At 48.4% G+C, this 144,179-nt stretch overlaps 1 protein-coding gene across 1 annotated transcript; it reads right to left on the bottom strand.

The window, feature by feature from the left end:
- Positions 1-34,688: 34,688 nt before the first annotated feature.
- Positions 34,689-121,233, bottom strand: MMP14 (matrix metallopeptidase 14). The gene is made up of 10 exons (XM_086923654.1): positions 120,770-121,233; positions 72,190-72,338; positions 59,052-59,174; positions 58,376-58,683; positions 57,565-57,732; positions 53,807-53,961; positions 53,163-53,301; positions 39,860-40,010; positions 35,842-35,957; positions 34,689-35,449 (listed from the first exon to the last, which is right to left on the bottom strand). Exons 1-10 carry the CDS (start codon positions 120,854-120,856, stop codon positions 35,133-35,135), a joined length of 1,713 nt encoding a protein of 570 aa, XP_086779780.1. The 5' UTR covers positions 120,857-121,233; the 3' UTR covers positions 34,689-35,132.
- Between the last annotated feature and the right edge of the window lie 22,946 nt (positions 121,234-144,179).

Raw genomic sequence — 144,179 nt, 5'->3', positions numbered from 1 at the left:
GCGAACAGTAAAAGGAGTATTATGAAATAATACTGTAAAAGCATTGATATGGTTTCTGAGCCATATGATACTTAAAAGGTATAAAATATATACAGTTACATACAATGATAAAAGTTTGACTAAACGTACTCAACTGGTGCTTCTAAATACGCCTACCCCGATGTACCTAACCTAAGCCTAGTACGTGGGAAGGAGTAAGTGAGCTGCAGTTTAAGTTAAGTTAGTTTTTGCCAAGACTCTGACCAAAGAATTCTCTAAGGATCTAATCAGCTCCGTACCTTGGTTTTAGAATGAAGGAGGTCTTGTATCTCGCTCTCAGGACTCGATCTCCCAGTAAGCCGCAAGGGTGACTGGAAACACTAGAGCTGGATTTTCTCGGCAGGAGAAAAAGACAGCGTCTTTCTCAGTGCGTCAAAATGGGGGGGACGGCTTCCTTCGGCACTCGCATCAGCTGGGCTTCGGATAAGTAGATAGCCGCTCTGCTCCACACCACAGCGTGTTGCTTAAGGCAAACGCTGGTATATTTATACCTGGAATGTGCCGTGTTTGACGTAATGTAAATGTAAATGTAAATGTGGCGTATTTGTATAGCGCGAACAGTGACCCGGAGGCATCCCGGCGCTTGTACTCCTACCACAAGGGAACCCCTCCTGGCTTTTCCTTGTGGGGTGTTCACTCCTGGGCATCCCATGGTGAAACCAGGCATCCCTTGTGTATCAGGGGGCCTTTGTGGAGACTAAGCAAGCTATTGCCCAGAGTTGCAGCGTGGGACCCATGCTTAGAATCGGCACTGAGGCGAGAATATCCGGTCAGAGGAATTAAGCCTGAAACCCAACAAGGCGGGAATCGAACCCTGGTCCCTGGCCAGCGTTCTGCATCAAGGTCTGCCGCTCTAAGCATTGAGCCACACTTCTCCACACGTAAGGTTGAAGATGTCAATAAAAGATGTCACTAAGAATTGGCCGTTCTTTCAGTGCTCTCAGCAGTTCTAGGACAAATCAAAACAAAGGCATGGGGAATTCCCAGGTTGCTGGAGGTTTGGTTTGTTGAAAGAACTCGTTGTACTTGCTAGGAGTCTAAGGAAGTAGCCTTGCCGTATTTGGTTTGCATTGGCTATTACTAAATATGAATTTGATTCTTATGCCTTATAAGGGTATGATTTGTTATAACCACATAAGGGCATCAATCTGGATTATTTAATTAGGGTTCTAGATATGATCACAACACTATTAGAAACTCTTCAAATAATCAATTACAGGGCCTTTACCTGGATAAAAACTCTGAAGCAGGCAAATCAGGGACCCTATTAGCAAACATTTTAAGAGAAGATCCACTGGCTATCGTCATCCGTCAAATTAACATACCTGGTGGTAACGCGCTATGTACGCAACACGGTATTAATGAGGCCTTTAGTATATATTTTGATTTATGAAACACTGTATAGTAAGCCACTTACGTTGGACACTGCCCTAATAGACACATTCCTAGCAAACTTACCTTACCCACAGGCCCCAGCGGACATGGAGGATGCTTTGTCAGGCCCCATCACCAGGGCGGAAATAAAGGCAGCTATTAACAGGCTCCCACGTAATAAAGCGCCTGGCTTGGATGGCTTACCGGTGGAATTCTTTGGTACCTTTTCGGAGATATTACTTCCTCAATTGGAGGAACTGTACAACAAGTCGCTTGAATTAGGCCACCTCCCCTGCACTACTACGCAAGCGTCAGTGGTATCGCTGGCAAAACCAGGGAGCGATGTGACTGATATGCTGGGTTACTGCCCATTATCGGTATTGCCAACCAAGTACAAAATATTGAGTAAAAATTTAGCAAACAGACTACAGCCCTACTTAAATAGGTTAATACACAATGACCAATGTGGATTTATACCGGCACGCATCACCTCATTAAATATAAGGAGGCTGGCTTAGCGGGCCAAGATGGTGGACATACCTTGAGTGTGCTTCCGGACCACTCCGCCATCTGTCTGCAATCCGCCTGTCCTGATGGCCATCCGACGCTGAAATAATCGCTGCTCCGGTAATGCAACTTTGACTGAGTACGTGGGTGTGAAGAACCCCGTGCAACATCGCAACAACGCGACCGGGCTGGCTGCCGGGAGTTGCACTCAAGATGGCGGCCTTCCCTCTCTGAGCTGCGGCGTCCACTGCCTCTGGACTGTCCCGTCTCATCTTCTGTCCAGGTGTCTGTGAATACGGCGGATCCCCCCCTGGGACTGAGGTATTTTGTTGTGTTCTGCCTCTCCTGAGTACCGCCTGTGTCGTCCTCCCTCCCTCGCCCAGCAGTGATCTGTGGGCGGCGGCAGTAGCTGGTGCATGAAATGGAGCATCTGGTGCTTGGCTGCTCTTTTGCCTGCACTTGTGGGGGACCCCTGCGGCCACATCCGGCTCCCCGGTGGCGCTCCTGCAATTTTAGCCACCATCTCGGGCAGCGGGGGTCGGAGAGGGCCGGTTGCCAGATCCTTGCTGATGTGGTGTGGGCTGTAGACCCAGAGCCTCAGCGACTGGAAGACCTGCGAACTGGTGAGTATTTGCGGCGGGAGGGTCCCCTGTCTGCTGAGGGGGCCCCCCCTGCCCGTGCCGGCACCCAGCTGGAGAGTGGGACCGGGCCCTGCTGTACCCCCTTGTCTCCTGTGTCCCGTAACCTTTGGAATGGCCTTGTGGGCCCTAGTGGTGTCCCACAGTAGCATACTGGGAATGTCTCCGGCTTCCTGGCTCGGGCGGCCTGGAGGGGTGTTACCGGCAGCGTTCACTAAGCAGCCAGGGGCTCCTGGTAAGGTCTCTCTGCTGCCACCCGCCCCCGGCCTGCCCCGGAGCGGTCTCCGGGCCCCCTGGTGGGGTGACCTGCATAACCGACTGCTTCACTTCCTGAGGTGTCGGTTCTGGGGAAGGGTATTTGCCCGGCGTGAGGAACTGAGTGATACCACCCCGCCATCATCCTCCCGGCCTGTGTGCGGAGCCTGTTAGGGACTGCGGGCCCTTTCCTGCGGAGGCGTGAAGCCTAGAGGGGCGCTTCCTCCGCCGGGCCCTGACTTCCACCGAGCACAGGCGACACCGGGTGTGATTTGCGGGCCCTGAGCCTGGGGGCTTTGCTGCTGCCTTGAGACTGGACATTTGTGCTCTTGCCAGCAGAGTACGGTCCTGCTTGGGGGGTAGAAACAGCTGCGGATATTGAGCGGCAGAGGGCCTCGAGAGAGCCTCCTCCCTCCACCCCATTGCTTCATCAATCTGGTGTCTTCCAGGGTCGTACGCTGTCCCCTTGCTACAAAACATTCTGTGAATACCCTCGGGGCCCGTTCCCTGTCGGACGGCATCATGGGCTGGGACAGGCCTGCCAAGACCCCGGCCACCCAAACTATAATGGACAACTTCACCACCACAGACACTGGGGTGACCAGTGGAGCCGCGGACAGGGGGGCCCCACCGGCCGTGGACCTGTCCACCATCCATGGACCTGTCCACCATCCACCAGGTGATCCATGCTCACAATCCTCTGTGGAGGGCAATATAGCAGATGTTCGGGTGGACATGACCCTCATCCGACAGGACCTCCGTAAAACCACGGCCTGGATCAAAGAGACAGAATCCTGAATTTCTACTGTGGAATACGACGTCCAACAACTAAAGGGGCAGGTCGCTCGTCTCCAAACCCACACCCAGGAATTGCACCTGAGGGCCGAAGAAGCAGAAAACAGGTCCTGCCACAGCAACCTTCTCTTGGTGGCTTTCTGGAGGGAGTAGAACAAGGCTGTACTGCGGACTTCATGGAGAAGTGGCTGCGGTCATAGATCCCTGAGGGCTCCCTCACTCCGCGGTTTGCGATCGAACAGGCTAACCGATCCCTTACTCCTAAGCCACCAACGGGTGCGGCCCCCAGACCAATCATAATGCGATTCTCAACTTTAAGGACTGCAACTCTATCCTGACTGAAGCCCACAAAGAGCAGCGTCTCCAATATGAATTACACAATCATGATCTTCCCGGACTATACTTGTGAGGTTCAGGGTCAGCGCCGCTCTTTCAACGAAGTCAAGCAAAATCTCTGTGCCCTTAATATACAATATAGGCTCCTCTTCCCAGCGCGCCTGCAAGTGGTGTTCTCCCAAAAGACCCTATTCTTTGACACTCCTGAAGAGGCCTGGACTTGGGCTACGGAGGAGCGTCCCATGCGAACCAGTGACCGGAATTCATTGCCTAGTGGTGCGGAAGGTGGGTCCGCCTGCCTGGAGAACCCTGCCCCGGCCATCAGCGCAACCGCTCTCATAGGCGCCGTGGCCAGAGGTGAGCCCGCTCAGACTGCCCGTTGGGATCCTCTCGGCATCCGGCATGGTACGATCTGGTTCCTCCGGCCACATAGACCCCGGGGGTGCCTTGCCTCAGCCCCCACTGCCGGACCTCCCTGACATGGATCTTTCATGTAGCCCAATGCTTCTCAGGGACCCTGCTTGAACTTGTCTTTGCCTGCCGGGCCTGGCTCCTCAGGCGGTGGCGTCACATTGACGCATCACTGTTTCTATTCCTGACAAACTTGATCATGTACATCCTGTCAGTAGGAGGGGTCCTCCACGCTTCCCCATTCCAGAGCGTTTAGTTTGGTCCTTTGTTAGTTTTCCACTGTTAGGGCGACAGATGCTTCCATTCCTGAAGTATGGGGTGGGGTTTGGGTTAGGGTGGGAGGACCGTTGTCCCGAGTTTTATTATTTGTGTTTTGTTGTTCCTTTGGTTTGTTGCACCAGCACTCACATGATGCCCTACTCCACTCCCTGTGGGACACAACGACTCCTCTCTGGGTACCAGACCAAGCCTCCTGGTGACCCAGCTCATGGCCGAGCTCCCCTGTGGATCCTCCCCTGCCACTGAAACCGTCTGCCACTATGCATGATGTGCCTTAGGTAAGGGCTTCTCTGCGTGTAATGTCCTGGAATGTAAACTGCCTGCTAGACCGCCTTAAGTGCATGGCTGTCTTCACATACGTGCAGCGCCTGGGGGTTGAGGTCATATTGCTATAAAAGTCGCATCTGATGGGTAATCAATACCCCCTCTAAGTGCGATACGGGTACAACAGGGTTTGGCTCTCAGGCTTCACCCAAGTTTCCCGTGGGGTGGCGAACCTGATTAAATATTCCCTTCCTTTTTTTTTTTTTGAAAACCTTTATTTGACATTTTCAACCAGATACAAACACGGGCCTACAACCCCCAGGGCTGGCCGCTAAGCAATTGCAACACAATACTACGATCAAAACTTCAGACCCAGCCTCCCGGGGAGCATAGTCGCTACATCCACAATGCGTACTGGTTGGAAGACATATCGAATTGGAAACAGGATAGAAAAGGTTTCATTTTATAATATAAGATAGAAGGATCAGGTGCCATACAATATCTCAAGCTATGAAGTGGGGGCGAGCGAAATAGCAGTGTGTCCACATTTAATTCGTTTTCATGTAGGTCAGTGGCGTTTAAGCAGACGACACCCGGATAAACAAGCATACTATTACGGTTCGCGCCAACATTTACGCCCGCCCCGTGGCCCCGAAACATCGTGAGAGTTGAGGCACAGATGTCAAAGCAGAGATGGACCAAACAATGAACCCACTACACTGACCCGGAAAAAGAGAAAAGAAGAGGCCAAAAAAAGATAAGAAGAGAAAAAGGCCATAGAAACAAAGAAAAAACAAGACTCCCATCCCCAGCCCCCACCCTGCACCCCTGCAGATGGCTACGGCCTACCCCCCTAGCAGCGTGCCTGTCGCCCAAGAACCGAAACCCGAAAAATAGAAGAAACAGGGAAAAAAGGGAAAGAAATTAAACCCCACCCGAAGAGGGGAAATGGAGGAGGGCTTCATTCAACGCACTCCCGGTCTCTCGCCCCCGTCCTAACCAACCCCGCCCCGGACTCCGTCAATTCAATAAAACAATCCCGTTAACCATAATACCACAATGAACAACCCAGACAACAATCTCAGCCTTGGCCCCGTCGATGAAATTAGCTGAGTCCGTAAGTGGAAGAAAGCCCTGTCCTCAAAATGTCGAATGGTACACAGAAGTAGGCAGAACAGGGGTCCACAGATAAAAAAGAACGGCAGGTCCCAATTTAGTCGGCTGGTACCAAAGATGCCCCTCCCCATCTCCGAAGCCAGGCTTTATCCCATCCGCCATCTTGATAGACCGACTGGGGAGGGGGGTCGACATAGTCCAAAACAGTTCACAGTACCAATTAAAAGGAACCAAAGTGGCGACAGCATGTAAATGTTCCGACAGTTGCAAAACCGGGGATTCCAACGGATTAATTGAGTCACCAAACACAGTACTTTTGGGTAGCTCCACTGCGATAGGGGCAAATACAGCTTCCAGCGCCGGGTCTAAGTACGCCACCGGGGCATCAATCAAAAGGAGAGCTGGCCGCCGGGTCTCGGGCGTCAAGTCAGGATCCGGTCTCAATCCTTTGATTCCATCCACCGCCAACAACAGGCTGCAGGTCTGAGCTTTAAAAGTCTCCTGAAGTGCCACAAGGGCCTCCAGCACCGTCCGCAATGACGGGCCACTTTGAGCCTGCTCCGTCAGCCTCCATTTTTCTTCAGGCATGGTGGTCCCCACGGAGAGGCACCTTCTCCGGGGGAAGATTAGGCGGAGCAGCAATGAGCCATGAGGGACAGACTGTTAGCGTGCAGTAGCGCGTAGTGAGATTCCAACCCAAGGGGCACCGGCGATATGGATGCCGGACCCCCGGTCCGGGACCCCTGCAACACAGCACCGTGCGTCACTCGTCACCTCACCTCCTATAGAGCACCAGGCAGCAGATGGTAGCAGAGCAATCCCAAAATTCCGAATGTTCCAGAGACCAGACCCAACCGCATTCAACAGTCCGTTGTTGTTCAACTCGGACCCGGCTAGGCCAGCACTCGAGACCCCGGCTTCTCGGCTGGGTTAGGCCTCAAATCGGTCCTCGACGTTACTCCGCTCCACGATGTCAGAGAAACTCCGGGATCACATCATCGGAGTGCAAATCGGGTCACACACAAGGATCCGGGGCAGGAAACCAGGATAGGTGGCAGGATAGTAGAGCGTAGGACGGAGGTCAGCGGAGCCGGGAGACTATGCGGCCATCTTGGTTGGTGTCGTAGCTCCTCTCCTTCCCTTCCTTGATCACACAAGTAATCCATGATGCACAAGTGGCACATCGAGTGGTGACCCCTTTAACCTTGTATCATTCTACTCTCCTCCATCGATGTTAACAAAGACCCTATCAAACTCTGCAGACCTCCTGACTTCATTGCCCTTGGACTCCACCTTCCTCAGGGCGACTTTAATGCCGTTTCTTTCCCTGACTTGGACACGACAGGCCCCCCCTACCCAGAGTAGACTCGCGCAAGCGAGACAGTTGACAAACTGGTCTGAATCATTGGATCTCTGTGCCGCGAGGCGCATCTGGCATCCACACTCCAAACAATTCACACATACCTCAGCAGTTCACCACACACAGGCACGTATGGATGCAATTTTTGTCCCCTCGATTGTATCAGGATCCAAGACGTTTCCATCCTTCCCGTGGTATCTCTGATTATTCCCCTGAGATACTTAATGCGGGCTCCCCTCCCGCTACACTGCGTCAGATATGGAGATTAAACGCTTGGTTCCTTCAGGTCAAGGACCACCGGAAGGTAGTGGGACAGGAACTCAAGCACTACTTTCAGACTAATGAGGAATTGGTATCTTCACTGGGCACCCTTTGGGAGGCCAGCAAGGCCACAATTAGAGGGGTCTCCAAAGGCCAGCTCAAGGGCCAGCGGCAGGCGCAACTAGAGCAGGTTACCTCGCGAGAGGCACAGGTGTTACGCCATGAACGATCCTCCGCTCAGACCTCGGACGCCTTCGAGGTGAGGCTTCTTGCCCATATTCGTATGGCACTACAGCAGCTTTCTCTAGATGCGGCTAAGCTCCACTGGCGCTCATCTGTTGCCAGGGTGTACGGTTGGGGCGACATAAACGACTCAATTCTCCACAGGCTATCCACCTACCCCAGGCCGAATCGCATAATCCCCAAAATCATAGCTCGGGATGGTTCGGTGTGCCGCTCCCCAACGGAGATGACCCGTGCCTTTTCCTCCTACTATCACCAACTCTATGCAGCTAAAACTCCAACTCTCTCCCTCTCGTGCTTATTGGGGATTGGGAACGACTGCCTTTCTCGCCTGACCTCCATTGTTCAGGACGATCTAGACCGCCCTATCATCCAAGAAAAAATTGGGAAGGCGATCACCTTTACCTCCTCTGGCAAGACGCCGGGTTACGATGGCCTCCTTCAAGAATTTTATGCTCTATATCGCAACATTCTTCTTCCTCACCTGGCACATTTGTTCCGGGAGGCGGCTGAAAGGGGTCCCTTCCCTCCCGAGACGGATTTGGCCACCATGGTGGTTCTCCCACAGTCTCAGCCACCCTCCCCACAGTGTACAGATTACCGTTGCATCTCCCTTATCAACTCAGAACTATAATTCTTTGCCACGGTTCTCGCCCAGCGGACCAAGCCCCACTTGTCTACTTTGGTTCACCCCGACCAATGTGGGTTCATGCCCTCACGTGGTACCCAGCACTGTCTCCAGAGGCTACAACTAGCCCTGGCTCACCGTCACTTGCTTACCCCTACCTAGAGATCCTCCTCGTAGACTTTGAGAAAGCTTTCACCTTGGTGGACTGGGTGTTCCTAGAGGTGGTTCTTGATGCGATGGGCTTCGGTCCCTGCTTTCGGTGTCGATCTACACCGCCCTATCACCCAAGAAAAAATTTGGAAGGCGATCACCTTTACCTCCTCTGGCAAGACGCCGGGCCACAATGGCCTCCTTCAAGAATATTATGCTCTATATCGCGACATTCTTGTTCCTCACCTGGCACATTTGTACCGGGTGGCGGCTGAAAAGGGTCCCTTCCCTCCCGAGATGGATTTGGCCACCATAGTGGTTCTCCCAAAGTCTCAGCCACCCTCGCCACAGTATACAGATTACAGTTGCATCTCCCTTATCAACTCGGAACTATAATTGTTTGCCACAGTTCTCGCCCAGAGGACCAAACCCCACTTGTCTGCTTTGGGTCACCCCGACCAATATGGGTTCATGCCCTCGTGTGGTACTCGGCACTGTCTCCAGAGAATACAACTATCCCTGGCTCACCGTCACTTGCTTACCCTCTACCTAGCGATCCTCCTCGTAGACTTTGATAAAGCTTTCACCTTGGTGGACTGGGTGTTCCTAGAGGGGGTTCTAGACGCGATGGGCTTTGGACCACGCTATCGGGGTCTGGTCCGTGTTCTGTACGCCCGTCCTATGCACGTGTCCTGGTGAATGGGGCCTGTCAGAGCCCTTCTCGGTCTGTAGGGGAACAAGGCAAGGATGTCCTCTTTAGCCCCTGCTCTTTGCTTTGGTGATTAGCCTTTGGCGGCCCAGTATGATCGAACGTGCATGTGCAGGGTTGGGACTGGCCAAACTCTGAGACTGACAAGATCTACCTTTATGCAGACGATGTGCTCATTTACTTAGCGGATCCCACCCGATCAGGCCCACATTGTCTCCGTATCGTACATTCCTTTGAACAGGCCTCCGACTGAACCCCAACAAGTCGGTCCTGGTCCTTCTCCACTTGTCTAGAGAATGATTTGATTGGCAGTCCAATATACCGCTCCGTCGCCAATCGTTCAAATACCTGGGGTTATGGGTGACTCTACTCCCCGAGCTCAGCTGGTTCCTCAATGTTACTCCTCTAGTGAAGAAGGCCAAGGCAGACCTCCAGAGGTGGCAAACACTGCCCCTGAACCCCATGGGGAGAGTGGCCCTCTTTAAAATGATGATTCTCCTCAGGTTCCTTTACGTTCTTCAGAACACTCATCTCTACTTCCCGAGGGCCTGGTTTCAGGGGTTGGATAGCATGGCCTCTAAGTTCCTCTGGGGGAAAGGGAGGGTCCGCCTGGCTCTGAACATATCTAGGATTCCTTCCTTCGATGGGGGCCTGGAGATGACCCACTTATGCTTGTACTATCTAGCCACATGCTACTATTTATACACGACTGGTTCAATGGGGGCTGGTTCGATTCGGCATACAGGCTGGAGTTAGGCGAGCTGGGTCTGGTCAGGGTCCAGTCTATGCTGTATGGGGACCCTATTCTGTCCCGACTCCCAGAAGTGATGCGTTCTGCGCTGCTGGCATGGCGGGTCACGATATGACACACTAAGTGAACACATAAACTGACTCAGTGCACGCCCCTGTGGCATGTTAATTGTCTCAGGGAAGTAAATGGGCTGCAGGGTTTCCGATCTTGGGACCTTATAGGTATTTCGCAATTGGGAGACGTGTGGGTGGGCAATCACATGCGTTCCTTCGGGAATCTTCGAACCAGACACTCCCTGCACTAGTTACAGTTTTATAAATACCTGCAATTGTGACACTCTCTTCATACACACCTCACAACCGGCACACGGCTTCCTGACCATAGCCTGATGGAGGCCCAGATTATGCTTGGGGACCTGGGGAAAGGTGGTATCTCCTGCATCTACCGTACAGTGATCAATAACACCCCGACATCCCTAGACCGGCTGCGTAAGCAGTGGGAGGAATGGGTGGGCACTCTGGAGGAGGAGGACTGGCGTGATGCCCTTATGGTCCCCAGGACGGTCACTGCTTCTGCCAAGCTGCTTATGGTACAGCTTTACTATTTACACACAGCCTACCTGACCCCTGTGCGCCTTCACCGAGCAGGATTTAGCCCGACCCTCACATGCACTAGGTGCGGCCATGAGCCAGCCGACTTCCTCCATATGGTATGGGCCTCTCCAAGCTTGATTCAGTTCCTGGGCGACATTGAAGAGGAACTTACCAAAATACTGGGGTGGGAAGTCCAGTATGATCCAAAACACACGATTCTGGGTATCACTGATGGGCTAGATGGGTCCAGGAATGAAATTGTTTTTTTTTTTACTTCAGCAATGGTGGTGGCTAAAAGAGACATAGTGGCTTCCTGTAAGTGCCCTGACCCCCCCAAGCGTTGGACGCTGGCGGACTGGGGTCAACTTGTGTACTACTCATGAAAAAACTATGTATGAGGCACGCGGTTGTCCTAAGAAATATCGGAGGGTCTTTGGGAAGTGGTTGGGGGGAATGGCTTAGTTTCACAAGGAAAGTTCAAAGGTATATTGCCTAGTGTCCATCTGTCTCTGTAAAATGGGTCAGTCAGAACGCTGATTATACTCCTGTGATTTCATGGTGTTGTGATGAATTGCTGGTGTCTTTTGTCAAATCAATAAAAATGTGTTTATCAAAATATAAGGAGACTACATCATATAATGGCAACTAATCTAGAACAACACCAACATGCTGGTTTTATTGCACTGGAATTAATGCAGGCGTTTGACACGCTATCTTGGTTATATGTTTAAGGCTATTACACAATTTTGGTTGCTCCCGACTATCTTCGATGGATACGCTTGCTGTACGAGGTCCCAACGGCTAGGGTTAGGTCTGGCAAACACATTTCACGGGAATACGGAGTACACAGGGGTTGCCCCCTCTCCCCACTATTGTTCGTATTGGCACTAGAGTCGGCGCTTCGACTGAGATAGGAAGCTGTTCAGTATAGAATACCAATATGCACATCCATGCATTTGATATCCGCGTATGTGGATGACACAATTATTTACGCGACTGATCTTCTGTGAGGGCTAGACGCGATACTGGGAATTTTCGCATGTTTCGAACAGATATCCGGCTTAGCCATAAATGAATCAAAATCGAACATCTTCTTCTTCCAAGACCAACCACACCCTGACAGAATCAATCTTGGGCTGCTTTCCTTACCTGTAGCACCACACACGTTTAAATATTTGGGCATCAATATATATCGATCCCACACAAACATGTTGAAGGGTAACCTCAGTAAGGCTATTAGGGAAATACGCTTACAAGTAACTTTTTGGACCATGTTGCATCTTTCAGCAATGGGCTGAGTGACAGTGTCTAAGATGGTGGTACTCCCTCGGCTCCTTTATTATTTTACTAATTTACCGATTATAGTACCTCCAATTATTTTTAATACACTTGACACAATACTATCGAATCTCATTTGGGAAGTGGGCCGACATAAGGTAAGTCTGAAGAAATTACAGATAGACACAAAAGGGGGAGGCCTAGGTGCACCGGATTTCCGAGCCAACTATTATGCGAGCCAATTACAGTGGCTGTCCTACTGAACGGCAGATCGCAACCTACAAGAGATTGGATTCACTGTACGAAATATTGAACAGGGACCTCTGCACATACTATTATTACTACAGTGTAAAATCCCCTCGACAATACCACCTTTACTACAAACTGCACTGACATGCTGGAGGAAAGCACTGAAATACACATCTAGCTGCACCCCTATGTAGGTAATATCCCTTAATTGGGGATCGCACTATTGAGCGGTAGACTACCGAAACTCAGAACATGGCTTGATGCAGGGTTGGGGACGGTAGGGAAACTCTTCAATGGGGAGGTTCTAATGGATCACAACAATTTTGTAAGCGAAACTGGGCACCAAGCACTCTATATGTGATACTACAATATGTTAAGATACATTGGTCCCCTCACCGGGAAGAACCCAAGACTTAGTTAAATCACTATACTATATGGGGCAGGGAAGTTACCTTATCAAATGGCTATACTTGAGCATCCGGACTCACGTTAAGCCGCCCCATGACGCCCTTCGGGCTCAATGGGTGGCAGATGTGGGGCGGGACCTCTCGGACAGGGTGAAGGCAGATATTTTGGAACATCCAAAGAAGGTGTCCCGTAATGCCAAGATTAGGTTCATACAATACATGGTCCTACACAGAGCCTATCTTACAACACAGATTACAGCAGATGTACCAAAACACGACACATCAATGTCCTAGATGCAAATGGCAGAGGCGGAGTTAATACATATGCTGTGGGTATGCCCGTGCCTTGGAGAGTTCCGGGGAGGGGTCATACGAATACTAGAGGAGACTACGCATCTTTCAATAGGTGGCTCGGTACTGGAGTGCTTGTTGGGCCTCTGTGAGCGTAGGGCACCGCAGAAGGTTCAGCTTCGCTTCCTGGATCTGGTGCTTATAGTGGCCAAGAGATCTATCACCATGCGCTGGAAATCAGCTAAACCCCCTGCAATAAAACACATGGCACAGTGAACTAACAAGATGGGGTGGAGCCGAAAGCGCTGCTCTGCACTGAGAGGAAGCCTGTGGGCTAAGGAAAAACCTGTTATCAATGGAATGGGACAGAATGCTGGAAGCCCTTAAAAGCGCTAACCCTGACAACACTTCTGATACTCTGAACACACAGTAGGTACTGGTGCAGAGGAGATATATATGGTTCTCATATAGCGGACAGGGAGAGGCATGACGCATAAATATGCGCAAAGGAATGAGAACACAATGCTGGGACGCAATGGGAATTTATGCTGTGAAAGAGATTGCCACAGCTTGAGGGTGGGTCAGATGGGTGGTACAAGTTAAAAGTTTGCGATTATTGTTAAATACCTACTGGTGTCACAGCACTCTGTTATATTGGAGATGGCTCCCTGTGGTATTGCTACATAATAGAACATGTAAGAGATTATGAATATGTTACTGGCAATGCTAACTTGAATAATGTAAATGTACAAAGGCGTAATCATGTTGGAATATAGCAGAAATATGTGGAAAATCAATAAAGTATGTTTAAAAAAAGATATTGGTCTCCACCTAGCCATAGTGCCTCTGTTGTAAAATAATGACAGGCGGCACTGCAACGTCGAGTTAATTGGGGTCTTTATTTAAGTCAGGATGTAAGAAAACCCAACCACCAGGATCGGGACCAAACGGGCAACTGACAGCCGTTGGACCGAACACTGGAGATGTCACAGAGTCAGGCAGCGCGAGCTCAGCGCGCGACCTGTGCAGCAACACAAAGCACAGAGAGAATATAACACTTCTCCTTTCCTTAAACAGATAATGAAAAGGATGCAACAGAACAAATTGGACAAAAGCTAGTAGCAACCTTTTGCAATGAAGCCGGAGAAACACAAAGTAAAACAATGCAGTAAAACAATGCAGCAATGAATACACTTCTTTCCCTTGAGAATGCAGGATCATGTAAAACAGGCCATTCAACCCCACATCCTCCCTTAAACAGACAAGATTACACATAATCTTTTAAATACGCAGGAGCAACCCTGCGGCGAAGAGGTCTGCAAGGCCCATCAGCAACAACATTCTTAGAGATTTGCACAGAGGGAACCGGCTTTACCTTTTTCTGATAAAGTGCCACCCGGCGGAGGTTCCACGTTTGGCCATTCTGCAACTTAATATAGTTGCCAACTACCGACTTTACTTGGTAGGGCCCCCTAAATTTGTTGAACATCTTCTGGTTACCGCCAGGTTTCACTTTTACTAGGTCCCCTTCGGTTATTTTAGTAGAGACACATCTTCCCGGGACGCTACATCCCACCTTGTTTATTTTCTCATGCAGCCAGGTAGGAATTAGTTTCGTACCCGCTGCCCTCCCCCTCATGAGCTCAAAGGGTGTTACTGACATGTTGCTATGAACTGTTGTACGGTATGCCCACAGCATTTCCTTAATTTCCTTCTGTACTGAGCGGCCAGATGCTAAAGCAAGCTGCATGGTGCCCTTAACAAGTCTATTTATCCTCTCGCAAAGTCCATTTCCTTGTGGGTTGTAGAGCGAGGTACGTAAATGCTTCAAACCCAGGAATACAAAATAATCCTCCATAATGGCTGAGGTAAGCTGTGTGCCATTATCCGTTAAAACCACGGAGGGAATCCCTTCACGTCTAAATATCTCATCAAGTACCTTGACAGTGGACTCAGCAGTGATACTTTTCATGAAGGCAACCTCCACCCACCTAGAAGTTGCGTCCACCAAAACCAAGGCGAATTTCTCAGAATCTAACAGGTCATGGAAAGGACCTATAAAGTCAATACAGACCTTCTGCCACACACCATCGTCAGAGACAATTTTCCCCATGGCATCCTTACCCGCACCAACCTGTAACCTCTTTTCAGACTCCTTGCACGGCTGGCATTGCTCAACCCAACTCTTCACCTGCGCATCTACTCCCGGCCACCAGAAGTCAGCTTTGACACGTTTACCAGTAAGGGTTTGGCCAAGGTGGCCTTCATGCGCCAAGGCAATGATGCGGGATCTAAGGGATACCGGAGGTATATATTTTTCACCCCGCACAAGGATATACTCACCCTGTAAGGAAATCTCATCCTGTAATTGAACATAAGGCCTAAGAGCAGGTGAGACTGTACTCTGCCTAGACACCCCTTCCTTGCACATCTTGATTAGACCCTCCATGACGGGATCCTTCCCCATTTCCTCAATCCATTCTCCCCTAGATATGGAACTGGGTAAATCACTTTCTAAGTCATCTAAGAACGCGACCACATTCTCAGTCACCAGTTCTTTAGGCAGCTCTTTGGTGTCGGGTAATCTGGATAAGCAGTCCGCAACACTGTTGCACCAACCAGGTAAGTATTCCACATTACACGTGAACTCTTGGACACTAACAGCAAGTCTCGCTAACCTCCCTGAGCAATTTCTGATTCCCCCGGGGGCTAAAACCTTTAATAGAGGCTTGTGGTCTGTCCTGAGTGTGAACGTAATACCCCATAAATACACTCTGAAATACCGGGTTGCCCATGCAGCCGCCAATGCTTCACGCTCTATGACCGAGTAATTCCTCTCGGTCTCAGTCAAAGAGCGCGAAGCAAACGCAATAGTGTTTTGTTTACCATCCCCTTTTTGTGTTAGGACCGCACCAATCCCAACAGAGCTGGCGTCAACAGTGAGGATGGTGTGATATGACTGCACAAAACTTGAGAGAATGTTGGCATCCAATATGTTTTGTTTGATTAACAAAAAAGCCTTTTTCTGATCGGCACCCCAAGTGAAACCTTTCCCCTTTCGCATGATGATTCGTAACGGTTCTACCTTTTCTGCAAAGTTCTTCACGAACTTTGCATAGTACTCAACCATGCCCATAAAAGACCTAAGTTTGTCTTTGTCATCAGGTTCAGACACATTACATATTGCACTTACAAGGTCTTTTTTGGGTTGGATGCCACGACCAGACACGTGGTACCCCAGGTAATCCACTTCCTCAACTGCAAATACACATTTTCCCTTTCGTAAAGTTAACCCCGCCCCTGAAAGAGCAGCGAAAACTTTATCCAGAATGACATTATGATCATCAACGTTCAAACCATAAATTAATATATCGTCCTGGAAAAATACTACCCTTTCAATGTCTTTGAGAACATCTGTGATGATTCTTTGGAATGCACTTGCTGCCGAGCAGAGGCCAAAGGGAAGTCTTTTGAATTGATATGTGCCTTCCGGAGTGATGAATGATGTAAATTGCTTCGAGTCCGGGTGAAGCTTTATCTGGTGGTATGCGCTGCGGAGATCCAACTTTGAAAAAACTTTCCCTCCACCCAAGCTCAGGACAATTTCATTTATATTTGGAAGTGGAAAGCTATCCATAACCACGGCTTTATTGAGACTTCGCATGTCCACACAGAAGCGCAATGATTTGTCCGGTTTCTGTGTGATCACTACTGGACTCAACCACTGTGTGGCCTCCACAGGTTCAATTATGTCATCCTCCAACAACTGTTTGATGATCTTTCTGACCTCATCCCTTGCAGATAGGGGTATCTTCCTTGCAGTGTGTTTCACAGGTGCTACGCTCTTTCTGGTTTTAATAACATGTTGGTACCCAATGGCTTCCCCCAATTTCTCATTAAAGACATTTTCATGTTTTTTGAGAATGGTTTCTAAATTCTCATGAACTATATTGCACACATTTTCACTCTCTACACACATTACAGGTGGATCGGCTCTTGGGTTCACCCTTATATTAAGCTCATATTGGTGTAACCATCCCAAAATTGCAGGACCATGTGGGGATACATAAACCTTTCCCTGAGTGGCTCTCCCCATGAACTTAATATTGGCCTCAAAGAATCCAAGGACACCAATGCTCACTCCTTGATAACCTCTTAGAGTGACATCAGATTTCACTAGAATCGATCCGGTGCAAGATAAATTATATAATTTCTTTGGGATGATCGTGTAAAGTGACCCTGTATCCACCATTAAATTGACAACAATCCCATTTAACTCAAAATCTGCTTTAGGCCGAGACATAACAATACCCTCGGTTAATTCCAGGCTGCCAGCAGACGTAATCATCATTACCTCTGCTTCATCATCAGAGGCCTCGCTTTCAATCACAGCAACCTTTTTTGAGCTAACTGTTCTACACATCCGTGCATAATGCCCTTTTTTCCCACATTTTAAACACTCCCTAGCCAAAGCCGTACAATTCTTTGAATCGGCTAAGTGAAATGGGCTTCCACATCTATTACAAGACCGTGTGGTCTGTTTAAACTTGCTAGTTGTTCCACTTTTATAAAAAGAGGTTGTGGGTTTCCCCCCTTTACTCGTTTGTCTTCCTTGTATTAAGCCTATGTTTTCTGCATCAGCTTGCAAACTTGCAACTTCTTGACTACTTGTGTGTCCCAGTTGTATTCTTTTGAGTTCCCTCATGCACCTATCGCTTTCTTCAGCAACTTTAGCAATAGTAATTGCTTCAGTGAGGGTGGGGTTTTTAGCTGCCCACAACTTTTCTTGCGTTTTCTTACTAAAACATTGCACAATTAATTGATCCCGAATCATTTCATCCTGTATGTTCCCAAACTGACATTTCACAGAAAGTTCCCTTAGCCTAGAAACAAATTCATCTATTGACTCATTTTCCCTTTGTGGGGCAGTGTAAAATTTGTGCCTGCGCATTACTACATTCTCCTGCTTAGCAAACCTAGTATATAGTCTAAAAAGAGCATCTTTGTAGACATCATCAATGTCAAGAGGTGGATTCGGTAAGTATTTAAACACCCTTTGTCCCTCCTTCCCTAACGCACCCAGTAATAAGGCCTTCTTCCTGATAGCAGAAAACTTAGTACCGTCCAAGGCTATGATGTAGTTCTCAAATGCCTCACACCAATCGTCCCATTCCATGGACGGTTCACCTGGGGCACTTAGAAAAGGGACAGGGGCTTGAATGGCATTGCTCACATTCATATTGAACGCTAAGGAGTAGTACTTGTAAGTACACCTAACACAAATTAGCAAGGTAATTTACACAGCACTTAACACAAATTAGCAAGGCAATTTACACAGCGAGGTTTGTATTTCCTTCCCACTTTATAGTGTGTGTATCACTGTTGTTTGCGCTGTAGGTGCGTGACACACTATGACGTTAAAGTGAGTGTATCACTGTGAATTATGCTCTTCTTCAATTTGAATAGTCTTTGATGATGAATATGTCTAGTTCCTTCGTGGATGCTTGACTCACGATTACAAACTTGTTTAAGAGTGTGTGTGTCACTGAAGGATACTGCCGGTATCTGACTCTGTTTGCCGGTATTTGTTTAAAAGTGCACTGCCTCTACTGCCGGTATTTGTTTACAATACACTGTCTCTATTTGCCGTTTTTTTTTTAATAAAATGCACTGCCTCTGTATGTGCGTTTCCCTTTTAAATTTATTTCCTGGATGGTGGGGCTCACTGGTATTGCCTTCCTGTCTATAAGGGTGATTTCCCCTTTAAAATTGTGGCACCATGGGGGCGCTGTCGCCTGCGTTGACGGGCTGAATGCAGACAGTTAACGCTCCGTCACGCTTCAAGGAAGACAGCCACAGTTTTGGTTCCCCTCACGGTGAGTAAATGTTCACATACCTTTTCCAGAGGCTTACGTGTTCGTTTTAAATTTGATCCAGTCCCTCTGGTCTGTGAATGTTTCTTCTGGCTGGGTTTTCTTTTTTCCTCGTCCTCTTTCCCACTGGACTTCGACTTTCCTTCCTCGCGTTGCTCTCCGCCTTCAGCTGTCGCCAAAATGTTGTAAAATAATGACAGGCGGCACTGCAACGTCGAGTTAATTGGGGTCTTTATTTAAGTCAGGATGTAAGAAAACCCAACCACCAGGATCGGGACCAAACGGGCAACTGACAGCCGTTGGACCGAACACTGGAGATGTCACAGAGTCAGGCAGCGCGAGCTCAGCGCGCGACCTGTGCAGCAACACAAAGCACAGAGAGAATATAACAGCCTCGCTTTAAGAGATCCAGGATTGGCGGCCGCTCTTTCAGAGTTCTTGCCGCCAAGCTATGGAATTCCCTTCCTGCCCACATACGTGCTATCGATGGGCTCCTCGCTTTCAGGAAGGCTGTCAAAACCTTTCTTTTCCCCCTAGCTCCTTAGTTCTGTTGTGTTGTGTTTTTTCTCACTCCTGTCCGGCTCTCTGTTCTGTTCCAGCGCCAGGACGCCCCTTTGCTGGGGCATCTGTGCGCTCAATAAATCCGGATACCATAACATAACATATTGTCCATTTGAATGTGTATTGTGGTGTTCCATAATTGTTTCTGAAAGGCTTTCAAGGCTAGGAACATTGTCTTAAACTCCAGTAGATTTGTGTGTTGCATTGATTCTTGTGGTTTTCATTCTGCTCGGCTCTTGAGTTTCTACATATGAGCTCCCCATACCATATGTGAGGCGCCCATTGTGATAATCACTGTTGGAGCCGACATCATGAGGGTCTTCCTGCTGTTACATTCACTTTGTTCCACCATCTCATTTCCTCTTTTACTCTCTGCGTGACAACCACTAGATCTTCCCTGCTCCCCTCCCCGTCGCCTGTGTCTATTGGTTTTTGACCCCTCCTGAATCGGTCTCATGTGGAGCCTCGCTTGTGCTATTAGTTGTATGCAAGAAGTCATCATTCCTAGTAATAGTTCCACAGTCCTACCTGTCATAAATTTACCCTTCTAGTAACGGAAAGTTTCTTGTGTTTTCTCACATGCAAATGCCCTCACTCTCCCAGGAAAAGTTTCTCCTGTTCCGGAGTAGCTGAAGACTTTTCAATGTTTATTGTGAATCCCAATCTGTGCAGTGTTGTCTGCACTGTTTTTACATTGTCTCTGCATTTGTGTGTTGTAGGAAAGTAGGATCTGCTCCTTATGGTTATCCCTACTTTTTGCTTCATGTTACACTGTTTTCGACTAGTCTGACTGGGATTCTGCTAATCAGGACCCCAGTCTATCTGCTTTCTCCCTGAAATGTTATGCCATGTACTTATGTACACTCCAGATTGGATTCTGGGGTACCCTTGTCCGTCCCTAGTATATGGCACACATGTACTCAGAGCATAGGTACCCCAGGGGCCTTCCATGGGCTGAAGTTTGTATTATACCACACATACGGGTCAGGCAAAATGGAACTACAGGCTTGCCATTGCAGCCTGTGTACGATGGTGCATGCACCTCTTACTTTAGATATAGGTTTACTATATCTAAGGGTCACTGCATTTAAAACCTATAAGTCACTCCTATAGCAGGCCTTACCAATCCTGAAGGCAGGTTGCTTGGTTCTAAGTGAGAGGGTGCCACTGCTTGAGAAGAACACCCCTGCAACCTATTGAGTCCATTCTCCCGGGTTTTCAGTGTATCAGCCATTAACGACATATAGAGTGGCATTACGGGACTGCGTGATGACCAACTCTAAAACTGCTGAAAGTAACCCTATTGTGTTTGGTATCAAACATTGTGGAATCATTCCACCCCCTCAGAAACGAGTTTTGTGAGGTACCTAGTGTTCCCTGCACCAGTCGTCTAGTCCTGGGCAGCCCAAAATGGTTGCTGCCGACCAGAGACTCATTTCTGCCCTCCTTCTGCTGAGCCAAGCTTGAGCAGGGGAAGGCACAACAATAGGCATCCTGTCACAGGGAGGTGTCACTACCTCCCAGACAGGATTTTGTGTATTAGGCCTGGAGGGTGCGTTTGCCAGTGACCAAAAGTCTACATGAAGGGCACATTTGATGTCCCTGTGCATAGTCCAGTTCAAACCAGTCCTGGGAGCCATTGGTTCCTGCTCTGGTACGAAACTAAACAAGGGACATGGGAGTAACCCCCCCCCCCCCCCCCCCCCCCACTGTCCAGGACCTCTCCTGGGAGGGTCCCTTGGATCTGCCCAACCCTCTCCCGTTGGTACAAAAGGGCTTACCAGGTTGTAGGACCCTGGATTCGACGTGGACAAGATTCTGAACCAGAAACCACTGGACTTCGATCGTCACTTTGGACTTCGTTTGGGCCGACATCGTCCCCCAATCCATCCAAAGCATTGTCTGTGCCTGTGCACCACACATGCTCTGTGCAGGACCTGTGGAGCATCAAGGACAACTGAAGACATCTCCCTTAGAGTGAAGGAGTCACTCCCCTGCAACAACAGGCACCACGTCACAATGTACTGGTATGCTGCTTCTGAGCTCCTACGGACTCCGAAGGCTCCAGCAACACGGGAGGTGGATTTCCAAGTCCCTCGAGGTCCGAGCTGCCCATAGAAGAGCCTGGCCTTACAAAAAGAAGCATTTCCTTACACTACCGCTTATGAGGCATTGGATATATGCATTCAACAAGGTTGAGCCGGCTGGGAAATGCAGTGTGCCATCTAGGAGAAACTGAATGGAAGGATTCCCTCTTTGCACCTGTATGTAATTCATTGTTGTCATATTGTCTGTATGAATTAACAATACTTTGTTCTTTAATTCTATGTCAGGACCGGAGGCTTCAGATTATGCTTTTCTTCCTTCGCTCTTTATTCTATACATTTTTCACAGCAGCTCAGAAAAGCAAGAAAAAATGCTCAAGTCCCAGAAACACAGGGAGACAGACGCATTTTAAAGAAAAATTATGAGCATCCATGTTAAACAACTACATCTCTCATGAGTCCATGTAGGCAAAGCACAACACAAGTCCTTCAACAATGTCCATGAATGCAGAGGAAAGGGTGTCCATCTTAGGTCCTCCTCCTCTTTCTTCGCTGCTTTGCAGCCAGTTAAGTAGTTTTTCCCATACTTGTGCTGTTTTTTGCCTCTATGTTTACCGCTTATTATTAATGTTGTAAGGTTTGGGGGCTGGAGGACAATAAGTATTGTAGGTTCTTGCACGGTTTTCCTGTGTTTTTCCTTCCTTAGAACCCCTACTGCTGCGGGAACGTTCCTCCGTTCCGTCGCAGCCGCCCACGATCAGCTGCGGTGCGGAGAGCGACCACCAGGGGGTGCTGTAACCTTTCTATGCCCCTCGGTGCGGTTCCCTCATAGAGAGGAGCCGCGCTGAGGAGATCGACCTGCGTCAGAGCCTTTCCCCTACCGCTTCACCCATACGCTCCCTCTGGGTCAGTAATTAGCCTTCTTTGAACGCCCCACTGGGGTCAGAATTGCAGTAGTAACCATTTCAATCGCCTGAGGGCAGGAGAAGCATTTCCCTTGATTGTGTGGTGGCACGCTGGGTAGCGGTTAAGATCCGGTCATTGTGAGGATCAGCGCGCCAAGAGGTTTGTGCTGCCTCTATTGCTGGCTTTGTTCCAGCCCAAAAAGTCATAGCAGTCTTTGGATCTGCCAAAATATGGTTCTGGGTCCCCAGCCTCCAAAAAACGTCACGTTTTACCTGTGTGCCCCTGTTAACTTGATTCACCAAACCTATACAAAGGGGTTGTAGCAGTCCACCATTATGGAACAGAATAGCTATTATGCGGAGGAAGAAACTCCGTACATACCTTACGATGATGAGTTCTTCAATGCGGTGGACTACTCAATCTACCGGTGCCACCGAGGTAGTGGGTCCCATGGAAGAACGCCTACCCAACCGGATTGTGGTAGAGTGTGCGAAGTTGGCTTTGAGTGACTGCGTAGCGCTTTCTTGGCGAAAACGTCTGTCCACACTCTGGCGCCGCCACCAGCCCCAGAGCCTTCAGTGTCATTGAGATCTCCCCTCTCAACATCTGACGGGGGATCTCCGGCAGACACGGACGACGACGACGACGATGGGTCGACGCGTTCTCGGGCGCCCATCCGGTTCCGCCGCAGAGTTACCGCAAGACAGCACAGGCATATTAGACCCAGACGAAATTGTCCATCGGCAGTCTGCAGCCTGAACACCTGTGGACAAAGTGGCGAAGTTTGTGGCGGGACGCCTCCATAAACCCTTAGAGAAAGAAGCAAGAGTGTGTCTGCGAGGGAATATCAGAGGGCCACATTAGAAGGGAAGGTGGCGTTAACTCCCGAGTTAGAGTCCAAGATGGCCACTTTCCTGGCAAAATATATGAAAGACCCTCGTAAGGGCATAGACAGATCTTGGTGCTCATGCCAAGATAAGCTGCTTGACGCAATAGGGCCTATCACAAAGATCCTGGATATGGCGGAGGAGGCGAAGGTGACAGGATCCACCTTCTCACCCGACGTCCTGTCGAACTGGGTGTAAAGGGCGATCACCAATTGCGCCCTATCAACTGAACGACAGCGATCTTCCCTGATCAAACTAGACCCAAATTTGGGAGATTTAGCCTCCACAGAAGCAGGTCCTGTGGCACAAGGGGGGGTCTCTTCGTAGACCCTTTTGTCAAAGAAATTTGTTGCCACATTTACCTCACTGGACAAGGCCCAGCCAGCATTAAAAGGGTCTTCCAGAACCGTTTGCGGTCGCGGCAGAGGCCGCCGGTAGGTGTCAAGGCTCTGGGCGGGGTCAGTACAATACTACCGCCAATTATACGAACTTCTACCCCACCAGAGGGCAGCGCTTCAGAGGCCGCCGCGGCTTCAAGAATAATGCCGGCAACAATAACGCCACTGGTAAGTGTTGTCCTAGCGGAAAACATTCAGATTGGTAGCCAGCTAGTGGCCTTCAGAGGGACCTGGACAGAAATCACTGCAGATGCATGGGTTTTACAGACCATCAGCGGGTTCCATATAGAATTTTACGACTACCCCTATCAACTAGGGCCCACTCGATCTATAATTTTTTCAATACCAGACGGTCAGTTGATTGACGAAGAGGTCGTGGAGCTGCTCCGAAAAGGGGCCATTTGTCGTTCAACTTGGCACCCGGCGGGTTTTCTCAGAAACATTTTCCTAGTGGAAAAAAACGATGGTGTCAGGCGTCCAGTGATCACTCTAAAGGAATTCAACAGCTAGTTGATTTACCGTCATTTCAAGATGGAGGGAATACATCTTCTCCGAGATGTTCTCCTGCCGAACGACTGGATGGTCCGGTTGGACCTCAAGGATGCGTATCTTGTAGTGCCCATTCACCGCCCGCATCGGCAGTTCCTACAATTCATCTGGAGAGACCAGGTATTCGAATTTACCGTCCTTCCGTTCGGACTTTCATCGGCTCCCTGGTGTTTCACAAAGGTGCTGCACCCAGTGGTGGAGTTCCTGCAGAGCCAGGGTATTCGGATGATCGTTTATCTGGATGACATTTTGCTCATGGCTCAATGCCCAGAGAAATGGCTTATTCAGCTCCAGTAAACGATTTCCATCTTGCATGGGTTGGGTTTTAACAAGGGCAAGTCAGTACTCACTCTGTCCCAGAGTGTGGTGTTTCTTGGATTTGTGGTGAACTCCCTCAGCTACTCTCTAAGTCTCCCAGCTTGCAAGATGGCCAAGATTCGGCATGTGTTGAGACGGACAATAAACAAATCTCATACTTCCCTCCGCCAAATTGCCAGGGTGGTGGGGCTTCTCTCCTCTTCCATCCAGGCAATTTTCCTGGGGCCCCTTCACTATCGAGCCCTTCAACGTCTCAAGGCACACCATCTGCGGAGAGGCCTCTAATACGACCAGATGGTGGTCTTTTTGACGGATGTGAAAGAAGAGATGTTCTGGTCTCTCACTCATATGGAGGCCTGAAATGTTCGAGCAATCTTCAGGTCTGTTCTGTTCCAGACCTCGTGATAGAGTCCGATGCCAGCAAATCAGGGTAGGGTGCCCGTTGCGGGGAATTCTCCACCGGCGGTGCTTGGTCGTCAGAAGAACAGGAACTGCACATCAATTGCCTGGAGCTTCTGGCGGGCTCCTTCGCAGTGCGCTGTTGGGCCAGAGACAGAGTGAGATCATGTGTGTTATTGAAAATGGACAATGTCTCGGCGGTCAGATACCTCAACCGTTTAGGAGGTCCACGTTCCCATGCATTAGCAGACATGGCGAAGGAGATTTAGGACTATTGTCTGACCCACCATGTCTCCGTGACAGCGGAGTATTTACCGGGACAGGCCAATCTGGTGACAGATTGGCACTCCAGGCACCTCAGGGACTCCAGCCAGTGGAAGATGGACGTTCAGGTTTTCCAATGGCTGAACGACATTTGGGGTCCTTTCTCAGTGGGCCTGTTTGCTTCCCGGCTGGACTACCAACTTCCTGGTTCTTCAGTTGGAGACCGGACCCCCTTGCAGAAGCCACGGATGTGTTTCTCCAAGATTGGAGCCAGGAAAACGACTATGCGTTTCCCCCCTTCTCGATGGTGGTGCGAATGGCGGCCCAACTGAGTCGTCAGAAAGCAGCGTTGGTGGCGGTGACACCATCCTGGGGGTCTCAAGTTTGGTTTCCGGTTCTTCTGGAACTTTTTGGGGATTCTCCAATCCTACTTCCTCATCTCCTTCTCAATCCGGAAGGGGAGCAACATCACCACATCATACAGGACTCTCTCTGCTTCATGGCATGGCGGCTTTCCGGTGACGCTGGTCGCTCCCAGGCCTTTCGAGGCCAGCTGAGGACCGCCTATCCAAAGCCTGTGCCGACAGCACCCCAAAACATTATCGGTCTGCGTGGACTAGATGGATGCGCTGGTGTCTTCGACAGGACTTGGATCCCTTGGTCGTAGGCGTCATTCCCGTGCTGATTTTTTTAGCAGAACTGGCAGGAGAAGGAGCTCCAGTGGGAGAGCATCCTTTCGTTGGTCGTCTTTTAAGGGGTATCCGCCTTTCGTTACCCCCTGAACCATGTTGTTCTGTCTTATGGGACGTCCATATGGTTTTGAATCTTTTCCTGTCGTGGCAACCTAATGAATATCTTTCTGTGAAAGAACTGTCAGCCAAGTTAGCTATGCTTCTGCTTGGTGTCTTGCCATAGAGTCTTCAATGTCTGAGCTTTGGATATCTCGGTGAGAGTTTTTTCCCCAGAAGGGGTTACCTTTACTGTGGGTCGACGTACAAAGTCTTTGTCTAGAACAATTTCGCACCCAGCCTTTTCAGACGTCCCCAAGCTATGTGTTGTCCAGTGCCTTAAAGCATATGAAGAGATGACAAAGGAATTTCGTCCTCTGGGCCAAAGACAGTTATTCATTGCCTTATGAAAACCACACAAATCAGACTCCTCTCCCACCATAGCCAGGTGGGTATGTTGGGTCATGCAAGAGGCAGGTATTGATACTAAACTGTTTGGAGCTCACGCTACCAGAGGGGCTATGGCTTCTAAAGCGTTTTCTCTCAGAGCTCGCTTGGAGGACTTAATGCGCACCGCGGATTAGTCTTCGGACTCGACTTTTATAAGGTTTTACTTTAAGCCAGTAGTGGATATTGCCCATTTGATGGTAAGTAAGCTTTAAACTAGCATAAACTGAAGCCTCTGGTCCTGACATAGAATCGAAATTTGCCTAGCTTAGTAACGGTAAGTTTTCAATTCTATTAGGACACAGAGGCGAGGATTATCCCTCCCGGTACGCCGTTAGGTGCGAACCCGCCCGTATTGATGCAAGTAATCAATTTTCAATCTACTATATAACAGTTGTGCACGGTTAGAAATAATGTGCTGTTTTTAAATAAAGTGCTGTTTTTATCAAACATTGTTATTACAGCGTTGTTCCCTAAGAAACGTTGACACTGTGGTTTGTTTCTTAGGGAACGATGGGTCGAAACAGGATCAGTAATAAGGTGGCGTGGCTTGCGCGAAGAAAAGAGGAGGACCTAAGATGGACACCCTTTCTAGCATTCATGGACATTGTTGAAGGACTGGTGTTGTGCTTTGCCTACATGGACTTATGGGAGTTGTAGTTGTTTAACCTGGATGTTCATAATTTTTTTTATTTAAAATGCGTGTTTCCCTGTGTTTCTGGGACTTGAGCATTTTTTCTTGCTTTTCTGAACTGCTATGAAATTTGTATAGAATAAAGAGCGAAGGAAGAAAAGCATAATCTTCACCTCCGTGTCCTTAATCAAATTGAAACTTACCGTTTCTAAGCTAGGCAAATTTCGATTCTTTCAGGTTGGTTTTGAAAAGCTGTCATAATTTGCCATAAATCATTTCCGACAATAGAGTTCCCCATCCAGTGAATGAGGTGTCCAATGTCACCGTCAGTTGTGGATGTGGATCTGCAAACAGTCTGCTTAGCAACAAAGTTCCTTTGTCCACCATATCAGCCTGTGCCTTACTCTAGGCAACCCACCAAGGCTCCAGTTGCCTTAAATTATTGTTCTGTTACCTATTCTAGCAACATGCTCATTTATAACTACGCACTGGAAATGAAGGCAATGAAGGAAGTCACCATCCCTAATAATTTTGTTACTTTCCTAATTGTCAGACTGTGACATCTGGTAATGAAGAGCTGCTCCCATAAATGCCAATACACTTTGCACTATGAAATAAGCCTTTGCCAGGATCAAGTTAAGGGTTGAATCCATGATGGGTAAAGTGTAGTGGTTGCAGCTAGGACGATTGGACATTGATAGCTAATCCTAGTTTGTATAGCAATGTCCCTTTGTGTTGGCTTAGTGATTGGGATTTCCAGTGTGTGTAAGGATGCACATGAAAGGTTTGATGACATAAAAGTACAGCAATCACCATTTGAATTTATTTGAACACCCTTGGAACTGATACTTTAAATTGGTTTTGCTTTCCACTTAACACATGTTGGAGGTACGGACTGTCAATGAAATCATGCATCTTTCATATTTAGAGTCTTCATGAAGTTGCCCTTCTATGAACAATACGTTAAGGGTAGCTGTCCAAGTATATTGTCTTGACATATTGATTTAAATGTTTCAAGTTCAGAATTGATCTTCCGGATTTCAATTTTAACAATTTATAAAGTGCATGGCTGCCCAATCTGAGCTTCTCAGGGCTACCGGACAAGATGCTACTACAGCGAGAGGCCAGCATGGCAGTAAGAATAACCAGGTCTTGGGTTGTTTGAGAAAGATCTCTTCTGAAGGGCTGAGGTGTAGGTGGAGGGGAAGAACATTCCAGAGATTAGGAACCAGAGAGCTAAAGGAGCACAGCCCCCATGATTGGCGAGCTTCAATCAAAGTAGCCAAACTAATATCGGACAAAAAAAATGCAGGGCTTACGGAGGGCAATAAGGGTGAACAAGGACCCTAAGGTAGTAGGGTCCTGCCTGGGCTAAAACTCTAAAGATGAAACAAATGGCTTTAAATGTGACAAGTTTCTTATTGGTAGCCAGTGGAGGTCCCGCAGCTGAGAAGAAACACGGGAATGCTTCGGGTTATGACCCGATAGATGAGTGGTAGAGGTTCTAAATGGTTTGGAGCCTTTTCAGGGATGCCTGGTTTTAGGGCTCTACGACTGTATCCTTTTGCACAGTTCAGAACCTTACACAATTCAACTGTTTCCGATGATAGTGCATTAAACACCAAGAGGTTAATCTAGTATTCCAACTCCAGTCCTGGAATAATATGAGAAAGTAATAAATTCCCCAAGTAGTTTTAGGAATGTTTGAAAAGTACGAATTTTGAATGGCAGAAATTGCTGCAGTGAGGGCGCAGCTCACGGCAAAAAACTATGAATGCTGCATTATTCCCTCAGTTTTGTCATGGTCTTCAGAACGAATTGAACTCAAGATTGAAACTTGACTAGTGGTCCAGCAGAAGCCAGGGGCCTCATTTATGAGGCCTTGCATCACTTTTACGCCGCAGGTGCGTCACTTTTTGTGACGCACCAGTGGCGTAAAAAATGCGTCTTGTTGCGCCATATTTACAAAGTGATGCATCTAGGTAGATGCGTCACTTTGTAAACCCCTGCGCCACATTATACCTGCGCCAGGTATAATGTATGCAAGGGGGGTGTATTGACGCAAGAAAGGTCGTAGAAGTGACGCCGTGAAATCTATGAGATTTCACTGCGTCACTTCTAGGACGCCATTGCGTCAAAATCTTGCGCCGGTCACACAGCAGGCGTAAGACTGACGCAGGCCCTTTCACATGGGGCTTGCCCCATGTGAAAGGACGCATTGCTGAAGTTGCGTCACTTTTGTGACACACTCCAGCAATGCGTCACTTTTGCTCTTACAGATAAGTCAGAAATACGGACGTATCTGTAAGTCCTTGCGCAATGATGCGTCATATTGTAAATATGAAGCATCATTGGGGGCGCAAGGAGGGCCAATGAAAAGTGACGCATCGATGTTTTCTCGCAGCGATGCGTCACTTTTCATAAATGAGGCCTCGGATATTGCACAGTTTCGCTTTGTTTGATCATGCTTACAGATGGACACCTCAGGCGAAACTTACAAAGACCTATACTGCAGAGTATCAAAATCCATACTAATAACAGGTGAACATGTCCCAGATGAGCCATGTTTTCGCTACTGTTGTGCTGGAGCATTCGTGCTTCCTGATCAGGTAGCAGAAAAAACAAGTTGAAGATTGACTCTACAATGCTGGGCATTGAGTTTCATGTCAACATCATCATACCTAATCACCATGGCCGCACCCTAGGTCAATGTCAGGAATTTCATATCAGTAAGCAAGAGGCTTCCCTGCTCCTACCACAAAAATACACAGCATGTGGAATGTACAGGTTTTATGCTGCAGAACATGCCACACAAGCAACACATAGTTGCCGTATAATGAAAGGAGGCGGAATAAGCAAGGAACCTCACTAACATGGGACTGGAGGGATTTTTAAGGGTGAGCAGGTTAGCCCATGCATGGATTTTGACACAAATGGTCTATGCTGCCATCAACATTCCACTCTTCCAGACATTCCACATATGTGATGAAAATACCCACTTTTGACCAGCGGTGGTGATAGAATTGATGTGCGCCCTCTACCCAGCAGGGCATGGTGCTGCCAAACGTCAGTAAACTGAGGAGATCCTCCAATGGGGTGAGATTGTGGAATTCAATGGAGAAACAATACAGGGCAGGTTAGGAGAAGCGCAAGATAAGGGTGTCACACAGCTTTACCAACCAGGCACATGTATATCCTTCCATGCACCGGCTTGGGGTCCTGCCTTTTCCTGAAAACACATTCTTCAATATGTCTGACTTAGTGAACTCTTCATTCTGGCATTTGTTTTCATCTGTTTTCATTGCTCTGTTGTATTTTTTTTTCAGCAGGTTCACGAAATATTTTTTGCCAAGTGCACATTGTACCTTTTGCTTCATTTGATAACATGCCCTCCCTCTTCAGAAGCAGGGTACACAGATGGGCAACTGTGAAATGTAAAGAAACATTAAAGAACACCTGGAACTCTGGCAGGCATTGATGGATAGCAAGCAGACTGAGCCACCACCTTGGAGAGGATGGATAGTGCAAAACTCAGGGTGATACTGGGAGTAATAAGGAAAGATAATAGACAACCATGGGCGTAACTATATGCCACTCTCCTTAGCCCAGCTCTGTGCATGTGCACAGCTATATATTCACAGTGACAGTGTATGAGCAGCCTGCCACATATGCATGACTCCAAAACTCTTCCCACATAGGCCACACTGTATTCATGCAGTTTCTCCATCAAAACAACCATATTTTCAAGCCTAATATTGCTATTCCGCACTCCTTTGATTTACTATCCTCAAAGGCACAGCGACAGAACACAACAGAACTCGGTCCCCAAGATATAAAAACACGACTGACATACCCACTGAAGCACTTTCACACAGTGGCATGCTATCCATCCACAAATGCCCTTTGGCACCTCCTCAGCGGTAGAAAGCACTATAAAATTCAACCGCTATACAATATTTATTTAGAAATGCAAAAAGTGTATGTGTCCATTACCTCTCTGCGTTTATTTATGTTTCAGCAAACGGCATTTAACTATAGTTTTCTGGAATGAATTTCTGGTATTGTTATTTAACATTTATATAGCACCCAGTTGGTCTTTAGTGCCGTCGTTACTACGTCTTCGGAGTGGTCAACAAGCAGACTCCTTTCCCCAGCTCGCAAAAATAACTGGAAACTAATGAAAATACCAGCCATGATATACAAGTTTTCTGACTTTTTATTCAGTTCTCCAAAAAGATACAAAACATTTTCTTTAGAAGCTGCATATTTTGTTTCATTTCAAATCATTTACTCTTTAAAAAAAATTACGAGAACTAACAGCTCCGAATTAACACTTCCCTCCCACCTCTCCACTGGCATCAGCACCCCTCCCGCCCCAAAAACCCTGTACAATGTATATATTTTCCCTTTTTATTTTAGTCAAATAATTTTTTTAAAACACGTGCCAGGAGAGGTTTTTTTTTTTTTAACCCGGAACCCTGACCTGCAAGACCGGGGGATGTGCATGGAAGCTGTCTCTTGTAATAGAGAGAGCCTCGCTGATTCCTCCTTATCTATTAATATTTTTTACAACATAATTATAGTATTAAAAATATGGATAAAATAAAAAATAACAAAAAAGGCACTAAACCCGGAGGCGGCGTGCAAAAATGCTGGGCCACGTTTGGCACCTGTCTACCCCACCGATGCCTGGTACCTTTTGTAGGGCCGTGGGGAGTTTTGGAGTCCCCTCAACTACAATAGATTTTTTTTTTTAACCGATGGAAAACTGGACCAGATAGGCAGTTTTTCTGCAAAGGAAGTGTGAAGCATTGAACTTGAATATCAAAACACAAACAGCTAACTATTCTACTGTCATGGTGAGGAGAGGGGAACCTGTAAATGATCATTACATTCATTAATGTCCCCCTTCTTGTATCACACATCCAGATAAGGCACAGTGCTGCGGAGTCTCACGAGAAAACAGGTCTGAATCCAGTAAGACCATGAGCAATCAGTGTCGACAAAGTGTCAAAAGTAGATGCTAGGGAAGAGAACAAGAGAAGATTTTTAGAGGAGATGTGATGACAGGTTCAGGCATGGCCCCGGTGGGATATAAAAGCAGCGGAGGGCGGCTGGTTGTGCCTCTAACGTAATAGGTACCTGTGTCGGAGAGAGTTACTGCTGGCGTTCTTCGGAGACAGGTGCCTTTCTAGGACCTCTTGCTAGCACTGCAGCCAGCAAAGGACAACCATGCCAATGTGTTGGGTCACAACTGAGAAAAGTATTGAACAGCGCCTAGTATAAACCTTTGTTCCCATTAAAAGCTCTTCGAGTTCCCATTGTTGGCGAGCCCCTTCGCTATTTTGGACTTCTTGCAATTTTATTATTGTTAAGTCCCTTTTAGCTGCGGCTTCCAGTGCCTACATTTAATACATCCATATTGGTTAAGGCTACTAGCACCTCAATTATTTCTAGCATCCCACTGGCTGAGGCTCATAATGCAATGTTACTATTTATTCCGTATTAGTGGAGGCTTGTAGCAACTAAACAAAAGCTGCTTTGCCCTTGGCAAGCAACAACAAAAACCTAAAATAAAACTAAACCCTAAATCGCCTGCAGGCACCTAGACCGAGGTTGCATGCCTATCGGCTTACAATTATGGTGACAGAAAGAAAGCTCAGAGGACTGCATTCCCATTTGGATTTCCAGAAATTGAAAAATTGGGTTGGCCAGGTATGCAAAAAGAACTGGGAAAATCCATAAACAAACGTTATTGGTTGGGAAGCCTGACACCAATAGAAAACCAAAAGTCAATGTTCCTTTTTTTTAACAATCCCTTTTGCAGTTTATGTTTAGGGATCCATTTTGGTGGATGTTTTTCTCTGTCCAGCCCTTTAGCCTTTTTCTGTGTCTGTCAGGAGAGAACTCGTGACATAGATTGGGAGACTCAATCGAACAGCCAGGTCTTAAGTGCTCTCTATTGGAATTCCGGAGAGCACTTAAGACCTGGCTGTTCGATTGAGTCACCTGATCCATCATGACCCTCAAGCGCCTGGATACCCTCTGGGGGGATTAGTCGTGCTATATAAATCCACTGACTGATTGATCTCAAGACATCACCCTGCTGCCTTTTCTATTTTAGGACATTGATTCCCCTCTCACCCTTTACTCCGAGGAACAGCTTAAGGGGAAGTGACTTTAAGAAACATATGGTCATACAGATAACAAAATGGAAAAAAAATGAAGACTTTCATTTCGCACCTTTTGTCTGCAGGCCCAATAAATGGAGGACTGTAGAAAACATTCAGAGGAATGGTTATGTTGTGTTCACCCAATAATATGCATTAATGTCAATAAAGTGGCTATCTGTATATAATATAAAGTTAAAACATTCTTTGGACCCTTCGAAGGTTATAGCCTAGAGTACTGGAAAAAATCCCCATGAAGGAAGCAGGGATTTTAAGTGATAGAAGCAGTTGCTCTGGTCTTTGCCAACCATATGCGCCCTGATGTTTTCTGGTGTTCTAAACCAGGCAGTGAATGCAGTGACCCATCACAAGTGTCCGGCACCACAAAACATAGATGAGCAGGTGAGGAAAAGTATACATTCAGAGGACGGGGGGGGGGCTTCTTTTAGAGGGGCCAATATTATTTAAAATTAAAAGATTATCTAACACCTTAGGTAGCTTTTATTGAGGTGAGGATCAAGGTGTTGAAGAAACATTAATGACCTCTTTCAGTCTGTGTATAGAATATGAAAAAACGTGTACAGCAGTGTTCCTGCCTTCCCTTCTGGGAGTAACTCTAGGGCTGCTTGAATCTTAACGCAAATAAAAAAGTTACAAAATTAAAATTGCTAAAAATGCAACAAACCCTACTGCTGACCTTCAGAAGATCAAAATGTATGCTGAACGGCATAAAACCAGAAGACGTCAGAATTTTATAGAAACTTACAAAATAAAATAAAAGTATGCCTCAAATAAAGATAATCCAAGCCTATAAACTTTGACCTTTGCCAGCTAGGTCAAAGGCTGCAGCCTCCCGGTTGCCTTCCATGGGAAGGCAGTCTCTTATGGCCACTGCTGAAGCTGGCAATTTGTACTATATTTCTCTTAAAGGCTGAGCAACGTGAGAGAGGTATAGCTGCCTCCTGCAGAATCAGGTGAAGGGAGAGACCCAATAAAACAGAGCATAAAACCAAACACATCCACTACTCCCCTTCGCTTTGCTTTAACATTTCGCCTCTATTCCAACGGTGGTCGGATCTGTTGGTAGAGCAGTTTGCCTGTCGCCAGGCAAGAGCACTCCTTCCCCGCTCATATTTGGCATGCTCTGGGCCTATAGTCTATGGTGAGAGGTGTTTACAATGTAATGGCATTCATAAAAAGGCAAAGAAACCCAGCCCTACAATATGGAGGGGGAAGGGGTTAGGGAACGAAATGGCCCAAATCACAGTCAGGAAAGTTCTATATTAACACAAAAGGAAGGCAGGCAGTAGCACCAATGCTTCAACTACTAACCACATTCGGGTATCCAACTGTTCTCCATAGCCCCATCACATGAACACAGACAAAGAACCTCCTAAAAGACATGCCAGCACCCTCCGAACTCCTGCAATACATCACCCACTCTCTCCCAGGTGCGCTTGGGTAGACAGAACAAAGCTTTACCTCCTGACTGCCCCCTTAAACTTCTTCGAGGTTATCTTCTTTACAGCTATCAGCAGAAATGAGAGAAGGTAGGGTCTTTTGAGGGCAAAAAAATAATTTTATAGTCTTATTATTTTATTTAAATGTCTCCAGCTCCCACAAGGAGTTCAAATAGTTTCTGAAGTGTGGAAAGCGCGCAGCACCCCACTGATGCACTATATGAAGTGACGTTAAAATAGGCTGCTGGAGGGGAACGTGGGTGGGGTTGTAGAGAACGTGGAAGCAAAAAGGGCGAGCCATTGTATGCAAGCAAACAATCTGATACAGGGAGAAGAGAGAGAAGGGCGTACGGTTTGTCACTTGTATAAGAGTAAACACAATGGAAAGGAATGATGGGTACCCCGTGCAACTCATCCCCACCCCAATACCCCCCTAAAAATAAGTAAACACCCCACATTGTTCATTAAGCAGAGAGGGGGGGAATCCATCTCCTCGTTTTGTCGATGCGCAGCACAGATGCCGGCATGTGCGCAGTGTCCGACCTGCCAGGGTAGAGTCTCAGACCTTGTCCAGCAGGGAGCGCTTGCAGTAGATGAGCTTCTTGGGGGTACCATGCCGCCGGAAGAGGAAGACTGTGATACCAAGGGCGCAGACGCAGATTAGAAGGAGCACTGGAACAACAATGGCGGCTGCGCTGATGGAGCCTCCTTCCTCGTCTACCTCCACGATGACCACCTCCGTCTCGTCTTCATCCTTACGAGGTGTGTGGCAACCCATCCAGTCACGAAGCACGGACTTGGGGTAGCCGGGTTCAGATTTCAGCTGCTGGTTGTTGAACTTCCAGTACTTGCTGCCTTTGTAGAAGTAGGTGAAGGCTGTGGAAGAAGAGATTGAAGAGGAAATCATTTGAAACAGAGAATAAATAATAAGCCCAAATAAAGTTACAGTACACACAAGTAGTACAATCTTGCAAGAGTAGAAGTTCCCAAGAGTAAAGGTTTCAAAGGGAGTTGGAGCCACTGGAGATCGACAATAGGAGAAAAAAGCGGGTGTTCCAAACATGCAATGTGCTGAAGCAGATACTGTTAATAGGGTACCACTGAAGGAGAGAACTAACAGTTGGCTCCGCAGCAGAGACCGAAATGCAATACAAAGGAGAAAATGCTGCAGTAGAATCAGAGTTCATATGAAGAGAAACAAGGGCCCTACAATTTATTGCACACATTGCTCAAACTCTCCACACGCATCTACCTTGCATTCTCCTTACCTCCATCTGGACCCATAAAGGCTGCTTTGGGAGAATCTGGAACTCCGTCCCACACACTGATGGGTTTTGGGTAATCGGGGTCCACTGCCCTCATCTCCTCATTAAATCGGTAATACCTGAAAGCATCAAAAACACAGTTACCGAGAGCTTCTTGCAATGTGACCAAGGACTCAGCTCCTTCCATGAATACATTCAGAGAGAAGAGGTGGGCTGTCCAAGGCTTCATTCATTCAACCAATCTGCTATTGGGAGCCCAAACACTGGACGGCTGGATGATGGATAGCTGGGCAACATTTATTAGCCTCAAGCTGTAAAATTGTTGCTACAGGTAAGTAAGTCTTTCCTTTCCCCACTGGGCTATATCTCTATTCTGTGGAAACAAAAACCGAATACTTGCTTCTAATAAAGCTTGAAAATTTTCTAGGACAGCGGCTGAGAAGCTGAGGAAGGCAAAACTATCCTACTGAAATAATGGGATTAACAGACCCTGTTCGCATAGGCTCCAGTCTGCCATGCAGACAAGTGCTAATCATGTGCTCTGCTCCCCAGAGAACAAGCAGGAATGGGGCTGGGAAAACAAATATGTGTCATAAATTGAATGGTTTGATTGCCTATACAGGAGGAGCTGGGGATGATCATCTGTAAGGCAATATACTGAATACAACCGGGGTTGAAAAACAAAAAGTCCTTTGTATTATTAGAGTTCACTTTCCCCTGGACCCCATCTTAATTGGCTCTGCCCTGCCTGAAAAGGGTTAATACTCATGAAATGTTCTTTGTACGCTATGCACGGGCTATTTTTGCCGGTGCTCGAACAGTTACAGTCAATAGCAGCAGGAAAGCCCATTTTGCTTTCAAGGCCTTCTCCCACTTCAAAGGGTAATAAGGTATCACTTATCCTTCAGCTTACAAACCATCTGGAGCTGGTTGACTGTGCCCGGGTAGCTTGTCTTTCAATCAAATCCTTCCCAGCTGTCCCCAAAACTCACAGGTCAAAATACACATCACCAACTTGAAAGGGTTGGGCGGGTGCCTTTTTAAGTCTCACTATGCAGGAGGCAGGGGAAGGCATAGTTATTGGTTAATGAACGCTCCTGCACTTAAGAATAAAAGCATGCGAGCTTAAGGCGAAGATGACAGATGCCCCCTGCTTGAAGCTGTAGGATGGCAGAAAGAAAAGAGTGAGGCTTGCTTCCGCCTCACCCTGTCAATGACGTTGAAGGTTACCAGGGAGCGATGCACCTTCATCAAAAAGGTATTCAATGTGTGCAATCATCTGACATTTATTGGGATCTTTCAATGCCAAACAAACTTTTGAGGTGGTCAACTGGAAACTTTTGAGGTGGTCAACTGGAAACTACAGCCCTCATCGTCCCACAATCAGCATTCTCACAGTCAATTCATAGATGGACGATTCTCACCATATTATTCAGAGATGAATACTTTGAAGGGCACCAGGTTGTGACTGGTTGATGTAAAACATTTCCCTGAGGGACACCCACAAAAATCACTGTGCTAATTTCCATGTGAGCTGCTGCCAACCAGGTCGATGGCATTTTAGGATTGTCAGTTAGACGGGTACCATTGCTAAATAGCCAACTAATTTGATGCCTACTAAGACAGCCAGTAGCTAAAAGTCATTCAAAGCCCTGTCAGGTTACTGTTCCAAGGTTCACACCTGTATGGCTGCTATTCCAAGGCAGTTACCTGGAAGGCTAGGATTCCCAACCAGTCACCTGACAGGCTGCCATTCAAGAAGGGCAAACAGGAAAATGCAGTCCAATAATAGTCAGCAAAATGGATGCCAACACACGTGTTCATCTACCATGTTCAGCTAAAAGGATGACACAATGAGATTGTCACATATGTTGCCTTCCATAACTGACCTGCTAAAATGGCACCCTGCGATGGCAACCTGTTGGGAAATAGTCATTGCAAGGACTGAGGAATACAATTTCAAAACTGTAATCCAAACAGACGCCATGGTCATAATGGATTGTGTAAGGAGGCCAATTGGGTATTGTCACTGCTCTCGAGTACAGCTGACACACCGTGATTGAAGGTCTCCTGCCACCTCGGCGCCATGGCTATCCCAGCCAGGAAGGAGGAGGTGGATGACACAGGAGGTATCCTATAATTAGCGCAGCCCAGGCATGCCACTCAGACACTCTTCGCAAACGACGAGGCGCCCCTGCCAGAGCAGACATGCCCGCTTCCTGGGACTGGAGGCATTCATTACAGGCCGGTCTTCAGTGCCATGACATCACGGGCCTAGAGTGTAGGCACTAAACATGAGGAACGCTCATGTCCAGTGGCCATCAAGTGGGAGAGGCACCGGACGTGATAAACTCGTGGGTGCCTGCTGACAGACCTCTCATTAGAGGGAAAAGCTTGATGAGAACAAGTCCAATTTGTGCTCCATTTTAACCATAAAATTCCTGGATTACCGACAATAGGGTTGTGGCACTTTACTTTAGCTATACAAGGAAAAATAAACTACCAAACCTTCTGTTAACCACTTTCCGAAATTACTGAATTCTAGATCCACTCTGCTTGTCAACATTCTCAAAGCGCTTTGCAGGAATGAGGTAAAGAAATGCACTTAAATTGTACATAAGGCAGCTCTCTCTAGGATAGGGAGCAAGAACTGAAGAAGCGGTTGTGGACAGGGTGAGGGTAGTAGTGACAGCAGAGGTGCTATCACCAAATCAGTAAGGTACACATTCATGCCTTAGAGAGGATAGATACTAGTGGGGAGGAGCATTCTCCCTAGACGGGCATCAATAGTAGAAGATGCCCTCAGAAGGCAGTGTGCTCATCAGGGCAGGAGTCATTCAAAGTGCAAAGGAGGAAAGTGGAGCAGTAACAGATATCTGCCCTGGCCCCAATAGCTAGGTTTGCTCTCTCTGTGGCTGGGAGTGGAATGGCAGCAGGGGCACGCATTCCAGTATTAGCGGGAGAGAGCTAGCGCACACTGGAAGGGATCCAACAGCAAGTGGTGCTCTAACTGGTGTGGGGTGACTAAGAGAAGGGGGAATTCACAGCACTGGGCAGGCACTGGCATCAGAGGATGTTCTAACCAGACTGGAGAGTAATGCGATATAGATTCCCGACCCACACTCAATTTTTTTAAATTCACTTAGCTTGACCGCGTTATTGTCCATTTTCAGCTTCAAACAAGCTGCCTGCATACATCATGACACACAGGCACATTCAGTTTGAATATCAGCAGAATAGGAGATGCGAGTCTGACCAAGATGTCCTGAATATCTACATTTCCGGGTCGCCTGGTAGACACATTAAGATGGAGAGAATGCATGTGAGCAAGAGGTGACTCATATTAGGAACCCTGGTCTGGCAGCATTTTCCCACCAAGATTCTGCCTTGCTTTTCGCTCATAATCGTCCAGATTAAGCAGTAGTCAGTTTGTTGTATAAACACTGATATTTGACCATTCAGGTTAGAGAGACTTTTGCACTCGAGCTGTCCAGAAAGAAGTCCGAGTCCAGACACGTTGCTGGTGTCTCTTTTTTAGACTGAGATTGGACACCCACACAACAGCTAAGTTCAACTGAGCTCAGCTGATGGAGTGCATGTTTTCAGTGGGAAAAGAAAGGCGCTCCCTTACATTGTGCATATACAACTGAAGTCTGATAACACACAGGGACTCTACTCTGTGCTCAGGTATGCAGTGAGACAAATGCAACATTATCCCCGAAGTACTGTTAAAAATAGGGTGTGTGAGATAGGAACCATATTTTTGGAAAATATGGTAGAAATGTTTGTCCTTTTCACATTTATAGTAGCTCATAATGGCATTCTGGTCTACATGTCTTGTGGTCACAATGCATGTACTAAGTAGCAGCTGGTGGCAATAAAAGTTTTTCAACATGCATTGTGCCAGCACGGATGCTGGAGTGTTTCATTCTAAGCATGAAAGGTGGGCTTCCCAATCACCACTGCGTCCCTTGAACAAAAGGAGGTGGAAGAACAGTCTTGCAACAGCAAAACGACTCACTTGTTGCCTCGGAAGAAGTACGTCTTGCCGTTGGGGATCCAGTAGAGGGCAGCATCAATCCGGTCACTGGGCAGACCCCTCCCAAGCTCCTTCAGGGACTTCGGGTATCCAGGCTCAAGGGCGTTTTCGTCAAACACCCAGTGCTTGTCCCCTGTAGGGGTGGAAAGAGGACAATGATAAATCCAGATGCTAGTGTCTGTGCTTCCTGGTAAAGCATCTTTGCTGAAATAATATTCAACATGTTTCTATAAATTGCTCTGTTTTGACAGTCGACTCGTTTTCAGAGCCCTGAAATGCATGCAGCCCCTCTTATTATGCAACCATCGGTGGAAATCAAGTACTCCCAACCTTGGAGTTTACATTCTCAACTAATACAAGAATCAATCATTCCACTTAACAAACATAAAACAATTAGTGGCACTGGTTTCTCAGCAGGCTGTCAAATTTGGAGGTCCCTCCCAGCCAAAACAATATCCATAGCCAACCATCTGGAAATTAGGAAAATGGTTATGAGTTAAACCTGGTCATCATGGATACCCGGACATGTCGTCGTCTACAAAAAGGGACACACAACAAGGAGGAAAATTTGACTTGCGTATTAAGCACCTGTTTGTAGCATGTAGTGCTGTAGAATAACATGTTTAGCATAATCCCACCATATAGTGTGCAAGTTCTTCCACAAAGAAAGTCTTTTGAGTCACGAGGTAGAATGGCGACTCAACTGGCTGGTAATGCCCATGGGTATCAACTCCATTTTTGGATTGTTTTCCCCAAGGCAGGTGACGATGGAATGTGAAGCATAGTGTAATATATTGAGATGTCCAATTAAATGTGTAATAACTTATAAACGTAACTGCAATGCACATAGGTGACCGGGGAGGAGGGTGGGCACATGTGACTCTACAGCACTACATGCCATGAAAAGAGGTTTACTGGGTAAGTAACATTTTCAGTTGGATGTATGTGTGGCTGTTGATACGTATGCTTAGCATAGACTGAAAAGCAGTCCTCCTCAATAAGCGGCTGCTAACCTGTGGGGTTACAGTTGTTTGAAAGTGTCTACGTAGAACTGCTTGGCCAACATTGACTTGTTGCTGGGCTGGAACATCCACACAGTAATGTAAATGCATGTGGTGCAGAACATGTAGCGGCCTTACATATTTCAGCTATAGGAATATTTCCTAGAAAGGCCATTGAAGCACCGTTTTTTTAGTTAAGTGAGCTCTAGGAGGGATAAGTTAAGTTCTTTTGGCTTTAGCACAGCATGTTATAATAATTTAACAATCCAACGTGCAATGCTTGATTTAGAAATGGCCTTTCCTTGGTGTGGTTTTGAAAAAGCAACAAAGAGTTGAGTTTCCTAAATGACTTGGTTCTGTCAATATAATACAGAAGGGCTTGTTTTACATCTACGGTCTGTAGCATCCATGCTGCAACTGATTCAGGTTGGGGGGAAAGTATTGGCAATTCAATAGACTGATTAAGGTGGAATTGAGACACCACCCTTGGAAGAAATTTGGGGTTGGTATGCAATACTACCCAATCTTTACCTATTTGGAAGAAGAGTTCTTCTAAAAGTTATTACCTGAAGCTCACTAACACATCTCAGTAAAGTGTTAGCTACCAGAAATGATATTGTCCAGGATAAAACCTGGAGGGGGCAGGAGTGGAGGGGCTCAAATGGAGAGCCAATTAATCTTGTTAGCACTATACTGAGATTCCAAGTAGGGGCAGGTGGCACCCTAGGAGGAATAACTCTTAAGACCTTCTAAGAAGGTTTTAATTACAGGAATCCTGAATTTAGATGCGCATTATCTGTTTTGCAGATATTCGGCCACTGCAGCTAGGTGTAATCTTATACATGAAAAAGCTAGCTCAGTAGTATGTAAATAGAGCAGATAACAAAATGTCCTGTACATTTGGTTTTAAAGGATCAATGTGTTTGGAATGATAGTTGGAAGTAGAGGGAGAGGTGGAAAAGCGTAAGCAAATATCATTGACAAACCCATTCATGGTGCGTTGCCCTTGGACTGTGGGCGTGGGAATCTCGGGCGAAGTTTAGGCATTTCACGTTTTCAGCGGTAGCGAAAAGGTCTATTTCTGGGTGTCCCAAACTCTGAATGTATGGGAGGAGGACTTGTTAGGAGCTCCCATTTCTGGACTTGACACCTCCTGCTGAGGATATCTGCAAAGTTGTTGTCCGCTCCTGGGAGGTACTCCTCTAACAGATGAATTTACAAATGGTCTGGGCTAGGTGAGAGACCCGAGGCTGCCTGGTGCCTCGTTGCTTTTGGAGATAGTATATGGCAGTCATGTTGTCTGTTTTGATCTGGACTACCTAGCCAGTGAAGTGGGGAAGGAAGGCTTTTAGTGATAGATGAACAGCTAGCGACTCCAGGTGATGGAAATGGAGATGTTTCTGGCTGAGTGTCAAGCGTCCCTGGACAGTGAGATGTTGTGAATGCGCTCCGCAGCATCTGTTATGGTTCTCTGCTGGACTGGGTCTAGGAAAGGCCTTTTTTAGGAGATTGTTGGGTGTTCCGACATTGTAGAGAGTTGCAAGCTTGATGGCTGCCCAACACTAGATTTTTCAATTGGCCTTCCGCTTGAGACCATTGGCGCGCTAAGCACTCCTACAATGTACGCATGTTGAGTCCGGCATGAGTTACTATGCCTATGCACTAAGCCATCATACTGGAGAGGCGCATGACTGTCCTCACTGTTATTTGCTGATGAGGCTGTAACAGATGAATAAGCATTTGATACAAGTGAATCCAGGCAGCAGTGGGATAGGCTATCCCTCTCTGAAAATCGAAGATTGCTCCTAAACAGGGTAGTAATTGGGATTCAACTGCATTGATGGTAAATCCTAGTTGAGGAAGTGTGTTTATAGTGCCCCGAGTGTGTAGGAAGATTAGCCAAATGTCTAAATATGGGAAAACATGTATATTTTGTCTGCACAGTTGAGCTGCTACTACTAATAGACATTTACTGAAAACCCTGGTGGCAGTTTTGACCCCAAATGGAAGTACCTTGAATTGGAAATGGTTATTTATGACAAACTAGAGGTATTGGCGATGCGCCATCTGAATAGGAATATGGAAATAGGCGTCTGAGTTTTAGCGCTGCCATGAAGTTGCCCTGTTGTAGTAATGAGAGGACATCTTGAAGAGTGACTATATGAAAAGTGCTGAGAGGGTACATCCATTTAAGGGTCTGAGGTCTAAGATTGGTGTTTAGGACCCGTCCTTTCTGGGAATAAGAATAAGAATAAGTAGAGTGAATAGACTCCAGTACCTTGCTGGTTCTATAGCCCCTTTTTTGAGAAGTGCCGGAACTTCCTCCTTGAACAACCGTTGATGTTGTGAGAAAGAGTTTGTGTTTGTGAGGTGGAATGTTTGGAGGTGTAGAAGTGAGCTCCAGACAACCATGCTGGATAATGTCCAACATCCACTCGTTGGAAGTAATGCTCTGCTAGGAAGGAAAGAACCATTGTAGTCAGTTTGCAACTGTTGTTATGTGGTTGGGGTGTATGGTTGGCAAGTCAGGTTTTGGTGGAGGGGGAGTCATGCTGCTGTGTTGGCTGCATCATGGGTGCAGCGAATGGAGGGGTTTTCAATTAATTTACCCTCCGAGGTGATCTCATATTCCCTTTTTTAAGTTCCTCATGGAGAAGTTGGATGAGCTCCTTCATCTCGTTCCAATGAGTTCTGGAATAGTGGGAGAGGAGGGCCAAGGAAATTCTCCATTGGTTGGCAGCCTGAGCAGCCACCCTTTTCCTGCCGCATCAATCTTTTTACTTTCTTTGTCTGGTGTGGGCCTCTCACCAGATGTTTGAGAGTTTGCCCGTTTTCTTGCTGCAGCAGCCACCAGAGGGTCAGACGGGAGTTGGCCTCTAATGTATTTAGGGTCAGTTGAGGAAGGTGTGTACTTTTTAATTGACCGTTGGAGTAATGACAAGTGCCTTAACTGGGTCTTTAAAGATGCCAGGTGTGTGTCTAAGCATATCCTTAAGCATCCGCAGATACTGTGCCATGCATTGGCTAGATGAGAGGGTCTCACAGATGAGAGGGTCTCAAACAAAAAAAATCTTCATCTAGTATTTCTGTGTGGAGCTGAACCATATGACATGCATCCGCCCTATCTATGATGTCATGGTAGGTAGTGGTGTCGTCTAGGGGAGACAGCTTTGCTTGGTAAACATTGGGTCTGTGTCTGTAGGTGGGTCCATGTCATAAGTGTCCCACAGCTCATCTTGAGGTGGAAAGGAGTATTGATATTCGTCATCTCCATCCCCATTCCCCTGGAAAGAATGAATAGAACCCTCTGGGGAATAAGATGCTGATGTAGATGAAGGTGGCACAGTAGGTGGTGGGATGGTATGCACAGTGCTAGTTGCCTTGTCAGTCTATTTTCTGTGCTCTGGTAGCATTTGTATGTCCAAAGAATCCTAAAAAATAAGTAGTCTCTTTGCTGGTTGTGCACCAGAATGAGGAGGTCTAGCCAGAATATGGCCAGTGTCCAGTTGAATGACGAGATGTTTGTAGCACAAGTCTGTTTCCTCCTGCATGTGTTCAAGTTCAGATTCCACTGTTTTGGATTAGAAAGTGCAAAGGAGTATGATTTTGGCTCGGATGCAACCTTTGCTGCCGAGACTTTAGATGCTGAGCTTTTCGATGCCGAGCCTTTCGACTTCGAAGATTGCATTAGCAAAGGCCTACCGGGGCCATGGTCAATTAGAGTTACCCCGACAAAGTTGATGGAGAGATGAGTGATTCAGAAAAAAATTGTGTTCTAAAACAATACCGATGGTAAGATATGAAACTGACAAATGACAACGGTGTCAAACCATAGCAGAGGAGCACACGTCCAAACCCGGCTGCGGAAGAAAACAATCCAACAACGGAGTCGATGCCCATGTGCATTGCCAGCAAGACTAGGAGTCACTCTACTTCGTGACTCAAAAGACTTTCTTTGAAGAAAAATAAAACGTGCACACTTCTGAGCCCAACATTAGATTGCGATAATATACTAACTAAGCATGTGCATCTACAGCCACACATGCCACGAACAGACTGTTCTGTCTGTTAACAGAAGTTCAAGCCAACTTGTAAAGATCTTATGGGCGAACTATCAATCCTACCTGCCAACAGATCTTCATCTCACTGGGTTCCTGTAGGCTGGTACAATTAAATGTAAAATAAAAGTACTATCAAACACCCAAATGCTCGTCTTTTTTCTATCATCTGCTCAAGGTTGCATGATACTCAAGACGCTTCCGACCATTACATGGTATAATAACTGCACAAAAAAGGTTAATGTTCAAGGCATATGAGCTGCAGATTACACACTGTTGCATAGATCGCCATCTAGTGTTGGGCCCGGATGTTTGCACTTGTTTTGTCCTGAAAAGTTCTATGGAAGTCACAAGATAGGTGACTCCTCCTTTGGATCACATTGCGCATGGGCATCGGCTCCATCCTCAGATTGTTTTTTCCGCCATCAGGCTCGGATGTGTTTCCTGCGCTCCGGTTTGGAACCAAGTTTAGTTTGGCGCGCAATACCTCACCCGTTTCCGATGGTATTGTCTCGAACGCGCTTCCCATCTCGATGAGACTCTCGACAATTTTGAAGTGTTCGATTCCGGTCGTCGACGAAGGCCTTCGGGACTACCTAGGCCTCATCTTCTAGCTCATGGAAAGGACGCCATTTAAGAAGTGTCCTCAATGTGGGTCGAAGTTTCCCCACACCGATCTCCATGAGGTGTGCAACCTTTGCCTCTCACCAGGGCACGAGGTCAGGGACTGTTCAGCTTGTGCCACTTTCCGCTCCAAGAAGACAATTCGGGACCGACGAGCTCAAAGGACCATGGCTCGCTCGTCAGCTTCGATCCCTGACGACATCTTTGAAGAGGGCGTTGACGTACCAAAACGGCAGCGGGCCGAAGAAAACGCCAGCTACTCCGATGCCAACGATTCAGACGTCAAGGACATCACTCTAGCTCAGCGGGTCATAAGTACAGAGAACGGCCCAACCCTTCCTCAACACCCTTCAAAAAGGCTTCGGTCACACCCTCGCCTTCGGGCCCGGGTGCACACCGAGAGAATGCTTCCCATGCGCCACCTTCGGGCACGGCAAAGAAGCCTAGCACGCCTTCAGGCGACTATGGCTCGAGTCAGCCTACGCCTGGTGCCAACACAACCGGCACTGAAAAAGAAGCCATCTTCTTCCTCATCCATGCTGACCGCTGCTTCGACATCCAAGCACTCGGCGCCGAAGACGGGCACCGGCTCATCGACGCAGAAACCGCACTCAGAGCCGAGCAAAAAACTGCCACCTAAAGGACCGACTCCCATGCTTCGGAGCCAAAAAAGGCCTCGGAACTGAAAAACACCACGTTCCGCCTGCCAAGGACACTGCAAAAGGTAACGGTTCTAATCCAAAAGACCCTAGAATAGCTACTGAGTCGGTGCCAAAAAAGCCTCCGGAACCGAGAACTTCGACACCGGAGGATCTGCCTTCTACAGAAGAGGTTTTTACACCTGATCCTACTCAAAAGACTCTTGTAAAGGATCCTAAGACTGGACAGTTGGCTCTTAGTTCCAAAAAGAGACCACTGGATGCCCCTGCACGGCTCCTCCTCCTAAAAAGAGAGACATTGCAACCTCTCCATTAAGGATCCCTTCACCACCTCCTCCCCCACCACATCACTCTCCCACACCATCCCCTAGGGGGGCGGTGCGGATGAGCCATCAGGGACACTAACCTAACTCATGGGATGATTATAACACCCCTGACGCCCCCTATGTTCCTCAGGATGATGTATATCCCTCCAGGCCTCCCCCCCCAGAGGACAATATAGGTTTTAACCTACTTGTCCATAGGACTGCCCAATACCATGGAGTTGACCTACACACAGACACTGTGGAGGAAGATTTCTTAATGGACACTTTCAACACCACACAAAGGTCCACTTCAATTCTGCCAATGCTTAAAGGGGTCATTAAGCATGCACCAGAGGTATTTAAAGACCCAATCAGGGCTAGAGTCCTCAACCCCCGAATTGAGAAAAAATACAAAGCTGCCCCTACAAATACAGACTATATTAGAGGCCCTGCACCGCTAGACTCCCTTGTAGCCTCCAATGCATGGAAAAGGGCCAATTCCCAAACCCAAGGTGAGGCCCCCCCCTCCACCAGATAAGGAGTCTAAACACCTTGACGCCTCTGGTAAACAAACAGTGTCACAGCCAGAAAACATATGGCGCATCGCCAATACTCAAGCGCTGTTAGCAAGGTATGACAGGGCACATTATGAGGAGTTGGAATCCATAATGCAGCATCTCCCAGACAGATATAAAAATAGGGCCAATGAACTCATACAAGAAGGTAAAACTATCACCAATACCTCCATCCGTTGTGTCCTAGATGCCGCAGATACTACCTCAAGGGCAATTAACACCAGCGTCTTTTTGCGTAGACATGCCTGGCTACGTATTTCAGGTTTCAAACCTGAGGTCCCGAGTGCCATCCTCAATCAACTATTTGATGAACAACACCTATTTGGCCCTAATGTTGATGTATCCCCTTGAAAAGATGAAAAAGGATATAGACACAGCTAATCTATGGGAGCCTTGCAGTCGCAAGCTCCCAGATGCTCCTTTCGTCGCTCATCCTACAGAGGCAACACACGAGGCTACTCTTCCTATAGCCCCTCTACTTCTTATAAGACCCCGAGCCAATCCACCTTCACTAGGGGCTACCAAAGAGGGGGTTACAGGGGTAACAATAACAAAGGCAGAGGCAAAACTAACAACTCCCGCTCTGCCTCCACCCCTACCCAATGACTTTCCTCCACTTCCCCCTCACCATTCCACTCCAGTGGGGGGAAGAATACAACAATTTCTTCTTGTCTGGACCAACATCACATCAGACAGGTGGGTGCCACAAATTATTCAATCAGGTTACTGTCTCGAACTAACATCTACCCCCCAAACATAACACACAGACAGCGTCCAATGTCACAAGAGCATCTATTACTGCTAAAGCAAGAGGTAATATCCCTACTAGAAAAAAGTGCAATATAACTAGTTTCTCTGTACCAACAAAACAAGGGAATGTAATCCCTTTACTTTCTTATCCAAAAGAAGGACTGATCTCTAAGGCCTATTCTAGACCTCAGACCCTTAAACATACATATACAGTCAGACCATTTTCACATGGTCACACTCCAACAGGTCCTTCCTCTTCTTTCACAAAACAATTTCCTTGCACTTCTAGATCTCAAGGACGCCTACTTCCACATTCCCATTCACAAAGCTCCCAGGAAGTATCTCAGATTTGTAATAAGACTGTCAGCACTATCAATTCAAAGTACTCCCATTCCAGGTACCGACAGCACCAAGAGTATTCACCAAGTGCCCAGCAGAAATGGCAGCACACTTAAGAAGACGGCACATTTACGTCTTCCCATATCTAGACGACTGGCTCATAAAAGCCAGCTCCTACAACCAGTGTGTACAACATACTCATGCCACTATCCAACTGCTTCACGACTTGGGGTTCACAATAAACCACACCAAGTCCCATTTGCAACTGTCCCACATACAACAATACCTCGGTGCCACAATAAACACCTCAAGAGCACTAGCTTATCCCTCTCCTATCAGAATAGAAAACATGCAAACTCTTCTCACAAAATTTCAATCACAACACTCCCTTCCAGCTCGAGTGTTCATGCAGCTCATAGGGATGATGGCCTCTTGCATTTTTATAGTGCCCCATGCAAGACTACAAATGGGTCCTCTCCAAGAGTGCTTAGCACGCCAATGGAACCAGGCGCAAAGTCAATTAACAGATTTAGTGTTGGTGGACAGTCGTACTCATCGCTCTCTGCAGTGGTGGAACACCCAAAAAAATTCCAAAGGGCGACCGTTCCTCGAGCCAGTTCCTCAGATAGTCTTGACAGCGGATGCATCGCTCTCCGGCTGGGAAGCCCATCTACTGCAACACAGCATGAAAGGCAAGTGGACACCACAACAAAAGTTACTCCATATCAACCACCTGGAGTTACTAGCCATAATCCTAGCCTTGAAAGCATTTCAAAAGCAAATATCAAACAAGACCATATTAGTCCGCAGAGACAACATGACAGCCATGTATTACATACAGAAACAGGGCGGAACACACTCCCTGCAACTCTCTCAGCTAGCACAGAACATATGGCGATGGGCAACACATCAAAACATATTTCTCCTAGCCCAACATGTTTCAGGGGTACAAAACACCGTGGCCGATCTGTTAAGCTTGAAATGCAGAAGGTACAAAGTTCCCCGAGAACATAAAAGAGGGAGTGTGTGGATTAGTATGTTGGGAGAGTTGTTAAGCTGTCAAAACACAACAGATTCATGAGTAGGAACTTCATCCACAAGTTCTTCCACCATTCTTTCAGATGCGGGGACAACCTCAGATAGACCTCTTTGCCACCCACGAAAACGCCAAATGCCCAAGCTTCGTCGCCAGATATCCACACCCACTATCCAAAGGCAATGCGATATGGATGAACTGGTCAGGCAGATTTGCATATGCTTTTCCGCCTCTCCCACTCATGCCACTTTTAGTGCGCAAACTACAGCATCATTCTCTAACCCTCATTCTAGTTGCTCCAACGTAAGCCAGACAATCATGGTACACCACGCTGCTAGAACTTTCTGTAGTACCGCTCCAAAAAGTGTACCTATCTCCACGCCTCTTAACCCAGAACCATGGAGAGATCAGACACCCGGACCAAGCTCAGCTGAACCTTGCGATCTAGCCCCTGAGGTCCTAGAATTTGGTTACCTTAACCTTCCTCCTGACTGCATGAACGTCATTAAAGAAGCTAGATGCCCAACCACTAGAGCATGCTATGCAGCTAAGTGGAAACGTTTTGTAACATATTGTCACAACAATATAAATCCTCTAAATGTGTTTATTCAACACATCATAGGCTACTTACTACACCTTCAAATATGTACATTAGCCTACAAGTCTATTAGACTGCATCTTGCTGCCATAGCAGCATATCTACAAAATAGACATCTATCACTTTTCAGAGTACCTGCTATAAAAGCCTTTATGGAAGGACTTAAAAGAATAATTCCTCCCAGAGCACCACCTTCACCTGTGTGGAATTTAAACATTGTTCTCACACGTCTAATGGGACCTTTCTACGAACCTTTACATAAATATGAATTTACAATTCCTAACAAGGAAGGTTGCGTTCCTAGTAGCAATTACTTCTTTACGGAGAGTTAGTGAACTACAAGCACTAACCATTCAAGAACCTTTCCTGCAAACGCATCATAATAAGGTCGTTCTCCGTACTAATCCTAAATTCCTTCCTAAAGTCATTTCTCCCTTCCACCTCAATCAATCTGTGGAACTGCCCGTTTTTTTCTCGCAGCCACAAACAGTCGCAGAAAGAGCTCTTCATACCTTAGATGTCAAAAGAGCATTGCTATACAAGATTGAAATAACACAACCCTTTCGTAAGACCAAACAACTTTTCGTGTCTCTCACCACCACATAAAGGCAATCCTATATCAAAATCTGGGTTAGCTAGATGGATTGTCAAATGTATACAAATGTGCTACCAGAAAGCTAAACGTACCTTATCTGTTCCTCCTACCCCACTCTACAAGAAACATAGGGGCTTCAATGGCATTTTTAGGGAACATTCCATTAGATGACATCTGCAAAGCAGATGTATGGTCTACACCGCACACATTCACAAAACACTATTGTGTAGATGTGCAAACTAAACAAGCTACTGAGGGCCAGGCTGTACTCAAAACACTATTTCAAACTACTGCAGCAGATACTGGTGGTCGCCGCTAAGAGGGGGTACTCCTGTATACTCTATGCAACAGGGTGTAATTTGCAGCTCATATGCCTCAAACAGAAAATGCTACTTACCAGTATGCATCTCTTCTTGGCATGTAGAGCTTCAGAGTTACACATGCCCACCCACCTCCCCTGCTACCTTTATCTGTTCCAGTATTATCTTAATTAGATACAGCTTACATGGACATCCTTCCTTTTCTTGCAAAGCTCCATCATTTCCCTAATGACGAAAAACAATCTGAGGATGGAGCCGATGCCCATGAGCAATGTGATCAAAAGGAGGAGTCACCTATCTCGTGACTTCCAAAGAAAGACAAAGACAAAGACAAAAACAAGTGCAAACATCCGGGCCCAACACTAGATGGCGATCTCAGCAACAGTGTGTAACTCTGCAGCTCTACATGCCAATAACAGATGCATACTGGTAAGTAGCATTTTCCTTATGATCATCAACTACATATCTTCGTCTGCATGCTATGCCCTCCTTATTCAACTTTGTTCAAAACCTCGATTCCTTATTTAGCTTCTACACACAACTTTATACACTTCTATATATACACCTATCTGAATTGCCCATGTCTGAACCCATTGTCCATAACTCCTTCATTCTCACAAACGGGTAGTCACTTGCTTATAGTCTCTTCATATTCAACATTTCCCCTGGCCTATCTTTTCTCCTCACCAGTCATTCTCACAAACTAATATACCTTCCACCCCTGATAGCGTTGACATCCAACTCCCTCCGATTTTATCACAAACTCTGGAAAAGCATGTTATCTTTTCTATTGAGAACAAAAGACTAAACTCACTAACAAAAAGCCACTAAATTAACCAATAATCTTGGGATCCAGAATAGCGTGAAAATATCCTAAAATGTTTCTTCAGGGTTAAGCGCTACATAAATTCACTTGGAATACTATATACATACTGTTGCTGGCCCCATTAGGTGTCGCTTTCAGACGCAGCCTAGAAGGGACCATCCTCTAAACTAGAGGATGGCCTGTTAGGCTTCCTGTGTAGGGCTTCTGCTAAGATGGCATGATATGAGCGTGTGATTGGCCAGGTGTATTTGACCAAGAGCTTATAGCCATCCTGTTGGAAGAATATTCATGAAACAGTACATCAGTGAGCTGTACCGGCTTTTTTGAACAGGGTATTGGAACACCTCTAGGAAGGCTGCATTTAGTCCCCCGGGCCGTATTATCGTTTATCGGATTGATTCAGCCTTTTGGAAATTGTCTATGTGGGCCTACTCCTCCTGAAAGAGACCCCCCCATCCACCCTCTTATTCAAACTCTCAGTAGGACTGCTTAGTTGTATCATATGGGTATGTCTATTGGACTATGTAAACATCAGGTAGATATGACAATTCTTAAACCTATGTTCCTTCCTTCTGGGAAGTGGTCTGCATGTCGGGTTCATCATTGCGGAGGCAGGATAGAAGTTCAAGTGAGCACCTCTTTGCACAGCCTGGTAAGAGCACGCATACTTACTGCTGGTTGTGTTCCCCATTAAATAGCATCTAAAACATCAAAGACCCACTTTTAAAAAGTCCAGCGTGTACATGAAGGAAGTCAAATAAGGAGGTGTCATAACATCTTCCCCTGAAGTGTCAATCCCTTGATTTCATCTTGAGCCCTACCAAGCTCCATGAGATGCATCCTAACCTCTTCATTGCCAGTGACTGAGGGTTGTCACAAGTCAAGGACCAAACAGCCTCAGCTGTGAAAAAATAAAAAAATACTGAGTAGATGCCACTTGTATGTAACCAACAGGCAAGTATTTTCACTGAGAATCACAGATGATGGCAATGGAGACTGCCAGTAGGTTTGTTGGCATAGATGCAGCCTCCCCTCTTCTCTGCTTGGACATCACTCATTGTACTGTGAAGCTCGGGAAGGCAAAGAGAGCCAGCATGAAAAGGGGGCTGTCCTCCAATTCAGAGACATGTTCCTCGTCACTTCCTCTGGTTGCTGTAGTGCTTTGCAAAATACAAATCTATTGTGTCTCTCCTAATGAACCCAACACGAGTCACATGGTGCATCCTTCAGTAAGGATAAGGAGTAATTCTTTTTCTCACCCCTTTTCTAGACATTGTGATATAATTGCTTGTGATCGTTAATGGTTTTACCTAGGTGTATTAGTCGATGTTAATAAACTTGTAAAAAACTTTTTATCAGATTGTCCTATTCTGTTTTATGTTGCATAGAAAACAACTCCAAAAACCCTACTGCTGTAGACTTTTGTAGAGGGCCCGTGGGTTCATTAATGCTAATAATCTACATTACACTTCAGAGCTACTTCACTAGCACCCTGAAAATTGTGTGAGAACTCAAGGTCAACGCTTAAGGGGTGTAGGTGGAGAGAGATGGGACCTGTGACAGGAAGGAATAGTTGATCAAGCATGCACCAGCTGTTACCTTTGAAGAAAACAAATTTGCCATCCTTCCGTTCGTAGGCAGCATTGATGGTACTAGGAAGTCCTTGCCAGAACTGCCCAATGGGGAGAGGGTAGCCATCCAACACTCGGTTATCACGCACCCTCCAAAACCAGCGTTCCTGAAGGGAAGGAATGAGCACAACATTTATAATTCAGTCAATAGATAGCCGTGCATTTCCGCAGCTTCGTAGTGGCAGCATCAAGGGCACAGTTGCAGAAGGTGCTGAATGTGCAGTCACTGCACCCTGTGGCATGGGCTCTGGGTGCAGTTACTGCCAGAGAAAAACCTGAGCCAGAACTCTAGCCGGTGTGAGAGGCATACACACTCTTTCCTCTTTAAAAAATAGGAAAACCCTCTGGGACAGAACCTAATCTGGGTTCTGTGTCCACTATTGCGAACTCTGAGATAACCTCCAAAATCCACAGAATCTGGGCTGAAATTCTCAGTCTCCTGCTGTACTCCTAGTGCAACTTCTGGAGGAAGCAGGTTTGTGTTTCTCTGAAATAGTCTGGAAGCAACCCCTTGAGAGCACAAAGATCCTAAAATAGACTCTAGTGCCTCATACTCTGTATATGCAGGCTCCATTCACACTGGGAAATCATTTGTTTTTATTCTGCCCTTACCTTGAACACAAACATCTCCCCCCTCAGGATGGCAATGGTGTCAAAATTTCCTTCACATATGTCGGGCCCGAATGTAGGAACATGTGGATTGCGTGTTCTTGGCTTGGTTGTGGTTGTGGTCTTGGGGGATATGGTTGGGACGTTCCCTCCATGACCTATGGAGAAAAAAACATTAAAAGGGAGGTTTAATGCACTGGTGAATATCCTAAATGCTGGCTGACAGAGAGCTAGGGTGCACACACATTCCTTTAACAAACCATTAGGATGTACCGTAAATTGAGCTAACTAAACACCATACTGCCATTCTTTCAACAAAGCAATAGGACAGACCTTATTTTTAATTCCATGGGGCCGTGCTACATTAATTTAACATAGCAGTTGGGTATAGCCATAAAAGCAAATAGATCTGATTTTGTTGCTATTCTTGTGTTTGGTAATAGGTAGGTGATTTAACTGCCAAAGAAATGAGGAGTCTGATAAACTGCTATTCTTTTACTATATGAAAATGTATATTTTTAACTAAATTGTTTGTATATGAATGTATGTACTTTTATGATATGTCAATATCGAATAAAGTATTACTACTACTACTGCTATTCCACTCACAAAAAGTGGTTGCAAATTGAGCACCAACATTTGGCGAACAGAATAGTATTTTGCGAACCAGCCTATGTTAGTATAGGTCAGTTCATAAAATACCGATTCAAGGGGGGTCAAAAAACAACCTGGCTAATTAGCATTCATTATGCTGGTTACAATTTGCGACTCCCTATGACAGGCAGCAATCACAAGGATGGAGGCATGCAATGGACAGCAGACCACCACCTCAGCGATTGCATTTAAAAATTAAACGATTTTTATTCCTGAAAGTAGTCTGTGTTCCTCAAAGAAACCAGTGCTACTGCTGAAAAAAAAATCATTCTATTGTGGAAAACTGAAGCGGAAGAAGGAAGTGGTCTACAGACCGCTGCCTTGTCCCAGAGTCTGGCAACACAATTCCAGATTGGGAAGAGGGTAGTATGAGACCCCTTCCCTTTTGCAAATCAGGTACCACCCCAACTTGGGAGTTGATAACTCATCAGTGGTTTGTAATTGCATTTGCAGTCGTAAACCATTTATACATGCTTCCCTGAATCAGAAATCGGAAGGAAGAGTCCCTTTCACAACCCCTCCTATTTGAAATTCTAAAAGATCACAAAGGTTTTTTCCACAATGTGTAACAGGGTGTTTGTACGTAAAGAAAGGCCTTTTGCAGCTGCAAATCTGTGATTTCACGAATTACATGCTTTGCGATTGTAAAGGACTTTGAACAGGAGGCCCAAGATTCCACAATGAAGCAAAGATGTGGACTGCAATAATATTTACGTAGGGAGTAGGGCCCCTTTGCCTAAAATTTGCGTAAGCAAATTTAAGATTTATCCTCAGAGAAGAGTGTTACCAGAAGGCATCTGAAGAAGTTAGTGTTTAAAGAGGAAATCTTAAAAGCCATACACAGCAAAATATTGTCTAATATAACCTTTTGAAAGAGCCATTATTTTTGTTGCATTTTTAAGAAAAACTCTACAGAAGTACATCTTTACTTTACGAACAAAAACAGCTATAAAATAACAACACGCAATCATGGACAGCAAAGTAGAACAAATACACTTAAAAGGGCAATTAGTGAATAAGTGCGTCTTTTATAGCAGACTAAGTCATTCGAGCTGAAAGCACTTTCTAAGCAAAGAAGCCATAAATCAGCAATTATAATCTTGGGCCTCTAAACAAACTATATCAAAGAACACATTATGGTTTGTAGTTACGAGCTACATGTACAATATGTAATACCTGAAGTTTCACAAAATGGGAATATATATGGGACCATGTATACATAAACAAAATGCCACGGATTTGAAGGACTGCCCACTCATATTGGCATATCATTAAAAACACAAATCATCGTTGCAGAGTGTTGCAGGTGCGTTTATAGGGCTGGTTTAAGAAAACAACATGTAATTATCAACATTAGATTAGCCTTCTCCATAGATTTGGTGGCAGTCCTAATAAGACAGTCATGTTTTAACAACAAATTCAAGATGTACCAAAGATATCATCCCCATTAGAAATATCAGACAGCGACTACGCACACCCCTCTTCCCTTTCTTGTTGGATGAACTCTTGTTGATCTCTCTGGCAATCAGTAAAGACCAGAACAACTACATTATTTTGTAACTAGACTGCTAATTTTGACTTACAAATCTAAATACTCCAATTTACATGAAAAATGTGCTTTTTGCTATTACGTTTCCCAGAAATTATTTTCAGTTATAACTAAATGTATTTCAAAAATCCTTTTGGAGATAATTTTGTGGAACTGCAGAAGTTCCTTTTTGTTGTGTCATTTCCGGTGTTCAAAACTTGGAATAGCAAATTAAATTATTCTAATCACAGAACAAATAAAATGATGAAAATGGGAAACTATATTATATGATTTGAATACTAGGACAAGCGTGAGGTATAATGGTTAGAAAGAGAAGCAGGTAGAACCGTTGGCTTGCACATTTCATTGCTTTTGAGTCTTGGAGTATCACACTAGGAAGTCTGTGTTCTCTGAGATTTGTCTTAATCAGAGAGCTGTCTAGGTTTCTTTTCTACGTTAGGGCCTGTCTACACCTTCTACATAACCCACCCCAAATCTAGCACAATCACTCACTAAACCATCCAATTATGCAACCACTCAACTACACATTATCTACAACACAACTACATCGAGATGCGAAAAGATACCCAACCACATTTAGAAAGCAGATCTCAAATTACCCTTCCCGTTCAACCACCCAAAAACCATCAACCCGCTCAGCCATCAACCAAAAACAAAGCATCCATATACGCACCCATCGATCCAAACCTACACATACATCCACCCGACAATCAATTCCAACACTCATAACACCCCATCTAGCTATATGCCACTTACCAACAGTCACTGCTTTCCCATCCTGCAATCCACAATAGAATCTCACCAGTCTCTTCACCTCATATACAAGGAATCCAATCAACAGTTTACACACGGATTCATAAAGGTAGCAATCCCTCTATCAATGACCATAACAAGCAAGAGCTCGAAGAATCCAGACTGGGTACGAGATATAAATGAGTGGGCAACAGCAGAGTTGGTCTGGATGCGCTCTGTCAGGAACGATGAAAAAGCAGAGGAAGACAGAATAGCCTGGGCATCCATGATTACCGAGTTACAGGGAGGTCAGAGTTCTCCCACACAATGCCCTCAAGACAGGGAGGCGGCTCAGGGGGGGAAAATCCGGGGGGGAACTCGGACAGGCACACCCCGACACCTGAATAACGGATACCTTAAATTGGACTAATGGTAGACGCAAACATGACTGACATAATATGGATCAGAAGGAAGGTGGGGGGAGGTTATTGGGTATTGTTTCGTTTCTGTTAAAGTTATTTTGGCCGTTATGTAATGTTTTAGACACTACTGCTGGAAATGCACACCGTACGAGGGATATCAGTGAGACCACACTTATGGTCCGACATGCGCTTTTGTATAAATACGAATTCCAAATGTGTCTTACACCACCAAATGTACGTATTGTGCAGACTGTATTATGTTTACGGTAGAAAATGCTAATAAAACATATTTAAAAACAAGCAAGAGCTCGAAGGTTTAGGGTTTCATGCAAGTCTTTTGACACTTCCAGTTTCTCTCCAAGTTTAGCTCCACCCTCTTCCACTACCCTACTTATTACACTCACCACTTCCGTACAACTGCTGGATGCCACGGCGGTCATCATCTGGCAGCTCAAAGTTTTGAGTGTCCATCCACTGATAGAAGGGTGCCATGATGGCAGATGGATCATTCGAGTGTTCAAGACCCAGGGCATGGCCCAGCTCGTGCACAGCCACCAAAAATATGTCATTACCTAGGGGAATCAAGAGAAACAAGAGACTCTACTTACACTACAGTACAAAGAATAGTAAGAACTCCAACTAAGACCAGAAAGCTATTCGAAAGTAAGTCTCCTCATCCAGAGATGAGCACCTGCAGCTGCGGAACTGCCGTGTACCAGAGCACCTGGAAGAAGTTACATAGACAAAGAAATTCAGAACAAAGAGAGAGGTCAAAAGTAGTTGTTGGTGGTAAACACATTGGCCATACACTTGATGTACAACATTGATGTCTTTTCTTTGAACAATAAAAAAATTAAATTGGAGTTGGTGGGCATATTTTTTTCTCTGACCTATCAAAAGCAGAGAGTAAAGACATGGGAGAAGCTCCCTTGTCTTTTCTGTGGCCTCACTTTACTACTTAACGTTGGATATTTTCACATTGGCTAACTCCCCTTGTTGCTCCACCCATGGACAAAGAACTACATCCTACAGAAACACAACAGGCATGGGTGCAGCAGTGATAGCCAGTGGACAGATTCAAAGTGGCAACGACAGGATTTCTAAACTGGCACGCCAGTAGCCAGAATGTCATCAACTGGAAGAAAGAGGAAGGTGGTGATGTGCTGAACACCAGGAAATAAAAGGAGTTTTCTAGTCTACTGCCACTCAACCTACCAGAGAGGTCATCATTCCTTGCTGTCCAAGGTTCAGCAGCATCAAAATGTGTGTCTCCTCCTATGTTGGGGCCAGGGAAGTAGGCATGGGCCAGGAAGCCACCCTCGCCATCAAAAGGGGTGCTGTCACCATGGAACCCTTCAGCGAAGAAGAGCATGATGTCGGCATGTTTCTCATGTCCGTCTCGGATGAGGTGGTATTCAATCTCCCGGAATCGAAGAGGTGTGACCCCCTGCCACACTCGAAAAGCTCGACGAATCGCCTCATAGGTTTCATATTCTCCAATCTTAGGACTGTAGTTCTGGATGCTGTAAAGGTGGAGAAAAAAAAGGTCAAAGCAAGAACTTAAACACCATCAGTACAAGATTTCCTCACACACAATACACGTATAGCATAACCAACTGCAGTTTGAGGTTCCCTAAAAATAAAAAATAAACAACTGCAAGTGCTGGACAGTCACCAGCAATGTTAGACACATACACAGGGTACAGGCGTAGCCCCAACATCAAGAGCCTCTCGGGGAAGCAAAACAGATTCAAAATGGCAGCAGCAGTACAAGCTTTCTACAAAAGTAAAACATCAGTAGCAGAAATGCAAACTTCACCCAGATGACAATGCACCCGCCTATACTCTGCCACAGTACAATAATAATTTTCCAACTAATGGTGCCACTCACCAGAATGTGAGATCCGTCTGAGGCCACTTCAGCCCCTGAATGGCATAGCGTTTCCTCCGGACATTGGCTTTGATCTCTGAACCAAACTTATCGGGGACGCCACAACGAGGTTTCTTCATTGCCCTGCAGGGGGTTAGATATCAATACATAGTCAATGAGTGACAATGAAAGACAGAGACCGAGCATAAGGACAATGCGGACTACAAAGACATGGGAGGGTGTAGTGTGGTGTCCAACGTACTTTAAAGAGGGTGCTATAAAATGGAAAGCTGTAATAAGTAGGGGGGTGGATGAACGAAAGCTGTAGCTGGAATAAGAGAGAAGCACTGCTAAGATGGCATAAAAGGTGGGCTGCAGAATGGGATATAGCGGGGTGAGAAGGGCAGCGATGGAACGAGGTGGAATTACTGCCAAGGTAACTTAAGAGCCATGTAGTGGAGTGAGAGGAGTGTGGCAAGATGAGAGCATCTGAGAGGAATAAGCTGACGGGACCGCTAAGATACCAAGTGATGGTGGAAACAAAGGGAAGGAATAAGCGAAGGCAGGGATTAAATCCAGAAGAGTTGATCAAGCATAACAGCGGATGTGTGAGAAGGAGGTGCCTGGACGATAAGGTAGAAATCAAATAATAAGACCCCGCTGGGTTTACATAATAAAGGTGGTGGGAATCGGGAGAATTGATCAGTTACAGTTAGGTAAATATTGAATGTCATAGAGGGAATACTGAGTTAACAAGATCGTAAGATGTGTATAAGGAAGAGGTTGATTGAAGAGGCATAGAGCTAAAGGAAAAGTAAACCACTACCAAGAGAACACAAAAAGAGCATTGTAGCATAAACAGCAGGTCAAACCTCAGCCCAGGCAGGGATGCACAGAGTGTCTTCCAATGCACCTTTGGTCACATCTCACCTTATTTCCCCCTGTGGTCCTAACCTCTCATGCTAATATTAAGGCAAAGGAAAGAACAAGTTGGCTCCAGCAGGACTGGAGGATGTGGGTGGACACTGGCCTCATAGGAGAGTTTAAAGTGACAGCATGTAATTACTAAAGGGGAATAGCATGTCCGAGGCATATGAGCTGCAGATTGCACACTGTGCATAGATCGCCACCTAGTGTTGGGCCCGGATGTTTGCAGTTTGTTTTTGTCCTGAAAAGTTCTTAGGAAGTCACGAGATTGGTGACTCCTCCTCTGGACCATACTGTGCATGGACATCGGCTCCATCCTCAAATTGTTTTTTTCCGCCATAGGGCTCGGATGTGTCTCCAGCGCTCCAGTTTGGAATCGATTTTCCTTTGGCACGCAATCCTCACCCAGTTCGACAGTATTGTTCCGATCACGTTTCCCACTGACGCGACTCTTCATAACTTCGAAGCCTTCGATTCCGGTCGTCTACGAGGTCCTTCAGGCCTACCTAGGCCTTACTTTCTGGCTCATGGAAAGGACGCCATTCAAGAGGTGTCCTCGATGTAGATCGAAGTTTCCCCACACCGATCTACATGAGGTTTGCAACCTCTGCCTCTCACCGGAGCACGAGGCCAAAGACTGTTCCGCTTGTGCCTCCCTCCGCTCCAAGAAGACAATCCGGGACAGACGAGCTCGAGAACAATGGCTCACTCGTCAGCATCAATCCCGGGCAACATCTTTCAAGAGGGCGTCAACGTGCCAGAACAGGAGCGCGCCAAAATCAACGACAGCTCCTCCGAAGCCGAAGACTCAGACGTCGAGGACATCACTCCAGCTCAACGGGTCGTAAGTAAGAACGTCGACCCCGACCCTTCCTCAACACCCTCCAAAAAGGCTTTGGTCACACTCTCACCTTCGGGCCCGGGTGCGCACCGAGAGACTGCTTCTCACGTCCCGCCCTCGGGCTCGGCAAAGAAGACTATTAAGCCTTCAGGCGGCTTGGGTTTGAGTCAGCCTCTTACCGGTGTCAATCCTACAACGACACAGAAAAGTAGCCATCTTCCTTATCCACGCCGATCGCTGCTTCAACAGACAAGCACTCGGTGCCGAAGACTGCCACCGGCTCATCAACGTCAAAACTGACCTCGGAGCCGAGTAAAAAATCTACCTAAAGGTCACGACTCCCACGCTTCGGAATCGAAAAAACCCACTGAACCGAAAAATCACGTTCCTGTTAAAGACATGGGTCACAGTTCTAACCCAAAAGACTCTAGACCAGCTACCGAATCGGTGCCTAAAAAACCTCCGGTACCAAGACCTTCCACACCAAAGGACCTACCTTCCACAGAAGAGCCTTCCCTACTAGATCCTACTCAAAAGACTCTCGTAAAGGATCCCAAGACTGGACAACTGTGTCTAAGCTCTAAGAAAAGACCATTAGAGGCGCCTGCACCTCTTCCTCCTCCTCCAAAGAAGAGAGGCATTGCAACCTCTCCATTAAGGGTCCCTTCTCCAATTCCCCACACTCTTCCACCTCCTCCACCACATCATTCTCCTACACCATCCCCTCATCCAGATGATGATGTAGACACAGACTCGGATAACACAGGTGGGGGTGCTTATGAGCCTGTAGAAAACAATAGCCCCCCTCAGTCACCTAATCCATGGGATGATTATAACACCCCTGATGTGCCTTACGTCCCTCAAGACCATTTATATCCCTTAAGGCCTTCCCCCCCAGAGGACACTATAGGTTTTAACCTACTAGTCCAGAGGGCTGCCCAGTATCATGGGGTAGATTTACACACTGACACTGTGGAGATTTCGTATTGGACACATTTGATAATACACAAAGGTCCACTGCCATTCTGCCAATGCTTAAGGGTGTCATTAAGCATGCGACAGAGGTCTTTAAAGATCCCGTCAGAGCGCGAGTACTCAACCCAAGCATTTAGAAAAAGTACAAAGCCGCCCCTACTGAGCAGCTTACATTAGAGGCCCAGCACCTTTAGATTCCTAGGTAATTTCTAACGCACGTAAACGTGCCAATTCACAAACATCAGGAGAGGCTTCACCACCAGACAAGGAATCTAAGCTCCTTGACGCCTCCGGTAAATGAAAAGCGTCACAGGCAGCTAACATCTGGCGCATTGCCAATACCCAATCGTTGTTGGCAAGATATGACAGGGCACATTATGATGAACTGGAGTCCATAATGCAGCAACCACCAGACAAATATAAAAATAGGGCCAATTAACTCATACAAGAAGGTAAAAATATTACTAATACTTCTATTCGTTGTGCCATTGATGCTGCAGATACTGCCTCAAGGGCAATCAATACCAGCACACTTTTGCGTAGACATGCCTAGCTACGTATTTCAGATTTTAAACCTGAGGTACAAAATTCCATCCCATTTGATGAGTCACATTTATTTGGCCCTAATGTCGATGTGTCTTTAGAGAAGATGAAAAAAGACATCGACACAGTAAAATCTATGGGAGCCTTGCAGCTGCAAGCTCCCAGAAGTTCTTTTTGTCGCTCATCATACAGAAGCAACACAAGAGGCTAGTCTTTCGAAAGCCCCTCCACTTCCTACAAGACCCCTAGTCAATCCACATTCACTAAGGGCTACCAGAGAGGGGGTTACAGGGGTAACAACAACAAAGGCAGAGTAAAAACCGACAACTCCCGCTCTGCCTCCTCCCTTACCCAATGACTTGCCACCCCTTCCCCATCCCCAACATTCCACTCCTGTGGGGAGGGAGGCGGGGGGGATACTGCAATAATTCCTTCCTGCCTGGATCAACATCACATCAGACAGGTGGGTGCGACAAATTATTCAGTCAGGTTACTGTCTAGAACTAACATCTACCGCCCGAACATACCACCCAAACAGCGTCCAATGTCACAAGAACATCTATCACTGTTAAAGTAAGAAGTAATATCTTGGCTAGAAAAAAGTGCAATAGAACCAGTTCCTCTGCACCAACAAAACAAGGGGATTTACTCCCTATACTTTCTTATCCCAAAGAAGGACGGCTCTCTAAGGCCTATTCTGGACCTCAGGCAGACTATCATTTCAAAGTACTCCCATTCGGAGTCACTACAGCACCAAGAGTATTCACCAAGTGCCTAGCAGTAGTGGCAGCACATTTACTTAGACAGCACATCCAAGTCTTCCTGTACCTCGACGACTGGCTCATAAAAGCCAGCTCATACAACCAGTGTGTACAACACACTCATGCTACAATAAAACTGCTCCACAACTGGGGGTTCACAATAAACCACACCAAGTCTCATCTACAACCATCCAAAGTACAACAGTACCTCGGTGCCACAATAAACACCTCAACAGCGCTAGCTTATCCCACTCCAGTAAGGATAGCCAGCATGCAAACTCTTCTCACAAAGTTTCAACCACAACACTAACTTCCAGCATGAGTGTTTATGCAGCTTATAGGGATGATGGCCTCTTGCATTTTCAAGTTTCAAGATGCCCCATGCAAGACTTCAAATGCGTCCTCTCCAAGACTGCTTATCATGTCAATGGAACCAGGCTCATGGTCAATTAACAGACCTAGTGTTGGTAGACTGTCTGACTCATCGCTCTCTGCAGTGGTGGAACACCAAAAACTTTTCCAAGGGACGACCGTTCCTAGAGCCAGTTCCTCAAATAATCTTGACAGCGGACGCATCGCTCTCCGGCTGGGGGGCCCACCTACTGCAATACACCACTCAAGGCAGGTGGACTCCGCAACAAAAGTTACTCCACATCAATCATCTGGAGACACTAGCTATATTCCTAGCACTAAAATCTTTCCAACAGCAAGTATCAAACAAAGCTGTGTTAGTCAGCACGGACAACATGACAGCTATGTATTACATACAGAAACAGGGCGGAACACACTCCCTGCAACTCTCTCATCTAGCACAGAACATTTGGCGGTGGGCTATACCTCAAAACATATTGCTCTTACCCCAGCATGTCCCAGGAATTCAAAATACCATAACAGACCTGTTAAGTCATCAGACACAACAGATCCACGAGTGAGAACTTCATGCGAAAGTTCTTCAACCATTCTTTAAGATGTGGGGACAACCTCAGGTAGACCTCTTTGCCACCCACGAAAACGCCAAATGCCCAAGCTTCGCCGCCAGATACCCGCACCCACTGTCCAAAGGCAATGCGATATGGATCAACTGGTCAAACAAAATTGCGTACGCTTGTCCACCTCTATCACTCATGCCACTAGTAGTACGCAAACTACAGCAGCATTCTCTGACCCTCATCCTAGTTGCTCCAACGTGGGCCAGACAGCCGTGGTACACCACACTGCTACAACTGTCTGTAGTGCTTCACCAAAAACTATACCTGTCTTCACGCCTTTTAACACAGAACTGTGGAGAGATCAGGCACCCGGACCCAGCTCAATCTTGCGATCTGGCTCCTGAAATCCTAGAATTTGGATATCTTAACCTTCCTCCAGACTGCATGAATGTCATAAAAGAAGCTAGACGTCCAACCACTAGAGCATGCTATGCAGCTAAGTGGAAATGTTTTGTAATATATTCTCACAACAACAATATTAATCCTTTAGACATGTCTATTCAACACATCATAGGATACTTACTGCACCTCCAAAGATGTAACTTAGCCTACACGTCTATTAGACTACAACTTGCAGCCATAGCAGCATATCTTCAAAACAGACAGCATCTATCTCTCTTCAGAGTGCCTGCTATTAAAGCCTTTATGGAAGGCCTTAAGAGAATAATTCCACCCAGAGTACCACCTTCTCCAGTGTGGAATTTGAACATTGTTCTCAATGTGAACTACAATTTGTACCATAGAAGGTTGCGTTCCTAGTAGCTATTACTTCTCTAGGGAGAGTTAGTGAACTAGAAGCACTAACCATTCAAGAACCTTTCTTGCAAATGCATCAGAACAAGGTTGATCTCCGGACTAATCCAAAATTCCTACCCAAGGTCATTTCTCCCTTCCACCTCAATCAATCTGTGGAACTGCCAGTTTTCTTCTCACAGCCACAAACAGTAGCAGAAAGAGCTCTTCATACCCTAGATGTCAAAAGAGCATTGCTATACTACATTGAGAGAACACAACCTTTTCGTAAGACCAAACAACTTTTTGTGTCTTTCTCACCACCACACAAGGGTAATCCCATATCAAAATCTGAGATATCTAGATGGATTGTCAAATTCATACAAATTTGCTACCACAAAGCTAAACAAACGTTATCCGTTCCTACCAAAGCCCATTCTACAAGAAAAATAGGGGCTTCAATGGCATTTTTAGGTAACATTTCCCTAGATGACATCTGCAGAGCAGCTACATGGTCTATACCGCACACATTCACAAAACCCTTTTGTGTAGATGTGCAAACCAAGCAACAAGTTAATGTGGGCCAGGCTGTTCTCAAAACTTTATTTCAAACTACTGCAACAGATAGGGGTGGTCGCCGGTAACGGTGGGTACTGCTATACAATCTATGAACAGTGTGCAGTATTATCTAAATTAGATACAGTTTACATGAACATCCTTCCTTTTCTTGCAAAGCTCCATAATTTCCCTAATGGCGAAAAACAATCTGAGGATGGAGCCGATGTCCATGCGCAGTATGGTCCAGGAGAGGAGTCACCCATCTTGTGACTTCCAAAGAACTTGTCAGGACAAAAACAAACTGCAAACATCCGGGCCCAACACTAGGTGGCGATCTATGCACAGTGGGCAACTCTGCAGCTCTGTATGCCAAGAACAGATGCATACTGGTAAGTCGTATTTTCCTTCCCTACTTTTAGGTTTGACATTGTTTCCAATGCCAAGATCAATTGGCAGAATATATTAGGAGCAGGAGGAGGGCATAGGACAGTCCAAACAGCAGAAGAACAGATCATGAAGGATTGCAAGACCGAATTGAACATCAGTTTCTTAAACCAAAAGCCCGACCCTCTTCAACGTCTACATGGCCCCCTTCACAGCCATCGTCCGACAACACGGCCTCAACATCGTATCCTACACTGAGGGCACCCAGCTCATCCTCTCCCTCACTAAAGACCCCACCATCGCAAAACTAAACTTCCCAAAAAGGAATGCAAGATGTCACAGTCTGGATGACCATCAGCTGCTTAAAACTCAATGCCGAGAAGGCATAAGTCCTCGTCCTCGGAACCACCCCCTCAGCATGGGATGACACCTAGTGGCCTGCCGCCCTCTGGAGCCCATCTACCCCTCAGACCACGCCAAAAACCTCGGCATCATACTCGGCTCATCGCTCACCATGAACAGACAAGTCAACACCGTTACCTTCAGCTGCTTCAACACCCTCCGCATCCTCCGAAAGACGTTCCAAATGGATCCCACCGGAGTCTAGGAAGATAGTCACCCACTCGCTCATCACCAGCAGACTGGACTATGGAAACGCACTCTACGCCGGCATCAACAAGTCCCTTCTCCGCAAACTCCAGACCATACAGTACACCACAGCCAGACTCGTCCTTCACATCGCCCGTTGTGAACACAACAGCCAACATATATGGAGACTCCACTGGCTCCCCGTGGAGAAAAAAATGATCTTCAAGATCCTCACCTACGCCTACACAACAACGGACCAAAATACCTCAACTACAGAATAAACTTCCACGTACCCAAAAGAAACCTCCAGCCTCCTAACCTCCCACTGGCTGAAACACCTTGTATCCACAGAGCCAAAGCAGGCGGAAGATCGCTCTCCCACATTGCGAGCTACCAGCAAATATCCGACTCGCCTCCGACCTGAACACCTTCAGGAAGACTGTCAAGACCTGCTCTTCGGCTGAAAGGATCTGCACGCCCCCTCCCCCGCAGCACCTTGAGACCCGCACAGGTGAGTAGCGTGCTTACAATTCCCTGATTGATTGATTTATTGATTGACTGAACTTAGGCTGGTTGGCTTCAGCCTTAATATCGACAGATGCTTTCTTCGAGGGTCGGGTCCCAAGTCGTGTTCCATTGGAGTGGCCATTTCCATTTCTCCTGTGCAAATTGTGAGAGCTGAAACGACTTTGCTCCTCCTGGTTTGTTGAGATTGAACATACCTTACGGCTAGAATGGTTGACCTCGAAGCTGGGAACTGGCTTCGAGTGTCAGCAACGACGCTCAACATCCTGTGATTCTGGGCAAATCACTTAATCTCCAAGTGCATACCAAAATGAATGTGTCCTTGTATAACCAAACTGGTACTCATGTAAAGCGCTCCGATACCCGATATCTTCGGGTCTAGTTCGCGCTACATGAAACTCTAGGAAAACACCCCCCAAAAAAACATTATTGTCCTGTTGTCCATCTGAATCTGCACGGTCTGTCCCCTTACGTCTGCCTAAAGGCTAGGTAGACTGTCTTGGGTTCCAGCAAGTTTGTGTGTTTCGCTATGTCCGCAGGACTTAAAAAAACCCTGACCTTTAGGCTGTCCATGTGCACCCCCCCACCTTATGTGATGCATCTGTTGTTAAGGTCACTGTGGGGACTGGTAGCTTGAAGGGTTTTCCTATTAGTATATTCCTTGTGTTCCACCATTGTACTGCTTTCTGAACTTTTGCAGTGACAACCACAAGATCCTCCCAGCACTCCGTGGTGTGTGACCATTTCTTAAAGAGTCATTGCTGTATGGGTTTCATGTGTAGTCTTGCATGTGGAATGGGTGAGATGCCGTATGCTATCATACCCATTAGTTGCACAACTGTCCTCACTGTAGAGGTGAGCTTGCTCTGTTATTGCCTTCGCCCTCTTGGGCACCGGGTAGGCATGTGTTGTCTGAGTTCAGTGTCGCTCCCTGGAGGTTCTTCTCCTGCTCTGGGTGTGGAGATTATTTCTCATGGTTTATGGTTACTCCCAGCAGTTGTAGCATGGAGATGACTGTTTGTATGTCCTTCACTTGCCTTCACTAGCCAGTCATCCATGTACGAGTAGACGTGTCTGCTTGGTCTCGTCCTGTGTGCGGCTACTGCCGACAGGCATTTTTGTGAACACCCTCGGTGTAGATTTTATGCTGAAAGGTAGCATTCTGGCTCATTTTCTGATGAGCTCTTTGACGTTCTGTTGCAGTTGTATGAGTTCTTGCTCCCATTATGGTCTTCTCCTTCGGGGTCGGGATGCCGTAGGGGGCTGATTCTTGATGAGTTCTATGCAGTACCCATGCTTTACTAAGTTTAGTATCCAATTGTCTGAGGTGCTTGGGCTCCAGTCCTGCAAGAAACCCCCTATTAGCCCCCCTGACCCCATGTCTATCTCGGCTTTTCCCAAATAGGCTAACTTTCCAGATGTTACTACTGCTGGTGGGTGTCTGGTGCGCAGCCTGAAATCTTGCTGTTGGGAGGCTGGTTGGAATCTTCCCCGGCCTGCTGGACTCCTGGTGGGCATGCCTGCTTCTCTTGAAGGACCTGCAATACACTCATGGCCTTTGTGGTTTTACTGCCTTTCTTAATTATTTGTTGTGCCTCATCCACAGCCGATACAAAGAGTGCTCCTTTTGTGATGTGCATATTGATGCCTGATGCCACCACCTTGAACCCAGAAACCCTTAGATAGTGGTGCATGCCTCCTGAGGGGTGCCTGTGCATATCTGCTTACTTGCCATGTCAGCCATGTCCAAGGCTGACTTGACTTAAGGCAGGAATTTCTGATATTTCTGTCTTCTTGGAGGACTGCCTTGCTTCGCTTTGTTCCACTGCTGGGGGCTGTAGCGGTTGGGAAGGGAGTTGTAGTTGCCAATATCAATTGCATAGCCGTGTCTCTTCATCTTCTTGCCCACCTGGTCGCTTTCTCTGGTGGTAGCCCAGTTGATGTCGGTGCATTGTTCTTTTCCTGGCTGTTGCCATAATTATGGAATTTGTGGGCACACTTTCCTGTGTGTATAGGAGGTTCTTGAGTGGAGTGTTTATATTTCTTCTCCACTCGGGGGTTACAGTCCTTGCTGTGGCTTCCTCCCGAAAGGCCTCAGTACCCTGGGCCAGGCTCCTGGGAAGCACAGGCAGGTATAGGTTTGCCCTCTGAGATGGCAAAAGTGTTTCGTGAAGGAAGTACACATACTCCTTCTGCAATTGGACCCTATATGTGTCCGCCACCCACTTGAGTCCATTATACAACAGTGGTGAGGGCTCGAGGGGTAGTTGTCGACGACCTAATCAGGGATTCAGCGTCACAAATCCGATTCTGTCACATGTCGAACTGGCCCTAACCCTCGGGTGCAGTATGTTAGTCTTTGTCACCATTGACCTCCTGGTGCTACTCTTCATGTGGCTCAGGCATCGAGGGTGCCTTACTGTTTGGTTGAATACCTCCATTTGTTTCTGCACTGTGGGTTTGGTAGGGAGTCAAACATTTTCTTCCTTTGTAGGTGTCCCACTATTTTGGCTATAAGACTGTATTTTTTCTGTTCAACCTTGAGAGCGCGTTGCCTGGTGGGACCATCGTGGACACCTTCTTTTTTGAGACAGACAATTCTTTGGACTTCAGCTTCTTGTTCTATAACCCTTCATGTGCCTGCTGGCTTCAAAGGTTGGTTAGGTGGCTTGCCCCCATCAGTGTCCTTTGGTTGCGACCCATGTGGCTTTTTTGTTAATGGCAATCTTTGGCCGTCAAGTATTTCTAGGTTGAGGCAACCTTTGAGGATTTAAGAGTCCACGCCTTTCGGCATCTTCGTTACTGTGTGCTGCTGCTTCTTTTCAGCGTCTCTCTACCCTTTTCACAGCCTCCAGCTTTTTGACATCGTTGAGGCTTTCCTCAGTGTCAGACTCTGCTCCCTCTGCCTGTTTGGCTTCCTCGATTTTCTCCTCAGCTTCCTCCCTAGGGAGGTGCAATATCCTTCAGAGACTCCGGTCTCATCGGAGTGTCGCCCATGGTGTGGTGTTTCCTACGCTGTTTGAGTCTCGCTTTCAACATCTGCTGAATTAATTCTGCGCTGGCCTCGCAGTCTTCAGTGCTATGGTCTTTAAGGAGGCACTAGTTGCAAACCTTGTTGGGATCTCTCCAAGTGACCTTGTGGTGGCAGTAGGGGTACAATTTAAAAGGGGTGTTCTCCATGTACCCTCGCTGCCTCCCTCCTCTCCATTCTCTGAACAGGTGGTGTTCACTGGCTGGATCTACCAGCTGGGTCCCCCATCAGAGTGAAGAAGGCTCCCCTCATCTGCTGTTCGGCCTTTCATATACCCTCTATGAACTCAGCTGTTTCCGTTGGGAAAAAAACTCAGAATTTTCAGTCACTTTGTTGAATTCTGCAGAGCTCTTCCAGAGAGCTTCTATACCCAAGGGCGGAAAAAAGAATCTGAAGATAGCACATGAATGTCCAGGGCAGACGTCATACGTCACACAGGGAATAGGCTTACTACCAAATAGTGGTTCACGATGCCCAGAAGGAAAAATAAATAAATAGGACAGCAGAAACACGAGTCTGGACCCGACCACTGGACAGCAGAATAGATGCACAGCATATAAACCCTGTAAAAGATTCATGTTGCAAAACTCAAGTAACAGATTTGCAGGTTCCACTGCAGTCAAATATCATGTGAACGTTCTTGTATTTCAGTACTCGAGTTTATAAGAAGACACATATCATGGCAGACAATTTCCAGTCTATCACAGGGTGCACAAAGAGCACTAAAGTGACTATTGTTTCTAGATATTGAAGATGCGTCTTTGGCTGCATTCATAAATGGTAACTAATATGAAGGAGACACTGGTCTTTGCACTCTAGCTCTTCAGAAGCTTCTATTTAAGTCTTGGTCACTTTGTGTGGAATGAGGGTCACAAGAAAGGGTGTAGTTCTCTGCCCCTTGGATAAACAGAGAATGGCACAACCTAAGGTGAACTGGGATGATCAGGCCTAATCAACATACTTAGGGCCAGACTAAATGCATCACTCTACTTTTCTAGGGAGTAACACTCATGTGGATGTCGACAGTGTGATTGCATGTAGAAAATAAACGAGTTTCTTTTAAGGGGGTAGAGATGGCCCATACAACTTCTCAATCTTGTCAACATTTGCAAGTTTTAGCTCTCAGGAACCGAAACCAGGCAGATCTCTTAATAAAGTGATTCACTATGCAATGGAGTATACATTTCTTGGCACATATTTTTTAAATGCTCGCATGCCTGATGGAATTGCACTACCCTGCACAGCATTTAACCTGCATTAAGCAAAAGGTATTAAAACAACACCAGGGTGCAATGGGTTAACTTTGTGCAGTATGGTATAAATCACACCGAAGACACCTTGTGCCTTTTAAGAGAGGTGTTTCCCTGTGTAAAGTAAAAGTAACATGCACTCTGAGGCATTAAATCATAATTTTTACGTCGATTTTGTTTTACTCTAGTAATAATCTCCAATTTGATATTTGCGTCTAGTAATAAACCTGCAAATGAGCGTTCACATGCATAGTTGCTCTAAATTACCTATTATATGGCTACATTTATTTTCAATGGGATTGTGTATATATAGAGAAAACAAAAATCAGGGCGATAGTAGTGGATCTTGACGACACCTGAATTCCCTAAATTCTTAATGTCATGCCAGCACTTATCGACCAGATCCAATCACGATTTCCCTTGATAGAACGAGACGGAGGTCCAGGACCCACCCATAACATGTGTAAAGGATTCACCCCTAGGATTAGTGATCCTGTGTGTTAACCCAGTATGCATGCCTGCTCACGGATCTCCTACAGTCCGAGGCGTCCAGTCACCATCAGACGAAGGGCCACTCGGTCCACGAAGTGGAGGGGGCACCAGCAGAGCATCTCGGGAACACCATGAAGCAGCACAGGGGAGGGTTCTTGAATCATGTGATGTCCTACTCTCAGGCTACTCTAGTGTCCAGTACCAGTCCATGGGGAACCTGGGAGCCAGGTGATTCCCCTAGCATATAGCTGTGGGATGTTCGGCACCAGCCTCCAAAAGGTAGTTTTCACCTCCAAGCTTCCCACGTGATCTTTCAATAGGAGACTAATTGTTCCTGCACATTCAAAATGCCGGGCACCCATTTGACACCTAATAAGTTGGGGAGATAAGTGGTTTTTCGGTAATCAATCTTATGTGGGAGGAGGGCACAGGTTTTGTACAGCCGACGTGAGTGTGGACAGATGAGGGTATATGAAAGGAAGAAAAAAGGATAGAGGAGTTGGGCAGAGAACAGAGGTGGCAGATGACAAACGATGCAACTGGAGAATGCACTATGCACTCACATGGTTGTTTGAAGGTCCACAGTTCCTGTAACCTTCAAGCCGTAGAATCGCTGCATGGACGCAATGGCCGCCGTCACCGACTTTGGCGAACGCTGTGCATGGGTACGCAGGTCTCCAGGAGGAAGGTATCCATACTGCTGCAGCCAGGCCTGGTGGGAGAGACAATTTAAGACATTATGAAGAGCGGGCTAGCGTGAGCACTGCACGTGTGAAGGGCTGGGCATTACAAGACAGAAATCACAATAACTCAGGTCTACATGTGTTCCATCTCCCAAGATACTGCCAAGGAAGATGCGCCAACTATGCATGGAGGTGCGATTTAACATTATTTACAATAAACCATGCTACTCCTGGATCATGGTTCTCCTGTGCCGTAAGTTTAGAAGTAAGTGAATTTTTCAGTACAAATGTGAATCTTTCTTTATAGGGGTGTTGTGTGTGAGAGCTTAAGTCAGGATTCCGGGAAAAGCTGCAGTAAAATTCACCATTTTACACATTTTTCCTGGGGGAATAGTCCCGGAATACCACCCTGCCACTCCAGACAAAAAAACAAAGCCAGGCTTCCATCTAACTTCCTACCGGAAAGCACTCCACCACTTAGTCCACCATTCACCACTGCTTGCATGCTGGTCTGCTGCGTACAAAGAAAATCAAAGACAATGGGAATACCCACAATGGCAGCAGTGATGATGGGCAGCTCCCTCCTAGGAAAAATGCTGGGCCCTGGCACTTTTTTGTTGTTGTTGTTTTTCTTGTTGTATTAATGATGCACTGGCCTTGCCTTTTTCTCGTTTAAGGGGCATCTGGCAGAAGAGGGCAGGTGAGCTACATTTGGGAGTGGTCTCTTCCTTTACTCTCATATGGGAAGAATCAGGATGGATTATGCCAAGTAAGCAGTGCTTGCTAGTGTTTCACCTCCACCTTACCCCAGATCCCTAGACCCAGAGCAGAAATGGAAGATCCCCTTACCCCAGATCCCTTGACCCAGAGCAGAAATGGAAGATCACTTTACTCCATATCCCTTGATCCAGAGCAGAAATGGAAGATCGCCTTACCCCAGATGCCTTGACCCAGAGCAGAAATGGCAGACCACAGGGCCATTTGAAAGAATATAATTATCCTGTCATCTTTCTCATGCCAAGAATGAGCTGTACTGTCCGATCTAAGAAGGCGAGCTGACTACGTTGACCAGGACGGCCAGAATGCCAGACTGAGTGAAGAAACCTGGAGGTTGCCTCAAGAAGTCGAGCCACCCAAAAGCCACGAGGACCTTGCAGCCCAACTGTCCAAAATGTATCTAACAAAGCAATGAGTCGCCAGAGCTCAAGCACCTGCAGAGATGGATGCTGGGAGTGCAAATGTAGCGCCATCAACGGTCCTGTGGTAAGCATATCTCCCTGTCCTCCTCTGATGGGACACAAAGGTGAATGCTCTTCTTCCCAGGACTTGAGAAACTGTTTGTCCCTGGGTCGTCGGTTTCCTCGATTCTGGAACCATTTGAATGTTCCTTTTAGCCCTTACTGTGGCCTGGAACTGTGGGTTCCAGATTTACTCCTTGACCCTAAATTCCAAATGCTCTAGTCTTTGCGCTGTATCGGTGTCCACACCAACCATGAGCAGGGCTAGTTCTGGGACCCTGTTATGAGGCTCAGTTCACTTCCCAGACACAACTCCCTCAGCACTGACTGATACCAATAGGACTCCCTGTTTGGAACCCAAGCACCGGCCTAATCCACACTCCTAGATCGTTAACATCTTTAAAGAGACAACGACAGCACTTGGGAGAGGCCCAAAATTTCAGTTTGGATGGTTGGTTCTAGGCTATCCTGATTTTTGAACTCTCATTGCGGGAAACTAAGTCACCCCAGCTCAAATCCTGTAGACACGGCCCATGAGAATAGGGCAGAAGGCAAACATAGCATAGAAAATGTGATACATTGTTGTAGTCTGTCTGACATCAATCCCCATTATAGGTTATGATGAAGAATGAAAACAAAGGTTTTCAAGGACACCTGGTCTGAAGTACAGGAGCCTTAATGACTTCATTACCCTGCAGAGTCGAGTGCCCAAAAACAATAAGTTTCCTCGATTCTGGAACCATTTGAATGTTCCTTTTAGCCCTTACTGTGGCCTGGAACTGTGGGTTCCAGATTTACTCCTTGACCCTAAATTCCAAATGCTCTAGTCTTTGCGCTTTATCTAGTTGAGGTCCCGAGACACCAGTGGTGAACGACAGTACCCACTGCTAATAATGCCTAGTATGACTGACTTTTCCAGGGCCCTAAAAAAGGGGCTTTATTGGAACATCACTAATTATCTCACTTTCTTTTTTTATTCTATAGCAGGATCTCCAAACTTTTCTGTAATGTGAGCCACAATGAAAATCATTGAGTTACAAATATAAATAAATAATAATATATACCATCAATGGTGACACATTAGACAAGATTAAAATAGTGAACACCCCTCCAACATTACTGTAATGATCACCGGAGGGCATCAGAAAGGTTATAAATGGTTGCAACTTTAAAAATGTATCAAAATGAAATATTCCTACATAATTAAATAAAAGTAGTAGCAGCAAGTGACCTCTGTCCCCAAAAAACACAACAGCAGCAGTAATTGAACAAGGCACATAATTCTATCAAATTATTGCTACATCACGTCAGCAATCACGTCATCTGACAGGGGTCTACCCTGCACCTTGCATTCAAAATGGATCCCCCTTATATTTATTTTTTCGCAGTTTTATATAGCGTAAACTGGGCCATAGGGCTGAAAATTAATTATTTAAGATGATTACATGGCCCTTGCACAGACTACACATGACTTGTTGGTAGTGCCCCCTCTCTTGGACAAATGCACAGCTCTATTAACATACCAAGCAGATTTGGGCTTGGTTTCGGTTTATTCTCACTGGGGGAATCTCAGCTTGGGAAAATACTTAATATCGCTACTATCCAGTGCCGGAAATGTAATGTGCCAAAGGAAACCATTTCCCGTGTATTGTGCTGATGTCCAGCCCAGATTAGAGAAGTTTGATGAGGAGCGGTTCATCAGGATGGGGTCAGCTTTGAGGCAGTGTTACTATGCTATCTGTGCCTCAATGGGGGGAGAGGGGGGGGGGTGGGTAGGGAGGGGGGGGGGGTTCCCAGCTATTCGGTAGATTCATCAGATAGATGTAAACAGGTTTTAGCGATATGGGTTTTGAATTTAGGGACTTTTTATTATTTGGTCCAGGACCAGCGTTTACCCTTTTTATTGTTCCTGCAACTAAAAAAGGGTCCGGCACTCCTACTGAAATTATAGTTTATTTTTACTGTAAAGGTTTTAATTAACTGAGCAATTACGATTGCTGGAATAAAATTAAAAAACTCATCAGTAAGTCTCCCCAAGTTACAATGAATTCTCAATTAAATATCAGCTTTAAATATATTTGGAATATAATCACTGAGTCGATGCTCATGGACTTATGGGTTTCAGAAAATGCAAACATTTTGCTGTCAAATACAAGCTTATTTTCTTTGAAGGTAAACAAACCCCAAACGGGTCATTTTGTAATATCGGAAAAGAAAAGAAAAATCTCAATTTTTGCACCAAAATATGTACTTTGTCTTTTTAGTAAATAAACGTTAGCTGCCCAAACATAAATGCTTAATTCTCATCAATCATGCACAACCACCTCACACGGACGTTTGCCTATGTGCAAATGCCACGAATGGCACCATAACACCAAGAATGCACCCAACATGTCAGGAAAAGCCCCATTATTGCCCTTGGTGACCATTGGAGTTGGCAGTCCAGTATAGCCACCTTTACATCAAGAGTCAACCCTGCTATGCCTGAGGTGTCCATTATTAGGCCAAATATGCCTTCGATATACAATGAATTATGCCAGCCTGGTCACCATTAAGCTAAAGATCCCATCATTATGCAAGGGTGACCACAATAAGGGCAAGTTCGTGATCTCTTACAATTCACATTATCACTCCTTATCCTTGGCCTGAAGAAATATGATCACATTATCCCCTCATCCAGATGCAACTCCAGTGGCTCCATTTGCAAGCCCATACCATCTCCGCAACCAGCTGCATCATTTGCAAAAACGTCTCGACCAGCAACCATGCCGGTCTTGCAGACAAGTGCACTACCTGTGGTAGTTCTCGGCACACCGGCAGACTAAGAAGTGTAAACAAGAAAAAAACCAAGGACTAGGCCTGTTCCCAACAATGCGCAGAGGATCTGGAATACCATCCCTATATCCATCAGGACCATCCCAAAGCTGCTCCAAAACAGGAAAGAGTTCGAAAATGCACCTCTTTAAAGAACAATACATCACAATGCATTCACCATCCACAACCCAGCCACCTCTCCGATCACTCGCTACTTCATGCTCGTCTTTGACCCTGTACAGTTCTCCGCTGGGCTAAATTCACGCTAGAGAAATATTATATACGTCCAAGCAATGGGGAGTGCGAGTGTGTGCACATTTAATGCCAATATTACAACAGACTGCAACAAGGACAGGCTGGAGACGAGTTGCAATGACTTCAGCAATGTGCAGAAGACACTGTTCAGCTGCAGACCCTCTGAATGACATGCTGGGCTCCATATCTGCAAACTACGTACCGGTGCCGCTCTCGCTACCTTATGGAGACCCCAGTGCTACACAGTACATGTCTAAGGGACACACGGCTGTTCGAATTATTCTGCTTGGATATTTATTATTTTATTTTACTAGATTTCAGCTGCAACAATTCCAGATGATGCGTCCGGATTTTCCTCATAATTGCTTTAAAAGTCCAACTTAATAATACAACTTCCATAATTGTGCCCAACCTTCCATCAGCGCTTTGCCCCCGCTTGATGCCATACAGAACAAGGGCACCTCTTTGAAGCCATTGGGGTGCTGTGCTGGACTGAGCCGGGTTTGTCTTAGGGTTTCCGCGCTTAGATTGACCCTCCCACTTACGGAGGGGCGAACAAGGGCCTTAGTGTTATTCACAGGACACAGACTGGGGTTGTCGGACTCATTAGCTCAACAGTATGCAGCCTTGGGAGTGGGGCTACCGGCCAGGCGACGTGGTGTGCAACCTGGGCAGAGGGGTGAGACAGAGGCTCTTTCCATGGCACTCCGCGTACTCCCGCTTTATGGAGGAGTACACAGCTTGGGCTGCATGCCAGAATGGCAGCTTGTCAGAGCAATTTTGAGACAGAAGTCATAACATAGTTTGGAAAATCTGTGGCCGTTTAATTTGCCTGGCTAATGTACGCACGTTTCTCATCACATTAATGAATCATAATAAAGAATTTCATATAACATGCAAACAGGTGATCGAGTACGTACTTGCATACCAGGAAACTTTTTTTTAACCCTCCTATTCAGTCTGGGTCACAAACTCCGGTCGCCTAAACCAAAATATTCTGTAAAAAGCAGATTACAGCAAGAGTAATAGGATTAGATGTTTCGGTTTTTAGGATCCTGTAAAAAACAATAATGCCGGCCAGATTCAGGCATTTTGGTCGAATCCACTTCCTTCGGAAGAGATGGTATTCAGTACAGAAGAACAGAATATGTTTCTCTGTCTCCAGGGCTCAGCCACATGAAGCTTGATCGTTGGCCCATCCTGGGAGGCAGCCCAACCGAAATCTCATACAAAAAAAGTTGCTAGTGGTGGCGAGATCAGATCTAGAACGGGCTCTAACTTTGGGCATGGCTTAAAGCTTAAGAACTGGGTAGTTAGACGCCTAGTAGTCGTGCTGATGCTCGGGAGTCTTCTAAACTGAGTGCCCTCCTGAAGTAACTTCTGCTTTGAAAACAGCGTCTAACATAAGGGAAATATGAAGACAAGGGACTCATTCTTTCTATCTTGTTTGAATTACATGTATGTATTAAAGTTTTTTTGCTGCTTCCTGTTGCAGCCTTCCCCCACCCAATTCGAGCCAATTCATGCCTTTTTAATGCCTGAAAATAACAATCAACGATTGATACATAATTAGACTTACACAGAGCGACGGAGGCGGTGCTTGTACTTTTGGTACAATCTGCAAATGATGCGCCATATTGTGAATAATCTTGGAAGTTTTACAAATCCATACATCTGTGGAAAACGAGCAGAGTCGAGCAAATCTAGTACCAGTAGTTATGATGCCTGTTGTTTATGATGTTTGTGGGAACAGGGGATGATGTGTGAGGGTAACTGCAGTCCACAGACTAGAACCTCTGCGTGTGCAGATCATGGGGTTTTTCCCTCAGCCAGGGGTTTGTATACTCCACAAACATGTGAAACTGCCTGCCATTGGTTCTTGGGATTCTGCCCTTAAGCTATAACTGTCTTGTGGGCTGTGGGGGAAAAAGCATCCTTCCCCCCACGTGATCACATTAATGTAGAGTACTCAAACTCGCCATTTCCAATTCCTTATCCTTTACCTGGTGGAGTCTATGTTCGCCCAATGCAAGAAACACATTGATCAGTTTGATCGTTCTGTCTTCTACCTCCAGCCTTTCTGGAACTCATAGAAAAGAAGATGATGTTCGTTCGGCAGGAAGTCGTTACCAACCAAAGAAGGGTAGGTAGTGGCCTTCTTGGGTGTGAGCGAGGGTTTGTGTGGAATTTGTGAACTAGCTAAGATACAGTGTCTGTCAAGGATAGGCACTAGCTGATGACTGAACTGGGTCGAGATGCTGAAGGCGGCCAACGTCAAGCCTTGCTTTTAACTGGGAAGATAGAAACAGAACCCTAAACAAGAGGGAGACACCCAGTAGATCCCATGGACTTACAGTTTGCCCCAAATCTCTTGGGTGACCCTTGCAAACCAAAAATCTTGACTGTGACCAGACCGTTTAAACATAACAATGCTTGATATTTGTTACCAGTGGGTCCTCGTTATCGAAGTCATTCATTTGGCTCTAAATCCCACTAAAATCTTATTTTGGGCAAGTTTTAACACAGATGACTTTGCTTCTATAAACCAACTTTAGAGCTTGGGTCGGACCAGGTTCTATTTCAGAATGTTTTTGCTACGTTGGTACTGCTTTGTGGAAACCCAAACACAGAATCATGCCCATCCTGTTACCGGAACAAGTAAGAAACTAGAGCAGAGACCCTACCTAAACGTAATACTTAGTACTTTTCGACCTGGAACCTCTTCTCCTTGGACATTCCTGAACAGCAGTCAACCAGAAAATTCCCCGAAGACTACAGAATGCGCATGAACTTTTCTCATATTGAATAGGATTGGTTGTATGCCCTCATCTCCAAGTACTGCAGTCCAACTCTAGGCCCCACACTTGGTGACAAAGTGCTGGGCTTTACTCTCCACTAAGGGCTCATAGGCCCTACGAAGACCCTCAAAAGCACTCTTCATTTTAAACCTTCCTAGGTTTACTCTGACAATTACTGAGAACTCTCATCGGCACTACAGCCAGGGAAGTCCTCACTCAGAAAAACTGAGATCTCCGTGTAATACAGCACTGACTACCAGTGGGGAGCCCTGTAACTCGCCAGAGGTCCACAAGCCTCACAATGTCTGACACCAATCCAGTGGGACTGGGGTGCTGGCCATCGACTAATGCCTTTGTACTTTCCATGCTCCTGATCAATATTTTGAGATGTTTTTACTTTACTTTGGAAATGAAGCGCCTTTTTATACGAGTCAGAAAACGTGGGGGGACTGACGTTCTCCTTTCCCTGTCTTGGCAAGTGTGTCAGCTGTAAGAATTACAAAATGAAATTGCAGTCAGACAAAAGAACAATAAACAGCTCTCCATGTTAAAAGAGTTAGTTGCACTTTGTAAAACTAGGTTTCATGTCCTCTGACAGTTTGTTCTTCAATGTAGAGTAAATGCTCCAAGATTAACAAAAAATGGCTTCTACATTGTTGATTCTCCATCAAAACTTTATCAAAGATTTCTGGGGTAGTGCAATTCCCCTGCACCGATAATTCCTGCACCACTGAGCCAATCCAAGCTTCCCCAGTTCTACGGTCATATGGGTGTCACTCACAGTAGGAAACTTAACTCTACTCAACACTACCCGCTGCCAATCCGTGACGGCGATCTTTCCTGCACCAGGTCCAAACACCAAGAGGCATGTGGCTTCACCAACACGCATCCTAGCTCTCCCTAGAAACCTCTGATACCAAAACTGACAGACATCCTAGCTCTCCCATAGAAAGCATATAGTCCCAGAAGCTCTACGCATCCTAGCTCTGCCGTTGGAAACATCTGGAACCAGAAACCAACACCCAGTCTATCTCTCCTGTGGCAAACATCTGGTACCCTACACTGGCACCCATCCTAGTTCTCCCGGTAGAAATATCTGGTATCAGAAGCCGACACCCATTCTAGCTCTCCTGTTAAAAACATCTGGTATCAGAAGCGGACACCCATCCTAGCTCTCCCGTGAGAAACATCTGGTCTCCTGCACGGATACCTATTCGGGCTCTCATGTGACAAACATCTGGTACCCTGCACGGACACACATTCCAGCTCTCTTGTGAGAAACATCTGCACTGAATCATTCCATCTCTCCTGTAAGAACTATCCGGTACCCTGCAATGAGACCCATCCTAGTTCTCCTGTGACACACATCTGGTACTCGACATGGACACCTATCTTAGATCTCCCGGATAAACATCTAGAACCCTTCACTGATACACAATCTAACTCTCCCTCTAGAAACATCTGGTGTCCTGCAATGACATAATCTAGCTTTCTGGTGGGAAACATCTGGTACCCTGCACGGACACCTATTCTAGCTCTGAGAAATATCTGGTACCCTGAACTCACAACCATTCCAGCTCTACTGAAAGAAACATCTGGTGTCCCTCAATGACACCCATTCTAGCTCCTCTGTGAGAAACATCTGATACCCTGCACTGACACGTTGTTTTTAGAGAACAGGGGTCCTAAGGATTCACAATATCACAAGCAGATAATAATATAGACTACAATCAGTACTATATTTTTGGAAAACGTCCAGCCGGACGTACGTTTATTCATTGGATACCATAGAGTTGTGTTGGCCCATGGAGAGGCCAAAGATAGTGGCAAGATAGGGTACAGTCCTGTACCTATCCCGAAAAGTTTAGAAAAGATAAACCAGGAAGAGGAAAATAGATCAAGGAAAAAGTTTTTCAGGCAAGAAAGAAGTTTTTGAGCCAGAAGGTGACTTGTAGTTACAGTAAATACAGTTACAACAAATTCACCCTGCAGTGTCAACAATTTCAAATAAACATATCAAGTAATATGCTACACTGCATTTTGCGTCGACGTTTCGATCCCTAAGGGCTCATAATACAATGGGATCATCATCAGGACAATTTTTACAGTTAGTGCCTGCAGTAAATATAGCCTGGCGCTACTGCTAGTTGCCTATATTTGGAGTAGCTCTTCTTACCGGTGGAAGGAATTTCACCCGGTTTTCAACAATTGCTGGCCACATGTAGTATGGGCCGTGTAGGGGTGGGGAGAATTATTTGTTTTTTTCCGTATTCATCGAGGTTCCCTTCTGGTGGGTCCTCGTGGTTGCTGGGAATTACCTAGCTACACGCGCTGCAGCCGGGAGCGTGGAAAGGGGTAAGCGGTCTTCTTGTGGAGGCTGACCGGCCAGTTGCTTGCTTCTGGGTCGAAGCAGCGGCGGGTTGGAGGCTTGGAGTTAATCCGGCCAGATGCTTGCTTCTAGGTGGAAGCAGCGGCGGGTTGGGCGAAGCTCGATCAGCTTCTACCCTTTCACAGTGGCAGCGCTGGTCCGCTGTATCTATATGCCTATACAGCGGATCGAAACGTCGACGCAAAATGCAGTGTAGCATATTACTTGATATGTTTATTTGAAATTGTTGACACTGCAGGGTGAATTTGTTGTAACTGTATTTACTGTAACTACAAGTCACCTTCAGGCTCAAAAACTTCTTTCTTGCCTGAAAAACTTTTTCCTTGATCTATTTTCCTCTTCCTGGTTTATCTTTTCTAAACTTTTCGGGATAGGTACAGGCCACTATCTTTGGCCTCTCCATGGGCCAACACAACTCTATGGTATCCAATGAATAAACGTACGTCCGGCTGGACGTTTTCCAAAAATATAGTACTGATTGTAGTCTATATTATTATCTGCTTGTGATATTGTGAATCCTTAGGACCCCTGTTCTCTAAAAACAAGTTAAGTAACCCACGGTCCGAAGGTCCCCTACTGGGTTCCCTTGTGTCCAAAATCGACACCCTGCACTGACACATCATAGCTCTACTGTTCGAAACATCTGGTACCCTGCTCTCGCACCCAACCCAGCTCTCCTGTAAGAGATATTTGGCACCAGAAACTGACACCCATCCTAGCTCTCCCATTAAAGGCATCTGTTACCCATCCAAGCTCTACCGTAAGAGGCATCTGGCACCCTGCACCATATCCACACTATTGCTCCTATAAGTAACATCTGGTACCCTGCACAGGCACTCATCTTACCTCTCCCTAACAAACATCTGGTAGCCGGCACTGACATTCATTCCAGTTCTCCCGTAAGAAACTTCTGGTGCCCTGCACCGACACCTATTATTGCTCTCCTGAGAGAAACATCTGGTACCCTGCATGGACACCCATCCTAGCTCTCCCCTGACAAAAATTTGGCACCCGGCATGGACATTCATTGCATGTCTTCTGTGACAAACATATGGGAACCTGCACTAACACATCGTAGCTCTCCCGTAAGAAACATCTCCTACCCTGCAGTGACACCCATTCTGGCTCTCCTGTGAGAAACATCTGGTACCTTGCTCTCCCTTAAGCCATACGGTAGCCTACATTGACTGACATCCTACTGAGCTCTCCAGTGAGACACCCAACTACGATTTGTCCAATCATAGAGCCTCATGGTGGAGCTCCATCCAGTACTATAGCCACATGTCCAATACTCAATGACAGTCCACTAACTCTCAGTAAAGTAACCTCACATCAAGTGAAGCCAACTCAAGACTCTCCGTGCCCAATACTATGGTCAGCCTGCCCGACCATCACACAAGACCGGCTTCGCTCTATTGATACAGCCTCAATGGCTCATTATCACAGAACTGACCTTTACCGAATACCAGACCACTATCACTGCAACATTTTCTATAGACCCTTGCCAAAATAAAACTTAAGCAAGCACTGGCAAAACCAACAGGCTTTGCCCTAGGAAGCTGGTGCAATTTTCTTTTTTTTTTTACTGCAAGCCACAAAAGAAAAAAATGCAGCCTAAATGTGGTGGCCATATACTTACAGTATGATTTTTTTTTTTTTTTTTTTAAATAACCATCACTAATAATTTCAAAAGAACAGCAAAGGGGGTTTTCTAGCAGAAACATAGAAGGCACTGAAAACAGGTGTAGAAATCCTTTTACAAGGGGGCGTGGTTTGGACGCCGAGGGAGATGGCGGCTCGGTGAATCTCTCTACCCGTGCGGTGGCCGAAAATTAAAGGTGGAACGCACCTCACCACCCCTGCATCGTTAAAAGTTGCAGAATCAGATACCGGAATGTGAGGGGAGCATTTCGGAAGTATGCCCGTGGATTTTCGTGGCTGATAAGGGATATTTCGTCTAACTCGGGTGACCCGCCCCGGAGGCTGCAGCGTGTGAGGCGGACGTGGAGACCGAATGGCTGCCCAGAGTATCGGCGGCTGAGTCATAGGTCCCCGTCGGGAGACAGACACGAACACTGGAAGCAGCGCCGATGAGCGGAGCAGATCTCCAGACTCTCCAGAATCGTGAGTAGACGCAACCACCACCGGGCGCCATTAGACCCGTGAAGAACGTTTGCGCTGCTAACATATGCAAAATGGCGGCTCATACTAATCCTCGCATTGATCCTTGAGCGAGGACTCCCTGTGCAGCTCACGGAAGAGGAGCTTTATTATTGGGCACCGTGCTACAACCAGCGAGTGCATTGGTAGCTGTGAGCCACTACGTTATAAAATAGGGCGTCTTAACGGAAGTCAATGCTTGTACCTGGCGCTGCTTTCCTACCGGCGCCTGATGCGAGGAGAAGAAAAGGGTCGGCTTAACCGATCAGTAGCGGTGGACACTTACACAGACGCTGCAACATGGCAATGTATTACTAAGTGATATGGCTCATTAACATGTGGTGGTGTGTATGATGTCCCATGGAGGCAGGGTTTGCTTCATTGATGAAATGGTTATTGTAATGTCGACTGGAGTCCTGCAAACCTATGAATGTGCTCTGGGCTACATCATGAAGCTCTAGATTTACAAAACAAGCCCTGCATGTTACAATTTTATTGAATATAATAATGGGGCTGATAGAGTGTCTCCAAGAGTGTAAAGTTTAACGCAATGGTGGCTCTCAAAATGGCGACACAAGCTTAGTGTTCTGTTTCCGTGTGCACACCCCCCTACATCGTTCGGCAACCACATGGGTGACCATTATTCCAGCTCAAGGGCGATTTATATAGTAACTTTCATCTCCTTGCACTGAGCCAACTGATGGGTCAGAGTGATCAGCAACTTTAAACGGTCCCTAAAAGGCGGCTGGGTGTTTAAAGAGACTATCCGCATCGACTAAAGAAACTACTAAAGAAACTACGCCTAATCAGCCATGGCAGATAATAAGGAGCTTGCGAAAAGCTTGAAGAGGCTTAAATCCGACCAGTCGAATCCGAACTCGCCCAGCAAAGGGGGAAAAAACAGCCCTGACCCAATTGATCTGATACTCAGCAGATTGGATGAAGTAAGGGATCTGGCAAAGGCAACCAAAGAGGAAGTGGCGGCGATCAGGCAGGACAACCGTGACACCAATGCAAAATTGCTGGAAGCAGAATCGAGGATTAGCAAACTCGAAGATATGGAAGTCAAATCATGCGCAGCCATTAAACGTCTGTGCATAGCAGCAGACCAAACGACACGGAAACTCGCGGAGTTGGAGGACAGGAACAGAAGGGGGAACCTACGGATTTTTGGTATTCCGGAAGGTTCGGAGGATCAACAGGGGAGCTGTGTGGCTTTCCTAGAATCATGGTTTACCCAAGCCACTAACATGACCTTTGTCCATCCGTTAGAATTTGACAGAGCGCATAGATCGCCGGGCAGGATAAGTAAGACTCAAAAAGGCCCTAGAGCCATTGTGTGTAAACCATTACGCTACCAACATGTCGAGCAAATTCTCAGCTTTATGCGGAAAAATAACCATATCCTGTGGAAGTCATCTAAAATCTACATATCACAGGATTTTAGCAAAGAGACAGTTGATGTTAGGAAAGCGTTCTTGGCACTCCGACCGATGTTGAAGAAGAGAGGTTTCCAGTATGGCTTCATGGGCCCAGCAAAGTATCGTGTAATTATCCAAGGTTCTCCGCACATCTTTTCAGATCCATTGAAACTGAAACGCATGTTGGAAGGACCTGAAGATCTAGACATGGAAACAAACAACATTGAGGACTCAGCTGGCCAGCCTTCAGCCTCAGGTTACAAGTGAAGGATCTTATCCACGTTTTCCATGCAATTTTGCATGTGTGTTCTTTTTTCTCAACATGGAGGAGCCCTGATCCTCTAACGTTTACTATGTTCAGTTACAATTTAGCAGCTTTTTGCGATGGTTGCAATTGTTATTGATTTAATGGATAAGGAGAAAGTTCTATAATGCCGGCTGGCATAATGTCGTCTGTAAGGTTTGCAATTGATATTGTTCCATTGATTAAGGAGAATGCTATATCATTGCCTGTTAGTACAATGTTCATCAGGTACTGGATATCTGTCCGTAAGCGGCTGCGATTACCATCTGTGCTCTGAGGGGCTATGTCAGCTAATATTGTTGTTACTTTCCTCAGTTGCCTTAAGATCAACAGGAACTATGATATGCACGTCTCTTCTCGAAGTCCCTAGTTGTGAGTCTCTAGAATGTTGTTTACCCAGGTTACCCTAGTTAGCGGCAATCCACTGGTATGTTGTGGGAATTGATTTGTTCCAAACTTGATCAAACATGTACACGCACGGGGAGGAGGCACTGCAATCTCTCTCCAGTCACCGTGCCTACTACGTACAGGTGGGGTGGGGAGGGTGGGGGGATGTGGGGATTCTGGGTTGGGATGTATGTTCTATGTCTCTTGTTTTTCTTTCTTTGTGCTTGCATATTAATTACTGTCTTAATACTTGGCGGTGAGGGAGGTTGTGGGCTCTGTTATCGCACTAACACATATATGGGCCTTATTGATCTCGAGGAATTTTGTCTCTTTGTCATGCTACTGCTGATGCCTTGTGTGATATATGACTCTGCTATGATGGTCCATTTTATTGATGACACATAGAATTGTTAGTACTCCGTTAGGGGTAGGTAATGTCGATAAACTGAAGGTATTATCTCTTAATGTTAAGGGTATGAACCAACCTGTTAAGAGACAAAAGATCTTAGACTACATACGGAGATTGAGAGGTGATATTGTCTTGCTACAAGAGACGAAACTTGAATCTAAACAGTTCTACCATATGAGGAACAAATTTTATAATGAGGTTGTGGGTGCAGAAGCTGTGCAAAAAAAGAATGGTGTCTTGATTCTTGTGGCGAGGAAATCTAAGATTGAGCTACTGTCCTCTGAAGCGAGTGGTGATGGGAGATGGGTCACGGCCAAGTTGAGTAAGGACAACACAGAGTTTTACGTCACAAACATTTATGCTCCTAACACTAGCGATCTTAGTTTTTGGGAGGCTCTTAACAAGCATATTGAAAACATCCCAGACAATGTTCTTCACATACTGGCCGGAGACTTCAATCTCCCTATGGATGCAACGTTAGATAGAGACTCCCATTGTCCCTTCAAATCAAATAAATCACATAAAGCCTTTATCAATTTATGTCAACGATTTCACCTAGTGGATGCGTGGAGGCTTCAAAACCCCACAGGGAGGGATTACACTTTTTACTCCGCGCCACATGATTCGTACTCCCGAATCGATTATATCCTCATATCACAGAACGGTGTACCTAGAATTGAGTCCACTACCATAGAACCCCGAGTAATGTCTGATCACTCTTGCATCTCCTTGTCCATAGCAAATGTCAAACCCTCTTCTCGTCAGACGTCTTGGCGTCTAAATGACGAAATCCTAAGTAATGAACAACATCGGGCCACATTACAAGAGGAAATTTCCTCTTATCTACAGGTCAACAAAGAAGGGGATACTTCTGATCTCATTAGATGGGAGGCCCTGAAAAGCACCATAAGGGGGGTCTGTATCAAAATCAGATCAGCAATCAACAAAAATTATAACTTAAAGCTGGAATCCTTAGAAAGTGAAATTGCGAACCTAGAGAGTAAACATTTGAAAGACCGAGATGACATGTCTCTTCATGCCCTGGCAAATAAAAAATACGAATACAATAAAATAGTCAGCGAGAGAGCGGGTGTTTGGCTTGACAACAGAAGGAGGTTCAAGATCTGCGATTCTAATAAAGCTGGTAAAAGTCTAGCGTCATATTTGAAGTTTAAAATTCAAAAGAACTCGATCAGTGTCATTAAAGACGCAGTAGGTTCCTCGCACTCGGACCCAGACAAGATAACAGAGGTGTTTAAGGTATTCTATGAAGACCTTTATGCCAAGAATAAAACGGTGGAGGAAGACAAGATTAAGTGTTACCTAGACGAATGTGACCTTCCACGACTTTCTGCTGAGGACCAGGCTAGTCTTAATAGCCCGATTAGTGCTCTAGAAATAGGGAATGCAATTAAAAGTTTGAAATCAGGGAAAGCACCAGGCCCGGATGGCTTCACGGCTAAATTTTACAAAACTTTCCCCTCCCTCCTAATAGAACCCCTACAGCATCTATTTCAAGAAATAAATGATACAGGCGAGGTCAGAGGCACAATGGCAGAAGCAATAATTGCAGTGCTCCCTAAAGATGGGAAAGACCCTTCGCTCCCGAAAAACTATAGACCTATATCACTGATCAATATAGACTGCAAGATCCTGGCTATGATACTGTCCGCCCGCCTCCAGAAGGTTCTTCCCCAGTTAGTCCACCCATCTCAAGCAGGCTTCCTTAAAAATAGGTTGTCCAGTGATAATACAAGGATTCTGGCTCATGTTTTAGAAAAGGCGAAATTGTTAGGTACACCCACAGCAGCGATAACACTAGATGCTGAAAAAGCCTTTGACAAGGTTGATTGGTCCTTCCTTGCAGCAGTCCTTCATAAGTTTAACCTAGGGGACACCTTTACTAGACTAGTGATGTCCCTATATTGCTGTCCGTCAGCGAGAGTGAGAGCCGGCGGATCCTTTTCTTCTGCCTTTTGTCTAAAGCAGGGCACAAGACAGGGATGCCCCCTGTCTCCATCATTGTTCTTATTATCGATCGAGCCGTTCTTATACCATGTAAGAAACAACCCCAACATTGTAGGCATCCCTTTTGGAGACTGCACGGTTAAATTAACGGCATATGCGGACGATGTCCTTGTTCTGTCCGAGAAAGCCGATGAGGCAATACCTGCGCTCTTGTCTGATATTGAAAACTTTTCCAGGGTCTCTGGGTACAAACTCAATAAAGATAAGACGGAGGTTAAACTTCTGAACAATATTGGCGATAAGGGAATCATTGGGGACTCCGGCCTTACTTGGCAGCCTAAGTGTTTCAAATACTTGGGGTTAGACTTTGACAAAGATTTGATCTCCACCCAGAAAATAAACGAAGAACTGACTCTAAAGAAGATAGCCACACTGCTCGAAGGCTGGTCTCCAAAATTTCTCTCTTGGTGGGGTAGAGCGGAGACGCTTAAAATGATGTCTACTCCGTTGGTTAACTACCTGGCTAGCATGCTTCCTATGACATTCTCGAACAACTTTATCACCAAGGTGGACCAGCTGTTTGGTAGCTTCCTGTGGCGTGGGAAGAAAGCAAGGGTATCACTAAAGAAATTACAATTGGCCAAAGACAAAGGAGGCCTGGGTCTGCCTTCGTTCAGGAACTATCAAACAGCCTTCCTCTGCAAACAGGGAGCCCAATGGTTAATTAAATCACCAAACTACACGCCCATATGGATCAATATTGAGGAATCACTAGTGAACCATGCCCCACTCGAGACCCTTCTTACTATGGACCTATCACATTTACCACACTCCAAATACATATTGCTAAACACTAGACGGGCGCTGCTTAGACTTGATCAGACACACAACACTAAGCTGACATTCGCTAAATCCTCTTTTCTGTCACTTTGGAGAAACCCATATTTAAAGTATAATGGTGATAGACTCTTCTGGAATTCATGGTCCGAGAAGGGCATTAACATGGCAAGGGACTTATACGATGAGAAAGATCCTCTCTCATTCTCGACTCTGCAACGGAGGCATGATCTCACTCCGATGGATTTTTATGACTTCCTGAAAATCAAAGCGATGTTAACGGCACGTAACTTCTCCCCATACACACCATGGTTAGTAACTCATCTTCCACGTCTTGTACTTGCAGGTCACTTCGTCTCTAAGGTGTATAAACTTTTACTGCCCTTGCCCAAGAAAACTCACAGAAAGGTCGAATTGAAATGGGAAGCTGAGCCGAATTCGACAGGCATAGAATTTGACTGGGAGGTGATCCATGAGACGGCCCTTACCCATAAAGTCTCACCTATTCTATTCCAAACAAAGTACATGCTAATAAACAGGGCATTTTGGACTCCAGATAAGCTCTTCAAATGTAAATTAAGAGATTCGCCTACCTGCTGGAACTGCCAGTCGGGCTCAGGCGACCTTGCGCACATGCTTTTCAGTTGTCCTTCTCTACGTATATATTGGGGGGAAATATTTGATTGCATTCAACATGTATTCAAGATACGGCCTGTACAGGAATTTGTATATGTAATCCTAGGGGCGCTTGACCCACAGTTATCAAATGACCAAGACCGCCTGCTTTTGGACTTAATGATGACACTGGCGTGCAAAGTAGTTCTATGCAAATGGAAGAACGCGAAAGAGGTAAACTTTAAAATTTGGCAGGAGTGGTTAACATTTCTTAGAGGTGCTAATAATCCAGCGTTACAAGCAGCTTCATGGAAACCATCCAATGGAAAGCTGTGGAAATCGCTAGATGCATCCTCATTTCACTACGATCCGCCTTGATGCAATACATGCGACTCTATTACAACGGCCTATGTCACCTGTGAGTACGTTTGTTGTCATCCACTAGAGCCTATAATGCCACTCCTACGCACTGAGAGTTATGTCTGTATGTGTTTTATAATAATGCAAGCAAGAGTTGATTTATTTTTATATTAAGTTTATTCTCTGTATGTGATTATCGATAGATGAACCGAACATTTTGTATACTGGAAGAATTATTGTACTGTCTTTTCCTTTTGTTTTCCTATTTCAATAAAAACGACTTGAATTAAAAAAAAAAAAAAGAAATCCTTTTACAAATTGATTGAAAAATACCACCTCCAAAGAAAAATGTAAGATGCCACTCAACGAGGGATAAAGAGCTTCTTCCCACAGTGGATGTCTGGTCCTCCACTGGATAGATTTTATTTATTTATTTTGAAGGTTTTATATAGCGCGAACCAGACTCTTGCGAGTATCAGAGCGCTTTACATGACAAGTAGAAATATATACAGAATATATTACGATATAGTGAGTCACGCAATAAGTACAAGATACATCTAGAACAAGACACGGCAGTGCGATGCTAGTGCAAAATGGCAATGATATAACCGAAGGACGAATATAAGCGAGGAAAAGCAAGTAATAAAGAACAGCGAATAGAACAAAGAGTTCACGTGGATTGAGCCATGAGGATAGCTTTTACTTCTCTTTTGAAGGAAGCCGGGGAAGGGTTCATTCTAGTTTCACTGGGCAGAGCCTTCCAAATCCTTGGAGCCATACCGGAGAAGGACCAGTTATACGTTTTTTTCTTGGCAAATCGCTGAGGTTGTAGGAGAAGAGTCTTGGCACTCCTGGAAACGCTGCTGCCCGCTGAGAGCACCAGTTTCTGAGCTAGATGCATCTTCATTTCATTAAAGCCTGATTGAATTATCTAATTAGAGGCCATATTTTCAAATACACCTCACACAGCATGTTAACAACTCAACAAAACCTGGAAAGGTGTAATCTATGACTAGTTAATGAGGGAAAAAGCCTCCTAGTATCACTTTTTTAAACCTTTTAACATGTTGGTGAGATCCACTGAATACTATGGAAAAGCCTTCCTAGCAGGGCCTTCAAGAACCACCGTGACTCTGGCACTAGCCACAGCAACAGTATTGGCTTCAAACGCATCACTCTCAAGGCCTGCATCACATTGAAAACCGCAAGCTTTATTCAGACGAGGGAGTATTGACGAAAGAGACAGGTTATCTTGCTTTATGCATTAGCTGTAATGGCCATGAAACAGATTAGTTTGAGTTCAGCTGGACTTCTATTGAACAAATCCTCTCAAATTAGCTAATGCACATAGGGAGCGGGAGGGAGGGCCTGGTGGGGCAGGCAGGGGGATGTGATTATGAAAAGTCAGACATCCCCCACTCTAGCTACAAATTCAAAAATGTGACATATGTTTAAGCTGCTGTGAGGAGCAGTTTTGTGAGAGCTGCAACACAGTTGCTGGTTTCCAATGGGGTATCTTCAATGGGGGGAAAGAGCACAGAAACAGTGCATGTAAAGAAAAAGTTGACAAAGAGTAAAGAAAGCTAAAGGCTCTAGGTGCTGGGCATTAAAAAGCGATTATGGAGATCCATCGCAACTCATCATATGGAAATCAGGATTCCCGTTTCCACCAGACAAGCCATAAAGCTGCTGATCGAGCCTTTGCAAAATGCTCTGAAAGATGGTTACCCCATAACCTGAACCGTTTGCAAGCTAACAATAGCACTGCTGCTGCCAGTCTGGGAAGGTACCAGGAGGGGACGGGGTAGTAGATAGTGGATTGTATGTAAATGTGAAGCATATTCAGCTGTTGGGGGGGCTGCACCAAAACATGGTACCTGTTTTCAGTCAACCTTTAGAGGATTAAATGGGGAGTTATTTGGCTATTCTAGGCGTACAGAAACGGGCACGTGACTCATTAGAGTAGTTAACAGGCCTGTCAGTTTGCAGAAAGCCTACATAAACTGTGATTAATGCAGGTATACAAAATAGCCGTCTGGTGAGGAACTACAGAGATGATGAATACCAGTGTCGGGAAGGATGGGAGGGGTCTCTGGGGGCCATAGGGCCCGGACCCCTGAGCATGACCCCCGCCCCACCATTGTAATCCCACAGACAACCATCAGTCCATGTTGTGGCTAAAAACGGCCATGTTTAATCTTCCAAAACATTCATAAACATGACAATAAGCATCATTAAATTGCACATTTCAAAGATTCAAAATCATTACAATTTTAATATGTACGATTACGTTCACCAGTTCTAAAAACCACCAGTTCTGTAATCCCAACTTCCTCCAGCACTAAGGGGCCCTCAGGCTCTCATTCCCCAACTGAAAACCACGCAAGGCGCAACCCACCTGCGTCCTTGAGCGGTGAGTCCCCAGCTCACTATCCTTGTCCGTCACCTCCAGGGGGCCCACCCCTCTACCACCAGCTGCCAAGGAGGCTCATGTGACCTGGCGCCCTTGCCTCCCCAGCCGGTGTCCCCATTCTCCCTGCGGAGAGATTACCGTCTCTCCCCTCAGTGCTGACCTCTGGAGTATTTAAGCGGGACTCCCGTTCCCCCCCCTGAAAATCAATGTCCTGTGGCCTCTTTTCCGCCAACCTCTAAACCACTAATAACAGGAACGGGTGGGTGGGAGATTCCCGATGAGCCCTGTCCGGGTGGTGTCCCGCCAGTGGAGAAAGAGGGTGAGTAAAGGAGCACCCGGGGCTAAAGTAGCCCCCTTGGCTCCGCCCACTACACCCAGGATGCAGACCGGACGTGCGTCACCCGATGCCCCGGAAGTACTACGTGTCCAGTAGCCAACCGGCTACTGGAAACCCAAAAAGGGGGTTGGCAGGGGTCCGGGGGGCCAGGCACTAAGTGCGCGCTTGCTAACACTCGCGCTTTTCAAATGGTCAGAATAATACCTTTAGTGTAGCAAAGAGATGGGGCAGAACAGCGTCAGAAAGTTTATTGGGCCACCAGCTCAGTCACAATCTCTAAACAGACACCCAAGAGGGCGTTTCAAAGCTGTACTCATCACGTGCCCGTGGACTGCGCAGGATCCCAGTCTGTCTGAATGCACCATCAAGCAGACAGATGCCACAGAGCACCTGCACAAGGTTTGTTCAGGTACCCTTTGCCGGTGCAGAATCCCGCATCCTGTCCAGACTCCACAGGCCATTTCCAATCACCCATTAATGGTCCAGGATCACCACTGTCTCCAGGCGCCCTTTCACAGTGCAGAGTCTCCATAGAACACTTTCACTGGCCAGACCGTTCCATTGTGCAGACCCTGCATAGCTTTCCTGCATGTATCTGTTGACGGTGCAGGGCCAATATAGACGTTCTGCATGTACCCTTTGACTATCATGGGCCATTGTAGCCTGGCTGCACTCTTTGGCTTAATACCAGGGACTATGACTTAAAACATGGTTCGCCGTTGTAAGGACGCAAAAGAGGGGTGAGAGGCATGCATCCAATTTAGTGCCCCAGCACCACTTTACGTTTTTTTTAAAGTGCTTTGATACAGCACAGAAACATATTTACAGAATGTTGACCTTTTAATGGAAAAACTACCACCCGAGTCGTCTTGTGGCACCGACGTCAGAAGATAGTGGAGTCCCAGGATGGCAGTGAGGTGGGATGAAGTAAAGACAAGATGAGGTTCCCCATCCAGAAGAGATGCCAGTTCAAGATCCTCACACAAGCCTACAAAGCCCTCCACGACATAGGACCTGCCGACATCAACCCTCGATGTAACTTCTGCCAACCAGCTAGACACCTGAGCTCCTCGTCACTGCCCTGCAGAGAGCCCTGCATCAGTCATAGCAAAAGCGTGGCTGCTCCTTCTCTTACACTGCTGCCAAGGCCTAGAACACTTCCCCCTCTAGCTCCGTACAGCCTCCCAGCTGCAGACTTCAGAAAGAAACTCAAACCCTGGCCCTTCCACATAGACACGGCCCAGATACCCTGGGGTGACAGCTGATTGATTCATTGAGAGGGAACCACAAAGGCGTCAAGGAGGTAATCTGGTTATCTGGGCAGAGGGACCAAGTGATGCTGGGGGGGGGGGGGGGGAGGTTGGAGGGGCATGAAAACAGACACCCTGGAATATATATCACTCGTTGGCTGCGAGGGTCTGTAGAAGGACAGTCCTACGCACAAAGCGGCGTGGGTCTCGCAGAATGGAACAGCCTCACTCACGCGGACTTGCAGCGAGGATCACATGCTCATCGATGGGTGCGTCTGGCGCATGGAGCAGGGTCGCTTCCTGTCAGCCTTCACGCAACACCGACTTTAGGCCTCACGCCTGGGAATGCGGGCTCAGGGTAAAAGAGCAGGAAGAGACATTGATCAGCTATTGATCTTTCTACAGACATCTGTGGCCCACGGAGGTCGAAGTGGGCGGGAACAAACGGGAAGTGAGATCCGGAAAGTTTGCGACCCCCTTACCAAGATAGGGCCCCGGAAGGTGGTGGGTGGACGGGGCCGCATTGATTTGCGTAAATCCCCTGGAGCGAAAAATACAGTTTCCAATCTCAACACGGACAGCACAATCTCACTTAAGATTCTATTATCTACTAAACTGCTGTGTTGGGCAATTAGACGCAGCTTCTGGGATTTCACGATTTGCAATCCAAAATAGGATCAAGAGAGTTTTTGTGCGATCAGAGGAATGCCAGAGCTTCTGTGTACATTTGTGGTACGTAACGGCAAAGGTGGACCAGGCCCCCAATTGCGGTTTATTAGCTTCCCCTGCCCCCAGTTGGGTAGTGCCTGGGTTTAGTAGGCCTCTCCCTTCCCCTCTGTTACTTCACCTGCTGCACTAATAATAGTTTCTCTTCTAAAAGTACAGTCTACGCCCAGTCCACTTTGGGGCACCCTGTGCCTCAAGTTTTTAAAAAAAGAAAAAAAAGTAGCACCTAACCTCCACTTCAGGTGGCCTCGCAGAGGCAACACAGTTACTACAATAATAACTGTTAAACGAAGAATAACAAATAAAATCCTAAAGTGCCTGCCATTTATGGTTGATGAGCTATGACCTCACCCCCTCCCCAGACGCATCAGAACATTCCAAAGGCTCAAAACTTGGATGGATCAGATGTGATTTCCAGGGGGCTTCCCTTTTGGCGTCGGAGCTTTGGGTGCTGCTGCGAGAGTGCTCTCTCAGCAAGCCTCCGTCCATGGGGGATACTCCGCGGCAAGAGGGCTCGGCCTAGGCTCGCACAGCAGTCACAGCTCGGTCCACGTAACCCGCACCATTGACCTTAGAAAAAATGTTTATTCGCAAGTGTAAGAAAACGCCCCCGCCTCCCATCAATGCTGCCCAACCCTCTGGGGGCGCAAGTCTGGGCTGTGGCCGCAGGGAAGCGAGTACTCGCGCCCCCAAGAGTGTGAGACTGCACTCAGGGAGGAGGGGGCGTTTTCTTATCCTTGCGAATAAACATTTCTTCAAAGGTTCAATGCCGCCCTGGGGCTTCCTGTGGCATACAGATAGGGGTTACCGCCTTAAGTGGACGATTACCTATAACTAGCTGGTCACGGTTGGCGTTTTCGGATACCCCAGGGTTCCTGGATTTTAACCCAAAGTAATTAAACTGCTTGGCCGCCCCTTAGTCTAGCGGCTGCGGATTAGTCGGCACTGTGTCGATACACAGCATCGGAAAACTCCCATGGATGATGTCATTGAACGTGCTGCTACTTGCTTCCGGGGTTCAGGGTGTCAGACAGAGAAAAAAAATACATGGAACGTCACCCAAAACTGCCCCTCGGCCCAAAGTGTCGATGCCAGGCGTTGAACCTTCAATATAATAGGTTAATAAGGGACACCCTCCGAACACTGGTAGAGGCAAGAAGTACTGGCTGAGCCAGGGACTGTGCACCAGGGTGGGAGGGGTCTTCTGGGATACAAACCAAGGTCCAGGGGTCTTCTGGGATACAAACCAAGGTCCAGGGGAACGAGCTTTCGGTATAACAGTTTAACATAGTTTTAAAAGAAATCCGTTGAAGTACAGTTTTGTTTTCAAATTAAAATTGAACATTTATTGACATTTTAAAGTTATGGTTAACTTTGTAATTCACAACTCATCAATAATCTTGCAAAATTTTATTGCACAACACACACAATGCTCATAGCTTCTCAATATAGTTACCAATAAGTAACACCACTTAAAAGCAAAATATTCCAATACATACTCAAACCACAATATAAAATACTACAAAGTGTTTTTCATCATGTTAATGGTAATCTAATATGTAAAATGGTTTACGACATTTGCAATAGCATGTGTCACATTAACAATGAGGCCATGAGCATGGCATTGTTATGGCCTGGATGGCTGTCGTGCAAGTTTTGGATTGCTTGACCAACCAAAACTTGCAAACTTTAGTTTTAATTCATGAGTGTAATTTAGGTATGCTTTTAAGTGAATATATATACATAACATTGTGCTTTGGAATGATATGGGCATGAGTCTGGCAAAGGCTCCCCCAAGTCGGGGGAGCCGCACGTATGGTGGTCTCACCAGGCCAGCATGGAGATGGGGGACAGCGTGTGTTGTTGCGGTCAACAACCAATATGTGGCGGCTTGTGTTGTTGCCGCTAACAACCAATATGGCGAGCGGCGATTAGGCCTTTTGGTGTGCGGCATCACGGTAGCGGTTTAAGTGCTTCCGTGGTCACACTTTCTGTTTTGCGCCAGGCCCCACCCATGAAAGGGGCAGCGGAGTGACGAGCAGGTCTCTGTATCCCGCTCACCGAGGAACAAAAGCTGTGAGTACCCACAGTGACGCTGTGAGCCAGTTCATTACCACAACCAGCAAGTCATATTTTGGTCAGATAATATCACAATGATGGAGTAGATTAACCACCAGGCAGCTAAATGTAAAATGATACAGTCAAAGGAGTTAGTGTTACATTACTTGAAACTTAATGTGTTGTTTATGGCTAAGCATATCCCGGGTGTGCTGAACAATGCTGCTGATGCTCTAACTCGGTCCAAGATGCAGGTTTTCAGGTCCTACCTCCCAGGAGCAGTGGAATTCCTGACACCTTTCCCAGACCATCTGTGGTGCCCAAGCCTACCAGACCTCATGACAGGGCCGGACAGGCCCTAGCGGGCACCTGGCGTTTCCGTGGTGGGATGCCAGGGTGGGGGCTGGACATGGGCCCCTCGGGGGGCTATTTTTGTTACCGGGGGCCGCTTTGCAAAATAGCAGCAATATCGGTTCCCTGTAACAAAATCAGCCTAAACCGGGCATTGCAAACAGCTCCCCCCACCGGGGCGACGGCCAAGAAATTTGCTAGGGCCTGTTTCAGTTCCCAGTTCGGCTCTGGCAGCCAGTTTAGCACCCAAGATGAGGCATGCCTATGAGGGGGCATTGAGAGCGTACTGCAGCTTTTTGGGGGTGGGCCCTGGGGTATAGGGATTGGTTTTCATCTTCTTCTGTCCTGCCATTCCAAGGATCTTTGACCAATCAGGGGCGCTCGGTTGCTTGGACTGGGCACCACATTGTGGAAATTTCTTTCTTTGCTAAAATGCTTAGCCATTCAGATGAAACTAGATCGTTCCTTGTGCAGAGGGCATTGCTGGGATGACAGCATTTACAGGGGGCCTAACCAGATTCTAGGTGCCCCATTGATATCGGCAAACTGGCAGCAATACTGGGCTCCCTAGGAGAAAGCTGCAGGTCACCAGAGGAGCTTCACCTGTTCAGTGCGGCCTTTACCACAGCCTTCTATGGGGCCTTTAGGGTGGGTGAATTGGTGGCCAAGAATAAGAAGGAACTGGATGGGGCTGCAGCTGACGCATGTACATTTTTTGGAAGGTTCTCTGGCAATTACTGTTCCACGCTCCAAGATGGACCAGAGGAGCAGGGGCGATCACATTATCTTGCATAGGGCACTGGGTAATTCCTGCTAACCTGTGAGCAAAATGGGAGTGTTTTTGGCACATAGGCCCTGTGGGATTGGAGGCCCTCTCCTGATGCATGCCAACAGATCCCTTTTGACAAGGTTTCATTTCCCCTAGGTGCCTGAGGTGGCCCCCAGGGCGGCAGGATTTGACCCTGCGGAGTTCGGTTCTCACTCTTTCAGGATTGAGTCAGCCACCGCAGTGACGGCAATAGAGCTCTCTGGCCCATCGGTGCAGAAGATTGGCAGATGGTCCTCCGATTCTTACAATCATTACGTTGGGTTGCACATGCTGTAGAACTACATCTAACCACTGTTTTTTCTCTACCCAGTTTTCTTTTCCTGTGGACGTATCGGGGAAATCCTGAAGAGACAAGCCAGCTGCTTGATTTGTGTGTGACCGCTGTGCATGCATAGGTGGCAGGGATGATGGAAGTGTGGGTGATAGGCTGTTCTTATGGGTGGCGTGTTGAGTGTTTATTTTGCAGGAAGTTTTGCGGACCGGGCCCACCAGGGGGCTACCACATGACATTTCATGGGCGAGGAGGGCATTCTTTGGCACACTGGAGACCATCATTGGGCTCAATGTTGTCCTAGGGGTATCCGCATCTTGGGATAGCGCATCTTGGTGGCAATGATTTGGGTGCACGTTGGTAGGAAGGAATGTTTGGGCTAGTGATTACCAAGATAGCCTGGTTGGCAAGAAAGCTCCCTCAGGTGGTCACATTATCCCGAGGTTGCAATGGAGCGCTGGCGATTTGGTTAGGGCCTTCAATCATTCCGTCAAGCAGATTGATAAGAAAGTTGATAAGCTTGTCAGGTCAAAGAAAAACCAAAGGGGATGATGGACGGAGCGTTGACAATACAAACACTCACCCCCAGTCAACTGATCTGGGTTTAATCCATCACCGTTCTTTAGCTCACTCCGCCACCCCAGTTCAGACATGGCACCAAGGCTGCAGGCCATCGCACAAGGCTGCATCAAAGGGGAGAGTTTCTTTGTGCAAGATGGTGTTCACTTGACAATGAGATCTTTCTTGAAAATGTACTGGCATGGTTAATCCATTGACAGTGTTAACATTACCGTTTTTGTTTTTTTTGGGCGGGTCTAACGAAAGTGATCTATGCTGGCCTGTGGCAGGTGAGATCATGGTTGGTGGGGCAGTTGGGAACCATATAAGGCATCCTTTTCTTGTGATAGGCGGGGCAGCGGTGTTGTGGGGCCCTCCAGGAGTTGCTTGCAGTAAGTTGGTTAGAGGCTTCGGGGTGTGGGATTCCTCACTGCAAACAGGCCCTCATGGCCGACCTCCGCAATGGGCGCCAAGCTAGTGCAGGCCCTTGGGGGGATAATGAGGGGTGTGCCTGAGGTAGGTAACCTGGTGGGCAGACAGGCCCCCTGCACAAGCTTACTCTGGGGGAGGCGGGAAATACAAGCTAGTGGGGTTCTTCCCTTAGAAGGGACCCACCCATGTTCCTTTGGCAGTAAAGGGAAGTGTTAGTGGAGAGGGACGCTGCTGGACCAGTCATTATCTCACTCGAAGGCCCAATGCTGGATATGCTGGAACAAGGCTAGATATGGTTTTATGTAATAGCGTCTCTGTTAAAGTTAGGTATCAAACAAAATTGTAAATAATATTGTCCATTTTATGGGTTACTGTGTATAAATTTAAAGTGTCATTGTGTAATATTTACTGTGAATTATTTTGTCCTCAAAGACAGCTGTAGGTTCACAACCCTTAACCCAAAGATGAAGATTGGTGATTGTGATGTGTAACAATGTTGGGATGATGGGAGGTGGTGTTGGGGAGCTCAAGTGTCATTACTGGGGCTGGGTTCTGGCGATACCTGGCCATATGCCTAAGTCTCCCCCAAATATTGGGAGCAGCATGTACGGCGGTCTCCCAGGGGCCAGCATGGAGGTGGGGGGGGTGGAGGCGAGTGACATCATCGCCGCCACCAACAAATTTGGTGAGCAGTGATTGGGCCTTTTGGTGCCCCCCCACCCACCCCAGAAGCGGTTTGATCACTTACGTGATCGTGTTTTTTGTTTCGCGCCAGGCACTGCCCATAAAAGGGGTGAAGGAGTGGTGAGCGGGCCTCAGCATCCCGATCGTCGCTCCAACAGGAACAAACGCTGCCAGCACTGCAGCGGCGGTGCCAGGAGTCTTCATTTTCCCGCCCAGCATCCCCTTAGAAAGCAACTCTTCTGTGTTTGTTCAATCTTCTCTGATTCCGTGCATTAACTTTCACTTGCAGCTGTTTTTGCGATAAATCTATTGTTTGTATGTTCTCAATGGGTGAGGTCATGATTGGCTGTGTAGTTCAGGTCCATGTAAGGCATCCTTTTCCTTGTGATAGGTGGTACAGCGGTCTCACAAGGCCCTCCTGGGGGGTGCTTGCAGCAAGTCGGCTCGAAGCTGTAGGATGCAGGGTTGTGGGAGTGCTCGCTGTCAACAGGCCATTATGGCCAACTGCCGCAATGGTCCTCAAGCTAGCACACTTGGGGTGGGTGGGGAGGGTGGATAAGGGATGTAGGGGGTGCCCAAGGTAAGTAATCTGGTGGGTAGACGGGCCCCCTGCACATACCCCATTGGGTGGGGGGAGGGTGCACGCTGGTGGGGTCCTCTGGTAAGGAGGGACCCACACAGGTTCCTTCGGCAGTGAAGGGAAGTGTTAGTGGAGAGGGACGCTGCTGGGACCAGTCATGATCTCACCAGAAGGCCCAACGATGGAGCACAGTTAGATATTCATAGGAATTTAATGTATTAGCGCCTATGTTAAGGTAGGGCATCAAACAAAAATGGTAATATTATTGTACGTTTTATGGGTTACTGTGTATAGTTTTAAAGTTTCATAGTGTAATATTTACTGTCAATTATTTTTTCTTGATATTAAATACGGCCAGGGATTTCCCGCCCCCTAACCCAAAGTTGAATAACGGCGTTTGTTGTGTTCAACAATGAGGGGCTGATGGGAGATGGGGGTGGGGAGGTTGCGCCATTCCAGGGGCTGGGCCTTGGCGATACCTGCCCATACACCTACTGGATATCAACTCCGCTCAGAGTCAGAGAACTGCACAACAGCTTCTTTATATTGCTGGATGTGGGGGGTGGGGGGGGCTCTAGACAAAGGAGCTATCCCTGGGATGTGAAGGTCAGTGGGGTCAAATACAGCAGTAACTCTAGAGTAACCAGCAAACATGTGACAAGATGGTGATACAGGAAAGAAAAGGAGAGTCTTGCAGTGGTAACATTAATATCCCAGGTACGGGGTCCTAGATACGCAGCAGACCCCTATATTGCACGTCACTCTTTCTGCGTCTCGCTAGGTTTCTGAGCTTAGATCAGGACCTCAAACATTGTGAATTAAAGACCTGTAAATTATAACTACTAGTCACACACTTCACTTGTCCAAGGATGTATACATCCAGCAGAGTATCTGCAGTTTTGTGTACTAGGGGCAAAACTTGCCAGGGTTAAAGAGAAATCGTGCTTTTTCTGATTCCCTCGGGCTGTGCAAAACTAGTTCATATTTTTCTTGAAATTCGAAATACATTACACATACCACATCACACTTTTCGAGCGAAGAAGATTCCCAGTGCCTTGCATCACTTCCACTCTTTGTGCTTATTACATAAGGCATTAACACACTTGTAAAGACCTGAAAGCAATTCATATCGGTGAGTCGGGATGACTAAATGCCTATTTCATTAATGTGCCCAAATAACAACTAGGATTATTACATACCTTAGTTATGCTCTAGTTTGGCCCGCGTGTACCTGCAGTAGGCACATTAACCCACTGAGCTATCTTACAGGAACTTGCACGGCACAGAGAACGGAAGTCCAGGAGGCTTAGCAGACATCAATAGCTGCAGGCTCTTTAGTGTGTGGCTTTCAGCTGTTTCCCGGATAGGGGGTAATTAGTCTGAGATTGCAGTCTAGAGCCAGCGCAATTAATAGATGAAAGATCTCCGTGTACAGTAAAAGATCAACCAGTGGATCCGGCCAGAACTGAAAGGTGAGGCAGAAAGAGGCGCGTTTCTACCAAGAGACATAAGAAAAGGAGTAGAGAACAATGAAGGAGTAAAGAGAGATTCATACAAGGAGAACTAGGAAGAGGGAGAATAAGTAGTAGATGAAAAAAATGGAGACACAAAGAAGGCGAGAACAAGAGACAGATGCAAGAGAAAGCAAACGCGCTGCAAGGAAAAAAAAAAGGTATAGAGAACAAGAGAATAGTGCAAGGTGTGCACAGCAAGAGGGCAATCCAGGAAAAAGAAACACAGCGAGTAAGAGACATTTGCAACAAGTAAGTATAAGGTGTTGAGAAGCTAGAGGAAAGAGGGAGAGAGGCAAGGGCTTGATACAAAGAGAACGACAGAAGGGTAAAAAAACTACAAACGGACACAAGAAAGGGATAGTGAGAGCACACGACACACACACACAGAGAAAGTGGTGGGATAGAAAGAGTGGACAAGAGAGACACAAAGGGGCAGAAAAACAACAGATAGACACAAAGAAGGGGTAGACAAAGCAAGAGAGACAATGAGAGGGTGTAGGAATACGGAGAGAGCAAGAGACGGGTACAAGGAGAGAGAAAAGGAGATAGGTAGAAGAATAAAGAGAGCAAGAGGCATCTAGTGAGAGACTAGGTAGGGGTAAAGCGAGACCGGGAGAGGGGTATAGGCAGAGCAAGAGACAGCCACAATGAGAGACAGAAAGGTGCAGTCACACACACTCCTGTGCCCAGACGTGCGGAGATGACGCAAGCACGCACTGCGGATGAAGGTAGGATAATCAGTGCAGTTAAAAATTCCTAGGATCCAAATCCGGTTCAGGAGGAGCGGGTTCAAGAGCTCTAACCCAGTTTACAGTTTGGTCAACATCTCTAAAAGTGTTTATGGGTAGGTTCAAACTATCTAAACCGGTACATCTGTAGGGTGGCCACAGCACCCCCTAGGATCACAACACAGTGTTTCTTACACCGGACTTTGTGCGGCACAAGACCCATTGCATTCTGGGAGTGTTGTTTAGTATGCTGCAATTTAACTAATCAAGCTACCACGCCTGGCAAAAGTGACCTGTAATTGTGAAGCCCAGGACTGGAAACAGCGTCCATAATTATTTGTAGTGAAATCACCATATATTCAAAGTTAAGGATGCAAGTGGGGGCACGGCCCAGACTTCAGAAGTCGATCACCCCCTCCCCTCCTCTCCCACGCCCATCACACACAAAGAACAGCTGTATAATGAATGTCCTTCCTCTCTGAGGTCAGAGGCCTCCAAGACTAGAATCTATAATCGGCTCACAAGTAAAGGCCTGGGGTGAGCTCATAGGATGTATATCAGCCATGCATCCGGTCAGCTGTGCCAACATCCTGCAGTCGTGGGAGGGGGTTCAAGGAATAAAGAACTAGGAATGACAGCTTCCTCCCCAGCCACCGCATTCAGTGCCCCCTCCCACCCCACCAAGCAGAAGAGGAAGCATGGCCTGCAAGCCCACAGGCACAGAAATGGCATGTCATACAGGATCAGCAGCAAATCACAGTGACAATTCAGAAGGGTGCAGTGACATATCATGTACTTGCAGAACTCCGTGTCAATTCATACAGATGCAGTGGCAAATCATACCAGCCGACCTCACAGGGACAATTCATACAGGTGCAGTGGCAAATCATACCAGCCGACCTCACAGGGACAATTTATACAGGTGCAGTGACATCACATACTTGCCGAACACAGTGACAATTCATACAGGCTCAGCAACACATCAAATCCCATAACTCATACGGACAAATCTTGCACTTGAAAAACTCGCAGTAACAAGTCACAGGGCAGGAGGGGGCTCCATGCACAGAGAATGTATTTGATCATCGTGTGAGAGAGACAGTGGCTGCACACCTTCACTAGGAAATATCCATGTGATATTTGTATAATCAGAACCTAGACGAGAGGCGAAAGAGCCTTGTAGAGGGCCAAAGAGAGTCAACAAGTTACTGGAGGGCATCACTGGGTGCTGAGAGTGGAGACGGGTTGTTACTTTGCCCTGAAGTAGTGTTCTTCGCAGAGGTGTGTCCTTCGCTCTTTCCTAAATTGAAGAATTGTACGGACAGTCCTGAAGGACATGGGGATTTTGTTTCAGGTCCTGCCTGGGTGTGAAGGAGGAGAAGTGTAGCGCAGAGAGCCACTGGAGGTGGTGAGCTCGTCAACCAGCTAGGCAAGGGTGCTGACCGTGATGGCTTCTTTGATGATGCAGCTGGTTTAGAAGATGGTGCAGGCTGGCATGGGGCGCGTGCGAAGTTCCATGGAGGAGGGTTGTTGGGGAGATAATGCACCATATTTCTTCAAGCCCTTGATGAGGAGGGCTACAGCTTGTAGGGAAGGGGATGGTGACCAGTATGGAGGTTGTCAAGCATGCGCATTGCCACCATGCAGAAAGTCCCACTGACACATGGGTAAAGAGATGTACGTAGAACTATTTGTAATAAGTTCATGTGCGGGAGCCATGAAGGACAGCACTGTCTGCAGAGCTTACAGTAACACAAGCCATACAGACACGGGAGACAGAGGCAGGTCCATGCTGTCGGCCGGGCCTCACACCTTGGCAGGGACACTTGTGGAGAGAGAGCAGAGCTAGGAATAAACCACAGAACCACAGGAGAAGTTTGCCAGAAAACCATGCAGGTGAGCTAGCACAGCTCAGACGGCCACATAAGCTCAGTCTGTGCCCGTGAGGGGGTAGGGTGTTTACAACCTCAGCTCGGTCTGGCTGGGAAGTGGGTGAGTGTCAGTGTAGGGCGCGCTCTGCCTGTGTGGGGGTATTCCACGTGAACTCCGTCTGGGAGTGCACTTACTGCATCAGCTCCTGCTTTATCTGGGGGGTGGGGGAGGGTGCCACATGAGCTCCAATTGACAAGAAAAAAGGGCCCGCCTCAATCTGTACTGAGGAGATGGCGGGTCGCCTCAGTCTATGCTGGAGAGGACACGATGCGATGTGTTGGAGGGCTCATTCTCGGGCTAGGGCAGAGGTCTTCAAACTTTTTGATGCCGAGACCCCCTTGTAAAACCTTTTTAGGCGTAAGGACCCCCTTCCGACAAAAGTTTCTAGAAACTAGTACTCCTCATCATCAACTTTTGACAACCATAAATGCGCCTGTTAGACCTCATCACATCCCTCCATCATTCATCCACCCACACTTTCACACATCCATCCATCCACCCTTTCTTCCTTCCATCCATACATTCATCCTTCATCCATCCACCCTTTCATCCTTCTATCCATACATCCATCCTTTACCCATCCACCCTTCCTTCCATCCACCCATCATTCATCCACCCACCTTTTCACACATCCATCCATCATTCATCCATGCAACCTTTTATCCATTCATACATCCATCAACCCTTTCATCTTCCCATCCATACATCCATCCTTCATCCATCCACCCTTTCATCCTCCCATCCATACATCCATCCTTCACCTATCCATCCATCCATCCATCCACCAACTCTTTCATCCATCCATCTACCTATCATTCATCCCCCACCTTTTCACACATCCATCCATCCAGCATTCATCCATCCACCCTTTCATCCATCCATCCTTCATCCGTCCACCCTTTCATTCTTCCATCCATACATCTATCCTTCACTAAACTATCCTTCATCCATCCACCCTTTCATCCTTCCATCCTTCCGTCCATACTTCCATCATTCATCCATCCATCCACCCTTTCATTCATCCATCCACTCATCATTCATCCATCCACTCATCATTCATCCACCCACCTTTTCACACATCCATCCATCCATTCATCCATCCATTCACCCATCCTTTACCCATCCACCCTTCCTTCCATCCACCCATCATTCATCCACCCACGTTTTCACACATCCATCCTTCATCCATGCAACCTTTTATCCATTCATACATCCTTCCACCCTTTCATCCTCCCATCAATACATACATCCATCCTTCATCCATCCACCCTTTCATCCTCCCATCCATACATCCATCCACCCTTTCATCCTTCCATCCATACATCCATCATTCATCCATCCACCCTTTCATCCATCCATTCACCCATCATTCATCCACCCATCTTTTTACATATCCATCCATCCATCATTCATCCATTCACCCTTTCATCATCCATCCTTCATCCTTCATCCGTCCACCCTTTCATTCTTCCATCCATACATCTATCCTTCACCAATCTATCCTTCATCCATCCACCCTTTCATCCTTCCATCCTTCCATCCATACATCCATCATTCATCCATCCACCCTTTCATTCATCATCCACTCATCATTCATTCACCCACCTTTTCACACATCCATCCATCCTTCAGCCTTTCTCTGTGCCTCCCTGCTGGGGGCGGGGGACGTGTCACGGGACCCATAGCTCCAGGTGCGCAACATCCATTGAACTCGAAGGGCGACACTACAGCCACTCCCCTTCCCCCCCCAGCTCCCCCAGCTCGTGTATGTGAGCCCAGCTGTAACAGCTTCAGGGACACACACACAGTCACACTCAAGACCTTTAACTTGTTAATGAGGCGTTGATGTTTTTCACACCTTGGTGTGAATTAGGCCTCCGCCGTGAGCACCCTCAGCCCAATGCCAGGAACTGCACGCTGCAGAATCTGCGACCCCCTTCCCAGGCCTCCACGACCCCCCTGGGGGTCGCGCCCCACAGATTGAAGACCGCTGGGCTAGGGCTAGGGCTGGGCTGAGGGTGCTCCCAGGGGGCCTTGGTCTGTCGAGGATCATGGTCACCTCCCTCGTTCTGGTCCGGCTGGAGGGGCTCCGTTCACAGGGAGGAGGAAGTGAACGTCCTGCTGGGGTGGGTTCATAAAAGGAGATCAAAGTCCATGGCAGACCCAGGGACACATTAACTCAGCCTCGGGGCAGCTGTGCTACCAGAGTGGAGGCAGGAAGGGGCACACAGAGGTAGGGTGGAGCGGGACTGCGCATGTGCCTACTCACAGCGGAGAGTACTCATCAATGCAAAAGAGAAAAGAAGCATGGGCAAAACCAAGAGGCCTTGCCTTTGAGACAGACTTGCTCTGTCAACGTCTTGTATTCATTGGTTTGTGATGTACGGCATTGGCAAAAATGCACGCTGCGATTTTTCTTTTTTCTTTTAAGATTTACAGATCTGAGATAGATCTGTAAATAACAAAAAAGAAAGTATAAATTGGCGAAACGCAAAGGCGTTTTTATTCATAAATTGGAAGGATTAGCAGTAATTTAGTGTCTATTGTTCCTTAAAAAAAATATAGTACTGTATGGGGAGATGAGTAACTGAGGAGCGGATCAGCAAGCAGGGGGAGGGGAGGAAGAGTAAAGTAGCACACATGGGAGGAAGCAACAAGGAGGGTGGAGGAAACACACATGAGGGAGAGAACAAAGGGCGAACAGATAAACACCCAGGTGAGATGGACACCGCTTGGGGGAAAGAAGTACACAGGTGACAGAGAGCAACAGAGCGAACAAGAGAGAGAGGAGCACATGGATGCAAAAACCCAACATTGAGCAAGGGGGTAGAGAAGACCACGAAGGAGACCGCTAAAAACACATACACTCTCCTAGGCTACCCAAGCAAAAAAGAAAAAAGTTCTCTAAGTGAGCAGTGGAAGGACACAAGTATGGAGGCTTTGCACCAGGGGAGGGGACAAACACGAGAAGGAGAACGCAAGCCATCGAATAAGAAGCAAGTGACAGTGGCAAAAACAATTGACGGTAAAAAATGGGTGTGCTTTAAGCCTTGGCATAAGTTCTTGGTATGCTGACAATGGGTCTTTTGCAACCAAACCGCTTGCACTATCTCATTGGCTCGACCTGAAAAGAACAAAAACAGTCAACGAAATCAGACGACAAGGACCCAGCACTGACATATATACCAAAGCAGTGTGTGCAAGCCACAAGGGGGAAAATGGCACAGCAGTAGCCAACAGTGACCATTTGGCTGTCGAATGTCGTCACCTACCACACTCAAGAGTGCCTTTTTACAAGTCAGGAGGCTTTAAGACGCAGAGTTCAGAACACTCAAGCTACCAGTCGGGACCATCCAAGTAACCAATGCTCTGCTTAAGGCCCTCCCATACTTTTCAGAAAACAATTGAACTATTTAACCCAGCGGTCTACCGAGCAGTCCAAGGACAAGGGTGGGTGGGCTTCGATTCCAGACTTCAGTCAGCTCTTACCTCCAACCCTAGCACTGCTATTTAATTGAGAGGCACCCCTAAAAACTACCAGAGGAGCCGCGGTCGGGGGAAATATGGCGCAGAAATTGTCGTGCAGCAGGTGCAAACAGCACTTCAACCCCACCGTTTGGAGGCTCATGATGCCAACCAGTACTTTGGCAGCAAGTTCTCACTGTAGAAAATTTTGAACAGACAAGTAGGCACACACTAGCCTTTTTTAGCTTAATATCACTTTTCTGTAATCAATCCGAAATTTGAGGGACGTGAGTAAGGTGGGGATCTGTGCACCCCGTCCTGAAGAAGAAGCCTAGCTTCGAAACATGTCGACGCACACACGAGGTGTTGTACATTAACATACTAAATACCTCATAATCACCCTTTTAACAGTACCAGTACAGGTGCCCATTAAAGTTTTTGTAGACCTCACGTGCCAGGTACTTTTTAACCCCACTTTGTCACTTTTCAGAACCCACCACTCACTTATACACACTGAAACCTCACACGCACCACACATAGCCAAATTATAAAAGTGCTCCGGCGTAGTCGCAGGTTAGCAGCACGCCGCATCCCGTAGAGGAGTGTGAAGACCCCAATGATGAAGCATGACACCAAGGGTCCTTTTGGTGTGTGAGGGGTATTTAAAGAACATAGTGTGCTCCCCACCATTGTAGGGACCGCTCTAACAAAATCTAGATGTGGATTCTTTTTGTTTATTTAAATCTGTAGAGGGAGAACGGATCCACTTTTTCTCTCCTCTCCCCTGTTATATTTAATAATACCCCATAAAACTAGACATGCCATGCACAAGGGAATTTGCATAGTGTGAGCGGATGTCGGAGCCAGGGACACGTTAAGAGTGAGGTCCTTTTGAGGACATCACCACTAACCGCGTCCTCTCCGTCAATGATAGTTTGAATAAAGATATTGGAGGCAGGAACACAGAGAAGGGACAAGGAAGGGGTGGGGGTAGTAACTGAGTCCAGATGGGCCTCGCACCACCTTCCGTACACGATTTCTCAAGAGTTCTTGTTATTGATGATGACGTCGCACTCCAGGACAACGGAAGTGATTAAAAGGACAAGGCACGTGCATGCTCAATCGAAAACAGATTGCGACATCCGATCACAGCCCTAGACAGTATTGGGAAATAACTGAGGAGTTTGTACTAAGATTGCTGGTTTGAAAAGCAACACAACAACTTCTTATACTCCACCAGTCTGCTCAGTCACTGTTCTCACACAAAAAATGCTCTTCCCTTCAGAATGAAATACACTAACATCATTTTAAAGCGCATACCACAGAGCAAACTGTATTCAGGTGCAAATGTGGATCTACAAGTGTGGGTGTCATGAGGGACTCGGGACTGAACATAAAAAACTAGCTCATGCAACTTTTGGGGAATGACAACAGAGTGGGGGTGGATTTAGAAAGCTTGAGAACTAGCACAGACAGGCTTCGGCTCTTCAAGGCTTACAACAAGATCCAAATTACAAATAGCAGAGAGAAATCTACAGATGGCAGCACAAATACTGTTCATTAGTTTACCTGGGAAGGGCAGGCCACTAATGGAGAGCGTTTCTCATTTTGAAAGCCTGTCGTTTTTACATACACTTAACTGTAAACAGAATTCTGCATTTTGTACAAGTTGTAGATGATCAGGTGGCATCTTCAGAAGACCACAAAAGAAGAAGTTTGAGGAGTATAATTTAGAATTAACCAAGGCAACCCCTACCATCCTATGAGTCTCTGCAGGGAGAAAACAGTAGGCGTATTTTCAGCCAGCAATCCTTGGGCACTATTGATACGAGAACCAAACCACATTCCTACATCTCATGTTCTAGAAAAAGTGCAACCTCTTGTACTGGAAAAGTGCAATCTCTTATACTGGAGGAGGAACTAGAAGAATTTCTTGCTCTAAAATAGGTAGAGCAGCATCTTGAATTCGAGAAAAGAGCATCCACTTTCATGTTATGGAGGAGTCTAGGTGCCAACACTTGGGTTTTGGGGTGCTAAGCCCTTTGGGTTCGAGAAAAAAAGGGATTTATCTCTTGTGTTCTGGGTTGGGGACAGGGTTCATGTTCTCTGGGTGAAAGGAAAAAGTACAAGCCCCCGATGTGTTCTTAAGAAAGGACATGGTCCAACGATCCATGTTCTTCTGAAGGATCATCTCCAGACCACGTTTCTCAAAAGGGACAGTTTCCTATTAAGTTCAGGGGAAAAGAAGAGCACAAACTCTCATGTTTCTGGGTGGAAAGTAGATTGACAGCATGATCAGAGAGGAGAAAAGTGAAAACGTGTGCACTGGATGGAGGAAAAAGCATCTCCCTACGTGGATTGGAGTCCAGCCAGTTCTTTCAGCTCACCTTTTGGGGTTTGGGGATCTAAACGGCAAGCAGCGGCTAATACATCACAACAGTGGTGGTTGGGGGTCGTCTGGCACTGGTGTCCTGGGATCTGTCTTACTATGGCTCTGCATACTTTGCTTGTGCACTGGACTGCCAGGGTAGGGAGGGTGAGCAATCAAAGGCCGCTGAGAAAGGTAGTGTGAAGGGCAAGAGCTCAGAACTCAACATTCAAACAACAGTTGCTATAACATACTGTTGAGCCCAGTACTTATCCTAGGGAAAAGAAAGTACATCACAGCAAAACGAAATGCTACACAGCCCAATACGGGCTGTTACAGGGTTGCACTCTCAATTACGAATCCTAGCTAAGCATTACACCTGCTACAGTGCCCTCTCCCCATTCTAAAACGCTCTTCCAATGTTCATGGAAACCATTACAAAAGTACAGGTATAGACACAGATTAGGCATCGGTGCATTCACTTGCCATGGGATAACTTGTGGATCAGTTCTAACTATTCTTGCCAAACGGGATCACACTGGCAACAGTTACTGTTCTCACAATAAATTTAAATTTACATCTACACAATCAGTTCTATCTTTTACATTTAAACCTTGCTCTACCTGCGCAAGGAGATGCAGAATGTACAGCACCGGAAGGTGCGGTCATCAGTCCTGCACCTTGAGTGTCGGCAACAGCAGCACAGGACATCATGGCAACCTTTCTCTGGACTTGGACCACTGGAAAGGGGCCAAGCGGCGTGTCAGGCCTGCTTGGTGGTTGCTCACCATTGGCAGATGCATTCCCTGGGCTGCGATCAGATGGGAGCACCTCTTCGTTAGCATCGGCCTTTAAGCCGGTTTCAGATGTGTGCTTGGCTTTGGTAGTTGCTGCCACCAGGTCACAAACAGGGTTTCTGCTTCAGCAGGCAGCTCCCTCAACGGGGGCACTAATGTAAAACGATGGTGGCACCAACCCTTCGGGCATGCTGGACGACATGCCTCTTCACTCTGGCTTGATTTCTTGACACGCCACACAACACCAGTGCGCTCCGGCTTCACTCCAGGCAGCAGTCAGCTACTTCTGGGTGTTCCTCATGCCAAGAACATAGCTGGGTTTGTCCTTCTGGGTAGCCTCTCCTCCTGTCGGGCCAGGCCTTCTCCTTCCGTCTCTAAGCAGGCAGGCTTCGAGCATTAGGCCGAATATTGGCATCTCCAGTAAGTTAGAGACTTCAGGTGATGACCCTTCACTTCCTGGAGACTAGCTGTCATACAGACACCAGCCCAACATACACAGCTCAACTTCATGTACTCTGCAGAGCACTTGCTTCCTTGGTCACGATTAACTTGTAACCAGAATAAAGTAGGGTAGTCTAGGCCCCATGTTACACTCATATTGGAGATACAGGAAGTGGTTTAAGGTGTTGGAACCAGTCTGAATTCTTATCAATTGTACTGCAGACACAGTATTGGTGGATGATGATCGCTCCCGCACCAGGTAGCGATGAGGCTGGCTCCGAGCAGGAATATCGAAAACAAGGACACAATGAAGTGTAAGATCTCTGCAGCAAGCCGTCACCAGACTCCATGAAGCCGCAAACTAGGAAGAAAAAATGGCAGGCCCTGCCTACAAACCTGCCCACTCTTGACAACAGAAACTTCTGTACCGCGCCACTCCTCCATCAAATGGCAGTGCTAAGGAAGAATGAATCAGCAGGCTGCTAAAAGGACCCAATTACTGTTCTACGGAAGCCCCGCACCCACCCTCCCACACTTTTGAATCTTGGTCTCATGATCCAACAAGAGGGAGGCAATCAGTCTGCTTAAACTGCCTGGGGAAGCGCTCTCTACTGCCCCTACCGTACAACGCAGAACCAGGGGCCATCGCTCTACTGCCCCTACCGTACAACGCAGAACCAGGGGCCATCCAACATGGATCTCACTGGTCCCAGTACTCAAACTCTGGTCACATTCAGAGTATGGTTTCCATGCATGTGCTACACATGCAACATACATACAGGGAGTCAGCACACAGGGAGCCACACTAAAGTGGAACTTTACTTGAGCTGGGTCTGTGGACTGCATTCCTTTCTATCACAGGAAGAGGGACTTGTCAGGGATAATCATTTACAAAGTTTGGTGCACTGCCCGCATTCCTGTCCCAGTGAATACCTGTCCACTCGTACTGATGGGTATATGATGTTTAACCCCTGGTGTCAGAGGTGTGTTCTTCAACTTTACGGAGAGCTGTGGAGCACACGCATCCTTTGTGTTGTGGTCGGGGGGAGGGGTAACGAGTTAGGAGGCAGATATGTTACGCATCGTGTTGTTCTCGAGGAAGCACTAAATGCGGGTGGCGGGGGGAGGGAAGAACAGTAACAATGCGTGTTTTCACCTGAAGGCAGACCTCGAGTTTTTCGCCCTGGTCGGCTTATCTGAATAACCCCTCAACATTTGCAGCCCACTGTTTTCCTGGTCTCTGGGGGCGGGGGAGACAGAAACCTCAATTTACAAGAACCGCGTCACCCTCTGTGCCAAAGTACATTCCTCTGCCTGTTGAGGCCTGTGCTGGGATCCTCGCACCTCTGCTGAGGTCAGCCGTCTGGGAGGCCCGCCCCCCCTGCAGGTGCGGAAGGAATGTCGCGCAGCCGTGTGACGGCGCCTGTGTGTTTACCAGAACGTCCAGTCTCCCTGTTGGAAGCACCTCTGTATGTTTCAAACCAAGTAGCCATGAAGGTGAGGCCCGCAGCCCCTCACACCGCGAGTCCCCTTTAGGCCGACGCCTATGCAGTGGGTTTCAGCCAGCAAAGTTTACATACTGCCGTTTGCGTCGTGAGTTGTACACGGACGCCTCCGCCCCGTCCCCGAGGTCGGGTGCCGCTCACAGGCCCGCCCGTCTGTGTTTTCCAGAGCGAGGCTATCTATACTCGAGCTCCTGTGAGGTCGAGGCATGGATTTGGGGCCTGCTGGCTTTTCGCGGCCTAGCCTTAACCATTCCCATCAGACTGCCTGTTGCATTTAAAAATAAATACAGAAGCAAACTTTAATTGTCAAAACTGTGAGTCCAAACAGTTTTTTTTATCAACCACCAAACAAATCCCGCTCTCAATAAAGTAGGTAATTTGCTTAAAGCGAAAGTTATAATTGCTAAATCGTAACTCTACTAATTATATTACGGGTATTCTCATTCCAGTTTTAACCAGAACAGGGGCGTCATGCACAAGGCTCCCCCATTTCATGGGGCTGGGGCTCGTGCGTTCCGAGATCTGTGACGGGCGATCTGGAACTATGAGGGCCCCTCCACACATTGTGCGCGGGGCCACTGCCTCAAAGAGCGCGACCCCTTCCCCAGGAGCTCTTAACTACCCCATTATGGAGCAGGTATCCGGCCTCCGGCCTGAGCACAATAACCCCTGCGGGAGGGGCTTCCGTTTACTGAATAAGGCGTCTGATTGCACAATAGTAGTCCTATGACCCCCGTCTGCAAATCCTCCCTTCCTTGCGCCATACGGGAGGCTCTCTGGGCACAAGACCCCGTGCCCGTGTCTGCAGGCCTTCTATTGCCAGGGCCAAGAGGGTGGCCTCTAGGCCGTTCATCCAGGCCAGAGCTCTTCACGCCCCCTCTAAGGATTCGTAGGCTTCCACCCGCTCTCAAGAAAGGGGCAAACCATACTGTCGAGGGTGGGGTCTTTATCCGTCCCTGGGACCTTTAAGAGAAGGATGGCGATGCAGTCAAATGTCAAGCATAGCGGAAGTGACTCCAGATCATTTGATCACAAATAATATCACAGGACAGACCTCTTGACCCACCCATAATCTTGTACCGGGTCTCCTCTTCATGCAGCAGAACTAAGGGATGGAGAGGGTGTTCTAGAAAGCAAGTGCCTTCGCTCGCACCCTTCACTCCTGTTGGGGCCTTCAAGACAGCTGAGACCTGGTGAAGAAAGAGCAGTGCCAGGTGCACCGTACACCAAAGAAGTGTCACCTTTGCTCCATTTTACTGCCTATCCATCCATCAGCCCCTCTGTAAAGAGGGGGGTGGGGGGGGGGGGGGGGGGGGAGAACCCTGATCTCTCTCGCCTGAAACTACAAACCTTCCGAAATCAGACTTGTGGCATTCGCCTCACAGTAACTCATTTTGGAAAGGCCGTTCTTCGCTGGCATGGGGACTTCCAAGAACTCCAAGCAGCAACATATTTTCCATACCACTGTAACACTGTAGCCAAGGCTGTTCCCCTAACCTTTGGGTAGTTCACTCTGCGAAAGAGGGTCAGTGTTAGTAGGGCTAGTCCGCACACATAATAGTCAGGCCTGAGAATGTCAACTACCTCCATAAGGTCAGGCAGCTCCTGCTATCGCCTGACCTCAGACCACTCCTTCTTCTATTACCTGGAGTATGTTTTATGCACAAGTTGCAATAGACTGGTGGGACTTTTAGTTTACAGGAGTTAACTTTGCGTCTACATGTTCAGGCTAATTTGCATTTCAGGAGCTTATCTCTGGTACGGCCATTCGCTTTCTCAGTGTCCACGCCGCTCTGGGAGGAGCTTACTAGCTGCCGATTTCCACTGGGTTTGTGAGTCACAATGGGCGTGACAGATCAGCGCAAATCTCTGAAACAAGATGGCTGTGCAGATGTACCCGCAGCACTCAAAGGCACGCCTGTCTGTGCTTGTACAGGACCAAGGACAGAATATGCTGCTAGGATCACCATATAGTGCAAATATTCCGTCTCTGAACTTTGTTTTGCCTGGTCTCTCTAACAAACAAGTATATTGTAGGTGTTTGTACCATCTTAGTAATATACCAGAGACTCAGGCCATCCGCAATTCTACTGGCAATAAGCTGCCCCATGCCCTGCTTCCATAAATTAGTCCCAGACAGACCATAAAATCTACGAAACACTGAAAGGATACAGAACACAACTGCAATGTCTGCTTAACTGCAAAATGTACATAAGCCATTTTTAATATCTCCTACAGAAAGTCTCACTTACTTTTAATCATTGGATCATGGTTAAGTAAGTCTACAGATGCATTTAAAGCTCCTACCTAAATGGAGAGGGGGAAGTCAGCTGTCAGATATAATTGGTTTAATATGAAAGATGCCAACAGAGTCTACTCTTAAGGCAGAATCATTACTAATTCAAGTATTAAGCTGTCCCTAACATAATGAGCGTCCTTTCGATATGCCCAGGCGCCATTCTTAGGCAGTGATTTTTCAAACAATTATGTAAATTTAAAGTTCACCATGGCCAGGTTTATCTGTTCAAGACGGGGGATTTTAGTATCTGGGTAGATGGCCCAGACTTCAGAATATACCAGAATTTTCAGCAAAATCTGGATGCAGTACACGTGGCCGAGTGGGTGTCCTGTCCCACCAATATGGAAGGAAATACAGAATACCTGCTTAGTAGCTGTAAGGATCGACTTACTTGGGGCACCAACATATCCACCTGGTTGTGGAGAGCCCACCATGCCATAGTGGTTCTATTGGAGCGCCCACTATAAAACAATGTTACAAAAAAGGGCAGCGACAAAGTATTTTTTCTTAGTGCCTGAGCTTTCGAATGCCAGGGTTGGTGAATGCCGAGGCTGTCTGGTCTTGATTCCACCTTATGCCTTTCAATCCAACACTTGCTGTCTCTTTATCCAACTTCTGCAGGTTCTTTTTTATCCCTGCCTTCTCCCTTTGTCATTGATTGCTCATCTTTCTAGTACCCCTTCTCTGACTCTCTTTTGCTCTTGAAGTTCTGGGTCTGATGATGAAAATAAGACCTGTGCCACAAAAAATGAATTCCATTGCCGACCACCAGCACAAATTAAGCCTTGTTTTTCCTCTTTCTTTTGACAGTTTAAATGTTTCATTCATCTTAGCATGTGGTAGTCAAAACACCTTGATGACCAAATGTAAAACGTGAGGGTACTAGAGAAAAGATGACACCCTGGCTATGAATAAATGGAAAAGTAGGTAAATCCTCACTATCTGCATCATCCCATGCTGCTAATCCAGCCTGAAAATATAGCATTTTTGATCAACAGAGAAATCCTTCTTTTTCTTCTCAAAAAGAGTTTGAGCTTCCTTGACAAGCTCAGATCCTTGGATGATCTAATTCTTATCCGATGCCACCCAAGGAGCTCACTAATTTCTTTTGAGGAAATATTGAATGATCAGAAAACTGACATAAGATGCTTTTGAATCACAGCCTTGAGCTTACTTACTCTCATGGGTACCTAGTCACAAACCTACTTGTCTCAGTGCCTTCCTCGATCTGAGCCCGGCTGCTGCAGGCTCACTGTGAAAGGTAAGTCTTTGGGTCCTTGACCCTTTAACTAGGTCTGACATGCCCAGAAACTTTACATTTAGCTCCCTGTGGTAAACAGCCTTAGCTGTTGTGATCAATTTCTCTTTCGCCATTGATAGGTTGGTGGTGGGCATTCCTGCCTGACTAGTTAATTTGTTGGCCATGCCTGTGTTCACCCTGCTCCTAGCCTGGCACACCCCAAGCGTCAGTATCATTGCTCCTTCTTAATGTCTGCCATGTCCCACATCTAAGCAGATTCCCAGTTAGTTAGACCTGGTGGAACAGACGAAGATCAAATAAAGTGCCTTCCGAGCAGATACATCTCAAGTTCGATAACATGAACCAGGCAAACACTGACATCAGAAAATGCGACACAGTCTCCTCTAGGGTTTCTGGACAGATTACTGGCAAATGTATCTGCCCCATTTTTGATAAGTAAGAAACTAATTTGAGGCTTGAACCTTACTGAGACCCACAAGACCTACTTTTATAGAGGTCTCGAAAAGAATATTTACCTTATTTTACTTCCCATCACCAGGGTCACAGCTGCATGGCCTTAGCCTGATCAAGGACTGGCTGGCCAACAGTTCATAGGACTACCTGAATACAGTCGATTTTATTTTTTTAGAACATATTTCATTAGCATGCTTTAATCCCACAGTAATCCCACAGCACAGGTATCCTCAGTTGGAGAAAGAAAAAAAACAATCCGCATTGTAACAGTCAGGCTCCGCATCCTTTGCAATTAAAATTGCTTTTTGGACTGCTCCCTATCAGCCAAAAGCCTTCGAATGTCTTACAGTTATGGGTGTCGGGCACAGCACTACATTTTGCAGGACAAGGGGGCGCCTTTTTGCATTGTTATGTAGCATGGCCTCGATCCGAAGAGATTTGCCGACTGTGCACCGGTTGCATTACCCCAGGTCACATTATGTTTTTTCAGGCACGGAGAGATTAAGTGATTTGCCCAGAATCACTGACGCCGAGACTCGAACGTGGTGCCCCATTTCCAAAGTCGGCAGCTCTGGCAGTAGCACCACATCCGCTTCCTAGTTTTCCATACGTCACTGGAGAGCCAACTGTGCCCAATGCCTCCCCCCATTCTGTCAACGAGGTCGAGGAAGTCACTCGCTTGTCACAGCTGACCTGCATGCGTCTCTTTGCATCTCACGATGTCCCTCTTTCCAACTCCCATGCAATGTTCCGAGCAGCTCTGTTTTTCACTTGTTTACTTACGGAAACCTCACTTTTATATTCAAATTCTGATTGGTGAGGAAAAGGGTCCGCATTTTCGCGCCTGTAATTCTTTCCCTTACTCTTGGTTTTTTGCGCTGCAGGCCTCGGCTGTGTGAATGTTCCTGTGTGTTGGCTGTAGAGGGAGTGGGCGGGGAGGGATCGCCGGAGGTCTGAGGAGTGGGGGGCACGGATATGGGGGAAGCCCAACAAAGAGGCCTTTGTGGGTGTTGGGCAGGATGAGAGGTGGCCTAGTGCAGCATTGACAAGATGCCTTTTATCCAAACTGCTGCCGCAGTCTCCCACCCCCTCCTCTTAAAATCCATGTGGGCAACAGAGGAATTATATACAAAAACGGAAAAATAGCTTTTATCGACATGAGGCGTAAACATTTCTAGCTAGGGCCTCCCCTCGGGTATTAGTTACGGGAGGAAGGAGCACACGTCCCCTCCCCTCTTCCTTCCTCAGGTTATGGGGTACCACACTGGTTGCCACCAGGTGACTCCAAGTCACGGGCACACAACGTTTCCAGTTGTCGGTCTTCATTTACCATATCGGGGATGCTGGGAGTTGGGGTGCTCCTTCATTCTAATTGGGCCCAATGGACCAACACTCATAATTAAATAAAATAATATTTAAAAGCAAAGTCCAGCAACGTAAATGTGGTGCCAAATGAGGTGGAGCCATGTGTCTTTCTCCAAGGCCTGGGGTTTTAAGTGAAAACTAGGAGTATAAGGGTGTACGGTCTTCATACCGCGGGAGAGGGCCTCTGGGCCCGCGCCAGGTAGGTGGGGCGTCCAAGGAGTGCCCGAGGCTGTGAAACACCTCTTCGAGGGGGTGGAGTGCACGCGGGAATCAAGGGTGGGCGCTATTTCTCCTTCGGGTGGCAAACAATGAAGCCACAGGGCTGGGGAATGTTTGTGTCCAGCAGGGAGGAGGTTAATTCACTTCAGGTCCGTAATTGACGCCGTTAATGAAGTCTCAATAAATCTTCAAGTGGGTGTACATTTCCTCAATACGGCGTGCTTGAGTGGGGACTTGCTTGAGTGAAGGGGGGGGGGGGGGAGTTTCGAATTAATTAATCCAAAGGCATGACTTCATTACATAATTCACCCAAAGACATAAAAAATGACACAAGTTCAGCAGAACGCGCAAGTGGGGTGGGGACCGTAAGGTGAATGCCGCCGGAGCTGCGCGTTAGTGTATTCCGCTAAAGGCCACGGTTCTGCTGAGCAGGGCGAAAATGCACAATTGCAACCAGATGGGTGAGGCGCTGGCTTCCCCCGCTGCACCCCGAGCCAAACATCCAGGGCACCGCTTCCTGCCTCTAGATTTCACACATACACCCTCCCCCGGCCGGCCCCCTCCGCACTCCTATGCATGTACACGTCCGATCGATGCACAGCATACGCCCCACCAACATAAAGTTCAGAAACGGAGGATACGAGTTATTATCCAATCCAATAGCACCCATTTTAGACATCAACACTGCTGGGCTGTGTGCCGGGTGGGACTGGAGGCTGAGAGGCCCAGATCACGCAGCCGGTACCAGCCCAGCACTTCACCTCCGTGCTCCCACAGAGCCGGCCTTCCTCGGCCCCTTCCCCTGGCCAGGAGACCCCGTTGTACTCCAATATCCGCCCAGTCACGTTAGATCACGGTTCCCCCAACGCGCGTGCACTCGTTCCTGCTTCCCTACCATTCCAGGGCCTCTGCACCGCTACAGGTGACCTCTGTACAGCATTTCGGCCCGGGTCCCTAAAAAGGCACACATACAAATTCTATACATAAACTAAATCTGTGCGTGCTGCCTACATGTGAGGGGAACCGCTCCAGTTTCTACGAATTGGATCATTTGGTTTGGTTACTTTGTCAGAGGTCCTTACTACACAAACAGACAACAAAGAAAAGAAAGGGGGAAAAAACACAAAGAGAGAAGTCTGCCAGGCAGGGAAGGAGGGGAGGGGGAGGGCCAGGCTTGGCCCATCCCAGGCTACTCTCCCAAACCCTCTCAGCAGATCTCGTGTGCGAGTGACCTCATGTCCCCCGGGAGAGGCTGGAAGAGAGCCATTACTCTGCCTTCAATAAGGAAAGAAACCGTTTTCACGAACTAATGACAATAACACCTTGTCAGCAAAACCAAATCAGCAACAAATGAACATATGTATGCCTCTTATTTTTTAATGAGGATGCGAAACTTGAGCCAAAGGCCGAAAGAGCTGGGCAAAAACGAAATTAAGCAGAATGAACAAAATATATTATGACCACCATCCATCCATCCATACAGAAGAGCGAGAGCTGCAATCTACATGAAGCACCTAAAGTTGTCACAAGTGAGAGAAGCGCTGGGACGCCTCCGGGTAACCATGCGCTTTACAAATCTGGTTACATTACATTACAAGGCGGGACTACGATGTCTGAAACGCATAAAAAGGCATCCAAGGAAAAACTCTGATTTGTTAAATTATCTTACCTCCGGGCTGAAGTTGACAGTGTTGGCCTCTGACGAAGACAGCGCCAAAAAGGCCATGCAGAGCAGAATGCGCAGCACCGTCTGCATCTTAGTAGCGCCTTGAAACCCGTCGGAGCGACTTTGGGCGTTTCAGTGTTAACTTTCCTTCCTCCTCCTTGTTTTTTTGTTTGTTATTATTTTAATCTTTCCTCCGTCCGGCGGCGAAATCCTCTTTTCCCTGAAAAACGTTCTTTGAAACAACGCCGAAAACCCCAAACTTCCCCATAAAATGTTATAAGTTATAGAAGGAAAAAATGTGATAAATAGAAATCCTCCGCGTCTCCGGGACGTGGGATGTAAGAACTGGGGGAAAGGGGCACGCGTTGATAGCGGTATGCCAGCTTTTCGAGGGAGCGCTATATATATTTTTTATTCTTCCAGGTTTTTTCTTGCCTCCTTCTCTCCCCTGCTCCCCGAAGCCAAGTGGAGACGTGGTCGCTGCTGAAAGTAATTAGAACCAAAAGGGGAAGGGAAAAAATTCAGGGAGGGGTCTGGATATGGACTTCTTACTTTTTTCTCCTCTGCGGTCAGGGCCGCCCTCTGCTGGTAGGAGAGGGATTTTTTTAATCTTTTGATTTTTGGTGATGTCCCGTGGCCCAAGCATGGCCCGGGGGCATCGGAGCACTTTTCAATGAGTCACTTTTCAACAGTCACCAAGGCGTTTGTCGAACTAGCAGACATACTCAATAGCTGTATTTTTTCACTGAAGAAGCATGGTATGAAACGAGACATCTATTCTGTAGTAGATGATCCGTTGGCACTTATTCCGCCCAAAGCCAACTAACGGGTAGAGTAAACTGGCCCTTCATCAAGGCTCCCTACCAGACAGGTGAGACGGATAACCGTGAGGATAGTTCACTCGGTCAAAGTCCCTACTGCAGATATCGGAGTGACGCCTGCAAGTCACCCGTTATCGTCCCTATATTATAATTTAGCGTGTTAACGTACCTGTTGAAGGACGCTAACTCAGTGCAACGTGCAGGCAACAGATGTCAGCCTAATCTCGCCGCTGGTGAATGCGGGGTGTGTGTGGCCCACTCATTCAGTTCTAGCTTTCTAACCTAACGCACATTGCATGCTGGGGGTTTAGAATCCCTCCAAGCTGCACCCCACAAGTCACACAGTGCGAGCAATGATTGGCAATAAAGTTGACTGATTGACGCTGTCACACAAAAGCGGCAGCTCTGTCAGGGCAGGACACTCCGGCGGATTACTGCCCCGGCCTCGGAGAGCTGCTTGAGACCTACAAAAACACAGTTTCTCATTTTTTTTAAAAATGGGACTTCTGATCGAGACTTTGCGACTTCCAAAGTGTTTGTGAACATGTGAGCAAAACCTAGCTTGACGGGATACATTATCATGATTTTAGTAGCGCTATGAAAAAACAAATACCGTGGCAACAGGCGCTATACAAAAAAAGGCATCGTTAGTCTTGAACAATAGAAGCTATCCGCAATCATAGGAGTACAAAATGATTTATGCTATTTTTATTTTTTTAGGAAGGGGAGGGTCAGAAACTAGAGGACAAAGAGAGATGGGAGGAGACAGGATATAAGAGGCGGGGAGAGGGAGGTGAAATCGAGGGAAGTGGTCAGAGAAGGGAAAAATGGATTTAGAATGAGAAAAAAAAGACAAAAAAAAGGAAGGAGCGCGGAGTCAGCAGGAAGTGGGAAAGGGGTGGAAAGCCTTGCAGAAAAGAAAAAAGTAAAGTCATCTTTGAAGGGAAAAAGCAGGCTGTCAGCAGCAGGGCCAGCTGGCGTCCATCTGTGGGAGGCAGAACATTATTTTTCGGGGTTCTTTTTGCTGATAAGGTGTATTATTTCGTTTACTCTTTGGATTTGGGTTCCTCGGGAAGAGGAAGGCGCCAGGTGACCTTTAGTATAACTTGAGATGAACCAGACGACGAGGCAGAGCTCTTTGAAATGTTACTGGGAAGACCAAATCACACATATTTTCGCGGAAAAAAGTTTCATCCACTTAAACGAGCATTCGCAAAGCCAACAGGTCTTGCGTATGCGAAATTTATTGGCTTTCTCCGTGACTTTAGCCATGTTGTACATGGCTGGCATTTAGAAAGATAGCGCTTTGATGCAGCCACCGCGCAATAGGTCTCGCATTTGCTTGAGTTTGAGCCATTGGCCTTTTTATTTATGTTTTGCGATTTAAAACAAATAACTTAAAGGGATTGTTATTTACAATGCCAATAGCTTAAACTCGCATAAATGCGATACCTATTGCATTGCAAATGCTTGTTAAACGGAGCAATGGTTTTGCCTTTGCTTTAGGGACAAGGGAGATAAAAACAGTGTGTGCGCCACAGAAAGACAGAGATAAGTAACGTTGTGGAGACGAAAATGAAAGAGAGGGCCAAGGAAGAGTGGCAAGGGAGAGAACAGAAGACAAAAAAGAGGATAAGTAAGAAAAGGAAAAGTGGACAAATATAACAGAGAGTGAGATAGAGAGATAAAGGAAGAAGATGAGAGAGGGGAGTAAGAGATGTGGCAAGTGTAATTGTTATGCAGCCAGTCAGTGTATATATGGCATAGTAAAAAGAGAGGAGAGAGTTTTACAAACATGTTAACACTGTAACCGAAACTACATACTTTTACTTTTGTGCTCATGGTAAACGAGGCCCAGATTTTACATACCAGATTTTCTTTTTTTTCATACAGTGCAGAATCCAAATTAATTTATTGTGCTGATTTGTGCAAGGAGAAAAATCCAGTGCATCCCCTGCGCTGTCACACAAACAGGGCTGGCCTGTGAGACAGGTAGCTTCACACCAAGGTGCACAGGGGAGTGGGAGTGCTACTCTCTTTAATGTTAAGCTTGTGTCTAACTGTAATGCAATTGGTGCTGATTGAAAGTGTTCTGATTCCTTGCACTATATAAAAGTGAACGAATAAATAAGTAAAAAAAAAGCCTACCTGTACCACGTCCATTCTTATTCTGCTATGCCACATACCTTTGGGTGCTTGTAGTTATTAACTGCACCCGGCTGTGGGATGCCCCCATGGGGAACAACGTGTTGTGGGGCACACGCAGGGAATGTAGCCACTGTCCTGTGGCTCCACCCCGGGGTAAAAGTGCGGGAGCAGGAAGGCAGGCAGTTGGTAGTGCTGTGCCTGGCAGTGTAGTCCTGTGTGCACGCCGGGCATGGGGGTTGCTGTTGTCTGACGGGAAGTGGGGAGGAGATGCCGGTTCGGTATGCCTGCTTCTTGATCTTGGGCAGGCGACAGTTAAAACAAGCATTGGAAATGCAATAGGTCTCGCATTAGAAAAGTTGGAGTTATTGGTATTGTAAATGACATATGTTATTTATTTGTTGGTTTTTAAAATTGCTAAATTGATGGCTTTGTCATTTACAATGCCAATAGTTATAACTTTTGCGAATGTGACACCTATAGCATTTGGAATGCAACATATTTTGTATTTACGTGACTTAGATGGCAGCTCTTGTCGTTAGGCCACATCTCTAGAGAGCAGGAGAGTGCAGCAGGGGAGAGAAGCACAGCAATGCAATAGGTCTTGCATTAGGAAAGTTTGAGCTATTGGTATTGTAAAGGACACATTTTTTATTTATGTGCTTGTTTTGAAAATAGCGAATTAATAGCTTTGTTATTTACAATGCCAATAGTTTTATCTTTTGCAAATGTGACACCTATTGTAACACAATATGTGTTGTGAGGGTGAGTGAGGGTGAGGGTGAGGGGTTGAGGGTGAGGTGTTGAGGGTGAGTGAGGGTGAGGTGTTGAGGGTGAGTGAGGGTGAGGTGTTGAGGGTGAGTGAGGCTGAGTGAGGGTGAGGGGTTAAGGGGGAGGGGTCGAGGGTGAGGGGTTGAGGCTGAGTGAGGGTGAGGGGTTAAGGGGGAGGGGTCGAGGGTGAGGGGTTGAGGGTGAGGGAGGGTGAGGGGTTGAGGGTGAGGGAGGGTGAGGGGTTGAGGGTGAGTGAGGGTGAGGTGAGGTGTTGAGGGTGGGTGAGGGTGAGGGTGAGGCTGAGGGGTTGAGGTTGAGTGAGGGTGAGTGACAGTGAGGGTGAGTGAGGGGTTGAGGGTGAGGGGTTGAGGGTGAGTGAGGGTGAGTGAGGGTGAGGTGTTGAGGGTGAGGGTGAGTGAGGGTGAGGGGTTGAGAGTGAGGGTGAGGGTGAGGTGTTGAGGGTGAGTGAGGGTGAGGGTGAGGGTGAGGCTGAGGGGTTGAGGGTGAGTGAGGGTGAGTGAGGGTGAGGGGTTGAGGGTGAGAGGGTGAGGGTGAGTGAGGGTGAGTGAGGGTGAGTGAGGGTGAGTGAGGGTGAGTGAGGGTGAGTGAGTGAGGGTGAGTGAGTGAGTGAGTGAGGGTGAGTGAGGGTGAGTGAGTGAGTGTGAGTGAGTGAGGGTGAGTGAGTGAGGGTGAGTGAGTGAGGGTGAGTGAGTGAGGGTGAGTGAGTGAGGGTGAGTGAGTGAGGGTGAATGAGTGAGGGTGGGTGAGTGAGGGTGGGTGAGTGAGGGTGGGTGAGTGAGTGAGGGTGAGTGAGTGAGGGTGAGTGAGGGTGAGGGTGAGTGAGGGTGAGTGAGTGAGTGAGTGAGTGAGGGTGAGTGAGGGTGAGTGAGGGTGAGTGAGGGTGAGTGAGGGTGAGTGAGGGTGAGTGAGGGTGAGTGATGGTGAGGGTGAGTGATGGTGAGGGTGAGGGGTTGAGGGTGAGTGAGGGTGAGGGGTTGAGGGTGAGTGAGGGTGAGTGAGGGTGAGGGATTGAGGGTGAGGGGTTGAGGGTGAGGGGTTGAGGGTGAGTGAGGGTGAGGGTGAGTGAGGGTGAGGTGTTGAGGGTGAGGTGTTGAGGGTGAGTGAGGGTGAGGGGTTGAGGGTGAGTGAGGATGAGGGTGAGTGAGGATGAGGGGTTGAGGGTGAGTGAGGGTGAGTGAGGGTGAGTGTGAGGGTGAGTGAGGGTGAGGGTGAGTGAGGGTGAGGGTGAATGTGAGTGAGGGTGAGTGTGAGGGTGAGTGAGGGTGAGTGAGGGTGAGTGAGGGTGAGTGAGGGTGAGTGAGGGTGAGTGAGGGTGAATGTGAGTGAGGGTGAGTGAGGGTGAGTGAGGGTGAGGTTGAGGGTGAGTGAGGGTGAGTGAGGGTGAGTGAGGGTGAGGGTGAGTGAGGATGAGGGGTTGAGGGCGGGTGAGGGTGAGTGAGGTTGAGGGTGAGTGAGGTTGAGTGAGGGTGAGGGTGAGTGAGGGTGAGGGTGAGTGAGGGTGAGTGTGAGTGAGGGTGAGTGAGGGTGAGGATGAGGGGTTGAGGGTGAGTGAGGGTGAGGGGTTGAGGGTGAGTGAGGGTGAGGGGTTGAGGGTGAGTGAGGGTGAGGGTGAGTTAGGGTGAGGGGTTGAGGGTGGGTGAGGGTGAGTGAGGGTGAGGTGTTGAGGGTGAGTGAGGGTGAGTTAGAGTGAGGGTGAGTGAGGGGTTGAGGGTGAGGTGTTGAGGGTGAGTGAGGGTGAGGCATTGAGGGTGAGTGAGGGTGAGGTGTTGAGGGTGAGTGAGGGTGAGGGCGAGTGAGGGCGAGTGAGGGCGAGTGAGGGCGAGTGAGGGCGAGTGAGGGCGAGTGAGGGCGAGTGAGGGCGAGTGAGGGCGAGTGAGGGCGAGTGAGGGCGAGTGAGGGCGAGTGAGGGCGAGTGAGGGTGAGGTATTGAGGGTGAGGGGTTGAGGTAGGGTGAGGGTGAGTGAGGGTGAGGTATTGAGGGTGAGGGGTTGAGGTTGAGTGAGGGTGAGGGTGAGGGTGAGGGGTTGAGGGTGGGTGAGGGGTTGAGGGTGAGTGAGGGTGAGGGTGAGTGAGGATGAGGGGTTGAGGGTGGGTGAGGGTGAGTGAGGTTGAGGGTGAGTGAGGGTGAGTGAGGGTGAGGGTGAGTGAGGGTGAGTGAGGGTGAGTGTGAGTGAGGGTGAGTGAGGGTGAGGGGTTGAGGGTGAGTGAGGGTGAGGGGTTGAGGGTGAGTGAGGGTGAGTGAGGGTGAGGGGTTGAGGGTGAGTGAGGGTGAGGGTGAGTTAGGGTGAGGGGTTGAGGGTGGGTGAGGGTGAGTGAGGGTGAGTGAGGATGAGTGAGAGTGAGGGTGAGGGTGAGGGGTTGAGGGTGAGTGAGGGTGAGGGGTTGAGGGTGAGTGAGGGTGAGGGTGAGTGAGGGTGAGTGGTTGAGGGTGAGTGAGGGTGAGTGAGGGTGAGGGTGAGTGAGGGTGAGGGTGAGTGAGGGTGAGTGCGGGTGAGTGAGGGTGAGGGTGAGTGAGGGTGAGGTGTTGAGGGTGAGTGAGGGTGAGTGAGGGTGAGGGGTTGAGGGTGAGTGAGGGTGAGTGGTTGAGGGTGAGTGAGGGTGAGTGAGGGTATGTATGTATGTATGTATGTTGAGTTTGAGGGTGAGTGAGGGTGAGGGTGAGGTGTTGAGGGTGAGTGAGGGTGGGTGAGTGAGGGTGAGTGAGGGTGAGGGGTTGAGGGTGAGTGAGTGAGGGTGAGGGTGAGTGAGGGTGAGGGGGTGAGGGGTTGAGGGTGAGTGAGGGTGGGTGAGGGTGAGGGGTGCAGGGTGAGTGAGGGTGAGGTGTTGAGGGTGAGTGAGGGTGAGTGAGGGTGAGGGTGAGGTGTTGAGGGTGAGTGAGGGTGGGTGAGGGTGAGTGAGGGTGAGTGAGGGTGACGGGTTGAGGGTGGGTGAGGGTGAGGGTGAGTGAGGGTGAGGGGGTGAGGGGCTGAGGGTGAGTGAGGGTGAGGGGTTGAGGGTGAGGGAGGGTGAGTGAGGGTGAGGGGTTGAGGGTGAGTGAGGGTGAGAGGTTGAGGGTGAGTGAGGGTGAGGGGTTGAGGGTGATAGAGGATGAGTGAGAGTGAGGGTGAGTGAGGGGTTGAGGGTGAGGGGTTGAGGGTGAGTGAGGGTGAGGGGTTGAGGGTGAGTGAGGGTGAGGTGTTGAGGGTGAGGGTGGGTGAGCGTGAGGGTGAGCGTGAGGGTGAGTGAGGTGTTGAGGGTGAGGAGTTGAGGGTGAGTGAGGGTGAGGGGTTGAGGGTGAGTGAGGGTGAGGGTGAGGGGTTGAGGGTGAGTGAGGGTGAGGGGTTGAGGGTGAGTGAGGGTGAGGTGTTGAGGGTGAGTGAGGGTGAGGGTGGGTGAGCGTGAGGGAGGGGTTGAGGGTGAGGTGTTGAGGGTGAGTGAGGGTGGGTGAGGGTGAGGGGTTGAGGGTGAGTGAGGGTGAGGTGTTGAGGGTGAGTGAGGGTGAGTGAGGGTGAGGGTGAGGTGTTGAGGGTGAGTGAGGGTGGGTGAGTGAGGGTGAGCGAGGGGTTGAGGGTGAGTGAGGGTGAGGGTGAGTGAGGGTGAGTGAGGGTGAGGGGTTGAGGGTGAAGGGCTGAGGGTGAGTGAGGGTGAGGGGTTGAGGGTGAGTGAGGGTGAGGGGTTGAGGGTGAGTGAGGGTGAGAGGTTGAGGGTGAGGGGTTGAGGGTGAGTGAGGGTGAGGGGTTGAGGGTGAGTGAGGGTGAGTGAGGGTGAGGGGTTGAGGGTGAGTGAGGGTGAGGGTGAGGTGTTGAGGGTGAGTGAGGGTGGGTGAGGGTGAGTGAGGGGTTGAGGGTGAGTGAGGGTGAGGGTGAGTGAGGGTGAGGGTGAGTGAGGGTGAGGGGTTGAGGGTGAGGGGCTGAGGGTGAGTGAGGGTGAGGGGTTGAGGGTGAGTGAGGGTGAGTGAGGGTGAGGGGTTGAGGGTGAGTGAGGGTGAGTGAGGGTGAGGGGTTGAGGGTGATAGAGGATGAGTGAGAGTGAGGGTGAGTGAGGGGTTGAGGGTGAGGGGTTGAGGGTGAGTGAGGGTGAGGGGTTGAGGGTGAGTGAGGGTGAGGTGTTGAGGGTGTGGGTGGGTGAGCGTGAGGGTGAGTGAGGTGTTGAGGGTGAGGAGTTGAGGGTGAGTGAGGGTGAGGGGTTGAGGGTGAGTGAGGGTGAGGGTGAGGGGTTGAGGGTGAGTGAGGGTGAGGGGTTGAGGGTGAGTGAGGGTGAGGTGTTGAGGGTGAGTGAGGGTGAGGGTGGGTGAGCGTGAGGGAGGGGTTGAGGGTGAGGTGTTGAGGGTGAGTGAGGGTGTGGGTGAGGGGTTGAGGGTGAGGGGTTGAGGGTGAGTGAGGGTGGGTGAGGGTGAGGGGTTGAGGGTGAGTGAGGGTGAGGTGTTGAGGGTGAGTGAGGGTGAGTGAGGGTGAGGGTGAGGTGTTGAGGGTGGGTGAGTGAGGGTGAGTGAGGGTGAGGGGTTGTGGGTGAGTGAGGGTGAGGGTGAGGGTGAGTGAGGGTGAGGGGTTGAGGGTGAGGGGCTGAGGGTGAGTGAGGGTGAGGGGTTGAGGGTGAGGGGGAGTGAGGGTGAGGGGTTGAGGGTGAGTGAGGGTGAGAGGTTGAGGGTGATAGAGGATGAGTGAGAGTGAGGGTGAGTGAGGGGTTGAGGGTGAGGGGTTGAGGGTAAGTGAGGGTGAGGGGTTGAGGGTGAGTGAGGGTGAGGTGTTGAGGGTGAAGGTGGGTGAGCGTGAGGGTGAGCGTGGGGGTGAGTGAGGTGAGGTGAGGGGTTGAGGTGAGTGAGGGTGAGGGGTTGAGGGTGAGTGAGGGTGAGGTGATGAGGGTGATAGAGGATGAGTGAGGGTGAGGGTGGGGAGGGGTTGAGGGTGAGTGAGGGTGAGGGTGAGGGTGAGGTGTGGTGAGGGTGGGTGAGGGTTGAGGGGAGTGAGGGGTGGGTGAGGGTGAGGGGTTGAGGGTGAGGGGTTGAGGGTGAGTGAGGGTGAGTGAGGGTGAGGTGGTGAGGGTGAGTGAGGGTGAGGGTGAGAGATACCGAGGGAGGGAGGGGGGGAGGGGGGGGGGTGAGGGGTGAGGGGTGGAGGTGAGGGAGGGTGGGAGGTGGGTGGTGAGGGTGGTGAGGGTGAGGGGTTGAGAGTAGGGTGAGGTGTTGAGGGTGAGTGAGGGTGTGGGTGAGGGGTTGAGGGTGAGGGGTTGAGGGTGAGTGAGGGTGGGTGAGGGTGAGGGGTTGAGGGTGAGGGGTTGAGGGTGAGTGAGGGTGAGTGAGGGTGAGGTGGTGAGGGTGAGTGAGGGTGAGGGGTTGAGAGTGAGGGTGAGGGTGAGGTGTTGAGGGTGAGTGAGGGTGAGGGTGAGGGTGAGGCTGAGGGGTTGAGGGTGAGTGAGGGTGAGTGAGGGTGAGGGGTTGAGGGTGAGAGGGTGAGGGTGAGTGAGGGTGAGTGAGGGTGAGTGAGGGTGAGTGAGGGTGAGTGAGGGTGAGTGAGGGTGAGTGAGTGAGGGTGAGTGAGTGAGGGTGAGTGAGTGAGGGTGAGTGAGTGAGGGTGAGTGAGTGAGGGTGAATGAGTGAGGGTGAATGAGTGAGGGTGGGTGAGTGAGGGTGGGTGAGTGAGTGAGGGTGAGTGAGTGAGGGTGAGTGAGTGAGTGAGGGTGAGTGAGGGTGAGTGAGGGTGAGTGAGGGTGAGTGAGGGTGAGTGAGGGTGAGTGAGGGTGAGTGAGGGTGAGTGAGGGTGAGTGAGGGTGAGTGAGGGTGAGTGAGGGTGAGTGAGGGTGAGTGATGGTGAGGGTGAGTGATGGTGAGGGTGAGGGGTTGAGGGTGAGTGAGGGTGAGGGGTTGAGGGTGAGTGAGGGTGAGTGAGGGTGAGGGATTGAGGGTGAGGGGTTGAGGGTGAGGGGTTGAGGGTGAGGGGTTGAGGGTGAGTGAGGGTGAGGGTGAGTGAGGGTGAGGTGTTGAGGGTGAGGTGTTGAGGGTGAGTGAGGGTGAGGGGTTGAGGGTGAGTGAGGATGAGGGTGAGTGAGGATGAGGGGTTGAGGGTGAGTGAGGGTGAGGGTGAGTGTTAGACGGACCGGGAGGGTCGGCCGAGGTACGGGGAGAGGTCTCCAGGGAGAGCCGTCTCCAACGACTGTACAGATGAATAACTTCCCCCCCACAGACGGACACCACACAAGACTGAAGGTTAACGAGACTTTATATGCAATTCTTAGGTTACGATGATATGGTACAAGGAGGTCTGGACGCAGGGGTCCCCTCTAGCTTAGTCTTTGGTTGAGGAAAAGGGTAGCGGGACAGTCTTTAGTTACCGGTGAGTCCAAAAATAGCTCTCAATCCTTGAGCTCGGCGTTCTTGATGATCGGGCCGTGGAGGAGCCAAGCAGGTCCCGAGATGGTCGGATGAAAGATGACGGTCCGCGGCGGAGCCTGCAGGTCCCGATGAAGATGACGGTTACAACGGTCCGCGGCCACGCCAGCAGATCCGGACGACGATGAAGGGTGAAGGTTACGACGGCTGTGGCAGCGCCAACAGGCAGGATGATGGTGCACAGGACAGAGCTACGGCAGCGCCAGTAGTCTGTTCAGGATGAGTTCCTCTTTACGTCTCTCGACTCCAAGATACAACTGCCTTCCTGCTCTGGAGCTGCCCCAGTTATAGGGCTGGCGTGCTTTGATGTCCGGACCCTCGCACTTGGAGGTCGGGGGTCCGGGATGCGGGATTCCAGACACCCAGCAGGGGGGTGGAGCCAGCGCTCGGGGAGGCGATGGGCGAGCGGCACTTGGCGGGGGGAGCCATCGACACCTCTTTCTCCCATTGACTTGCCAAGTAGCCCGCTCACCTCCTGGGTGGATGGTGGTGCCGAGATGTCTGAGGCCGGGCCAGGCCCAGGGTCGGGGTTGATCGGAGGCCAGGCGACCTCGTGGTGAAGTGTCCAAGATGGCGGTTCAGGTTGGCCGCGTGGGCCGGCAGGGGATCGGGCCCACGAGGTTAGCTTGCCTCGCAGGCAGGGGCCCTGAGAGGGCAGCAGGTGTACAATGATGATGCGTGGTACTGTCGTGGCGGCTCTCGGGCCTGGTTGGGCTGGGGGAGAGCGGCCCTTCATGTGGCCTGTCCAACATGCGTCCCCCCCAGCTGAAGGCGGGGAGAGTTACCCATCTTCCTGGGGACTCTCGTCGTCGAGGCGGAAAAACCGGGACAGGCCGTCTGCGTTGGCGTGGTCTGGTCCTGGCCGGTGTTCGACTGTGAAGTCCATACCTTGCAGGGAGATGGACCAGCGCAGCAATTTTGGGTTTTCCCCCCGCATATGCATCAGCCACTGCAGGGGTCGGTGGTCGGTCTGCACCCGGAAGTGGGTGCCAAAAAGGTAGGGCCGGAGCTTTTTGAGGGCCCATACCACTGCGAATGCTTCTCTCTCTATGGTGCTCCAGCGTTGCTCCCGGGGTAGGAGCCTCCGGCTGATGAAGGCCACGGGTTGATCAAGGCCTTCGGTGTTTACTTGGGACAGGACCGCCCCAATGCCCTGGTCGGAGGCGTCCGTCTGGACGAGGAACTCCCGGCTGTAGTCGGGGGCCTGGAGCACAGGAGCGGAACACATGGCGGCCTTCAATTGTTCGAATGCCGTTTGACACTCTGGGGTCCAGTTCACTTTCTTTGGTTGAGTCTTTGACGTGAGTTCCGTGAGAGGCCCCACTATGGTTCCATAGTCTTTTACAAACCTTCGGTAATAGCCTGTGAGGCCCAGGAATGCTCGTACCTCGGTTTGGGTGATAGGGGGCTGCCAGTCCTGGATGGCAGCAATTTTTAGCTGTAGAGGGGCCACTAGGCCGCTTCCCACCTGGTGCCCGAGGTAGGTCACAGACCCTTGTCCAATTTGACATTTGCTGGCCTTGATCGTGAGGCCAGCTCGTTGAAGGGCTTGCAGCACTGCTCGGAGGTGGTGGAGGTGTTCGGTCCAGTGGTGGCTGTACACAGCGATGTCGTCTAGGTAGGCGGCGCTGAACCCTTCGAGCCCCGCCAGGACTTTATTGACGAGCCGTTGGAAAGTCGCTGGTGCATTTTTCATGCCGAAAGGCATGACCGTAAAATGATAGTGGCCATCGGGGGTGGAGAAGGCAGAACGTTCCTGTGCTCGGGGTGTGAGGCCGATCTGCCAATAACCTGCTGTCAGGTCGAAGATGCTGAGGTAGCGGGCAGCTCCCATTCGGTCGACCAGTTCATCTGCCCGGGGGATGGGATGTGCGTCCGTCCGGGTGACCTCATTCAGGCCCCGGTAGTCGACACAGAACCGGAGTTCTGGGGTGGTTCCGGGGGCGGCTGCTTTGGGGACCAGCACGACCGGGCTGGCCCATGGACTGTCTGAGGGCTCGATGACCCCGAGCGTGAGCATCTTGGCCACTTCCGCCTGGATGCAGGCCCGTACCCGATCAGGTACGCGGTAGGCCCGGTGGCGGATAGGAGGGCTATCTCCGGTGTCCACATCGTGCACACACCAGGACGTGACACCTGGGGTGAGGGAGAACAGGCTGGCGAACTGTGACAGGAGGGCTTGGCACTCTTGGCGTTGTTCTCTGGTGAGGGTCTCCGAGAGGCGGACCCCATCTACGGAGCCGTCTTGCTCCTGGGTCCGCAGGAGGTCAGGGAGAGGCTCGGAGTCGTCTTCAGCCCCGTTGTCTGTGGCCATCAGTAGGCTGAGTTCGGTTCGTGCAAAGTGAGGTTTCAGCCTGTTGGTGTGGAGGACCCGGAGTGGGTTCCGGGAGGACCCCATATCGATCAGATAGGTGGCAGGGCCCTTGCGCTCGATCACCTTGAAGGGCCCCGTCCATTTGTCTTGGAGAGCGCAAGGTTCTGTGGGGGACATTACCCATACTTGTTGCCCCGGCTCGAATTCAATGGATGAGGCGTTCTGGTCATACCATTTTTTCATATCCTCTTGACTGGCCTCTAGGTTGACTTTTGCTAGGTCTCTGAACCGCTGTGACTGGTTGCGGAGGGTGAGGAGGTACCGGAAGACGTCTGGAGGGTTCTTGGCCGGAGGCATCTCCCAGCCTTCTTTGATCAGGCTGAGCGGCCCCCGCACTGGGTGCCCGTATAGCAGTTCAAATGGGCTGAAGCCTAGTGATTTTTGTGGGACCTCCCGGTAGGCGAAGAGGAGGCACGGCAGCAGTACATCCCACTGGCGACGGAGGGGCTCTTCCAATCCCCCGATCATCCCTTTTAGTGTGCGGTTGAACCGCTCAACCAGTCCGTTCCCTTGGGGGTGATAGGGGGTCGTGAATCGGTAGGTGACCCCACACTGTTGCCAGAGTGATTTCATGTATTTAGAAATAAAGTTCGTGCCTCTGTCGCTGACGACTTCTCGGGGGAACCCCACACGGGAGAAGATCCCCATCAGGGCCCGGCCGACCACTGGGGCTGTCACGGTTCGGAGAGGTATAGCCTCAGGGTAGCGGGTGGCGTGGTCCACCAGCACCAGAATAAAGCGATGGCCTTGTTTTGTACGCGGGTCTAGGGGTCCCACAATGTCTATTCCGACCCTCTCAAATGGGGTCGTGACTACTGGAAAGGGTTGCAAGGGGGCCTTTAGTTTGCGGCCGCTCTTCCCACTGGCTTGGCACGTGGGGCAAGATCGGCAATGCTGGTGCACATCGTTTCTCATTTTGGGCCAGAAGAAGTGGGTCACTAGGCGGCTGTAAGTTTTATCTTGTCCGAGGTGCCCTGCCAGGGGGACATCGTGGGCCAAGTTTAACAGGAAGTCTCTGAAACGGAGGGGTACCGCTAGTACTCTGTTGGCCCCCAGCTCGGCGATTCTTTGCTCGCTGTACAGTAGATCATTGTCCCAGTAGACCCAATGAGTCCCGGAAGTATCCCCTGCGCCTTGGGCGAGCGCTTGTTGGCGGAGTCCCTCTAGGGAGGGACAGGTCTTCTGCTCCCGGCGAAATTGTTCTTGGGTGGGTCCCCCCTCTTGGGCCCACTGGTCAAGGTTAGCGATGTCGGAAGGTTGAGCAGGTTCGAGGGGGGTGTCAGGGTCGGTGGTCTCGGCTGGGGCGACCGGAGGCGGCGGCGCCGGCCATTCTGGTTCTTCTGGGTGAGGGTTGGCCCGGGCGGCCATGGACCGGGTGGTGACGCACGCCCAGTCCGGGACGCCTAACATCCCCAAGTGTTCTTTTCGCTCCACGGCTGCCCACGGGGAGCTCTCCAGGTCATTTCCGAGTAGGCAGTCCACGGGGGAGTCGTCTCGGACCGTCACCTTCAGCATGCCGGAGACCCCCCCCCACTCAAAGGGGACGCAGGCCATCCGACACAGACTTTCCGAGTTGTCGGCTGAACGCACAGGGCAGAGGGTGTTTGGTAGATATTGTTCTGGGGTCACCAGGTGACAGCGGACGGCTGTCACACTGGCCCCGGTGTCTCGAAGGGCTTCGGCCCGTTGTCCATTGATGCTTACCCATTGGCTGTACTTCTGGGTGTTAGCGGGTAGGGGGACCCGCGGGACCATGTCTCTTCCCCCTAAGCACGCGAGAGTCATGGCGGCTGGCTCCCACTCTTGATACTCTTGCTGGTCTGTTTCTTGTTCCTCGGGGATCTGTTCTTCCCCTAGTGCCGCGGCGGCCATTTGGCGGGGTTTTGGACTCTGATACTGCGGGCAGCTTGGGTCATTTGCATAGTGGCCGACTCGCTGGCATCGGTGACATGTGACATTGGCTCTGTACCCCGGTCGCGCCGGGGTGCTGCCCCGGTTGGCCGGGGGGGTGGTGCTGGCAGCGGGGGCGGCCGGAGTGTTGTCTCTCCCTCGTCCTTGGCCCCCTCCCCCTCCTCTCGGTCGGTGGTGTCCATTGTTGTTCCTGTTTTGCTCGTAGGACCCATTCCGGCCCACTCTGGTTATCTCCCACCGGTCAGCTTCGGCTGCGAGCTGCCGGGGATCGGTCAACTTGCTGTCGAGGAGGTGTTGGCGTAGTTCGATGAAGCAATTGTTGGACAGATGCTCCCATACCATCAGATTGAACAGCTGCTCGTATGTCGTGACGTTGTTTCCTTTGATCCAGCCTTCGAAAGCTCTGCTAAAGTACGTTACATAGTCCACCCAAGTTGTACCCGGGATGCGTGTGCAGTCTCGGAACCTCTGGCGGTACATCTCGGGCGTGAGACCATAGCGGGTGAGGAGGGCCGCTTTCATATGGTCGTAGGAGGTCATCTGGTGGTCTGGGAGCTGTAACAGGGTATCGCGGCCCTCATTGAGGAATCTGCCCCATAGGCCGGCACCCCAGTCGGTTCTATCGATCCGGTGCGCAGTCATAGCGATTTCATAGGCCTTAAACCATTGTTGGATGTCGTCCTCTCGGAAATATTCTCGGACCACATCCTTGGGGATGTGTACTTTTTTCTCCGCGGTCCCCGGGGTGTGTGGTCTCTCGGGCACCCCTAACTCTTTATTCTGTTTGCGCAGGTTGATCTCGGCTATGTTCCGTTCGTGCTCGTACGCCAGTTTCTTTTCCTCGAGCTCCCTTTGTCTCTGTTTCTCTTCTCTTTCTTCTCGGAGACGTAGGTGCTCTAAGTTGATTTTTTGTTCGGCCAACTTGAGTTCTATTTCCATCTTGAGTCGGGCCATTTCTAGCTCGTGTAGTCGGATTTTTTCTCTTTCTTGGATCTCGTCTTGCGGGAGACCGGTTCTTTGCCCTTCGGGGGCTGTGGTGGTTTGCTCAGGGGCTTCGGTATCCCCGGTCTCTGCCCAAGATTGTAGGGCATGTTTAAGATCGTCCTTGGTGCTTAGTCCGGTGGTAGCGATACCTAGTTCGATGCAGAACTGCTTTAGTTCACGGTGGCTGTACTCCTCTAGTTTTTCCATTTGGAACTTCTCGGTTGATCCGCTTTCTTTAGTTGTCATTATGGTTCGTTGTGGGGTGAGCTATTTTCTGTACGTTATGCGGTGATTCGAATCGCGCCGCTGGCCACCAATGTTAGACGGACCGGGAGGGTCGGCCGAGGTACGGGGAGAGGTCTCCAGGGAGAGCCGTCTCCAACGACTGTACAGATGAATAACTTCCCCCCCACAGACGGACACCACACAAGACTGAAGGTTAACGAGACTTTATATGCAATTCTTAGGTTACGATGATATGGTACAAGGAGGTCTGGACGCAGGGGTCCCCTCTAGCTTAGTCTTTGGTTGAGGAAAAGGGTAGCGGGACAGTCTTTAGTTACCGGTGAGTCCAAAAATAGCTCTCAATCCTTGAGCTCGGCGTTCTTGATGATCGGGCCGTGGAGGAGCCAAGCAGGTCCCGAGATGGTCGGATGAAAGATGACGGTCCGCGGCGGAGCCTGCAGGTCCCGATGAAGATGACGGTTACAACGGTCCGCGGCCACGCCAGCAGATCCGGACGACGATGAAGGGTGAAGGTTACGACGGCTGTGGCAGCGCCAACAGGCAGGATGATGGTGCACAGGACAGAGCTACGGCAGCGCCAGTAGTCTGTTCAGGATGAGTTCCTCTTTACGTCTCTCGACTCCAAGATACAACTGCCTTCCTGCTCTGGAGCTGCCCCAGTTATAGGGCTGGCGTGCTTTGATGTCCGGACCCTCGCACTTGGAGGTCGGGGGTCCGGGATGCGGGATTCCAGACACCCAGCAGGGGGGTGGAGCCAGCGCTCGGGGAGGCGATGGGCGAGCGGCACTTGGCGGGGGGAGCCATCGACACCTCTTTCTCCCATTGACTTGCCAAGTAGCCCGCTCACCTCCTGGGTGGATGGTGGTGCCGAGATGTCTGAGGCCGGGCCAGGCCCAGGGTCGGGGTTGATCGGAGGCCAGGCGACCTCGTGGTGAAGTGTCCAAGATGGCGGTTCAGGTTGGCCGCGTGGGCCGGCAGGGGATCGGGCCCACGAGGTTAGCTTGCCTCGCAGGCAGGGGCCCTGAGAGGGCAGCAGGTGTACAATGATGATGCGTGGTACTGTCGTGGCGGCTCTCGGGCCTGGTTGGGCTGGGGGAGAGCGGCCCTTCATGTGGCCTGTCCAACAGTGAGTGAGGGTGAGTGTGAGGGTGAGTGAGGGTGAGGGTGAGTGAGGGTGAGGGTGAATGTGAGTGAGGGTGAGTGTGAGGGTGAGTGAGGGTGAGTGAGGGTGAGTGAGGGTGAGTGAGGGTGAGTGAGGGTGAGTGAGGGTGAATGTGAGTGAGGGTGAGTGAGGGTGAGTGAGGGTGAGGATGAGGGGTTGAGGGTGAGTGAGGGTGAGGGGTTGAGGGTGAGTGAGGGTGAGTGAGGGTGAGTGAGGGTGAGGGTGAGTGAGGATGAGGGGTTGAGGGTGGGTGAGGGTGAGTGAGGTTGAGGGTGAGTGAGGTTGAGTGAGGGTGAGGGTGAGTGAGGGTGAGGGTGAGTGAGGGTGAGTGTGAGTGAGGGTGAGTGAGGGTGAGGATGAGGGGTTGAGGGTGAGTGAGGGTGAGGGGTTGAGGGTGAGTGAGGGTGAGGGGTTGAGGGTGAGTGAGGGTGAGGGTGAGTTAGGGTGAGGGGTTGAGGGTGGGTGAGGGTGAGTGAGGGTGAGGTGTTGAGGGTGAGTGAGGGTGAGTTAGAGTGAGGGTGAGTGAGGGGTTGAGGGTGAGGTGTTGAGGGTGAGTGAGGGTGAGGCATTGAGGGTGAGTGAGGGTGAGGTGTTGAGGGTGAGTGAGGGTGAGGGCGAGTGAGGGCGAGTGAGGGCGAGTGAGGGCGAGTGAGGGCGAGTGAGGGCGAGTGAGGGCGAGTGAGGGCGAGTGAGGGTGAGGTATTGAGGGTGAGGGGTTGAGGTAGGGTGAGGGTGAGTGAGGGTGAGGTATTGAGGGTGAGGGGTTGAGGTTGAGTGAGGGTGAGGGTGAGGGGTTGAGGGTGGGTGAGGGGTTGAGGGTGAGTGAGGGTGAGGGTGAGTGAGGATGAGGGGTTGAGGGTGGGTGAGGGTGAGTGAGGTTGAGGGTGAGTGAGGGTGAGTGAGGGTGAGGGTGGGTGAGTGAGGGTGAGGGTGAGTGAGGGTGAGTGAGGGTGAGGGGTTGAGGGTGAGTGAGGGTGAGGGGTTGAGGGTGAGTGAGGGTGAGTGAGGGTGAGGGGTTGAGGGTGAGTGAGGGTGAGGGTGAGTTAGGGTGAGGGGTTGAGGGTGGGTGAGGGTGAGTGAGGATGCGTGAGAGTGAGGGTGAGGGTGAGGGGTTGAGGGTGAGTGAGGGTGAGGGGTTGAGGGTGAGTGAGGGTGAGTGAGGGTGAGTGGTTGAGGGTGAGTGAGGGTGAGTGAGGGTGAGGGTGAGTGAGGGTGAGGGTGAGTGAGGGTGAGTGCGGGTGAGTGAGGGTGAGGGTGAGTGAGGGTGAGGTGTTGAGGGTGAGTGAGGGTGAGTGAGGGTGAGGGGTTGAGGGTGAGTGAGGGTGAGTGGTTGAGGGTGAGTGAGGGTGAGTGAGGGTATGTATGTATGTATGTATGTTGAGTTTGAGGGTGAGTGAGGGTGAGGTGTTGAGGGTGAGTGAGGGTAAGGGTGAGGTGTTGAGGGTGAGTGAGGGTGGGTGAGTGAGGGTGAGTGAGGGTGAGGGGTTGAGGGTGAGTGAGTGAGGGTGAGGGTGAGTGAGGGTGAGGGGGTGAGGGGTTGAGGGTGAGTGAGGGTGGGTGAGGGTGAGGGGTGCAGGGTGAGTGAGGGTGAGGTGTTGAGGGTGAGTGAGGGTGAGTGAGGGTGAGGGTGAGGTGTTGAGGGTGAGTGAGGGTGGGTGAGGGTGAGTGAGGGTGAGTGAGGGTGACGGGTTGAGGGTGGGTGAGGGTGAGGGTGAGTGAGGGTGAGGGGGTGAGGGGCTGAGGGTGAGTGAGGGTGAGGGGTTGAGGGTGAGGGAGGGTGAGTGAGGGTGAGGGGTTGAGGGTGAGTGAGGGTGAGAGGTTGAGGGTGAGTGAGGGTGAGGGGTTGAGGGTGATAGAGGATGAGTGAGAGTGAGGGTGAGTGAGGGGTTGAGGGTGAGGGGTTGAGGGTGAGTGAGGGTGAGGGGTTGAGGGTGAGTGAGGGTGAGGTGTTGAGGGTGAGGGTGGGTGAGCGTGAGGGTGAGCGTGAGGGTGAGTGAGGTGTTGAGGGTGAGGAGTTGAGGGTGAGTGAGGGTGAGGGGTTGAGGGTGAGTGAGGGTGAGGGTGAGGGGTTGAGGGTGAGTGAGGGTGAGGGGTTGAGGGTGAGTGAGGGTGAGGTGTTGAGGGTGAGTGAGGGTGAGGGTGGGTGAGCGTGAGGGAGGGGTTGAGGGTGAGGTGTTGAGGGTGAGTGAGGGTGGGTGAGGGTGAGGGGTTGAGGGTGAGTGAGGGTGAGGTGTTGAGGGTGAGTGAGGGTGAGTGAGGGTGAGGGTGAGGTGTTGAGGGTGAGTGAGGGTGGGTGAGTGAGGGTGAGCGAGGGGTTGAGGGTGAGTGAGGGTGAGGGTGAGTGAGGGTGAGTGAGGGTGAGGGGTTGAGGGTGAAGGGCTGAGGGTGAGTGAGGGTGAGGGGTTGAGGGTGAGTGAGGGTGAGGGGTTGAGGGTGAGTGAGGGTGAGAGGTTGAGGGTGAGGGGTTGAGGGTGATAGAGGATGAGTGAGAGTGAGGGTGAGTGAGAGGTTGAGGGTGAGGGGTTGAGGGTGAGTGAGGGTGAGGGGTTGAGGGTGAGTGAGGGTGAGGTGTTGAGGGTGAGGGTGGGTGAGCGTGAGGGTGAGCGTGGGGGTGAGTGAGGTGTTGAGGGTGAGGTGTTGAGGGTGAGTGAGGGTGAGGGGTTGAGGGTGAGTGAGGGTGAGGGTGAGGTGTTGAGGGTGAGTGAGGGTGGGTGAGGGTGAGTGAGGGGTTGAGGGTGAGTGAGGGTGAGGGTGAGTGAGGGTGAGGGTGAGTGAGGGTGAGGGGTTGAGGGTGAGGGGCTGAGGGTGAGTGAGGGTGAGGGGTTGAGGGTGAGTGAGGGTGAGTGAGGGTGAGGGGTTGAGGGTGAGTGAGGGTGAGTGAGGGTGAGGGGTTGAGGGTGATAGAGGATGAGTGAGAGTGAGGGTGAGTGAGGGGTTGAGGGTGAGGGGTTGAGGGTGAGTGAGGGTGAGGGGTTGAGGGTGAGTGAGGGTGAGGTGTTGAGGGTGTGGGTGGGTGAGCGTGAGGGTGAGTGAGGTGTTGAGGGTGAGGAGTTGAGGGTGAGTGAGGGTGAGGGGTTGAGGGTGAGTGAGGGTGAGGGTGAGGGGTTGAGGGTGAGTGAGGGTGAGGGGTTGAGGGTGAGTGAGGGTGAGGTGTTGAGGGTGAGTGAGGGTGAGGGTGGGTGAGCGTGAGGGAGGGGTTGAGGGTGAGGTGTTGAGGGTGAGTGAGGGTGTGGGTGAGGGGTTGAGGGTGAGGGGTTGAGGGTGAGTGAGGGTGGGTGAGGGTGAGGGGTTGAGGGTGAGTGAGGGTGAGGTGTTGAGGGTGAGTGAGGGTGAGTGAGGGTGAGGGTGAGGTGTTGAGGGTGGGTGAGTGAGGGTGAGGGGTTGTGGGTGAGTGAGGGTGAGGGTGAGGGTGAGTGAGGGTGAGGGGTTGAGGGTGAGGGGCTGAGGGTGAGTGAGGGTGAGGGGTTGAGGGTGAGGGGGAGTGAGGGTGAGGGGTTGAGGGTGAGTGAGGGTGAGAGGTTGAGGGTGATAGAGGATGAGTGAGAGTGAGGGTGAGTGAGGGGTTGAGGGTGAGGGGTTGAGGGTAAGTGAGGGTGAGGGGTTGAGGGTGAGTGAGGGTGAGGTGTTGAGGGTGAGGGTGGGTGAGCGTGAGGGTGAGCGTGGGGGTGAGTGAGGTGTTGAGGGTGAGGAGTTGAGGGTGAGTGAGGGTGAGGGGTTGAGGGTGAGTGAGGGTGAGAGGTTGAGGGTGAGTGAGGGTGAGGGGATGAGGGTGATAGAGGATGAGTGAGAGTGAGGGTGAGTGAGGGGTTGAGGGTGAGTGAGGGTGAGGTGTTGAGGGTGAGGGTGGGTGAGCGTGAGGGTGAGCGTGAGTGAGGTGTTGAGGGTGACGAGTTGAGGGTGAGTGAGGGTGAGGGGTTGAGGGTGAGTGAGGGTGAGGGGTTGAGGGTGAGTGAGGGTGAGGGGTTGAGGGTGAGTGAGGGTGAGGTGTTGAGGGTGAGTGAGGGTGAGGGTGGGTGAGCGTGAGGGAGGGGTTGAGGGTGAGGTGTTGAGGGTGAGTGAGGGTGTGGGTGAGGGGTTGAGGGTGAGGGGGTGGGTGAGTGAGGGGGTGAGGGTGAGGGGTGAGGGTGGGGGTAGGTGGAGGTGAGTGAGGGGGGGGGTGAGGGTGTGAGTGAGGGTGAGTGAGGGTGAGGGGTTGTGGGTGAGTGAGGGTGAGGGTGAGTGAGGGTGAGGGGTTGAGGGTGAGGGGCTGAGGGTGAGTGAGGGTGAGGGGTTGAGGGTGAGTGAGGGTGAGGGTTGAGAGGGGTTGAGGGTGAGTGAGGGTGAGGGGTTGAGGGTGAGTGGGGTTGAGGGTGAGTGAGGGTGAGAGGGTGAGGGGTTGAGGGTGATAGAGGATGAGTGAGAGTGAGGGTGAGTGAGGGGTTGAGGGTGAGGGGTTGAGGGTAAGTGAGGGTGAGGGGTTGAGGGTGAGTGAGGGTGAGGTGTTGAGGGTGAGGGTGGGTGAGCGTGAGGGTGAGCGTGGGGGTGAGTGAGGTGTTGAGGGTGAGGAGTTGAGGGTGAGTGAGGGTGAGGGGTTGAGGGTGAGTGAGGGTGAGGGGTTGAGGGTGAGTGAGGGTGAGGGGTTGAGGGTGAGTGAGGGTGAGGGGTTGAGGGTGAGTGAGGGTGAGGGTGGGTGAGCGTGAGGGAGGGGTTGAGGGTGAGGTGTTGAGGGTGAGTGAGGGTGTGGGTGAGGGGTTGAGGGTGAGTGAGGGTGAGGGGTTGAGGGTGAGTGAGGGTGTGACCATATCCATTCCAGACACTGATAATTAATTGGCGACAAAAGTTATTATTTGACGTGGCATATCTTAATTGCTAGGTTTTTTAATTACTAGTTGATGTTTCATTTTTTTAATCATTTTTTTAAGTATGCACCTTTTAAAAAATAAATAAAAATATTGCTTGTTATGTATTTCCATTTGTAGACCTAGAATAGTTATGGTGCATTGTATGTAGCTTTAAAAAATAAAAATGTAGACTGCTCAATGTATTTCCGTGAATAGATGCAGGTTGCCTCTTTCTGTCAAATAATATCCCTTGTTCAACTTACTATAGTGGCGCGGCATACTATGAAGCAGAGGAGGACTGACTGTCAGAGCCTTGCTCTTTCCTCTCTTGCCAACAGGGCTACTCCAGAATAAGACCACGAAAACCATAATTTGTGAAACATGGCCATTTGACTCGCAGCCCGGTCAGTGTAGGGGCTCCGCTTTCTGATCCGTAGAGGCTGATGCGCAGTCACTTTCTTGAAGAGGAAATGGGGAATAAAAACTTTACTTTTGCAGTGATGTCGATGAACCTGGCTTGATGTCACACTGCTGCATTGTGCTGATTTTCTAAGTAAAAACATGCATAGTGAGGAGCACTAATACGGGTTTGAGATGGTGGGAGATAGATTATCTGGGGGGAGGAAGGGCTCCTAATGGGAAGTGTAGACGGGGAGAAATTGAGAAAAAAAAGCTGAGCAGGGAGGGTGTTATTGCGGCTATCTGTTTGCCCGAGGGGAGGAGAAATGCAGGCCTGAGGCAGAGCACACGCTGAGAAGCTTGTGGGAGGGGGGCTGGGCTGCCTTTGATCTGGTAATGCGAGGCAGGCAGGCAGGCAGGGGGCTGGTGGCATTGTGCACGCGCTTTTTAGGGCTTGCGCTTGCGCAATGACCTAAAAAGCACATGCACTTGAAGAAATCGCCAGTGGAATCGCCAGTGGTGGATCAACACTGGATAAGCCGTAATAGAGCTTCGCCAGCGATGCGCAGAAGCGCATCAGCAGGCGAGCCCTAAAACTAGGGGAGTTCATGAATAGTTGACAGAGCATGCGACTAACGTTTGATGTGACACTGTATAAACAGCCTGGTTCTGGAGCTACTGCAGTGTCTGAGTAGATATATCACAGATCTAGAGTCAACGCACACTAATCCTGACAGTGCCAGACACATGACAGCTTGTTCTCTATGGAAATTACTAAAAAAAACACACAAAGAGTGCTTTGTTGATGCATAGGTGGTTAAAGCCGGCGTTCACCACAAAAGAAATGTGTGGTATCAAAACAGCTTTATATTCATAACCACTTCGAGATTGTACACTAAAACAAGGCAGGGTATTTGCAGCCAGAGGCCCAGGCGGAGGAAGAGGACTGGAAAGGTAAATCTCCCAGGAATGTGGGAGGTCAGGGCCCGCCGCACAAAGAGAGGCGTGTGGGGGGACATGCTGCACAACAGGGACACTGTAGCTTGTTCAGAGGGAAACAGGCGGACTGTATTGACCAAGGGGAGGGGGTAGCGCGTGCAGTAAGGGGATATGGAAGAAACAAGCATCAAAGGGCCGAGAGATGGAGAGAAAAGATAACGCAAGGGGGAGGGAAATGTAAACAGACATAGGAAATAGGAACCCCGAGGCAGTTTAATGCGCAGCGAACGTTTTGCAAATGGGTTCATTCAAAGGAACATATCAGAGGGGACACAAGGGAGTGGGGAGAGGGTGAAGGAAAACACGGCGAGAAGGAAGATTGAAATACAAAAGGGATAGCATGCCAGAAGAATAAAATAGCAGAGAAAAGCCATGCAGAAAGAAGGGGCGAGAAAA

This window comes from Lissotriton vulgaris, chromosome 5 (assembly GCF_964263255.1).
Source record: "Lissotriton vulgaris chromosome 5, aLisVul1.2, whole genome shotgun sequence".
Lineage (NCBI taxonomy): Eukaryota > Metazoa > Chordata > Amphibia > Caudata > Salamandridae > Lissotriton > Lissotriton vulgaris.
The sequence above is the reverse complement of the archived record's forward strand: the minus strand, read 5'-3'. Positions and strand labels throughout refer to the sequence as shown.

Excerpts from the sequence above, each read along its gene's own strand:
- MMP14 (XM_086923654.1), bottom strand. The coding sequence starts at position 120,856 with ATGCAGACGGTGCTGCGCATTCTGCTCTGCATGGCCTTTTTGGCGCTG. Across the intron at positions 53,962-57,564 it reads CCAGCAGTTGTACGGAAGTG|GTCATGGAGGGAACGTCCCA; the intron begins GTGAGTGTAATA and ends TTTTCTCCATAG. Across the intron at positions 35,450-35,841 it reads CTTTATGGGTCCAGATGGAG|CCTTCACCTACTTCTACAAA; the intron begins GTAAGGAGAATG and ends CTTCTTCCACAG.